The 103,735-nt window shown below is 35.4% G+C and overlaps 9 protein-coding genes and 1 non-coding gene across 15 annotated transcripts; 6 read left to right on the forward strand and 4 right to left on the reverse strand.

Annotated features, from left to right (window-relative positions):
• Window positions 1–2,912: 2,912 nt before the first annotated feature.
• On the reverse strand, window positions 2,913–11,022 carry LOC131951417 (protein expanded). Of its 6 annotated transcripts, none has more exons than XM_059313827.1 (12): window positions 10,996–11,022; window positions 7,691–7,950; window positions 7,497–7,576; window positions 7,246–7,325; window positions 6,954–7,140; window positions 6,568–6,792; window positions 6,318–6,386; window positions 6,043–6,214; window positions 5,550–5,747; window positions 5,326–5,418; window positions 3,975–5,215; window positions 2,913–3,816 (listed from the first exon to the last, which is right to left on the reverse strand). In XM_059313827.1, the coding sequence occupies exons 2-12, from the start codon at window positions 7,878–7,880 to the stop codon at window positions 2,986–2,988; spliced, it is 3,366 nt and encodes a 1,121-aa protein (XP_059169810.1). In that variant the 5' UTR covers window positions 7,881–7,950; window positions 10,996–11,022; the 3' UTR covers window positions 2,913–2,985. The 6 variants fall into 6 exon arrangements, with proteins under 6 accessions (XP_059169810.1, XP_059169804.1, XP_059169806.1 ...); XM_059313821.1 differs by having other exon boundaries at window positions 3,975–5,218; XM_059313823.1 differs by having other exon boundaries at window positions 3,975–5,218; window positions 10,893–11,000.
• Window positions 11,023–12,913: 1,891 nt separating this feature from the next.
• Window positions 12,914–29,065, forward strand: LOC131951401 (thyroid adenoma-associated protein homolog). The gene is made up of 36 exons (XM_059313804.1): window positions 12,914–13,007; window positions 15,599–15,670; window positions 15,783–15,966; window positions 16,678–16,783; window positions 16,891–17,045; window positions 17,390–17,536; window positions 17,740–17,860; window positions 17,951–18,639; window positions 18,932–19,041; window positions 19,342–19,425; window positions 19,720–19,906; window positions 20,067–20,178; window positions 20,842–21,015; window positions 21,150–21,314; window positions 21,567–21,676; window positions 21,849–22,036; window positions 22,245–22,447; window positions 22,540–22,704; window positions 22,925–23,061; window positions 23,201–23,329; window positions 23,424–23,528; window positions 23,627–23,737; window positions 24,135–24,251; window positions 24,476–24,602; window positions 24,874–25,096; window positions 25,438–25,662; window positions 25,866–26,076; window positions 26,158–26,364; window positions 26,459–26,694; window positions 26,800–26,970; window positions 27,104–27,224; window positions 27,371–27,492; window positions 27,684–27,762; window positions 28,200–28,311; window positions 28,640–28,800; window positions 28,910–29,065. The coding sequence occupies exons 2-36, from the start codon at window positions 15,621–15,623 to the stop codon at window positions 29,021–29,023; spliced, it is 5,658 nt and encodes a 1,885-aa protein (XP_059169787.1). The 5' UTR covers window positions 12,914–13,007; window positions 15,599–15,620; the 3' UTR covers window positions 29,024–29,065.
• A 1,785-nt stretch (window positions 29,066–30,850) lies between these two features.
• Window positions 30,851–34,113, reverse strand: LOC131951407 (kelch-like protein 5). The gene is made up of 2 exons (XM_059313811.1): window positions 33,749–34,113; window positions 30,851–32,768 (listed from the first exon to the last, which is right to left on the reverse strand). The coding sequence occupies exons 1-2, from the start codon at window positions 34,001–34,003 to the stop codon at window positions 30,900–30,902; spliced, it is 2,124 nt and encodes a 707-aa protein (XP_059169794.1). The 5' UTR covers window positions 34,004–34,113; the 3' UTR covers window positions 30,851–30,899.
• Window positions 34,114–35,355: 1,242 nt separating this feature from the next.
• LOC131951403 (mitochondrial ribonuclease P catalytic subunit) lies at window positions 35,356–44,156 on the forward strand. Its single transcript, XM_059313806.1, has 9 exons — window positions 35,356–35,436; window positions 40,706–41,369; window positions 41,802–42,017; window positions 42,152–42,276; window positions 42,430–42,480; window positions 42,648–42,882; window positions 43,003–43,133; window positions 43,511–43,703; window positions 44,010–44,156. The coding sequence occupies exons 2-9, from the start codon at window positions 40,737–40,739 to the stop codon at window positions 44,154–44,156; spliced, it is 1,731 nt and encodes a 576-aa protein (XP_059169789.1). The 5' UTR covers window positions 35,356–35,436; window positions 40,706–40,736.
• Window positions 37,783–39,114, reverse strand: LOC131951402 (piggyBac transposable element-derived protein 4-like). The gene has a single exon (XM_059313805.1). The coding sequence runs from the start codon at window positions 39,112–39,114 to the stop codon at window positions 37,783–37,785; it is 1,332 nt and encodes a 443-aa protein (XP_059169788.1).
• Window positions 44,157–45,454: 1,298 nt separating the features above from the next.
• Window positions 45,455–51,733, forward strand: LOC131951415 (ras-related protein Rab-32B). Its single transcript, XM_059313819.1, has 9 exons — window positions 45,455–45,568; window positions 48,063–48,095; window positions 48,610–48,706; window positions 48,881–48,937; window positions 49,212–49,244; window positions 49,895–49,922; window positions 50,127–50,201; window positions 50,488–50,596; window positions 50,752–51,733. The coding sequence occupies exons 1-9, from the start codon at window positions 45,475–45,477 to the stop codon at window positions 50,910–50,912; spliced, it is 687 nt and encodes a 228-aa protein (XP_059169802.1). The 5' UTR covers window positions 45,455–45,474; the 3' UTR covers window positions 50,913–51,733.
• A 2,445-nt stretch (window positions 51,734–54,178) lies between these two features.
• Window positions 54,179–70,289, forward strand: LOC131951405 (poly [ADP-ribose] polymerase 1). The gene is made up of 27 exons (XM_059313808.1): window positions 54,179–54,303; window positions 59,855–59,875; window positions 60,002–60,131; window positions 60,244–60,365; window positions 60,480–60,619; window positions 60,971–61,048; window positions 61,173–61,257; window positions 61,400–61,516; window positions 61,759–61,841; window positions 62,031–62,150; window positions 62,245–62,346; window positions 62,617–62,765; window positions 62,911–63,056; window positions 63,430–63,496; window positions 65,088–65,165; window positions 65,599–65,731; window positions 65,944–66,142; window positions 66,278–66,403; window positions 66,530–66,613; window positions 66,847–66,969; window positions 67,060–67,182; window positions 67,621–67,719; window positions 68,026–68,178; window positions 68,285–68,412; window positions 68,537–68,598; window positions 68,936–69,053; window positions 69,300–70,289. The coding sequence occupies exons 1-27, from the start codon at window positions 54,187–54,189 to the stop codon at window positions 69,370–69,372; spliced, it is 2,976 nt and encodes a 991-aa protein (XP_059169791.1). The 5' UTR covers window positions 54,179–54,186; the 3' UTR covers window positions 69,373–70,289.
• Window positions 63,147–63,275, forward strand: LOC131951418 (small Cajal body-specific RNA 8). Its single transcript, XR_009388422.1, has one exon.
• Window positions 70,290–71,289: 1,000 nt separating the features above from the next.
• On the forward strand, window positions 71,290–76,288 carry LOC131951416 (ubiquitin thioesterase OTUB1). The gene is made up of 8 exons (XM_059313820.1): window positions 71,290–71,478; window positions 72,077–72,129; window positions 72,430–72,528; window positions 72,746–72,864; window positions 74,005–74,089; window positions 74,341–74,444; window positions 74,595–74,685; window positions 75,028–76,288. Exons 1-8 carry the CDS (start codon window positions 71,442–71,444, stop codon window positions 75,244–75,246), a joined length of 807 nt encoding a protein of 268 aa, XP_059169803.1. The 5' UTR covers window positions 71,290–71,441; the 3' UTR covers window positions 75,247–76,288.
• Window positions 76,289–78,320: 2,032 nt separating this feature from the next.
• Window positions 78,321–95,143, reverse strand: LOC131951412 (neuroglobin). Its single transcript, XM_059313817.1, has 4 exons — window positions 94,936–95,143; window positions 82,422–82,524; window positions 81,098–81,232; window positions 78,321–79,260 (listed from the first exon to the last, which is right to left on the reverse strand). Exons 1-4 carry the CDS (start codon window positions 95,097–95,099, stop codon window positions 79,087–79,089), a joined length of 576 nt encoding a protein of 191 aa, XP_059169800.1. The 5' UTR covers window positions 95,100–95,143; the 3' UTR covers window positions 78,321–79,086.
• Between the last annotated feature and the right edge of the window lie 8,592 nt (window positions 95,144–103,735).

Genomic DNA, 103,735 nt, shown 5'->3' on the forward strand with positions numbered 1-103,735 from the left:
ATCCAACCTGTTAGTAAACAAGACAAACCAACACAGATTGTGCATAGAATGAGTCCAAAGGGTGGACTAAGAAGCCATGGAAGTTTGACCAAACACAACTAACTTGGGATTAAATTAACACACAGATTACAGCAGCTTGACAATCATTAAATATAACACATAGATATATTGCACTAGGCTATACTGAGAATATTTAAATATGGCATTAGACTGAATATTCCACTCAAGGATGGAAACTGTACAAATGTATACACCACATAGTTTCACCAGTCACCACTGCATGCATGATCTGACATTAAAACAAAAAAAAATGTGCTATGTACAATCTCACAGGGCTGTAGATTCTCAACTGTACAAATAAAAGAGGTTCAGCAGTTTAAAACAACAGTTATCAACACAATCTGCAAGTCAAATAATAAAACCTTGTCACTTTGTGCAAACTAACCTACACGGCTGAAACTGAACAAGGCTTAACAATTATAATTCTTTTTAACACTATTATATGTCTTTAAAATACTCTATAAAAACTGCATCCAACCAATGTTATACACTATATACTAAGAATCAATAATTCACTAGCTACAAAATATCTCTTGACTGGCAATACAAATGCATAGATTTCTTTTTTTAAATGGTAACAAGTCATTAAATAATAATAAAAGTAAAAAAGTGTGTGCATATGTAAATTTGCATAGCATAGTGGTATATACAGTTCTCACTTAAAATACATGTATGTTATAAAATTTACATATTATTTACATTTTTTCTATATTTTAAATTTTTTATTTGTAACTTGCTGTAAATAATTTTGCTTTAAAACAATGTGTTTGGCAAGATTAATTCTAAACAAACCATTTTATGCTTGATATAGTCATTATACATACAAAATTATAACAAAATTATGGGTATATTATGTTATATATTAACAATAAAAAAAAACCAAACAAAAATACTGGTTATTTTTTAAAAATAGATTCTAATGCACTAATAAAAAAAAAAATTTTAAACAACAAAAACAAAATGACAAGTGATTTTAAATCTTACTCAGGTTTGGTGTAAGTAAAATAAAACACAAATTAAATGACATAAACTGTTGTTCAGGGTCCAGGGACTCTAAAGCTTTTGATTGAAGCTCTACATTTAGAAACAAACTGGTAAGAAAAATATCCTATTAGCATGCTCTGCTGGATAAAAAAAAATGAAGTAGATTCTGTTGTTCAGTTTAAGACCAAACCAAATGGTAGAACTGAAAATGAGACAAAAAAAGTTAAAACATTTGATTAAATGGCAGTGCAAAAAACACAGATGTGGAGTATTATGGCAGCTAACTATAAAAACAAAAGAAAATATTTTATATATTGCTTCTATGTTCAGTACAGAAAAAAGTTGTTCTATAATATTATTATAAACACAAAATTGTCAAAATTGCAACAAAATAAATTATCACAACCTGTTTTTTTTCTTTCTTAAAAGATGAAAATCACAAGTCAGCAAATTTAACACTGATGTGTTTTAAAAAGTTTCTGCTTTGATTATGTCACCATTATGATTATTATAATAGGTTGTTCTAACTAGATAAATACACAAAAAATGCACACACAATAAGTTTTATTGTACAGTGGTTAATATTTTTCTATTAGTGAAAAGAATATCTTAGTTAAACAAAATAATTGTATCAAACAGTAATGAAATCAGTCAAATGGACTACACATAATTTAATTGGTTATTTAACTCATAGAGTTCCAACAGAGATTTTGTAAGTGTAATGGCAATAAAATATTTTTAAAATACTTGATTTAGTTTCACAGTGCATAAGCATATCAGGATTTTGACAACAAACTGAAGTGAGTTAAGATCTAAAAGAGATTTAAAGCTGAGTTAAAACTTTGATGTTTAAAGCATATTCACCACATGTACTGGCATGGCAGAAATGGGTAGAAAAATGTAACAATTTTATATACACTGGATAAATAAATTAACTAGTTTAATAAATAACGTACTTGTCATAAATTTTCAAAAGGAAGGTAACTTTAAAGCTAATTCATGTGTTATACAAGCTGTTTTTAGCTAGAAGTTTGCAATACAATTTTCTTGCAACATTCTAACCACAACAGCATACAACCAATTGTAAAAGTGAAAATTTTATCTACTCTGATACAGACCATTAAATAAATGGACTTTACTACATTATGCACCAGCTTAACTCAGGTGATAATCCACTTCCCAAAATAGCATTATTTGTGAATAACTGGAACTAACAATGGGAACTCTAAGCCATGGTTTTTAAAATGGAAAAAAATAAATGCCAAAGCAATTTTACCCTGGTTACAATAAACTAATACAGTATTTATTACAATATGTTTTAGTTTTAGTCACAAGCAATTCTCAAGTGTTTACAGTGTTGGCCATGAATTTAATTTAAAAAAAAAAAACAACAACTTTCAAACTAACTAACCAAAAATAAACTCCTACATCGGGATAGTTATTTGTGTGTAAACAGCAATTTCAACCAATTTAAATTGTATATTGTGTTTTAAGTGTGTTAAAAATTAATAATGTGCAAATTGTCAGACAATAATAACTGCTTTAAAATACAAATTATAAGAACATTCTAATAATACATGTAGTGATAATTTAGTTCCATATAAACAATACTTGTATTAAAATGATCAACTGGTTTGTGTGGAAACATTAATTTGTTGTTACAACAAAAAACATTTCTATGAAGCAGGACAATGTACCTGTTTGTTCAGAGAAGAAGATAATTTGATACACATTGCATCTAGTGAACTGTGCACAACACAAGCTTCTAACCTAGTTTATGTTAGTATAGAAGAACAGATAGTCTTCTCAATATTCTTCTACATTCAGCTAGTGCTCATTTGACTGATGATTTTTTACCATAGCTTAGGCAATCTCAATATTTTCTTTCATCATCTGCTTGAGAGCAATGCTAGTATCTCTGTGGTCAATACTATGGTCAGTTCAGGCTATCCCAATATTTTCTTTCATCATCTGCTTGTGTGCTATGCTGGTGTCGCTGTCCCTGTGTCCCCCACTACTCAGCTTGTGTGGAACCATGTGTTGGTGGTGCTGGCTGCTGGAGTTTGTGTGTTTGCTGGGAGGGTGGTGAGCAGGTAAGTTGTAGGGGATTACCTCAGTCCAAGACGAGGAGTTGATGTTAGCTGTGTACATGGGTGTGTCCCACCAGGATGTCCCGTCGTATCGAGAAATGATGCGTGGGGATGAAGGCCCGGGGTCAGATTCTATCATTTTCTGGGGCAGAGAATTCTGACTGTCTAATATTTTGAGATGTTTGTTGTTGACTGCCCTTGGGTTGGGCGGGGTGATCTGGGTCAGGTGGTCAGTTGCTGGCAGGGCCAGCTGTGTGTCCAGTTCAAAGTGTTCACTGTGCCAGCTGTACGGCCGCGCTGACTGGACAGACAGCATCATGTCTGGCATCCCTGCGGCCTGACAACATGACGACCACCGACGAGGATCTGTTTCGTGTGAGAGGCGGGTCAAACGAGAATCTGTTGATCTCACAGTTGATGTATCATAAGAAGATCTAGACCCAGACTGAGAGCGGGAGGTCTGCATCAGGGAGGAATCATTACATAAAGCTGTAATGAGAGGTAGAGAAATGGCATGGGACTGACCAAGGATTTGCTTCAGCTCAGGATGCAGACTGCCCTTGTTATGTCCAGGTTGAGTGCCAACACTGTCCTCCACTTTCTCTTTCATCTCCATGTCCTTGTTGCAAAGGTTCTCTTTGTTTTCTTCCATTTCTTGTGTCATACTTGCTTCTGTAGAAGGCTGGAGTGAAAATAAAGAAAATTAAGTTTTGTACCTTAGAAGTGAGAGATGAATATAAAAAAAACAACCAACACATTAACCAAAACAGTAATTAAAATAAAGCCAAAACACATTAGGGATAACTAAAAGAAAACTGTTATTATAATAAAATTAGTCACCTGATTGGAGAGGACTTCCTTGGGTTTAGCATTAAAGAGGTGGTACTCAGGTGGCTGCTGTTCCTGTGCCTGCTGGTGGTGGCTAGAAATGTTCTGATAATGTTCCTGTAGTTGAGCCAGACTGTTCAAAGGTGTCTTTTGTTCACCTTTTGCCTGCTGTTCCATCAGATGTACTGCCCCCTGCTGTAGAGCCAGCAGATAATGCTCCGTGGCCCCTCTCCGGGCCCCCTGTACAGGCTGACTGAGGCTGGGGTTGTGACTATCTTTTGTTGGCTGAGCATCCAGAAGTAACTCGTTGGTGTGTATCTCAGGTTGCAACACTTGGGTGGTTTGGGTAGAATAAATATCAGCTCTGGGACTGCTCACAGTCGGTTTATATTCTGGCGGCGCTCTATGAGCCAGGGGTAGTTTGAACACATCATGTGCAACATCCCTGGGTGAACCTAGGGTTTTGTACACATCTGTGCTCTGAACTTTGAACTGTTGCTCAGTGAGAGTTCTGGGGGAGCCGAAAGACTTGGCATTACCATAATGCTCTGAAATGTTAGCCCTTGGTGAGCTTAAAGATTTGTATTTTTCATTATAATCAGGAGGTGGGTTGAGTTGTTTATACTGTGAACTGATCTCCCTTTGGGTGCCTATGATTTTGTATTGCTCTGTAGTGTCTTTGTTGTAAACAGTTGTACCAGTTTCTTTAGTTGATTTCAGAGATGAGAAGTTGAGTGTACTGGGAGGGGAGGGACCAGATGTTTTCTGAACTGAACTTGGGGTTAATGCAAAACTTGGGGAACCACTAGCCCCCACCCCACTCTTTCCCGCTGTCCCTTGAGTCACAGGTCCTGTCAGGGCCCAGTGTTCTGATGGAGGTAGAGACAAGGGAGCTAACTTATCAGGGCCTGTCAAAATGCCAGACACAGACACTGCACTGTCCCCTGATGTGTTTCTGTCCCCTGAACTCAGCAATGACCCCTGCAGCAGCTTGCTGAAACTGTCCTTCCTGCCACCGCTCCTCCTCAGCCCCGTGTAAGAATGGCTGTCATTGGTTGGGGTGGTTTGAGTTGGGCCAGTTGCACCAATCAGGTAAACAGGAGTCTGCGAGTGTCTGGCACGCCAGCTGCCATTGCTACTGGTGGGCGAGAGCTCTTGAGGTGAAGGGTTTATGTTCTCTGATTTACCTAATTCAAGGCAGTGGGGGATTTGGCTTGGACTAGTTTTGTTGCTCTGTGGACTCTGCTTAAAGCCTGCTGGGATAAAGACAGATTTCTCTTATAGAAAAAATTACATAACATTTACAAAATTTGTTGTTTCTTTAGGTCTAAAGATAGCTAAACAATAAAAATAAATTTTTCACCTGAAAAAAGTTGAAATTTTGACTTGATCTGGCTAGGTGTGTTAGATAAAACAGCTCTTGGTGGGCAGTCTATCATGATTTCTCTGCTGTGATCTAGAAATGAAAATTGTTAGTTTTATTTTCAAACATCATTTGTTTAAAGTAGTTAAATTGCTTTGTTTTAAAAATAAATATGGATCATTGTTTTAATCTACAATTGAAATCTAGTTAATAATTCCATTTACCATCTCCATCATCAAAACTGACAGCCATCCTATCACTAACAATACCACTGGTAGTGTTAGAGCTGGCATCACTTATCACAGAGAACCTCTGATTGCTGCTTAGACCTGTAGCACTAAGGGACTTGCTGGGACTATGCTGGAAGTGGCTCCTGTCTCTGGAGTCACTGTAAACATAAGACTCCCTGTACCTCTTTTGATCTGAAACACACAAAGTTAATTCTTCAAGTTTAAGAAAACAATAATAATGAACATTATAGGCCTATAGCTAACTGTTTAAAATCAAATTACAATGAATTGCTAATCAAAAGTCAACGTTTCTGTCTTGGGATTACTACATTTTTTTAGCAAAAATGTTAAGCCTCTTGGTATTTTAAAAGACACACTGCCATAATAACGAGTCAATTTTTAAAAATTTCAGCTTCAACCTTAGATTATGTTAGATTAAAAATAAAACAATAATTTCTATAAAAAATTGAAATTATAAGGTACATGCCTTCATTATCCAAATGTTGAATTTCTAGTAGTTTAGGTTGAATGGCCATTTGAAACATATGTGTGCCACGACAAATGCTAAGCAAATATTTGGACTTGATGTCGCAGTCTGTGTAGTAAATAAACCTTCTTCCACCTGCACTTTGGATTGAGCGGATCTCAAATTTCTTTTTCTGGAAATAAAGTATGAAAACCAATTTTTATCAATAAATTATTCTTCTTTAACCTTTTTATAAATAAAATATATTATAAACAAAGCCTGGAATTCCAACTTACATCAAAATATAATTTCCCAATATCTCGCCACAAGAATGTTGATATGTGATTTTTATAGCCAGCATCATCCTGTAACACAACAAGACTTAGATTTTTAAAATTGTTCCAAAAGTATATACCAAAGTAAAGTCATAATAAATCAATTATGTCTAGATATTAATTTTATATTACAAAAAAATCAGCCTAAATTTGTCAATTCTAGGTAACGTTTTAAAAAACTTTTTTTTCTATCTTAGGTTGCAAAACTTACTTCATAAACCTCAACTCCCTTAGCACAAATTGCCAACCATGTATTGACAGCCTTGTCAGTTTTCCGTTTCCGAACAGTGTAAAAATGTAGGTTGTGGGCACCAGGAGGCGTGGAAGCATTTCTGATGTAGCGTAGCTCTGCATCATTTCTTGTCATGTTGTGCAAGTCCTTGTGAATAGTAGGCATATTGCTTGCCAGATAAGTGGCTCCATGTCTCTCAACCATCTATTTAGAACAATAACATTGTGAATGTTAAAACTGTATTTAAAAATATCCTATAATATATTTATATATCTATACACACACTTTACACACACTAATATTTCAGTACAAGAATCATTGTCAATTTTAAACTAGAAAAATAGTCCTAAAAATAAAACAAGTACCCAGTAAGGAAAATACAGGATAGGGTTAAAATATCCCATCTCGTGTCTTTCAGGGAGATAATTTCCATGGTCTGCTTGTAAGGCATATCCTGCAAGTTGAAAACACTTCTCCTCATTGTACAAGTGATTGTATTGGAGCACATTGTCTTTGAGTTGTAAGTAATACTGATGTCTTGTCACCTTCTCTCTGTGGGGAGAGAAAATTGGTTTACTTCAACACATGCCAACTATTAACTTAAAACAATTTTTACGGTAGAGTCAGAGCATAAAACATAAGGAAATAATCACTTACCTTAACAAAATAACTTGATCAACATAAAACTGCACTCTAAACCAAACAGTGATTAAAGGTTTCCCTTCACTATCCACACCCTTTAGATAAAGAAGTAAATGTATATTACGGCCAATGTGAAAAATGTTTCAGCATTAAACTTGCAGTGTAGTACACAAGTAGAAATATTTAATTTTATTATGACAATATTTAACTTAATTCAACTTTACTAATTAAACAATGTACAAACTAAAAAGTAAAACAGCATGTACCTCCCCATTGCCAGATTTCCATTGTTTGGGAGCTAACTTGTGTATTTTCTCATCCAGCAGTATAAAGTTGTATTCATTGTCTAAAGTTGAGATAAAAAACAAACCAATAAATTAAAACCTGGAAAACCCAGTGTCATGTTTTTATTTAAAATTCTCATAAAATATACAAATGATTTTAAAATACTTTTTTATACCTTTCTTGAAAGCAAGCCCAAAGTATTCAGTTTCTCTCAGACTCAGGTGTCCAGCAACTTGATTGAAAACTTCTTGAAATTTGGATTTGACATCAACATGAACAACATGTTGGTCCCCATTCAACAAAACAACATTGACAAGTTTTCTTTTTTTCCCTGCTGATGCTGCTGCTACAGGCTTTGTAGTCATGTTCACACCTCAACTGGGATCCAGGGCACTTAATGGTGCGTCCATCACTACTTCACTCACAGACAACCTACTGAATTAAAAAAAATATTTTAAACATATTTTAAAATACTGTTTTTCTTCTCCATTATTAATTAATTGTACGGTTTTAAAGGGCATTTCTTTCAACACAATTAAATACTACATGTCAACATGTTATGTCTCATACAGGTGGTTTACTCCAACTTGAGCCTGCTTTTTTCTTAAACTTCTAATAGCCAAGCTCATCAAAGCATATCTAATTTGTAAAGCAGTAAAAAGTGTGCATTGGTAATAGTTACATACTATTTGTGCAGTACAACAAGAAATGCAGGAGAAAACAAACAATTGATAAAATATTGGCCTAAAATATTCAAAATAGTTTAGTCTGAAAAGTGAATTCACAACAGTAAATGTACCAACCAGACCTAAATAAAAATAGAAGGGCAAGATCTGGTGACTTAAGTAGAGAAATTTACCTAGATGGGCAGTACTGTTAAAAACATGGATGAATAGAAGCAGACTTATAAATAAAACATATAATAATATATAAATAAAAGGTAAAGCAAGATAAGCCTTCAACAAACTAAAAAATTGTGTGGGACTTTTTTGACTTGAGGACCTTCAACTCAAGATTAATGTAAGGGCTTTTTGAATGACAGTAAAGCCAGATTTACTTTACGGATAAGAAACAGATGAACCACCATAAAAAAACAGAGAAATACAAGTATTAATCAACACATGCCTCAGAAGAATATTTTCATATTCACTGGTCCAACACAATTACCAACAAATACTTATTGCAGAGAACAAAACAACAACATGCTGAAGATGACATCCCTGAAAGAAAATGATGAATTGACCATGCACCCAGGAATCTGATGACCGACATTGATAGACAGACCCTAACCTGGAATCCCCATAGTAAAAAAGAAAAACCCGGAGATGTGACTTGAAGAACAACACAAGAAAGATGGGCATCTACTACTACTAATATATAGCTTAAACAGGTTTAATTTGTACCCACAACTTTCATTGTTATTCACCATTATCAGATGAATGAAGTATGGGCCTAGTTGCAAACTTTTAAAAACTATTACCCATATAAAGCCTGGCTGATTACATGTTTTAAATATGACTAAGTGGATACTAAAATTTAGTTTTTCTGGTTTAAATACTTTTTTTAAAGAATATATTCTAATCCAGTATAGTAAAAAATGAGACTCATAGTTTTGCCCATCTGGTTCCATAGCAATGGGTGAGGTCCATAAGCATCCCTATGTGTTTTTCTTTAAATGTATCAATTCCACTTAAAATAAGACAATATTTTAGTTCTTATATACATCTACCGAAAAAAAATAATAATGTAGAGTAACAAATTTATGACAAAAATGTGGTATCTGAAAAGCAGCTTTTATTTAGTTACTTCCCTTCTTTTTGACAACATTTAAAAAAAATTCTTTTTAATCACTTTAAAAAAAAACCTAGCCTATATTTTGGTCCATTGCTAATATCAAAGAAGCACACAATGTTGTGGACCTTCCTGGTAGTTACAATATATGGTGTATTTTTTCATTATTAATGAATTTGTAAATAGCTTCATATTTGTAGACTATCTTTTAATATATTTTAATTCACACTGTTAAAGTATATTTTTCTAAATAAATTCCATTTTGTTCGGGGGCGGTATGCCTGGAAAAAAAAGAACTCTGGTTGGGTACATGCAGCAAAAGATGCATACAAGCAAATGGAACACATTAAGATGATTAAGTGCTTGAGTGGGACCCCAGGGTAGGCAGTAGGCTAAAAGAGAGGTCATCCAAAACTGTTCTAATGTAGACTGCAGTTATACTCAGTTATAGCATGGCAGACACCAAAATACATAGACTGGGACCAGACAAAGTGGGAGATTGGTAGGCCCTACACTCCACAAGGAGTAAAGAAGACCAAGTCAAGCAAGTCACTTAATATTTTTACATACGTAGGCTGACTTACTTAGACTTTTAGAGGTCTTAGTGACAAAATGGTATACAATACATTAAAATTAATTTTTTTAGTTAGTATTTAGTCAATTTAGTGTTAGTTCTAGATCTAGTATACAACATCTGAAAACTGTTTAATTTATTATCACTACCCTATTCTTGGCTCTAGTCTCACTCTAGATCTAGTTCTTGTCTAATGCTAGTTCTGATCCCAGAATCTAGATCTAGGTCTAATACTCTAATGTCTTTTAATGAATCATGATGAATCTAGATCTAGATTCTATCTATTTTACTAGAGAGTAGAGTCTAGATTCTCTAGTTCTAGTCTAGATCTAGTACTAGTAGATCTAGATCTCTAGATCATCTAATTCTAGTGACATCTAATCTAGTTCTAGATTTCTAGATCTAGAATCTAGATGCTGGTCTAGAAATAGATCTTAGATCTCTTATGACTTATAAAATATATAGACTTATAGAGAGTCTAGATCTATACTATACTAACTAGCCTATAGATTGTAGTCTAGATCTAGATTATAGTTTATTAAAATAAAATAAATCTCTATTTTAGCAATTTTAGGGCCTATTGACTATTGACCTATTCTGCCTATTGTATTTTAACTATTATTTTGAAACTATTCTCTAGATCTAGATTCTAGATCTAGAATCTAGATGAATCTAGATCTAGAAATCTAGAGTCTAGATCTCTAGATATTCTAATTCTAGTCAAGTAAGCCTATTGTGATTAATAATAAAAATAAATCTAAGACTAAGACCTACAATACAGTGACGAATGGAACATCGACACTATTAACTAAATTAAAAATAAATGACGTGTGTTGTCACCCTCACCCTCTCGGCAACACCACTCTTCTTTGGCGTTTCGATAATATCGGGGTCAACTTACTTTATAAAAGAAATTTTAAACAAATAGACTAGTTTACCCTTTTTAAAGCAATTTCAAACAATCACCAAATTTTAAATGAAAGTAGTGTTTAATCCAAGCATTACTACCAACCTTAAAGGCAGTATGCAGAAGAAAATAGCACAATGATTAAAAAAAATGCCTGTAATAAACAATAAGACTGAGAAAACTGCTAATGAACCACAAAATTCTTTACATTCCAAGCCTCTTTGTATGGTTGCTCAATGTTGCTTGACCCTAGTTTTTTAATCTCCAAACCTTATTGTACAAATTATAGTTTGTACATAGAATTTCGCAATATAAAGATTAATCAGATGTAGATCTACAATAATTATGTTTTTATGCATAAAGTGGATGGAAGTTAAACGCGTTATACAAACACTTTTTTGTAAAGCAAAATAAATAAAATTACAATTTTGTTGGAGAGTTTGTGGAGCCTTCATGACCTACATTTTTAGGTCAGCAATGCGTTTCACATTCATGACCCCGGAGGGCAACCTTGCATACAAGCTATTATACTATTTTTAGCTGTGGAAGTAACGTTAGGAGGTTTCCCAAATACTCGCGATATTATCCGACGGATTTTATGCATTGATCTGCAATCTAGTTGTTCCTGCTTGTTCGGCCTATTTATTCTACATACAATGAGACTATATAAATCTAATTGAAAAAGCGAATCAGTAGTCACGTTTTCAAAAAAAAATATATTGTTTTAAGCAACTAGATCTAGATCTAGAATCTAGATCTAGATCTATGTACTTTGGCGGAATAGTTTAGATTACAAAATGGAGGGGGAGGGTGGAGACGGAGGGCTCATCTTTAAAATTCATATATTGTCATTCTAAAAAGCTAGATCACCTAAAACCAATTAAATGAAATTTACAAAATCGTCAAATTTTAATGTTATAATTTCTAGAAAAAAAAATAGGCCTATGGCCTATACACTGCGTCACAGTTCATAACACCCTTCTGCACAAGTATTCAGGTATCTTTTATAGGTGTTGTCCATTTAAACGACGTCACAGACGGGGGGGGGGGGGGGGGGGTAAGAAGATAATCGGAATTTTGTGATGAGGGGAGTTATGTTGGTGTATGTTGTTTTTTTTTTTGGGGGGGGGGGGGGGTCAGAAAGTGCCACGAGATCCGATCTAGAGACCTTCGTGTTATACTGTTATACAGAAGAGCGCTATATATTATTATTATAAAAGATAGCTGGACGGCGCAACAAAAAACAAAAAAAAACCAAGGCTATATCAATACAATCTATAAAGACACATGTAGATTTCTAAGCCTGTCTGGACTAAATCTGGACCTCTCTAAAATTCTGTCGTTGTCGTTGTTGACAAAACTGCCCAAATACACCCCGACGGAAAATTCAGATTAAATAAATAAATATATATTCTATAAAAATTTTAAACTGCTGCAGACTAGGCTAATATACTGTTCCCAAAAGCACACCTGCCGGGTTAGCAACAATGTGAATGTGTTGTTGACACGCACTCTGAGAACACGCGTGACACATTGACTGAGTGTGTCACTGAACTTTCGTTTTACCATTATCCATATTATGGTAATCTATCGTTTTGGGTACGTAAAATCGCCCGCGGCTATTAATGTACGAAAACGTTACCTCATTGTCAAGGCTTTAATAGGAGTATATTGTCATATGTTTGTGTCAAATATTATAGATAAATGAATAATAAACCTAAATCAATGGCTAAATATATCAATATAGGCCAGAAATTAACTTTAAACAGCAGTGTCTGAGAGCAAGATTTGCTATATAAACAGCAGCCATTTGTAAAATAGAGTGGCTTCCCCCTGATCTCGCGCTAAAAGCTTATAAAAATAAAACTTAAACAAGATGGCTGCTATAGTAAATGAGCAAGATTGCATCTGTTGGAAACATCTCTAGTCTTCATTTATTACTGAAAAGTTTTAATTCAATTCTTTAAAAACAGGTACATAAATGAAACAAGGAAACATTTTTGTATTTTAAAAAACATAAATCCTCCTCAAAATGTGAAATAATTATTAAAATTTAAGGAGTCACCTGGTTTTCACATTACAAGTCGCGGGCGATTTTACGTACCCAAAACGATAGATTACCATATTATTATTATTACTCTAGATCTAGTTTTGAATTCTGGCCTCTATTTAGTATTTACAATATAACACTTAGATCTAGATCGATCTAGATCTAAAAGTGTAAGTTTATAAAATTTTTTTATTAAAAATATTTAATATAGAATTTAATAATTTATATAGGCCCCTAAAATAAAAGGCCGATTCTAGTCGGAATAAGATACGCATGCGATACGCATGCGCAATGGAGAGAAACTACGACTTAGCGGCGATGTTTTCGATGGTACTGCGCATGCGTGTGTTTACAACCGCAGAACCCTAATACCAACCCTAATCCTATCCTTAACCCTATCCCTAATCCTATCCCTAACCCTAGCCCTAATCCTATCCCTAATCCTATCCCTAACCCTATCCCTAATCCTACCCCTAACCCTCATTCTAGCCCTAACCCTAGCCATAGGTTACTGCGCATGCGCAGAACTATCTGTTGCCGAAAAATCTTATTCCGAGTAGACACTTCGAAAATAAAATAATAAATTAAATAGTAATATTAAATAAAAAGGTAATCTATCGTTTTAGGTACGTAAAATCGGCCGCGACTAGTAATGTGAAAAACAGGTGACTCCTTGCATTTTAATAATTATTTCACATTTTGAGGAGGATTTATGTTTTGAAAAATACAAAAATGTTTCCTTGTTTCATTTATGTACCTGTTTTTAAACAATTGAATTAAAACTTTTCAGTAATAAATGAACACCAGCGATGTTTCCAACAGATGCAACCATGCTCATTTACTATAGCAGCCATCTTGTTAAAGTTTTATTTTTATTGACTTATAGCGCGAGATTCAGGCGGAAGTCACTCTATTTTACAAATGGCCGCTTTTTATATAGCAAATCTTGCTTGCAGACACTGCTGTTTAAAGTTAATTTCTGGCCTGTATTGATATATTTAGCCATTGATTTATGTTTATTATTCATTTATCTATAATATTTGACACAAACATATCACAATAAACTTCTATTAAAGCCTTGACAATGAGGTAACGTTTTCTTACATTAATAGCCGCGGGCGATTTTACGTACCCAAAACGATAGATTACCAATAAAAAATATAAGATAAATAATATAAGAGTTGAGTTGAGTTTATCTTATGTACTTCTAGTCTATTAATTTTCTACAAGCTGACCCGCAACGTAATATAAGCCGCCATCTAGATCTAGATCTAGTTGTTTGATTTTTTGCTTATCAGCTACTCATAATTTGTGAATTCAACACTACACCCTCCCTCCCCCCTGCCCAGTGAAAGCAACCGTTTACAGACAAAGAAAAGATCAATCAGAAATTGTTACCTTCCCTTTGTTTCTAATCATTTAAGACTAAATTAGCTGCCCCTAACTAATAGCCGTCACTAACCCGGCTCTAGGGTTGTAAACATTCGGGGTGAACCATAGCTCACCTGACAGGTGGGGATGAGGGTGGTGGCTAAGCTGCATGGTGTTTTCTATGGTCTCCATGAAGAGAAATATATATACGAGCTGACCCGCGATATAGCATATGCCACTATCTACTTGTTTTATTTTCTACTTATCAACAATTCATAATTTGTGAATTTGACACTACCCTAACCCCCCTGCCTTCGCCACCTTGCCCAGTGAAAGCAGCCGTTTACAGACGATAATGAAAATATCAAGCAGAACATATTATCTCCCCTTAGTTTCAAATCGTTTAAAAACTAAATTATCTGCCCCTAATGGCCGTCTCTACTATTGTAAACATTCGGGGTGAACCACACCTCACCTGATAGGCGAGGATGAGGGCGGTGGCAAAGATGCCTGGTGTTTCTATGGTCTCCATGAAGATAATTATATATATAGATAGAAGATTATCTAGCAGAGAGCATGTTTCAACAAGAAGACTTCGACTTTATTAAATTAAACTTTAAAAGGGAAAAAATAAGGGGGAGGGTTAAAATACAGTGAATAGGATCTTCTTAAAAAAAGGGGGCCCTAAAATACACAGATGGCATGCAAATCACTGACTAATCAGGCTGTAAAAAGTCTAATGATAATGGCTAATGTTTAAAAATTTAATGTTAGTCAATGCTCACCCTATCCAAGTAACATTCACATAACAGTCCAACCTACTCTAACCCAACCACTACTCTTACCATATGCCTCTTCTCAATCTGATTTTTTCTAACCATAAAACTTATTGAGATTACAATACCAGTAACAACCTAACACACCTACTTGATGAGTCTATTATAAGACATCAATATCTTCAATAGGTCTATTAAAAATGCAATAATTACTAATACATGAATGTTAAATTGATAAAAATGCATTGCACAACAATATTAATATAAAACTTAAAACTCTGTTAATGTTAGTGTAAAATATAAATATATAAATATATAAATATACTGACATTAACTTAGAAAAAAGATTAAAGAAAGATATGGAAAACTATACTATAGGTTAAAATTTAGATTTTTTTAATTGGGCAGGATAATTATAATTAGTATCATGCTGTTTAATGTTTTGTTTTGGGTTAACAGTTAATGCTCTGATTATGAAAACACTAACATTTAGTAATAGCTAATTAACAAGTACCATATAATTACAATACACATTTCCAGTTGGATTCTGTCATCTTATTGTGTGAATAGTTTAACTATTAATAATTATGCCTATTTATATTATTACATTTCAGAAATACTAAACCACTTTGAAATATGGCTCTTGCAGAGTTAAATACTGTACTGGTAAATCTTCTTGCTTACAGGTAATAAATAATTCATTTAGATATTGTGTAGTAAGATAACTGTAATGAACTAGAAAATAGTTGGTTTTTGCTTTCGTAAATGTTTTAAAGCACAACAATTTGTTGATTTCAGATCAGGAGATATTTCAAAGCTGATCAAGTCTTTAGATAATTACTCACAGAAATTAAAATGCCCAGAGTTTCTACAAGATTTTAACAATGCCAGTGAAGAAACAAAACAAGCTCTGATTGAAACAATCACCACAGCATACTGCCATGCATTGAACTCACCAAAACTTGCCAGAATGTTGGATAAGGTTGTAAAATTTTGATAAATTATACTAGTGAAACAATATCAAACACATTTTATCAAAAATTTAGCTTTATGATGTTCATATATATAAAACCTAGAATACCCAGAAGAAAATAAATTCAAGGCCATTTTTTATGATATCATTCACTTGCTACTAATTTATGTATTTTTAGATGCATGGCCATATTTTTTGTCCACCACACTTATCATTATTATTGTTGTAATAATTGATAAAAAAAAACCCAAACATTCAGTGTACATAAATCACCTTCTGCACTGGTGAGTTAGAACACCCCTTGCTGACTGCACAGGTGTAAGGGTGCTTGTGGGAGCCACCAGTTGAACTTTCACAGTGGTACTGGGGACAGACCGGTTTTGTTTTAATAATAGATTGTATAGCCTGGGATGGACAAGTCACATGACCTTATGAGTGCCTAAGGACACTGTGGTACAGTTTTAACGCCTGTCCCCAGTGCATGATACCCAATCAACTGACTGCAGGTGCTCAGGTAGCCATAAGGAATCTCAGGTGCCCTCCCAGCACACCACCTCCAGGGCAATATTTTAATTTTTTAATGGTATAAATCTTCTCAAAGTTTTCTTATGAAAGGTGTCGTAATGCATAAAAGACCCACTCACCCAGTTTCAAACACATACACACAACTATTCATTTATATATATATATATATCTCCTACACTGTTTCCTTATATTCAGATAATTAAATTACTACCCAAAAGATATATTGAAAGTTGGAATATAGAGATTGAATCCACAGTGCAGCTTTTGCTTTCCAACAGTAATCTATCAAATGTAAAACTTTGTAAGTAAATTACAGTTTTAATACATTTAAAAATAAAAAAATTGCTTAAGTACATAGTTATAATTTCACAGTATAATTATTAGCAATTAAATCTTTTTGTTTTGAAGTTTCTGCATTACTGGAACAAAATTTAGAAGTAAAGGAGATTTCAAAGAAATACTTTGCATCTGTAACTGTCACAATAAAAGATACTTTAAAGTGTTTGTCTGAGAAATCCATAGAGGGATCATGTTTAGAAGAATACCTTCATCACAGTTTTAAAGTAAGTACAATTTTATATAGCCAAAATTAATTATTTGTTTGTTAACAAAGCAGAATGAAATTAAAATAATTGCACTGTTCATCACTATTAAATTCAATTATTTTAATTTATAACATCAATAAAGCCAAAATTTAATCTATACCATCCGTTTTAATGGGTTTTTTTTATTCAGCTATAGAAACACCACTTCAAACATTTTTTAGTGTTTGAAGATTTTGACAATTTTATCCAACTCAACTTTCTAAACAGAAATTAACCATAATAAAAGATTAAAATTAAAAAACATTTTCTTCAGAAAGAATAAAATAAATTTTTTTAAAAGGCCACAGTTTTTATTTCCTTAGCTCAGTATCCAAGTACTGCAGCAATTTGCTGCTGAAATTCAGAGTTTGTTTTGCAATGTACAAGAGAATTTGGCATCCAATATTAATGAAACATTACTTCATGACTGGGAGAAAATCTTTGTATTATTTCTGGACTTGTTTTCAATGGTTAGTACAACAAACAGACTGCATTGATTTTTATTATTTGTTAGAAGTAACAATATCATCATATAATGCTTTTATTGATTCTGGTTATTTCATAGCTTTTGACTTTTGTTTAATTTTTTGTTAATTAGTAATTTCAAATTTCCCCATTATTTTTATTTCTGCCATTAATAATTTAAAAAAAAAAAAAAACAATTTTTTAATAGAATTCAAAGAGAGACATTTTGCTTTTGATGGGAACCTCCATAGCAATGGCTTTACACCTAATGTTAGATGTGGAATCTGTTGGGAGTGGTTTCAAAGAGCTCATTTCCATTTTCACCAAAGGTAGGTACCTAAAAACTAATTCATGTCTTGAAATCATGTCATGATTCCTCTATTTTACTCAGAAATACATTGGATGACTATATTTTTCAGAAAAGACCACATTTAATTATAAAAGGATTCATATCAACATGAGACAATACCAGATACCAGAAGATACATCAGTTCATGTGTTGGCCATCATCAAGGGAGCTCTTGTTACCTGTGACAAAAAGACTTGGTGTATGGGGCAGGTCCCTCTGCTATTACACACTTTTAAAGAAATCGTCAAATTATGTAAAGGATCAAGTGAACACCACTATCTAGCCTTTCAGCTCTTTGCTTTATGGTACCAGAAGACAGCGCAGATTGAAACAATTCACCTCTCCACAGCTTGTGTGCATGAATTAACTGTAGAGGAAGCTTGTATAAAGGATGGGAAGGAAGGTTATGGTTGTCTTAGTCAAACCAATTCTGCTGAAGGTATAGACAGGGAAGAAAATAATCAGAGCAATTCAGTGAATAGAAAAATTATGTTGATGTCAAAAAATTGTCCCGTGTTAGAGTTGACGTTATCATGTATTTGGCTGAATTGGGATAGTCCAGTAGATGGTGTGAGTGAATTTGTTCATGAAATATTCTCCCATATGTTGAGTATCTGGCACCAAAATGTAATGAGTGGTACCAGTGATAATGTGGACTTGGGCAAGCATTTGTTGAATAGAGTGTTGAGCATTTCTTGGAAGTCACGGTCGAGGTACAGGCCTCTCACTCTATTGTTGCCTTATGTTAATGGTAGACAGGTAAGTCAGCAGTTTGTTGGCTCAGATTTTTTTAAGCTACCTTTGGACGTTTTCTTAGGCCATTAATTTTTTTGTATGATTTGTAAAATTCAAGCTGCTTGAAGCTTATTTCTTCCCATTCTTACATTTTTCCTTCCATTCAAAAAATTTTTTTATTCCTAAATTTAAAAGTCAAATCAATAAGAATTATTTTAGGGTGTGTTTAGCATTACCATTTTAGAGATTAATATAATGAAATTGATCCACCTTTTCATGTTATTTGTTATCAATGTTGACATGTTTTTTGTTTTAGATTATTGATGAAAACCCTCAGCTTAAAGAAGATTTATTGTGTTGTATGAAAACAAACCATATGGCAGCCACAGCTTCTGATGTCTATAAGGCTTTTCTAAAAAGAACTGTGTTAGTAATTATTATTTTCATTGTTACCTATATTTTCGGTCATATTTTTTCAAAGTTTCTTAATTTTTTTTTATACATGCCCTAGACACATTATTGTTTTAGTATATATATACACATTTTTTTACTTTGTTTTAGCAATACCATTTAATGTATTGAACTGCTATGTGATAATCCTAAATGGAAAGTCAATTTTCTTTCTTAGCTCTTAATGCCAATTTAATTAAGATGCACACAATTAGTTAGCATCTAACATTTTAACTGTTTACATGTACTCATGTTATCATTCATTGATCAATTTAGTGAAGAACACTCAGAGAACTCACTGCATGTTTGGAAGGAGATATGGATGCCTGTTTTAATCAAAGGAATAACAACCAGTGATATGTAAGGATTTGTTGCTTCTAGCTTACAGATTTATTGCTTCTAGTGTAAGGATTTATTTCTTCTAGGTAGCAACAACACCTGTTACCAATGAATATTGTTGTAAATACACTTTAGATTTTCCAAATAATTATTTTAGTTAATATTGTAAATTTATAAATGTATAGATTTGAGTATTTGAGAACTGCATTTGTTGAAATTTATTTCTTACTGTGTTTAATTTGTTATACTGCTTTATATATTTATTACTTAAGTTGTACAGATAATCAATAAAATAATTGTGATGCATTTCTTCAGGTTGCAAAGACTTAAGGTCTGCACATATTGGCTGCCACCTACTTTAAAACTTGTCCCACACAGCTATTCTGCATTACTTTGCTGCTTGGAGGATAAAATGATTGTAGACAATACACTAGAACAACAAAAAGACAGATATCTGTTTGGTTGGGTGGCTGTGTCTCGTGTAGTACGTGAACATTTACATGTGAGTTGTCCAAGTGGAGCCCATTTTTAACCCTTTTAGCAAAATATGTTGAAACAATATAGAAAATATAATTTATCTTTTCCCATGTGGTGGCTTGCCAGATTTATAAAAAAAAAATAGTGATATTGTAGATGTTAAAATAATATTTCTTTATCTCCAGCTGCCATTGCCAACACAAAGCTTACCACTGTTACAGAAAGCTTTGCTGTGTGTTGATGAAGGCACCAGAGCTGAGGCACTCATGCTCATCTCCACAACTATGAAAAAAGCAGGTAGTGTTTTTTTTTGTGGTGATAAAGTTCTTCTCATTACTTTATTTATATTTAACAGATATATATTAAACAATTATTGTAAAGAAATCATTGTTAACCTTTTGAACCCTTAGCAGCCATATTTTTTAAACAATTACTGTAAAGAAATCATTGTTAACCTTTTGAACCCTTAGCTCCTGACCCCGAAATGAAAAATGAAGACTACCAATATAAAAACAAGCTTAATTTTATTATTCTAATGAACTTATGCACATAAATTTATTGGAAGTACTTCTGTTTAGTCTGCCAGTCCTCACAGTAGGTAATCCTTCTTTCAGACATGGGTAGGTATGGGTATAAGTAGTATGCTGATTTTTTTTTTCCTCGTAAACTTTAAGTAATAAATTAAAAAAAATTGGTTTGTGGGCGCTGCCATGATAGGACTTTACCATGAGTAGAATAACTACGTTCTTTTTAACATTGCATTTTTATTTTTGGGGCTTTCGATCTGGGGTAAGTTTTCTCACATCGATTTATTGGTCTGCCAGGACACGGAGGTTCAAAACATGGACAGAAAAAGTGGGTCCAAGAAGTTAAAATTAGTTTGCTAATCAGAGGGAAATTTATAGTTTAAAGGTTATCTATTTTTAGATATGTTTACTGTAAAGGTATAAATATTTACAGAGCCCCTATCACAAGTTGAAGCCCAGCTTCTACGAGAATTTATTCCAGCCAACCTTAAAACTGACTCCGCACCATTCAGACAAAGCCTATCTTCTGGTCTAAAAAAAGTCTTGACAAGAATCAGAGACAGCTGTCTGTCTGCTGTCAGGAAGGACAGAAATGACGATTTTCTATGTAAGTACTGGTGCATCTAATTTTTAAAAAAATGTACATTTATAAAAACGTAACTCAGAATATTAATAAATATTATATGATAATATCAATGGTGAATTCTAATCACTAGCTAAAGGTAAATCTTTTATCTGCAGCTTGGAGTCTCCAGTTTGTTGATTGGTTGTATCAAGTCTTGATGTTAAGTCTTGCACCAGGCAGCTGCTACCAGCGCAGACAGACAGTGTTTGACCTGCTCTCAGACATCCTTGACACTCTAGTGTATGATGACCAAGATACCTCAAAGAAAGGGAAAGCTAAAGGTGAATTTTTCTTTTTATCTTGTACAAGACTCTCATACAGCTAGCAGGTAGGACTTCTTTTTATTTTGTTTGCCTATCAATTCTGAAATATAAAAAAAAATTGTGTTGACCCTAGTGTTTGTATAGTGCTTAGTTTAAAATCTATCTGCAAAAGGCACAGACATTACAAAATAAAGAAATAAAGTGAAATCCTAAGAAAAATACACACTGTGCTTAAATCTTTACTTAATACATGCCTCTATTGAATTTCAGAATCATCTCAACATTTATTAAAATTTGCTCAAGCTAAAGGATTGTGGGATTTTTTCAAAAAGGAATATTTCCTCTCTATCTTAACATGTCTTGAAGATGGTGCAGAGGAGGTACTGTATAGGTATTTTTTCCTCCATACTTGTGTGTCAGTTTCTTGTTGTAACTTGTGTATCTACAGTAATTAGGCTTATCCATAGCATTAATAACATTATGAAACTTTACCTATGAAAAACATTCTAATATTTTAGAATTACTTGAGATTGATTATTTACAAAATTTCAGATCCAGAATCAAGCCTTTAGTTTGCTGATGAAATTTTTAAACTGTAAAGAGGCACTGCAAACATCTTTACTCTCAGAAGATAGAGCAACTGTATTACACCTGTTAAGACATGCATTTGAGCTGACAGGAAGTCCTAGAGCATATGAAAATCACAGTGGTCTTCTCATCTTGTCATTAGTTCTCAATAGGTGAGTCATTTTTAGTTTTAGTTACACACAGTTGTTGTTTTTTCTACAAATCATACACCTTGAATCTTTAAAAAGCCCAATTCACACTAGTTTGAGTTTAAAATTGAGTATTTGATTATTGGCAGAAAGGATAGACAAGCTGGTGGGTTAATGTTGACCATCTGGCTAAAAAAGTTAATATTTGTTTAACTTATTCTATCTTTGTTAGATATGTTATAGGCTGTGGGTTAAAATTTTCCATTACTGCGAATGAAACTTCAAAGATTGAAGTTGAACATCAAGTGGATTCAGGTGACTGTCCTACTGATCCAGTTCTTTCATTTGTGGAGTTGCTGCTCAGTCAAGTGAAAACTTCATTAGATTCTGTGCTGCTTGATTTAGCTGTCAATTTTAAATTACACCCAATTCATGGTTAGTTTTATTTGTATGTGGTCCTAGGTATTGATAAACAAATGTAAATAGTTATTTTATCACAAGAGTCTAATGAAGACAATTGTTTTCAGGTATTACAGAATGCCTATCCAGGACTTTGGCTGATATCTCAAAGTGCTCACAATGGACCATTTTATCTAGTGAAGCAGGGGGTCACATTTTGAAAAATATTGTTGCCATTCAGCAGAGAATTGTCACATTGATACTAGATGTACTTTCTGGCGGGAAGGCTCTAGGTAACATTGTCATATATTAAGAGGAACATTTAATACTGTATTTTTTATTTTTAAAAAAAAATTTTTTTATTGTATAAATAATTATTCTTTGTTTTAAAAATGTTTTTAAAAAAAAAACGAATAACTATTTTACAATTTTAAGAAAAATATATTTTCAACTTTGGGTAATTTAATCTGTAATAATTTGTTTGATATATCTCTTTTTTTTTTTTGTCTTCAGAGGATTGCCCATCATTTGCAGATATGGGTATTGCTTTACAAAATTTGATTTCTGATGATGAAGAGGTGGAAGGAGACAAAATGTCCATTTCTCCAGATTTTCAGCTGCTTTTGTCTTGGTGTTGGATTAACCTCAGAGTAAAGGATTATTTTTGTGTCATTTCTTACTGATGTGGTGTCAGATGTTTTGTTTAATTACTACTAACAAAGTAATTATTGGTTAATTATGTTATTTAAATTTTTTATTAAAAAGCTGTATTTTTTTTTACTTGTGTAGGAGAGCTGCTCTTGTTTAGGGGAAGTAACTCGAGTAGGAGTTTTAAATAATGAATGCTGCCTTTCCATCAATGAGCTTCAAGCAATTGGAGACACATTTGTAAAAGTTTTAACAACTTGTCGGCACAGGGTTAGTTTACACAAAAAGTATCTCTAGGTTTTATTAACACAGGAATATCAAATTACAATTAGCTATCAAAATTGCTTTCAACTTTTATCTCTAGGGTGCCATTGAAGGATGTAGAGAAGGTTGGTTTCAGTTCTGCTGTTCCCTGATGTCTGCAAGTGATCCACAGTTGTCAAATATTCCAAAGCAGATTTTACAACAGGTCAATGAACTTAAATGAAAACAAGTTTTTTTATAGATATCTACTCTGGAATAAATGTAGTATCAAAATAAATAAAGCTTGTTATTTTATATCTGCAGATTCTTGATAGTTTGTCAGGAAATTCACTAACATCGTCTGTAACACGAAGATCTGCAGGTCTTCCCATTATAGTACAAACAGTCCTGTTGGCATCACGCAAGTCTGGTGATGTAATCTAATTCTTCTGTATTTATTCAAAAGTCACTTATATCTTACAGCCAAAATCCTCTTTTACTTTAGACCTTTTTTTCTGTTTTCACAGAACACTTTGTTGATCTCAACCATAAATAATTTGTATTTGATTGCCTCTCGTCCTTTCACAGAACACTTTGTTGATCTCAACAATAAATAATTTGTATTTGATTGCCTCTCGTCCTTTTACAGAACACTTTGTTGATTTCAACAATAAATAATTTGTATTTGATTGCCTCTCGTCCTTTTACAGAACACTTTGTTGATCTCAACCATAAATAATTTGTATTTGATTGCCTCTCGTCCTTTTACAGAACACTTTGTTGATCTCAACAATAAATAATTTGTATTTGATTGCCTCTCGTCCTTTCACAGAACACTTTGTTGATCTCAACAATAAATAATTTGTATTTGATTGCCTCTCGTCCCTTGCCCGCGGACTGCAGCCAGCTTCAGGATCTAAGTCAAGGCCATGCTTTAAACATACTTAAAGTATACACTTATACTTGTTTCTTAAAGCTTATTTAGTATCTTTAATAAACTTGATTATTTGAAATTTTTTTTTTATGCTGTTTGAAATAGATTTAAAGTTTCAATAACCAGACTTTAACTTTGTAACTCTTTAACTTGTTACATTTTCCTCTAATTGTGTTGTAGAGCACACTAAAGTGTAAATAAAAAACAGAATAGTTTTAGTAATATAATCTTTCATCCAGGTGATTTTCTGTGATGCATCATTTGCTCCTGTCTTGATGTTTTTGTTATCCAAGATGACCATCCTTGTGGTAGAGGGATTTGATTCCTCATCGTGGGCAATAAGAAATGCTGCAACTCAACTCATAAGTAAGTAATGGTGTGTCTTGTTTTTACTTTGTCACCTCCTCACAAAGCTTTACAAGTGATTTATGATAACTTAAACAGTCAAAAATATTTTAGCCATATCAAATATATAGGCCTACATTCTTAAAATAACAAAAATTCTAGTACTTTTCTTGTTATGTTAAAATAGTGGTCGAATTTCAAAAGTGGTTTAGAAAAAAACTGAAAAAACATAAATAACAAGACAAAACAATTATTGATCTGCTTCTGAAAAGGACTCCTTGTTTGATTTCAGGTACACTCATTACAAGAATCTTTGGACAGAAAAACACAGCTGGCAATAACAATAACATGACATTGGAAGAGTTTGAGGGCCTGTACCCAGAGCTGTTGCTGTTTGTTCATGACAAACTGCTGGCATATGTGGCTTCAAGAACTACAGTTAAGCCATCCCTCTACATTATTTTAACTCTTCTTTCAAGCATAGGCATGTCACCCTCACAACAGCATAGTTCTAAGTATGTAAGAGAAACAAATATTTTAAAAATACTACAATTAAATGACATTGTTAAACTAATATTGTTTAACCTTTACTTTGGGTGGTGCCTGAGATTTTAAACTTCATTATTGTTAAAGATGACTTAAACAATTAAAACATATATTTACCTTTATTTTAATACCAATTCTAATTATTAAAATTAAGCAGTAGCCCAGAAAATATGTAAAAAAAAATATGTGTTTGTTTTTAAATGTCTACAATGCTATAATGGATACTGTAGGTATATATATAAATTTATATATTTATGCTGTTGTTTTTTACAGCGCTATTATACTTATTTATTCACTGTTTATTTTTCAGCATTAGGAGCTCCTTGCAAAATGCAGTTCTTTTCTTCCTGTCCAACCCTGTGCATTCACTGAGAAAACTAGCTGCACAAGCCTATGTAGCATTATCTCCCTTAGATGAAGTGGACACCACAATGCAGCACCTATTAGACAGGCTGAAACAAAGGGAAGTAAAAATGAACGAGAGACATGGATGGTTGCTGAGTGCTTTGAGCTTAATCTCTACAGGCGTTGTTAGGTTTGTCATGGTTTTATACATACAGTCAATTTTTTTCCCTATTACGATAATATTTCCAGAAATGGAAGTAGCTAGCAGACAAATTAGCAGACAAGAAGGTGGTGGTGCAGGCCAAAACCTCCATTACCACTTAGATGAATGTATGGATAAATAACACTAATTCTAGAAATATGTTTTTATTCATACTTTATTGCTTGCTCCAGTGACAATATGTGTAGAAGTCTGGTGGAGTTCCTGGTACAAGAAAGTTGGCTGCTGAATTGTTCATCCTGTGCTGTCATACCATCAGCCATGTTGGAGTTTGTGTGTGTAGCTGTAGCTCAGACACAGATAGGAGCGTCACTAGCTGCGCATCTGTGGGATGTTGCAAGAAATTTGCTCACTTCTCTTTTGGCATCGAAAAATCAACTTATAGTGAGTTACTTTTTTAAAAATCTGCATTTTATAGTTTAAATTTTTATTTCACAAAAGTGATTGTATTTTTTCATTGGTTAGGTATCATGTGATCATTGTATGAGTGTGTGTGTCAAGCTGATGTTTGAACTGCAGAGAGAGATGCCCAGTTGTGTAGAACTGAGAGTAAAACTTGACAACATCATCACAGAAAGTTTAGTATCTACACAGGAAGCTGTCAGGTCTGCAGTTTTAGACTGCTTGCAAGAGAACAATACAGATGCATTTACAAATGATATTTGTATTCAGGTATTTTACGAACAATCACTAGTCATTTTCTATATGAATTATTGTAGGAATGCATTGTTTTAATTATCTAAAACAACTTTTTTTTTCTACACAGAAACTTCTTAAGGATTATATTTTAAGGGAGAGTAATCATGTGAACTTACATAAATCTGCTGAAATTATTCTGGCCACAAAAGTAAAAGGCAACCTACGTTTACAGTACTCTGACTTAAAAGATTTCTTAATGCTTGCTTCAAGAGTATCAGTGCAAGCACAATGTGCTCAGACAACTATATTTTCCTTACATGGATTAGTATTTGCCAGTGCTGACTTTATACAGTTAAAACAAATGTAACTAAACCTTTTTTTTGTACACTATAATAATGAAATAGTTTTGACTTGATTAACTGTATGTTAACTCATAAGCCAAGTTGATTAAAGAATTATATTTTTTAGATTAGGCAGTTTGTCTCAGTGGTGTGATCAACTTTTAAACTACACCAAACCATCAGCCAATGAAAATATTCGACTTTTGGCCAGTCATGCACTTTGTATTTCCGGAAAAAATATCATTGGCTTTTGTTGTGCTCACAAAGATTCAGCAGATGCAGACATTATAGCTGTCAGGTAAATGGCCAAGATTTTAAAAATAAAAATTGTTTACAGTTTAAGTTGTAGCCATACATATGAAACAATGAACTTGAGAAAACTAAAGAAAAGGTTCAGAGAAATAATCTTGATTTATATCTCCCTACACTAGCCTAGTGAAAGCAAGTCTTCATCTTTTGGAAGACACAGAGAGGGATGCCAGGCTAAATGTATCATCATTTCTCTGTAGCTTAATGGAAATCAAGCCTTTGCATTTTACATTCTGCTATCACGTAATGAATATTTTATTGTCAAAGTCAACATTTAGAATGGTTATATTGTAAAAACATAATTGTTTTAAAAAGTTATTTGATCTTGGTGTAAAAATAACCAGGAATTGAAACAATTTTAAGATAATTATTTACAATTTTTAAAAAAGATTCTATCAAAAGTGATTGTTGAACAACTTGGTTGGTGTGCTGGTGTTATCTCCACATTAGCAAACATTCTGTACTCACCCCATCAGCTTAGCACTGCAATATCTTCTCATCTCAGATCTGGGTAATTTATTTCTTTTGCTAGTTATTTCAGTTAACAGTTATCTGGTACGCTCCTAATTAACACTGCAGTTTGTTCTACAGTTTTAAGAAATCAATTTTTAATAAATTACCTCACCAATAACATAATTTAAAATAATAAAAAAATACAACCAATTGTTGCTGTATTTCTTTTTCTGTTTTTATTTATCCAAGTCCAGTCTGTCTGTTTGAACCAGAGACTGACAGCATATTGTCAGAGCAATTTATCTCTCAATTGTGGGCTTACAAAACTCTTCAGGTAGGCTAGTTATATTTTTAGTACAATGTTATAAACAATGGGGGTTATGTTTGATATGAATACCTTTATGTTAGAATTATTTGTTCTAAAAATTTTAAATTTATTTTATAGGCATCCTATGGCCTAAGCTTGGGATTAAGACTTTTAGCTTTGCACTCATGTGTTCTCCAGTCCTACCATCCTTTCCCATTCAGTGTTATAAAAAAATCATACGCACACTGGCTGTCAATAATTGCAACTAAACATTTCCAGGAATTAATTATCACCTCCAGTAAAATCTAATTTAGTTACCTATAATCATAACTAAAATTATAGAAGATTTCTAGCAAGGGACCTGCTAAACAATATCTACTCCCAAACAAATAGCTTGATTTTTTAAAAACGTGGTTTATATTGATTTTTTAAAACGGGGTTTATATTGATTTTTTAACCTTCAGATGTTGGCCTCTCAGGGAGTTGTGCTACAGCTCTTGTCATCAACTATAGAGTCTGTTCTAAAAGAATTACTTCAGCATGTCAATGTGATAAAGAAAAATCTATCCAGTATGTTTACATTTTTAATAAAGTTTTAGTTAGAAGAATGTCATTAAGGAAAAAACAAAATTAGAATTAGGATGAATAATTAATGTAAGTATATATTATCATCCTTAAAATATTTAAAATCAAGTTTTGATAAAAAAATTATTGTAAATAAGAGTGAATAGGTATGAGAAAGGTATTTCACTACAGTATGTACAGTGTTCAAAACCAAGTCCACTCTATAAGTATACAAAACTTTTTTTTAAAAACATTTTGCATATATAGCTGTTGTGTTCAAATGATTTTGTTACTGTTTTTTAAAGAGATTTTATATGTCCTACTGCCCACACAGATGAAGTAGCATTTAACATGAGCAGTAACAGTAAAGTTATGTCTGCATTGTTGGGAATAATTTTGATCAGCAAAGTATATGTCAATAGCATGAACAGCATTGGCAAAGAGTTTACGGCAGACGGTCTACATTTGTTGAAGCTGATAGTAGACATACAAGAGGTAAAAAAATTTAATGGTTTTTAATAATTATTTAATAGTTATGAAGATACATTGCACTTTTATTCAGATATTAGTAAATATTTTAAAAAGTCAAAATTGTTTTTTTCAGTTGCCATTCTTGCACCCATTCCTTCACAAACCAGAGCAGAATGAGGCAGGGAACATGTTTTCCCTAGTTCCAGCCAAACTTGATATTCTATTAATTGGTTCTAGCCAAGCTTGACATTACTTTTAGTCTGAACTTTTTTTTTCTGTAAATAAATGATACAATAGATTTTCTACAGTGTTTGTTCAAACTTTCAGAGGGTAAATGAGAATTTATGCTAATCATTTAAGTCTTTATCTTTTGTAAGACAAAGAGGGAGATGGCAGGCAAGTTAATTATGACAAATCATTTTCTTACTCCTATGTTGTTGTCAACAATATTTTTGCAATTAACACTTTTTGATAAAGAACTGTACAACACATACTTTAATACTGGTAAATACACAAAAAAATTCAACTAGCTTTTATTTCAGCAATTTATTGAAATTTTAAAAATTTTACTTTGTTCTAAAATGACTAGTTATAAATACTTATAAACTCTGTGGCAAAAAAAAAAAATTGTTTACACATTAATAAAAATTCACAATATTAAACCTACCAACAGAAAATTTCTAATTAAATTATTATTTTAAAAATTCTATCCTAAAGATAGGATTTTTTATATTGCACAAAAAAACAGAAACAAATTTTAAACATACTCCTGCCTAATTTACTCTCTTGCAGAAATTGATTGCACATTAAAATGTAATAGATGAGGAAACTTTATACAATACAGAAATGTACTGTTAAAATAAGTTAGTATACTAAGATATCACAGTTATTTTTAAAAAATGCTACTAACATATACAAAAACAATCAAGGTGGAAAAGTTTAAAGAACAAGTAACAAAAAAAGAGATTTTAAGTTTACTTTTTCAAGATAATAACTACATGAACATGTAAATGTCCACAAACTTAATCTTAAAAAATATATTTAATATCATCTATACATAACCTTAAAAAAGTTGCAGCCCTATATTACTTTATCAACAGCATTGGAAGATTCAATGACCTACATGAAAATGTAAGCGACAATGGAATTAAAATTGTAGTGTAAATATAATTTTCTATTCTCTTACATTATTCAAGAACATTATACAGTTATGGACATTAGCTTTAACTTTAAGTAAACACTAATGTACCAATATAGCATAAAGTTTTTTTTAATTAACATGTGTAACTGGGGCAATATATGTAAGTTTATTACAAAATATCCAAAACAAAATAGTGCTAACATTATTTTTTATTAAAATGTGGTTCTGAGGCAGTATAAGGAATTTTAATAGAAAACATCAAATACTTAATTTAATAGTGCTGCCTGTGCAAAAACTTTATTTTAGTGGTAGTTAAGGTAACATTTTATGCAAATATTCTTAATCAGCACATTAACAAGTTACATAATGATCAATCCAGATGATGGGCTTTAATGTAATTGGTTTGAATGTAATTGGTTATTTTATAAAGCTTACCAGAGTGGAAGCTTTATATTTTATATGATCTAATTAGAAAATTATGCAAACTTAAGTGCTGAATAGCCAACTAAATTTTGTGATTATTTTTAAAGATAAATAAAGTCTAGCAACTAAAATATAAGGACAATTTTGTAGGGTTAAAGGGGAGACAACTAGTCCAGCATCTCATCAATTAACAATGTTAAAATCCTGAGCCTGTGAAGAATGCCACTCATGACCAGCGAAAAGAAGGAAGTGCAAGCACAAAAAGACATCTTATATAATGGAAGGCTGACAAAATATTAAGTGTTGTAGCTCATGGAAAGGAAGGTTACATTTTTTGTTTAACAAATGATAAAACTGAAAAATGACATGGCCTTTACACAAAGTTTAGTAACATAAACATTTGTAGTTGAAATAATAAAATTTTTTTTTTAAAAACATGAGCTGAAGCACAAAGTTATTTTAACTAGCAATCATCTATGTTGTGGTTGAAACGATAGAAAGTGGTTAAACTATGAAAAAGCTGTACTTCGTACGACTTGATTTAAATGAACATTTTAATTCAAACCTCATAACCTTCCATTTCATAATCATATTCATAAATATCCTCATCATACTCATATTCATCATTGTCTGAATTGGCTTCTTCAAGAACAGAACCAGCACTGTCGTCTGTGTCTCCATCAGAGTACTGCATGGCCACATGAAGAGCACTTGCATAGGCTTCATCATAAGACGTACATCGCTGTAGGCTCCGCAGCAAAAACCTAGGTATCTCAGCTAGGGTTGCCACGGAAACATTGTCTATAGGTGGGGGAATGTGAGCCATGGCACAGGGAAACTTTTCAGACACTTCATGTAACGACGTTGTGTAAGGCTGCCAGTTGTTCAATACTAAAATACCTTCCTGTGCTGGGACTGCTATCTGGTACCCGTAAGCCTGAGGTTCCCTAATATACTCAGTTCCTGGTGTAGGAATACGTCGCATAGACGTGACCCATTTTACCCTTACTTCATCTAGGATAATAGCAGGTTCTCCTGGCTGATAGATGTGTACAGTGTCATCCCGTACACACATAGTGAAACATTTTGCAAAGTCATCGTATGAAATATCAGGTGGTGTTAGCTCCCAAGAACTGAAAATTTTCATCTTAGCATCAAACAGCACAAAACCCACTGACTTTTTTATGGAGAACTCTTCAGATGGACCTGTCCTGTGGCGATACCAAACAAAAATCTGGCGATCATTTCTTACAACACACCTAGCCAAGCTGATAAACCTGGAACTTGGAATCTGATAACAGGCATACTGGTTGTTGGCCAAATTACAGGCAAACAAATGACCAGTTCCTTCTTTGTTACCTACAACAAACAACTGGCCACTGCACATAACCATAGCAGGTGGTGCAGTTCGAAAGTTCGTCAAAGTTGTCCTGTAAGTTGGTTTGTAGTAATCAACAGTCCTGAATGAAAATAACGAAGGTTGCCCAGTAAGCAAGTCAATAGTGAGGATATTAATTTTTAACATGTCTGTGGGGTAAGGAAAGGAAGAACATAAATACATGTACAGCTTTCCTTCATGTGCAAGCATGTTACAGACAGTTTGTCTCATTGGTACAAACTTCAACAGCCTCTCACCAGATACAGGGAAATGGTACCACACCTGATCATCAAGACTATACAGGAAAAGTTTGAGGAACTTCAAACCCTGGTTACATACTACAGTGAAAAGAATTTGAGAGCAGTGAGAAGATCCTTGGTTGCTCTGCTGACCAGTTTCTATTTTCTCTGATATCAGAGTGTCAGCATTAGAAGGCAGTTCTGATGAGGAATACATACTGTTGTCTAAGTTTGCGTTGCTGGAATCATCTGTAGGAGAGACTGGGTGATAATCAAAACTACGAGAAGCAACAAAATCCCTTCCTTCTAGTGAGCTACGCAGTTCTCTACCCAGGTATGATGCTTCATTTGCATAGTCTGAAATCCACGAATTGATGGTAGCATTGAGCTGTTGGTAATACGGAAGTCTTGTTACTCTATCATGGTCAATCCATCGAGTGATCAGTTTACGCAACTCGTTATAGCCAGTATGCTGCACAACACAAGGATCTTCCAACAGTTTTGCCAGCCACACCCATGGCAGTTCTAGAATATCATCATGCTGTATCAGGTGGTCATGGAAACGTGACTCTATGATGCTCCTTGCAGCAGCAGCAACTTCTGGTAAGTTGTGGTCATCAGCCAAGAATCGAACTCTTAGGCAGTTTGAAAGGTCAAGGTTGCCTAGTCCTAAAAGAAATTGCTGGCAAAAATCTCTGACATCATCCAGTAGCAAAAAATCTGAAATCTTCACGACATCTGTGATTGTTTCTGTGGTGAGAGGTAGAGAGCCAGTGTATAAGTAGTCCAGAACTGTGCTAAAGACTGAATCCTGAAATACAAAAAACATTTATCAGGGTAAACAATAAAAGCTTATTTTAATTTGCTTTTGAAAACATAAGAAGATGATGTTCTATCACCACCATAATTTTTATAAGAACCCTCCATCTTAAGGGTTTGCTATTACTATAACATAATATTCTGAATGACTTTTCATTTAATCTATTTTGACTTAAAAATAATCCAATTTTTAAAATGTTTTTCAGCTTGTTTACAAACACAACTGATGGAAGCAACATTCTCATTTCAATAAAATATTGAGTTCTTAATAATTAGCCAACGTGCCTAAATTTAACTAAATATTCACAGAGTCATGGGCATGAAAAGAAATATTAAATTATAAATACATCAAATTATTACCAAGTACAGTGGTACCTTGACACACGAGTGCCCTGTACTACACTATAAGAGTTTTTGAAAATATTAGCTGTAAATGTGTAAAGCAAGCGATGCTTTGTTTTGAAATACAAACTAATTTGAGATAGGAGGAACCAGTTTGGTGAGTTTCGAAGTTGGTGGAAAAGAAACCCCAAAATGGTAACAGGTCATTAGCCATTTTCTTTTTAATGCTTTATCATTTGTAGCTTCTGTTGTCAATATATAATTTATAATTAGGGCCTATTAAGTTTGATTATAATAATTAATAATTAACAACTTGTAGCATTAAAAAAAATAGTAACTTACTAATACTTAGATTCTAGTAGGTTTAGTAGGCCTAACTAGTAACTAATAAAATTAAACTGAAGTCAATTAAAATAACAGACCTAAGCCTAGGCCTAATAATTATTATTAGGCTTATGTCTATTAAATAATAGTAATAATTAATATAATAATAGTAACTGTAACTATGAACATATAAATTAATCATTTAGTATTTAGTACTTACTTGTACTTTAGGTTACTATTTCATTTACTAATTTTTAAATAGTTTAGTTTAGTTAGTTTACTAAAAAAAAACACTCAAGAGTTTACCTGTTCAAGTACCAATGAAGCAGAAAGATCTACTTCCCTAATATTTTTTTCTCTCATGTCACAAGTAAACATAGAATGAAAATAAGGACTCCATAAGGCCAAAATTGCGCGGTGTGCATTATACCGGCGACCGTTCAATTTTAAGACAATGTCGCATAATTCTCCCGTTTCTCTTTGTTTCAATAAAGGACGAACAAGGCAATCGTGAGCAGTTTTACTGAATGTCTTCTTGGTTGCTTTGACGTAGTGCGACATAGTTAATTGCTTTATTTAACACAACATAAATCCATTTTTTTGTCCAGTAGATTACCAACAGCCCTCAACTTAGTCAGAATTACCTCCTATCCCATCATAATTTATGTTGATTGTTTAGCTTGACAATTCTTTAGAATTTGTAGTAGTCTCCCTTGCAAATAGTAAATTTCATTTACGTAAAAAAGGAAACAATTTTGAAAATTGTCATCGGTTAATTATAAAAAAAAAAAAATAGAATCTATCTATAATACATGTTATCATCAGATAATGTACTGGATTTTCTTTGAAATACTATTTTTCTGTTTTCAATAGGGCTACTTCTATGTTGCACTAAAGCCATAGGCCTAAAGGATACTGCTAACTGCACTCACACATTGTGATTGTGGAAGGGTTGCAGGCCTGACCTAATAGTAATACTATAGGCAAATAGTATATAGATCTAGTAATTTATTTTGTTATAGCAGGCCTATGTTTGTAGATTCTATAGTATAGTGCAATATTTTATAAACTGATACTATGGGAGCGCAAATAAATGATAGCACAAGGACAGGTAAGATGATTTGGGTTAAATTTTTGGTTTTGGAGAGGTGGGGGGGGGGGGGGGTGTGAAATGTTATGACGTCATTTTATGGGGTGCGGCTTTTTTGTGACGTCAGAGGCGTAGCGACCCTTCCCGGCGCCCGGGGACAAACTTTCGATTCGCACGCCCCCCTCGAACTTTTCATTTGCACACCCCCCTCAAACTTTCGATTTACACCCCCCCTCGAACTTTTCATTTGCACCCCCCTCAAACTTTCAATTTGGCGCCCCCCCCCCCCCCGAAGGTCGGCGCCAGGGGACATATGTCGCCCCCCCCCCCCCCCGCTACGCTACTGTGTGACGTATGCGGGGAGGTGAAAATCAGCTAAAATAACACAAGTCCTGAACCGACTATCTGATAATGTAATAATTATAAATTATTACACGAATCTAACTCGTCTAGCAAAATGTATTTGGTTGATGTAAACGATAGACACTACGGTATAAGGGGTCGTCCATAAATGACGTCACGCTCGTAGGGGGGAGGGGGGTCCGTAATTTTGTGACGGTGTGTGATGAGTTCAGATGGTGCGACGTCGCACTTTTGCATTATAAATAAACCGGGAGTGATCTCCCCTAAACTTTCTTGAATATTCTTCTTGGAATATAGACATGATTTTTAATTACTTAAACTTTTAAAAATAGAATAGAATCTCATAGAAAAAAGAATTGCGCACCTTTCAAAAGTTTCAAAATTGGCTATTGATTTATTTTTATAAATTTAAATTCTCTTGCCATAATTTGATCTGGCATACCTATGAGGAGACAACTACAAAACAATTATGGCTGCCTACATGAGTTTGAATGACACTTTGACTTAGATCTAGTCTAGATATTAGATAAAAATCATAAATGTAATTGTTGTTACTAATTTAGAGATAAATCTTTGGTCTAATAAGGCTAGGAATACAGATGTGGATTGTTGGGTACACCGATTTTTGTCAGTGAAATCGCCCGAAAACCTGCTCTAGGCCACTCTTAGATAGGCCGTTCGAATTCACAGCTTCCGGGTTTGTTGTTTTGAAGCCATCTCACGGCTCATGCGCTTACCAAAAATGGCGACCAGTTTCGCTTTCACTAATGGGTAGAGCGATAAAACTAATGATTACGAAGCCATCGTTAATTTAAGAAATCGGAACTATCCGTTTCTATTTAAGTCTGTTATTTAAGAATTGTCGGATCTACTTTTGGCCTAATTTCTATGTTTGTCTCGCAAGCGGCGCCTTAGTGAAAGTAGCTCTATATAATTCTTATCTTTCGAATCAAATAACTATAAAATACCGCAGGTATTTTTAACCAGACTATTGCTATTTTTTACTTGAAAGCATTAATTTTACACACGTTACAATAAACTGGTAATAATTTATGGTAGGCATGAGATATGCTCTGTAAGAATAATAATGCCATTTTATTATAATCTTTTTTGGTGAACACGAAGCGCGGGAAAATGTGTGACGCGCAAGAATCCAATCATTCGGCTAGATTTATGACTGTTTTTTATGTCACACCTAAAAATAGAATGTTTACGCTTTCTTCATTGATGATCGTTTTCATTATTTTTTTAAACTGAAAGTATGAATTATTAGTTAGATTTCAGGTTTTGTAACTTGGTATACTTACCCTTTATCAAAATTAAAAGCATAGCATGCTGATTGTGAACAAATATAGTCATAAAACACAAATATAAAGTTACAAACAATGCGATGTCGGGATGTGCCACACCCCCTCAAGAAAACACGTGTTTATTAAGCTGTTTATCTCACTTTACAACAGTAATTAAAATTAATTTTCAAATTTTTATTACTTATTGGGTAAGATTAAGCACATATTTACTAAAAATGAAAAAAAAACAAAAGCAAATTCTGTTTTAATGAAGGTCACGGGTCAAGTTTTTTTTTCCTTCTGTCATGTTCAGTGGAGGGTGCCACAGGCTGACCTGACTTTGGAATTTTTTTCAGTAATAATGACTTTGCACAGAAAGTTAAAATATGCTAAATTGGCTTAGTTTACTAGTGTGCAAGCTATTATTGATACATTTTTAATAAAAAAATCATTCTGTAATTCTCATCAAAAAGCCTACTCTTAGACTTAGAGACTTAGTCTAGAGGGCTCTAGCTTAGTGTCTAGCTACTAACTAGCTAGATCTAGTAGTAGGGGCACGAAATTTGATGTTCAAGCCCGAAGGTAAAATTTATTCCCCACTTCACGTTCACCTCCAGTTGAGCGTATTTTATTATAAACAAAACAGAAACACACAAACGTTAGGAAATCACTTGGCCTATTGCATTTTTGCTTTATGAATTTTTGGTTTAGTTTTTTAAATTAATTGCGATTAGGCCTAGGCCTAAATTTTGTCAAAACTTGAGAAAAATCCAAAATTTGGAATATTGAAAGTGATTAGGCCTAATAATTAGCCTAACTAATTACTAATCTAGATCTAGATTTAACTTTTTTTATTGAAAATATGTTAGTGTCAGTTAAGATTTTCATGGCAATGGGTAAAGTAGAAACGCATAATTGCAAGGATTTGAAGTAGGATTTTCTTTGTATCAATGCAACAACAAAAAAAGAAGAAAAAAGTGATGTCATTCTTTATTTAGGAGACACCTAATCAACTATAGTATAGTAAAGTGAAGTTTGCTACCGTACTGTTTAGTTTTTAAAATACTAGTTTAGTGCAGAGTTGTGGCGACTGGGTGAAATCCACCCAAAGTCGCTATATTTTAGCTCATATCTCGAGTCTCGTTTTATAAATTTTTCTGGGCCTCATTCCCATCTATAAGGTGGTTGAAATGAACACATAGGTAGGGTTTAATTTTAAAAGGATGCAAAAATAATTTTTTTATGAGGTTTTGAATTTTTTGTGTGCGGTCCCTGGCAACTGGGTTTAACACACCCGTACACAATATGTAAAGGAAACAATGTTTCTAACACTTATAAACTGTCTTCTAAACATGTTTATGCTTATTATTTCTTTGATTTGTTTGATTCATATTTAAATGTAACTATGTAAATGTAAATAGACACTCTGAAGGCTTTTGTGTAACAAAAATAATCAAACTATATTTAATGTCTTATCAATTATAATACAAAGAAATCATAAGATAAGCACATAAAATGTTTACAGTTCAAAGAGTACAGTTATTACACAGATTAATTGTGTGTTCTTTGCATATGTGACAAGTGCATTTGCTGCATATTTATTTCGTTTTTCGATCTCTCTTTGTTGGGCACAATGCGCATCTCTTTTGCTTTGTTGCTGAATTAGAAGAATCTTCAGATGTTCTTTGCCTTTTTGGAGGAGTTGAAGTTGTTTGTGTAGCTAATTCACGTGGCTGTAACATTTTTAAAACACTGGTGATATTCTGCTTCACAATATCCTGATGTGTTGGGACAGATCGCTTTAGTATTTGTAGGAGGGTGAGGGATTGGGCAATGTCAATGTTGAACAGCTGTCTGTTGTCTGCATGGCCCAGAGAACTTGTAGGATATTTGCATTGAAATACGACTCTTGCAGCAATTGATGCCAAGTCAATCATGTTGAAAAAGACAACCAATGGCCATCTTTTTGTTTTACGCTTGACAGTGAATGCCTTAGCCATTTGATCCATGGCATCTACACCCCCTTTGGTCTTGTTGTAGTAGAGAACGATCTCTGGTTTTTTTAATGCATTTGTACTGTCAATGTCTGGGTTGTTGTGCATGGTGCTAAGCAACAAGACATTCTTCTGCTTTTTTGATTGATAACTGACCAGTGTGGTCTCTGGTCGGAATAAAAATGCAGAGTCATTCAAGGGCAGATGCTTTTTTTGTTGAAAGTCCTTGGGTAGGAATGTCTTGTTTCTTTTCACTGTTCCAACTAGCGTCAATCTACTTTTGGCCATTGTTTCTGCAAGTTGCAAGTGCGTGAAATAATTGTCTGTAGTAATATTACGACCACTTCCCTGGAAGTCTCTGGTGAGAGAAACCACAATCTCTGAAGCAATTCCTAAATTTCTTTTTGCTGGCATGGCACTTCTTTTTTCTTTACCAAGATATGGACAGCCTCGTAGTGGATAGTTGGATAAAGAATCACATGCCCAAAATATTTTGATGCCATATTTATCTGGTTTGCTTGGCATATACTGAATAAACCTACAACGACCCCTGAAACCAACAAGTTGTTCATCTACAGTTATGTTCTCTCCTGGAACATAATACCTTGCGAGATTACTATGGAACAATTCCCAAATATCCCTTATGGGAGCAAAGACGTCACGAGAACGACGAACTGATCTAGTGTCCTTGTTGTCGAAACGAATGTGATTCAGAAGGTTGCTGAATCTCTTCATAGAAAAAGCTGCCCTTAAAAGTGGATTTCCATGTACAGGACTGAATAGCAGTTCAACAGAAATGCTGTTCTGGTGAAGAGCACCAGTGTGGAGCAAGCATCCTATAAAAGCTTTCATTTCAGTTGCATCAGTTCTCTGCCATTTGTCTTTTCTTGCTTTTTCTCCTTCCCTGTTGGTGCAATCAACAATTGTCTGTATCATGTTGTCGTTCATGTACAGAAGGAACGCTTCTGAGGGGGAAACCACATGACCAGTGAAGGGTGTTTGAGTACATTTTTCCTGGGAATGCGTACTTCAGGCAGTGGTCTGGTGTGCCACACTGTTGATTTGTTTTTCCCAAGTATTTTGTTTTCTCCTGCTTCATCGTGTCGCTCACCACCAGCTTGATTTGTTTCTATACCATCACGACTGTCAGCATTTGGCACATTGTTGATAGCTGCAGGTGCCAGTTCAGTGTACACAGAGTCAGCATCATCGTCATCAGAGCTACTTGTAGTGGAACCAGTAGGGTCTTCAGGTACTGGTGGCTGCCACTCTTCATCTTCTTCATCTGATACTTCAGATTCATCACTTGTTGGACCATCATCAACTGGTAGACTAAAACTATCAAAGATATTCCTTGCCATTTGCACTTGAGTTGAGACAATCGTGCTTGTGGTAGTCTTTAGGAAGTTGTGTGCTCAGTCTAGGTTTGTGCCTCTATTTATACACCAAACACCAGGGATCACAGCCTGTAGAAATTTTTTCCCACCCCATGTTCATCAATAAATTACCTCGTGTCAACTGTCTTGTAGCATTCCAGGTGGTTCTGACTTTTTGTCTTAATTCCCAATTCTTATTTGTTCAATGTCAGATAAAGATGTCAATGCTACTAGAATGTCTCTCTATCTGCATTCCAAAGCTCCATAAATAAAGTACAAATCACTTTACATGTCCTCCCACAGGTTCTCTTATTCCTGCATTTCATTAACCTATTGTAACTCTAAACTACAGTAATGTCTGTATTCTGTAATCCCATCAACCTGTAGTATCACATTACAGCTTTCCCATTGACAACAACTTGTCTTGTGTTCCCCTTGTGCACAATGCCCTGAATACCTTAACTGTGTCAGTATTGTTACCCACCCCACAATGAACAGAGAAAACATTTTACTGTAAGAAAGTCTTTGGGTATAATCCACCCAGTTGCCGGGAATCAGAAGAAATAGTATTTCCCACCATAAAAAGTGCCCGGGTGTGATCCACCCAGTTGCCGGGGACAGGGTACCAAATATGTTGCCGGGGAAAGGGTAAACTACATGTGGGTTTAGTATAGTAGATGTGACATTTTATGCAACTTCCAGGCTCATTTATTTACATTATAATTAGCCTAGAGGCCTATATTAAATATAGCCTAAAATATATAGGCCTGTCCACCCAATATGGATGGACAAATTATTGATGGCTGAAGGATTAATAAGATTTAACAATTCTGTAGTAAATTGTAATATTTTCGTTTTCATTAATGTAAGTATAAAATACTAAAAAAAATAATGTTTTATGGTAATCAGTTATTGTCTTTAGAATTCAATAGTCAATGAATGATTTTGTTTGTGACCCAGTTCCTTTCTTCATATTACTCAAGACACTTTAGTGTAGGGGAATTGTTTTATTTATTTTAATTACACATACAGGAAATTTGAATTAGACAAAAAATAATTTTGAAATGAAATTATACTAAGGTATATGTATCATGGTAAAAATTATACAAATTTTTTTACCAACTCTAATTTAATTTTTTTTTCTCTTTAAGTTGAGGCTGCAGCTGTCTGAAATAATTCAAGATGATCTCCTTTCGCCAAGTACAGATACTTAGTATGTCTAAATGCAAGGATGTAGGAACATATCTGTTAAATAAAAAGTGTTTAGATAGGTTCTCAAAAAATTATTCTACCTTTATCAAACATAGGCCTTATTTGTTTGCCAAAGTCTTTGAGGTGATTAGTTCAACCCCAAAGACAAACATAAGATTTCTTAATTTTCAACCAAATGACAGCTCTTTCAGAAGTGATAATAAATCTATAAAAACGATTAAAAAGAAAAATCTTGTTGCTAAAAGAAGAGATCATAGTACAAATTTAAAACTCTTTAATGAGCTTTTATACCAGAAAGAAAGTTCAACACTAAGCAATGATGACTGGCTTCAAATAAAAGAGACATTTTCAGTAACGCTAAATGAGAAGTGGGAGTCTTTCTGTATGCATGCATTGTATAATCGAAAAAACTGTGCGCAAGCCAAAAGCTTAATCAATTTCTTGGAGTCACAAAAAGAGAGTCCAAATAAAATCACTTTGACATACTTTACTAGTCTTCTTGGACAGACTTCAGATAATTCTGAGACTCAAGATACAGAATTCAAGAAATACTTTGATTTATTGCTGTCCAAATCAGATAATTTGGATGCAGCTTCCATTGAGGTAAGTAATTGAATTTTTAAATGAACAATAGGCCATGAAGCTTTATAAAAGAAAATATGTAAAATTTGTTGGATAGACAAAAAAGGGGAGGAAACTTTATGAATACTTAAGACATTGAGAGTGATAACAATTTCAAATACATATTATTTTTTTTGCAGTGTCTGGTGGTTTAATTGTGACTTAAAGGAGTAGAGCAAAAAACAACTTTTAAAAAAACCCACCATTGAAAACTATAAAATCTTATGTTTTGAATTGTGCCAAACTGGACTTTCAAGTCTAAGCATAGCTTCACATGCCACATTGTGAGCAAAGATGAGTTTTTGCTGAAATGGAGATTTTCTAATGTTCCACCTGACTTTAATATATTTTCACTTAATTAATAACTTAATTTCACTGAAAACATAACTATACATTTGATAATTTATATTACAGGTGCTTGTAAAGGGTTTATCTAATACTAGATACTACATGGAATGTATTCCTTTGTTAAAACTTGTTCAAGAATTCAGTGAAGTAACAAGTAAAATAATAAATGACATTTTGGTCGGAGCATTAAAGTTCCAAGATCACAAAATATTGGCTCAGATGTTAACTCTTGCAGAGACTGGCAAAACTTTACCAAACGAATTGCTACCAAGTCTACCAAATGTAAAGTATATTGTTAGTGTATTAGCAAATAACCTGTGATTGCAGAAGTTCAGTCAATCAATTAAAGAAATATATTATTCTCATCACTTTTTATATAAGCGGTATAAAAAATTATTATAAGTTTCTTGTTACAGATGGTCAACCGGTGTCTTCAGAAAAATAATCAGCAAGGTCTACAAACACTAATGGACTTTGTAGAAAAACATGGGTTACTTTTACCTAAACTGGTCCTTTATGAAATCCACAGCATGTTTGAAAGGTTCGGCTTGTTTAAAACAAATATTACTCTAGTCAAATAATACCTGTTTATTTAAAATACTTTCATGTCTTCTATTAATATTGTTATTTTATGTTTCATTATTTCATTCAGTAATTAAGTAACTATATTCAAAAAATGCTAAAATGTTTTCAGTCATCAACCTGATGAATGGACTGGTCAATTTGGTTACATCAATCATAGAAGGTGCAGGCATGTTTTGATTCAAAATAAAAAATAACTTAAAATAAATAAAGGAATAAATAAATATTAAAAATTTTTATTCCTTATATTAACACCACATCTGCATAAGAAACACTTAAAAAAACATTAATTCTATGTGTTTTACTTTTTTTTTTCTATTCTTTAATCAGTGGGAAATGCACTATTTGCAATCATAAGATGGACAGGCTGGAAATTCAACAAAAAGAATTCAACTCGTTACAAACTGCATTTTTAGATCAAGTAATCGTGGGAAAAAATATCTTTTACAAGACATCTCCAGAAGAAGTAGATAAATACAAACAATTCATAAAAAAGCTGGCTCCGTTTGATGTTGTCATAGACGGCATGAATGTTATCTTCCATGGTCAGCCTAACAGAGAAAAGGTAGCTTACTTGTTGATAATTTCACTCATCCATACATTATTGTAAGAAATATTTATTAATTTTTTTACTTCTTTTTATACTTATTAATGTGTAGAAATTTTTAAAAACTTCATTTTTTAGTTGGAGAAAACAGTTGAATATTTTACTGAACAAGAGAAAAAAGTTTTAGTTCTTGGAAGCAATGCACTCTATAAATTTACTCACAATGTAAGAAAAATGAAGAATTGCCATACCTACTTAACATCTACTACGTAAGTGCTGTATAATTTATAAATAATAGCTCTTTTTAGAAAAATTTAGTGAAATGTCATATTTATTCATTAAATGATTTTCTAAAAGCTTATAATTACCAGTATTTAAAGAAATATAAATGAAGTTTTGATAAAAGCTATTAAAGTAAAAAGTACAAACTTTTCTGCAACATGAAAACCCTCCTCGCTGTAATTTCATACAGTTTAATAAGTTAAAAAAAAAACTAAATACTTGCTGTATGATGCAATCATATTAGATAATTCTTTTGTTGGAAGATTGTTGGCTGAAGAATTTGAATGCAAAGCATTTTTATGAGAGTTATACACTAATAGGCATATTTTGGTTACTGACTGTTGAAAACTGTTCATTGTTTCAGAAAAGCTGATGATGTCTTTTTCCTATATGCAGCACTTCAAAGTAGGCTAGATACGCTAATTGTTAGCCGTGACAAGCTTCGGGATCATAGATTTAAATTTGACCCTATACTGCGCCCAATTTTCAGCAAATGGCTTTTGATTACACAGATATCAGATTGGTTTTATTCAGCCAATGGACAATTTGTGATAGGTGTAAGTTTTTTTATCACTGCACCTGTAGTCTTATTTAAGAACCCATTTTGTAACTATTATTCATAATGCAATAATTTTAGCAGTGTAAAATGCTATTACCTCTGGCTTACATTTATTGTATGAATTTGTTGCACCATGTGCATTCATTTGTGCATGATAGTTTCTAAAATTATTCTTTTATGGCTATATCATTATATTAGAAAGTCAAGCATCCTTTTTTGTTTTAGCATATATATAGATTGTCATTTTGGATCATCTTTTTTTATTAGTAACTTGTGTTTCTGAGGACTGTTTTTCTTCCCACAGAAAAGACATCTGTTTAGTCTTGGACCAGCCAAAGATGAAGGAGGTTGGCATTTACCAGAAGATGACACAGATATGTTAAACCCTAATGGAAAATTCAGCATTTTGTGTCTTCGTCAACGTCTATCAAAGAAATTGAAATCTAACTAAGTTCATAAATGCTACAATTGATATACAAATAAGCACTGGTGTTGTTTTTTTTTTTTTAATTTAATTTTCATTCTATCAAAAGTTGGAGAATAAAAAAGATCTGATTGAGAGTCATCTGCAGTGCTGGATTAACAGATAAGCTAGACAAGCTATAACTTAGAGGCTCCAAAAAGTATCTTCTTTAAACCATGCCAAATTTATTTTTTAACATATAAAAAAAAAATTCTTTTTTTTTTCAAATGGTGGTAGAGCTCACTTTTTTTGTCAGCAAACTGCTTTTTAAAAAGAGCAAATATTTGGAACTGACCTATAAAGTATAATAAAGGGCACTATTTAACAAAAGCTTAGGACCTTATCAAATCTAAATCTGGCCCTGGTTATCTGCAAATATAAAATCTGTGATGCAAGATGAAGCTATACAACATCATCAATAGAAGAGCATTGGGTAGGAAGACCTAAAATGACCTAGGAAAGAAAATATGTCTGTAAGGAGGGGGGGGGGGTGATGTGTAAGTAGGCAGTGACACACTAAATAGACGCCTGAAAAAAAATAGTCAGAAAGTAGTTATAATTTATGATTTGCCACAAACAGAAGGTCAAACATAGTGAACTAAATAAAAGATTAAAATAATGAAATGTTTTTGCCTGTTTCTAAATGTAAAACAAAGGTGTTTTCAGGTTTTGCTTGAAAAAAATTAAACATTTTAAGAAAATATTACTGCAATTATAAATAATTTCTTTGAAGATTCATATAAGAAAAGTCACTGATGTATAGAGAATATCCCCCAAGTGTAAAATGTCATCAATATACAAAGTGACATTCTTTTGTCCACGTAACCCTCCACCTCATTGCACGTTTGTTTCATTTTCTTAAGGGGATATAACCAATCTAGTATAACTTAACTGAAAATATTAATTAAGTAGTTTCCCTTTGAACACAAAAACTCCAAATAATCAGTATTTAATTTAGCAAATCTTGATTTTGAAAATGTAAAAATGCTAAAATTGTTTCTCAAACCCGTTACTAAGTCCGATACCCCCCCCCCCCCTCTTCCCCACGGAGTGCGCAGTTTATCCGATAACCCCCCATGTGAAAAATATGAGTTTATATGCGACTGCGGACTTACTACCGTTTGATGCTAGTTTGAGAGATATTTTGAAACAAGATTAGGTCTACATCATAATATAAGAAAAATACTAGATTTAGATCTAGGTAGATTCTATGAAAGGAGAATGTTTTAGTTAGGTCTAATGGCGGGATTTAAAAATCCGGAAATCACGTGCATGAATTCAATCACATGATTTTTGTTTACGTAAAATGGCCGCATCCACTGTTGAATCAATAACCACCGGGAAAGCTGCAGTTAGAGAGCATTTGTATAAAGTTCTTGTTATTGGAGAATTCGGTGTAGGTGTGTAATGCACGCAGTTTAGTGACTGCTTTGTGTAGATATAAGATAGACATTTTTAATAGATGTGGCTAGTCTAGTACTTTAGTAGTTTAGTAGCAGTCTAACAAAAACAACACAACTGTTGAACTATGAATGAACTACTAACTAACTTAACTACTAAGACTTAGACTAACTAACTAACTAGATCTAGCTGGCTGGGCTTGATCGTAGACTAAAACTGAAGAGTGAAGTGAAGTAGTCATTAGTAGTCAGAAGTAGTTGTATAATTGTAGATCTAAATAAATAGTAAATACTAGATAGTAGATACTAAGTTAAGTAACTAACTGCCCTAACTGGAACTAGTCACTAACTGCTAACACTATTATTAGTAATAATACTAATAGTATTATAACTATTATTAGTAATAGTATTAAGTATTAAGTTTAACTAAAATTAAATTTAGTTTTATTTTAGCTTTTCGTATTTATTTTTCAACACACTTATATAACATTTTACTATGTAGACAGAAATGCGGGTGTGGGGAAATTGCGAGACGCGAAAAGCGAAATGGCGAGGCGGGAAAATGCGAGAAGGTAATGCGAGACATATCTGCGGAATTAAGGGTAAATAGCGAGACACTTTTTGCGTAAAAAGTTTTTTCCTTTTTTTTTTCCATCTTTATTTATTTCAATTATTTTTTAAAATATTTTAAAAATAAACAAGCATGTAACCATACCCTTTAACACGAGTGTTGTATGTTGTTATTTTTTATCTAGATACTAAGAAGATAGATAGATCTATATCTAGATCTATCTATTTAAAAATCCTAACATCGTTGCTGTGCTAATGTCATCGCCCGCTCTTGTTAGCGAGAGGAAAATCCCGTCTCAGTCGGCATTAATTTAAAAATCTAGCCCGCTCATGTTTATACAAACGTGAGCTGTGTCATTGTGAATTGGTATAATCTTGTCAGCAGGAGAGATATTTTGCAACATCTATTTATGGAATTTTGTACTTGCAAAAAGTGTAAAAGTATAAACAATTCTAAAAAGTGCAATTTATTTTTTTATTAAGTAATTTTAATTACAAACAAAATTTACAAACAAAATCTTTTGAAACAGTCCTCAAACACACCTCGTGACACCATCTTTCACACATAGTACACCCAACCCAGTTCATTAGACTCCCATTTATACATTTTTCTTTTGCTACTTCTTCCAATCCACATTCACAACATTTCACATTCTCATCACAGTTGACCTCCTCGTTCATCCCACAAACAACACTAGCACCCATGTTCTCATCATCATCATCCGCAAGCTCAACATCTGTTTTCCGTTTTTTATAATTTGTATTTTTTCTCATTTCTGTAATTTTGGCAATGTCTTGCTCATTGTTGTCACCAGCAGTTGAGTTTTTTTAAAACATTGATATTTTCCCAAAATCTTGTCTAATTTCGGTCAAAATAGAGTATTTTAATCAATTCCTATTACAATGTATTAAAACAGTTTTCTAAAACGCGAAAAAACATCTAAAATTCTTTTTCTAACATTGCTTTTTTATAGTGTGACTTCACATCTACCCCCCCCCCCCTCCTCCCCCTCATCACACATCGTCATAAAATTACAGACCCCCCCCCCTACGAGTGTGAAGTCATTTATGGAAGACCCCAAATAACACCACCACCAAAACCAACAAATTAAGATAATTTCAACTTGGTTTTAAAAATATTTGAAGTAGGCCCATAGCTTACGATATAGCACGAGCAACTGATAATATCGGTGACGTCACTTTATTTTGTTGTATCCAAATGATGTAGGCATTTCCTTGTGCTTAGATTTATATGGTAAAAAAAGCTAGAAAAAAATCGTAGGCGGCGGCTATAATACAAAATTTCTATGCAACAATAGAAAATATGTTTGCGGCGGCAGCGGATCCAGGCACGGCGATCTTCAAAGACGGTAAATCAGGCAGCCTCGACGTTCCACACAAAAGACAGAAGTTGATCTATCGTCGGCGGTATTTCCGTCGGTTTCGAACAAAGTGGTATTCTAAGTCGACACAAAAGATGGGGGGGAGTTGACAATTCATCAGTATGTCTAGCGACGGAAAAATCGGAAGTTTTAACAATGTAAACGAAACGTCTTTGAAGTCTGGACCAAATACCACTGAAAATCGGGTGCGGTAAATTTTTCGCAGAAATCTTCGCATTTCAACACCACCCAGCGTAAGTATCGGCTTGTGGTAAAATGCGAGACAAAAAAGTCACGTGACCGACCGTTTTCGCGCCCCTTCTCGCATTTTCCCGCCTCGCCATTTCGCTTTTTGCGTCTCGCAATTTCCCCACACCCCAGAAATGCATTGATGTTCAATGTTCAGCTGTTGTAATGCAGTGAACTCAGCACATCTTAAACTTAATTAATATAGGCCCTATTAATTATTAATAATTAAGGTCAGCTAAAAAGATCCATTGAATAAAAAACTAGACAGAATTAATCATGCTTTCTTTTTCCAGGTAAAACTTCAATTATTAGGCGATATACTGAAGGTAAGTTTCCAAGTGTATGTTTCATTGAAAAAAATAAACATAATTAAATTAGTTGTATTAAAAATGACATGGATGTTGACTGCGATATATGATATGGTTCTTTGAATAAATTTATTCTCAATTCCGTATTAGAGACCACAACATGACTGATATGGTTCATTTTATTACTATTATATATATCACATCAAGACATCACACACATACATTTCAACATTTTAAAAACGAATCACTCACACATTTAAGAAAGACACACACCACTTAAACACCATAAAATTTAAAGACAAAGGCAGGGTGGTCAATTTACCTGAATGATACAAGATGCCAAAAAGAAACTGTTTTATTTTATGAATTTTATCTTGACACCTAATTTCTCAATCATTAGTTCCACTCCCAAATTAATACAGTTGTTTATTTTATTAACCATTCAAAATACATGATATTCCTTAATGTAATTTAATTTGCTAAATAATCATCTAAACTTAAATATATGTTGTTCTTAATTCTAAATTTGCAGGTTACTTTTCTCCTAATTACAAATTGACAATTGGTGTTGATTTTGCCTTAAAGAGTATAGAATGGTCCCCAGATGAGAAAGTCAATCTTCAACTTTGGTAAGTTTTATTTTCAATTTAGGCAAGTACTAAATAAACCGTTGTATAGATTAAATGCTTAATCCTGCAGCTAATTTTATGTAAGCCTATATGTGATTAGAATGTAAACAGGACATTATCCCATGCTATTACCCTTTTGTATAAGCTATTAGAATTTCTTAATTTCTTGTCTAGGGATATTGCAGGCCATGAAAGATTTGGTCACATGACAAGAGTTTATTATAAATATGCGTAAGTATTGAGAGCTTTTGCTAAGGTATATTCTTCCTATTTGTCAAGCAGTTTCAATTGGCTGACCTTGGTCTAGATTTTGGTTTCTGACAAATAATACTTCGAAAATAAAATGTTTATTAAAAGAAGTCACAGTTTTAAGAATAATAGTCTCACTCTTTATGAGTTACAGCTTAGACCGTTCAGAACAAGCTCATTATTAAGTAATTAGCAATTCACTTTAGTATGCTCTTTAATTTATGTAGCGTAACTTAAGTTTTCATTTTTATTTTAGGATTGCTGCAATAATAGTCTTTGATCTATCCAGGTAATTTTATTATGAGTCCATCTGAGAACTGATTACTATTAATTATTTTAAAAAATATAGTAATCAAATTTACCAATTATAACTATCTGTTTATAGAAAATATTTCACAATACTGAGTACTATGACAAAAATCACTTCCATTTCAGAATGTTTGATTTTTTTAAAAAATTATGTAATTTTTTTACCCATTTGATGAAAATATGTCAACTTGTTGCCCTCCCCCAGTTAACCTTTTCTTATTATTGGCACACTATGATCTGTCATTTTTCTAAAAAATATACATTTTCTTCGGAATTTTCTATCTGATGGGTTTTAGTTTGTAAATTTAATCATTGTTGGCAATCTATCTAACCCATACAAAAAATAATGTTGAATATATATTTGTATTTTAGTTGTTGTTTCTTTTTGTTGGGGGGGGGGGGGGGGGGGGAATATTAATGTGTTGAATGAGTTTACTTACACAATTAAATTGTTATAGAAAATATAAAACCATCTCTTCCCTAAACTGCTGTAGGACACTAATTAAGCCATGTCCTATTAAAATATAGCGGAGCCATTCTTTTGGAGATAATTAATTATGCTTTAAAGAAACATTACCCTGTAGTTTTAGTTATATTTATCAGACTTAAATTTTTTTTTTACCTTCATAGGCCAGCTACATTTGATTCAGTATTGAAGGTGAGTTAATTTTTTGGTTAAAGTTAATTAAATCAGTGTTATTTGAAATGACTATTGCGTTTTTTAACTTTCTTTTCATATTTTGATGAAATTTTCACATCTGTGGATGCTGACATTCTGCTAAATGTTGGTCTGTTTTATTAAAATTGTTTCCATCATACTAAGAAATAAATCTTTACTCAGAAAAAATTATATTTCTTTCAGTGGCTAGAGGATGTGAATTCAAAGGTTATGTTATCAAATGAACTCCCAGTGCCTGTGCTTTTGCTTGCTAACAAGGTAATATTTATTTGACAATAAAAACAGATTTTAAAAATAATAATCTATGAAGAATTGTTTAGAGCCAAGTTTCTATTTTTATCTGAACTTTATGGCAGAAAGAAGAGTTACCCTCTTATATATTCCTACACCTTCACACTCTACACAGCTTAAACATAAGTTTATCCAATTTTAAAAATTTTATTGTGAATTTGGACATTCTATTTTCATATAACAATGTTATATTGGAGATGTTGCTTATCAAATATAGTTCATCCAATTTAAACATTCTTTTTTCAAATAACAGTGTGATATTGAAGATGCTGCTTATCAGACTGATAAACTGGATAGTTTTTGCAAGGAAAAGAATTTTATAGGGTGGTTTCCGACTTCTGCTAAAACCAATCAAAACGTTGGTATGTGGATCTGATTGTTTTGTTGCTTTCAATTTTTTAAGCAGCTCACTATACAATATTGTTATTTTATGTTGTCCATATTTATTGTTTTTTTTTTTTTATTATCTTGTTAGGTTTGTTAACATAAAAATCAGTATTTTTGTTTTGTTTTTCAGAAGAAGCTATGAACTTTTTAGTTGAACACATTCTCTCACTTCCAAGTGAGGCTTTACAGCCTAACGAGCATACATCTTTAACCAGCTCCATCACCACTAGTTTAGATGATTCTAATTTTGATGTAGATGAAAAGAGAAAGAATTCTCTATGCTGTAATTAATATTGCATGATTAATTATCATTCAGAAGAATAATACCCAGTTATTTAATATGTTTATCTAGCATAGTGGTTTCTAAGTCATTTTTTCATATCTTCCTGAAAGAAGATTCTTGGTGCCTTGTCCATGAGAATACAAAATGTTTTTAATTAGAAATATTTTTTGCAAAAACTTTAAATCTTATCTGGCATAATTTTATTGCACTACAAATTATTTTGGTTTGCATTTTATGAAACTTTTAGTGACTATATGGCCATGACACTTAAGTGTATGAATTATTACATACACTATTCTTTGATTTATTGTATCAATACAGCTTGATTATTTTTGAAAAAAAAAATGTTTTGTCTAAAAATGTTAAAATTCAGCATAGATTAAATGAAGTAGTTAGAATATTTAAATTCTACTTATAACTTTTTTTTTTGTAATGTTAAGCTTGATAAAAATTTGATAAGGTTTGACTGAAGTTGATGCAGGTTTACTATCAGAGTGATTTGTATGTATCAAACATTTGATATCAAGCATTGATGAATTGATTTAGATTTCAGTTTCAAATTTAAATGGTTGTCCTAGTTTGCATTACAATAAAAACCTGATGTTTTGGCTGTTTATTATTAAAATTACATTTAATAAATAGTTAAACATAATTTTTTTACAGTGGGGCTATAATGAATTTGATCTGTTAATTTCTACTGTGATGTTCATCTTAGAAATGATATTTACTTCTACTATCCTAAGTCAAGTACATTGTTTACTGCAATGGCCTTTATGATTGTGATATTACAAAATTTTAAAAAATATCAATATGTACATTACATAACACATTTTTTTATATTGTTGTTTATTCAAAAACACATTTTTTGAAGATTGTTTTCTTTTTTTTTAGAAATTTGTTGAGAAATCAGTTGCCATATACCATCTTTTCCAGTTGAACCACTACTTGTGATTATACATCAATTAATTTGATAAAGTTTTTTTTTCAAACATTTGTGAATGTTTCATTTTAAATATGCTATAAATTACCTTACATTTTTTAATCATCAAAACATTTTGGAACACGTACAGTGAGTGTTGAAATTAAAATAGAGATTAATATAATTAAAGAAGTCAAAATGAAATATTTTTGACCATGTCCAAGTTGGCCTACTTGATCTTTTTGTTTATTTCATCTTGTATAACATAAATGTTCTTGTTGTTTCTTAAAAACTAGATTGTGTACAAATCTTTGCTCTTTTAATCATTGTTGTTTTATAGTTGATGATACACACACAATTTTCTATTGCTTTAAATTGTTTATTGTTACTAGACATATCTTATGAATTCACTTTTCACTTGCACCCATTTTTAAAGTATAATAATTTAATGGTTTAAATAAATTTTTTAACATTTAATATCAAGGTTGTGTTAAAAACCTTTCTCAAACACTTTAATGTATAGTTTTATAACAGTATTAAGATAATTGTTGATGTTAACTATTATATTGGGTGGGGATGTTTATATTTATATTGATAATTGAGCCTGTGTTGATATATTATTTAATGTAATATTTAAAGGCTATGTCACAATTCAATACTCATTTGATGCAATTTTAATGTTTACTTTATAAATATGAATCAATTAAACTAATTAAACATATAAATGATCAGATACTAGACACTTTTTTGTTGAACTTTTATTAACTGTTCCAATGAGTTAATTATATTAACCTCAATACAAAATAAAGATAGATAATAGTGCTTTAACATTTTTAAAGCATTTATTCATGATCAGGACCAATTCTATATTTCACTTAAACTTTAATAATTTAAACACTGAATATTACTCTAATCGGCAGTTTTGAAGCCTTTTCATGTCAAAAAAAAAAAAAAAGACAAGCCTCTATTTCTCTTAACTTCACTTTACTTTCCTAAGAGGTTCTATTTAGATTTCAATAAAAATCAATCTAGGCCTACTCAAGGTTGACCATGCCCAGTAAATATTTTAGGGGTCATCCATAAATGATGTCACGTTTTTTTGAAGATTTTTACCTACCCCCTCCCATTTGTCACACATTGTCACAAAAAGTCAAACATCCCCCCCCCCAAAAAAAATAATTGACGTCACACCTCAGCCTACAAACCCTCTAAAGATTGCATTTGAATTTTTCATAAAACATTGAAATTTTTACAAAAAATACTCATTAGAGTATTTGTATCAATTTCTAATACAATTTATTAAAACTGTTGTCTAAAACGCGAAATAAATGCTAAGATTCGTTTCCTAACATTGCTTTTTAAAATAATGCAATAGTATGGTTTAACACCATCTGAACCCTCCCCTCATCACACGCCGTCACAAATTACGCTACCCCCCCCCCCCCCATTTTTACGAGAGTGACGTCATTTATGAACGACCATTCGAAAAAAATGCTGTTGCTTTTTATTGAAAAAATTGTAATTACATTATTGAAAGGTATGGTAGGTAGGCAGACGTGTGACGTCATTTTAGGTGTTGGGTCCTGGCTTTTATTTAGGTTTCGATAGTTTTTTTGTTTATATTTTCAACCCGAACAGTGAACAGTGTCGCCTTTAATTTTACTTTTTACACGCAGGATACAAGTTTTGTGTTTATTTTAAAATCCAAGCACTTCCATGCATGTTAAATTCAACATGTGGACGTCCACATGGGACCCCCCCCCCCCCCCCCCATTCCGCACTCGTCCACAAAAGCTGATTTTTGGACCCCTCCCCGTCGTGTTGATGTCATATATGGATGACCCACTTACTAGATTCTAGATCTAAAAGACTAGATCTAGATTAAAGATTAGATTAGACTTCACTAGACTAGACGATCGTTTTAAAGTAGATTCATAGTTAGTCATATAAGACAAAATTAATTGATTCTGATATACGGCATACGGGTTTTACTGTGTAAAGCACAAAACTATTTGTTTTCATTGACGTAAAAATAACTGAGAATTGTTGATTATAAATGTTTTTATATTCTACATTATTTAAAATTATTTTTATTCTCACAGATAGATTCTATATCTAGATGTAGTTGACATAGGCATAGTGTAGTGTTGCGTTTAGAAAAAAAAACCGCGGAAGCACAAACAATTTGTTGTCCTAGTAATCGAACTCTTCTGGTTGAGGAAACGGTAGTTGGTCTATTTTACACCACAATCATCCCGCGAGTCTCAAGCCGGGTGTATCCTTGCGTTAAACTCAAAAGTGACAAACTCTGAAGAGAAAAGATCAGTTCATATCTAGATTTAGATCTAGAGGATCACAGAGAAATGCCTCATCATGATTTACCTTTCCAAGCAGAGTATGCTAAAAGTGGCAGAGCTGCGTGTAAAATGTGTAAATCAGCAATAAGTCAAGATTCACTGAGACTTGCAGTTATGGTCCAGGTAGAAAAATATTTAAAATAAAATAAAAAATTCAACAAAACTGGCAAAAACTAGAATCTAGATCTAGACTAAGACTATTTTATTTTATTAATTAAGTCAATTATTATTAGTAATATTAGACTAGATCTACTATCTGAGGTAGGATAGTCTTTTAACCCATCTACTTTCTAGAATTCTAGATCTAGACTAGATCAATTTCCAGTTTTGATACTCAGTGGATAGCACTAGAGGAGTTTACACTTTTCGGACACACACCAAAAATTACGTAGGAGCGAACACTTCGTCGGTTTTTGGCTCATAGAAACTTTAATTAGCATGTCTCACGCGAAACCACGGCACCTGCACGTAAACTGTTCATTTATGAACACTTCCGTGTCAAGTACTTCCGTTTCCTTTCTCAAGAATTATTTTTAGAAATTTTTTAATGTTGCATGGTACGCACATTTCTATTTTTACACCAGCCGGATGAAGTGACCTAGGGTTGGACTTAGGGGCAAAACTTGAACCAATCAATGCTTAGCTAAAAGGTTACACTATAAATAGCTTCTATATATGTATGGAACATCGTAAATGTCAAGGTTAATGGGTTTTTTTGTGCTTGAACAATAAAAAAGGGGTGTTCGCTAACTTATTTGGCCTTACATGGGAGCGGACAGCAACACAAAAATATTATTAAATAAGAATTTAGAGCATAAAAGGGGCTGGTTATTGAAGGAAAGGGTCAAAATAAGGTCAAGAAGGCAGTGGAATGCGAAAGAGGAGGGGGAATCATGTGACCTGGCTGGCTTAGCAGCGTACTGCGCGAGCCGCAATGGCTGAATGGGATGAACTTTGGGAGTGTGGGAAAAAGGTTTTATACTATTAAAATTACCTCACAAACAATCAATAACACAATATAAATGCATATAATATATGTTTTTATTCATTAAATTGACTTTAAATTATTCTAAATGAACAAAAAGTGCTATGTCCGATGACGGGTAAAGGTGTCCGAACACATGTAAAACTGTATTACATGTGTTCGAACACACGTTAAGACCCCCCAGTCACTATAACAAGAATAGCTTAAGTTCTATGCGTATGAATACAAAATGACACACACATTATTAAAGTAGAATGGTTGCGGATAGATATGATACTTTTTTTTGTTTTCTATGTTAAGCGGTTACTGAATGAGACCGCATGGAATTTTTACGTTGCGTTTTTTCGCTATGTGTGTCCGAAAAGTGTAAACTCCTCTAGTCACTAGCAGCTAGATCTAGACACTACATAATAAAAACGAAGTGTCTACTCGGAATAAGATTTTTCGGCAAAAGATAGTTCTGCGCATGCGCAGTGACCTATGGCTAGGGTTAGGGCTAGAATGAGGGTTAGGGGTAGGATTAGGGTTAGGGATAGGGTTAGGGTTAGGGATAGGATTAGGGATAGGGTTAAGGATAGGATTAGGGTTGGTGTTAGGGTTCTGCGGTTGTAAACACACGCATGCGCAGTACCATCGAAAACATCGCCGCTAAGGCAAGTCGTAGTTTATCTCCATTGCGCATGCGTATCGCAAGCGTATCTTATTCCGGCTAGAATCGGCCTAATAAAAATGCCCAATGAGGTATGACAGTGCAGTGGTGCATGGTTCAGTGGAACAACAATAGTTGGTAAAACTCCATTTTAGCGTATTTTATTCTCCGTTGCTTGTTTACCTCCAGTTGAGCGTATTTTATTATAATAACCGAATCACACCAAAACATTAGAAAAACACGATTTATTTATTTGTATTGTATTTCTGTTTTAACACATGAATAAAAAACAACAAAGAGACTGACTGAAGTGCTTTGTTTGTTGGTTACAAAAATAGAGATGCACACTTTATACAATTAAGTGTTCCAATTTCAACTAAACTGAACAAAAGTATTAAAAGGCACAATGATGCTGCGGAAAGTGGGCCGGGGGGGGGGTGGAATTTGGTGAGGGATGGCTTGGAGTGTTAGAGAAAGTGTGACAACTCATGTTGTCATTTTAAAAAAAATTATGTTAGAGGTCGTCCATAAATGGCATCACACTCGTAGGGGGGTGGGGGGTCCGTAATTTTGTGACGGTGTGTGATAAGGGGGGGGGTCAGATGGTGCTACGTCATTTTGGGGGGGGGGGTCTTGCTTTTTGTGACGACACGCTGTTTTTTACGATTTTTACCTCCCCTCCGTTACATGTCGTCTCAAAAAGTCAGACCTCAGCCTACAACCCCCCCCCCCCCCCCCCCCAAAAATTTCTGTTGAATTTTTCTTAAAACATCGATAATTTTTCCAAAATCTTGTCAGAACTCTGTCAACATAGAGAATTTTGATCAATTCATATTACAGTTTATTAAAACCGTTTTCTAAAACGCAAAATAATGGCTAAAACTCGTTTTTCTAACATTGCTTTTTTATAATGCAAAAAAGTGACGTCACACCATCTGAAACCCCTCCCCCTCATCACACACCGTCACAAAATTGCGGACCCCCTCTCCCTTACGAGTGTGACGTTATTTATGGACGACCGCACATCAATTTTTTTTTAAAAGTCAGAAATTTACTCATACAAAAAATTATACTTGATACATATATCAAAATATTGGGAAGGATGGTAGATTTACTATGAATTTAAATAACAATAACATACAACTCTATAGTAAAATATTTTTTTCAGTTTTGGCAAAACTGTCAAATTAAAAAACACAGATTTTGTACATTTATTGCATAAATACAAAAATATAAAACAGAATAATTAACAGTGTATCAGTTTCACCATGAGACAAATGCCTTTTTTTAAAAAAATACAATACAAATAAACAAGTCGTGTTTTTTAAATATTCATTTTTATTCATTTGCTAAAACAAAAATACAATACAAAAAATAAATAGTTTTTTCCTAATGTTTTGGTGTGTTTTGGTTGTTATAATAAAATACGCTAAACTGGAGGTAAACAAGCAACGGAGAATAAAATACGCTAAAATGGAGTTTTACCAGAATAGTCAATAGGTGGCGATATTTCGAGTCGTCTGTTTGAATCCCAGTCAGAACGTCGGCCTGGCCTCAACCAAAAGGCGGGCTTTTTGCATTGAGTTAAATATAAATTCAAAACAAAAATATAAACAACAGCTCAGGTTACAATCCACGCATGCTTAGTGTTGTGTGTCGTGCCTTAACCAAAATAAACATTCCAACATACAAGTCACAAACCTAATGGCCAACTTAGGCCTAAATATTAAAAAAAAAGTCTAGAATTCTAAACAAATTCTTCTTCTAGTCTAATAACTAACAATTAGGGATTTTGTTAAAAAAACCCACTAATTATCATATAAAATAAAAATGACATATTCTTGTAGAGCTCAACTATATGAAAACAAAACAAAAAAAGATTTTCTGTCTAGCTCAAATAGTTTTTTTAGCGAATTTTTTTGTGAGGGGTGGAATCCCCTTGCTTTTGCATTGGCCAATTGTGACAAGTCATGGTATGCCTGAATAAATTGAGCATAGTTATTTTACTTGCAGTTGTATTTTGTTCATATTTGCAGAGTTTAGCTAGAATGATATATAGAACTTGTATATGCTGTTGAAATAAATAAAAATAATATAGAAGTATATTTTTGTGTTGGCTTCCTTCCATAACCCCAAAAAAACTGAGCTGCGCAAATATGAAAATGTTTCTAAAGCAATGTTTTACAGTGAATGAAAGAACTACATAGTTAGCAATCTAAAGTAAATGACTTGAACACTGTAATGTGCATATAACTGCCCCATTATTTTGGGCAGGTGAAGTAGAGTCCATCTTTAAGCCATTTTGTTATAAAACTGTGCTGCGCAAATATGAAAATGTTTCTAAAGCAATGCTTTATATAAATACAGTGAATGAATGAACTACATAGTTAGCAATCTAAAGTAAATGACTTGAACACTGTAATGTGCATATAATTGCCTTATTATTTTGGGCAGGTGAAGTAGAGTCCATCTTTAAGCCATTTCGTTAAAAGTGAACTGAAGTTATCTGATCAATGTTTTTATGTGTGTATTGTGTATGAATTATGATTTTCAGCATATAAATGTAACTATAAGTAAGGGTAAGTAGAACTTGAATACTTAAAATTACAGTTAGCACATAGCTAGTGTAGTGTATTCTAGCAACAGACAGGTAACCTATGTCTGACTCAGCAAAATTTTACTTCAAGCAAAACTAGAACCAGAGTTGAAAAAATGAAAGACAGGTATATTAAAATATTTTTAAAACAACAAGTAGGAGATTTGTTTGTACATAACATAAGAATACTGTTGTTAGTGTATCAAAACTAAAAGCCGGCAGATCGGGATGAAGAAATATAACATTGGCATCAATGGTGGCAACGTGACCTATTTACTACGGTGACTACTTTCAAATGAGTATTTACTAATGTCAATGTCGAAATATCCAAAAATAAATATCATTTCTATAAAAATGGGATGTATCTGCTTTGGAAACTTTCATTATCTAAATGGAAACTTTTCGAAAATCGCGTTTTTAACGCATTTGAAGTTAACCTTTATACAGCGGTAAGACCAAAGCAGAGACAGCATGCAATCTGATCGCTCAGCCATCAAACAACTGGAAAACCATTCTACTTTTCATTTAACATTAGGAAATGACCTTTTAAACTTAATTAATTACCATAAATTAAAAACTTATTAGTTTGCAAAACCAAATCTCGTGCGCCCAGTACCAGAAAGTAATGGGATTTTTCGGGTCATGTTTTTACCGCAATCTCCGCCGATCCCGACAACCCTACTAACAATTAATAAAAAAAGTTTGTACTTTTTAAATTCCCAGCAATCTGGAAATCGGCCTGGACCCGTTCCCAGTTGTAAATGTTATTTTCTTATTAACATAAATATGATTTAGAGACTATCTCTAAAACTAACATATTAAATAAGTAATCATATCGGTATGTTGAAGCGCCACCTGCCAGAGATGGGTTAAAATCATCCCACCTATATTTTTGGCAGTTAATTTAAAAAAATATTCCTAGTTCAACTGGAAAATTGAGACAATTTCTTACAAAGGGAAATCAAAGTCATGAACTCTGTCTAGATTTTTGCTGAAAATGTTTAGGGAGTAAAATAAAAAAAAAACCACGTAAAATTTGCATTAGAAACATGAGTTAAAATTATTGGATTATAATTATCCAACTTAGTGGCCTAGTCAAAATTAAAATGATTAAAACAGGCATCTTTTTTTTTTATCTGATTGGCCATAAGCACTAACTGAGCCATATGCACTCTCCAACCAAATCATTGATTTAGCAAATAAATATTTCTACATATAGGCCCCTATCATATATCAATTATTAAGTATAAAATAAAAATTACAAAAGTGTCTGGTAAATTAAATGAAATAGCCCTCTACTGGTCCAAGAGATGACAAATTGAGAAATGAAAACTTAATTTTCTACAAAAAGAAAAGCATGCATTCATTATATAAATTAAAACTTCTCTAATAAATAAAAGCTTATGCAAAACAAAAACTAAATTAAATATTCTTTTTCTTTCAGTCTCCACATTTTGATGGTAAGGTAAGTACATAAGTTGCACTTTTTTATAATTTAAAACTCAATGTTGTTTCTCAGCTTGTTAGAAATGTTAATAATAATTAACTCACCTTCTCTGAAGCTTGGTTCATGCCTGTGCATTGTCAACAGGTTCCAAACTGGTTCCATTTTGCATGCTTCTGGAAGAGAGCCAAATGTAAAAACCCAGATGATATTTTTAACTTCCATGCTTTGAGATGGGAGGACCAAGAAAAAATCAAGGAAAAGATTGGAGGTGGTGGTATGTAGTTACTTATTGAAATGTACTATATATATTTTTTAACTTAATTTTAATGTTGTTGCTACACTATTTCCTCTTTTATTTTTAATTTAAATTTGTTTTTCTTAAATAGGTGGAGGAACTGGTGAAGGAGAAGAAGCAGGAACTAGTGGCAGTGGTGGGGACGAGTTTGCCACAGAATATGCCAAATCTGGTCGAAGCCAGTGTAGAGGATGTGAAAGTTTTATTGCCAAGGTGTTTTTCAAAAAATCTATTAACATATTTAGCCTCTGATTTTCTTAGAGGAATTTATGGTAGTCCCAACATATTTTCAAAGTCCATCTCATTCAGTTTATTTATTTGATGTAGGATTCTCTGCGTGTTAGCAAGAAGGAGTTTGAATCACAAAGAGCAGTAATGTACGGAGCTCAGGATCTCTGGCATCATGTGGATTGTTTTGTAGATAAAAGAGAGGAATTAGGATTCACCTCGGAGATGGATCCATCAGTGTAAGTAACGTTCTTATCAAGTATTTGAAATATTTACATTCAGCCAACATTATTATAATACACATTTTTAATAAGGTGGCATATTTCTTAGATATTGGAAAAAAACATTTTACAAGATAAGATTTATTTTGATGGCTTGCTTGTATCGCACTATTAATAAACATTCAATTGTGCTTGCTGTTTGAAGACTGCTGCTAACATATTGGCAACATATTTTATTTTATGTATCTTTAAAAAGCTATTTAATCTGCAGCCATTGTTTTATTTCTGCTCACCTCTTTATAAAATCCCCTTACATGTTCACCCCATATCGGTTTTATTAGTATGTTTTGTTTGTATCTATAACTACAGTATTAAAGGATTTGCTAAACTAAAACCAGAAGATAAGGCGCTTCTTTATTCCAAGTTGGGTAAAGGAAAAAAAGCAGCGTAAGTATAAAGTTTGACTGCACTAGATGAAATACACGTTTTATAAATTCTATTAAAATCTTTAATAGTATTAAAGGCTCCACATTAAGAAATATAATTTCCAAACTTCATCTTCTGGTTTCAGTGCCAAGCGTAAAGGTGACAGTAAACAAGAAGATAATGCAAAGAAGATCAAAAAGGAAGAAACAGAAGAAGAAAAAACATTGAAAGTAATTGTCAGCTAATGAATAATTGGCATGTAGTAAATCTTAGGTTACTTGTAAAAAAAAAAAAAACTACTTTACTGAAGTTTTGTAATAATAATTTCCTTTTTTTCCCATGTTTGTGATTCAGTAAAATGTTTTCTGCTAGGAGCAAAGCAAACTTCTATGGGAAACGAGAGATAAGCTATCAAAAGATGTTTCCAATGCTGCCATGAAGTTGATGCTAGAATTGAACAATCAAGAAATCCCATCAGGGGAAAGTAAGGTGGGTAACTCAAAAAGGTTTCATGCTTGCAGGTATGTAAGTAGGGAAACAGTAAGATTTAAAAAAAAAGAAGTAGCTTTGTAAAGTAAGAGCAATGTGATTGAGATCTTTATTTCTACCAGTTATTTAATTGAACTATAAGTACATTTTCTACTTTTATTCATCCAGTGAAAAGTGGAAATGTAATAGTGAAAAATACATTGTTTTAAAAAAAAACCCAACAATTACAAAAAAAATTTCAGCTACTGGATGTTGTTGCTGAGTGTATGGTTTTTGGAGCTCTAGAAAAATGTACTGAATGTAAAGATGGCCAGTTGTATTACACGTAGGTGCTTAAGTTTATACCATATTTATTAATCTGGAATTAACTAAGACATCACATATTAAACTTTGTAAAAATGGTTTAATTTATATTTCAACTTAAGATGTTTTAACATTTAAAAAAATCAATATGCAGTTGTCAAAGAATATCATAAGTGGAAAGCATTGGGTGTTTCAATACATTCTTTTTCAGAGCTGAAGGGTATGCATGTTCTGGAAACTTAACAGAATGGACAAAATGTATGAATGTCACTAAGGTACCCAAAAGAAAAGCTTTCAAAATCCCTAAAGAGTTTCATGATGTGCCATTTTTGTAAGTATTTTGTTCTAAAATAATATTTATATTTCAACTGAATTCCCGTAAGTACACTACATGTAACTGAAAATATGACACATTTGATGTTAAGGAAGAGCTACAAGTATATCAAAAGAGAAAGAGCTTTCCCTGTTGTGACTGTGAGTGCAATATCAGGAGTTGTTAGTTCATCTATGGATGCTGTAGATGGCCAGTAAGTAAACAAATATCAGACCTTATTTATAAGTATCAGTAATTGGGTATACATTGGTATTCTCTGTAGATATATCAATTAGAATTATAAAATTGTTAGTTTAAACTTTTCATTTAAAATGTGGTATATGTATATTAATTAACATTTTGATATCATATTTTAAAGATCTTAAAATTTAAAAAAAAAAACCGCATATTTAATTTACTCAAGTTATAAAGTCACAAGGTTTAACTTTTTTTATTTTTTTTTTTTTGCTTGCAATTTCAATAGTGCAGGGAAACCACTTAGGGATTTAAAGTTTGTGATTGGAGGAAAACTGAATAAAAGTAAGGCACAAATTACAGCAGACATTAAAGAACTTGGTGGCCTTGTGGTTACTAAAATGGATAAAAAAGTGGCAGCAGTTATTAGTACAAAAGGTATTATATTTTTATTTCTAATTAGTTATGCAGCCATCTATATTTGGAACTATTTTGTTTCCTCTTATCAAAATGTTTTTAAAAATTATCAATTTATGTTTCATACTTAATGAATTTACACTAACACTATTTTATTTGTTTCTAGGAGAAGTTGAGAAAAAAAGTAAACTAATAAAAGAGGCTGAAGAAAATGAGGTCCATGTTGTGAGTGAAGATTTCTTGGCAAATTGTAAGAGTGGTAACATCCCTGAACTGATTGCCAAGCATAGTATTGCATCATGGGGATCTGATGTAAGTTATTTACTTCATGAAGTCAACTGTTAAATGAATTGAATTACTATTTTAAAGCCTTACTGAGCGCTTGTTTTGTAAATCATGTTAAGGAAGTAAGATACTAGGCTTGTTTACTGAATAACACTGGCCTTCACTTACTCTTCCAATATTATAAATGCTTTCTGATGACTTCACTGTATCAAGTCCACGGTGAGGACAGATACGGAGCAGACATTTTCTAGTTGTTTTTTCAAAATGCTTTTTTGCTCATCTGGTTATTTTAAATGTAACTGGTAAGCAAGTCTTAATTTCAACATTTAACATTTAAGACAGTTTTGGTTACATGATTTAAAATATATCCATGATTTTAAATGAAAAAAATGTCTTGTAGGTTGAAAAAAGAATAGGACAGAGACCAGTGAAGAGTGCCCCAAAGAGTGGAATGTCAGCAAGAGAAGGTAATTCATGCTTGTCCTTCTAGTTGATTATCACAATAGTTATTTCTTTTTTAAAAGTTGTTCTTGTTGACAATCCTGTAACCTAGTAAAGTAGGTTGTAGATATAAGATAAGCATATATTGCATTCGTCAAGCTTTTATTATAAATTATTTGAAAAACTATTCTGATATTATTAGTAAAAGGCCTACAGCTCAGCAGAAAATTTAGTAAGTTAAGGTGACATTAAACTAAAATATTATTGTTTTATTTGCATATACTTATAATTTGTATTGGTATCGCGCTCTGGTATGATGACACTTGTAATAGAATGCCTTAGGCTGAAAAATTATTATAAGATTTCAGAAGGAAGTGAGATTTAAGACATACAATTTCAGTGAAGTTATGTCAAATTTGATCTTCCAATACTATACATGCTTTCTGATGACTTCACTGATAAAAGATCACTGTGAGGACAGATACGAAGCAGACACAATTTTAATCTGTGATTTATCTATCTATCTCATTAAATTACACTGACAGGGCTGCCTACTTGTACGGTTTTGCCCGTAACTTTACGATTTTGACACCCAGGTTACGGAATTACGATTATGCTGCAAAATTACGGTTTTGATTTCAGTAGAGATCAAAATCGACTTTAGTGTAAAAAAAAAAAAATTCTGGTGGTAACTTAACTTTATGTTCCCGGTCTGAGTTATATATTTTAATTTAGCTAGTTATATTTCAGTATTTCAGTGGGTTATCCGGTTCTAAGGTTCTCAGCCTCTTCCGTAACAATCCCCCCTCCCCCTCTTGTCATGGCTGGCGGCAGTCGTGTTTATATTGTGAACTATTGACCCCGCGATTATGAGTCGGTGTTGTCCGTAGAGAAAAAAAAAAGGCGTGGCCTAAATCATTAAAAGTCTCATCGCGCAGTCTGGCGAGACATATTTGCTGAGGCGGTATTACGGCTAAATGCCTAAATAGCGAGATATCGAGGCATTTTGTTTGAGATGTGCGAGAAGACAAGATTTTACTAAACATCGAGATCTAGGCTCACCTAGATCAATTACGGATCATAATTTTAAAATTGTGCTTTTCTTCTAGATATTACATTGATAAAATGTAGATTTAAAAAAAAATATTCAAGAAATATGCTAATTCTAAACATCGTCACCCGTCGGCCGCTTACGTTTTCTTGTTCGCGGGAGAAAAAATCCTGACACACACACAGTCGAGGGGTCACTGAGTTCACATTGGTTTAGATATCCGTAGTGTTGGCCTATAACATACGTCATACTACTCATTGCAAGAACAATTCCTATTTGAAATTTTCCATTGTCGCCTTACATTCTGAATTTAACGGCGTTTTTTTTTTTAAACTAATTATTAGTCCATAAAATAAAAAGTAGCACGAGTCGCTGACTGTCATCATTACGCTGATGAGCTTTACGATCATATAATATGGGTCTTATTTACATTGTATTTAAAAAATGTAAAAATACGGAAAGTTACGGAAAATTACGGAAAACCTATGCTCTTGTTACGGGGAAAAATTTTTTGGGGTAGGCAGCCCTGCACTGATACAATGTAAACATTTTTTTTTTTAAAATAGAGGCAAAATTTACTAAAAGTGTTCCAACCAAAGTTAAAATGACAGTGAAGGGCGGAGCAGCAGTAGACCCAGACTCTGGTAGGTTTTTATATCTAGAATAGCTGCCAAACCTGTTGAATGACAGGTAAATTTAGTTTTCTAAAATGTGTTTTATTAGATTTTACAGTTGTTTGGAAATAATCTATTTACTTTAGAATATGTAAAAACAAATTTTGAAGATGATAAAAGTTTAAGAAATATTTGTGTCAAAGAAAATAAAGTGTTGTAAACTAAAAGCTTTTCTAAATACCTATGTTACTCACAGGACAGATGAAATAATCTAATTATATATATAGATTTTGTAATCACAGAGCCGGCATCAACATTTGGTGCATTTTTTAAATATAAAGAATTTTATGTTTTTACAAAAATTGCGGTGTTACTGTAAAAGAAAAGTGTGAATACTTCATTTAATTGTTTCTAACATTTTGTTGAGTAAATGAACAATGTAACTGTTACTGTATGTAATCAGGTTTAGCTGAGAACGCTCATGTTGTCCAGGACCTAGGAGACCCCATGAGTGTTGTCCTTGGACTTGTTGACATCACTAGAGGGACCAACTCCTTTTACAAGCTACAAGCTCTAGAAAGTGATACTAAACTAAGGTCAGTAGGATTTTTTTTCTCTCAGCAATGTCTACTGTGCAATTTAAATGTTATTTTGGAGATTTATCATGTTCTCATTAATGAAAATAACATCTAGCTTAAAATTATTAGTACTGCAAGTAATTATTTTTTATTTAGATTTCTTTGCTTGTTTATAATGCATAAGTATAACAGTGTCACAATCTCTGCCGTTTGTTGTGTTTCTACCACAGCTGGTGGATATTCCGCTCATGGGGCAGAGTGGGGACGACCATTGGTGGCCATAAAGTGGAGAAGTTTGGCTCAAAAAACTCTGCCATCATTGGCTTTAAAGATCTTTACCTTGACAAAACTGGAAATGTGTGGGAGAACAGAAAGAATTTCGAGAAATTTCCCAACAAGTTTTATCCCTTAGATATTGACTATGGTCAAGTAAGAAATTTTTTATTGTCGATGTTTATAGTCATCTCAGTTGAAAGAAATTGTACATTTTCAGCAATTTTTAAAACCATGTTTGATACATAAAAGTTTAACCTTACAATTGATGTTATAATTTTTGCCTGAAAGGATGAGGATGATATCAAGAAACTTGATCTGGCTTCATCAACTTCAAAGCTTCATAAAAGTGTTCAGAACCTGATCTGCATGATTTTTAATGTAGAAAACATGAAAAAGGCAATGATGGAATTTGAGGTATGTAAGCACATAGATTTTTACATGAACTAATTACGTTTCTGTATTCTAGTCTGGAACCTTACTGAAATTTTATCTTTTTGTTCCAATCATAATTATATTTTTACTGTAAACCTTTTTCTCCAGATTGATATGAAGAAAATGCCGCTGGGTAAACTTTCTAAAAAGCAGATTCAGTCTGCTTACTCCATCCTTACTGAGCTACAAAAAGTATGTTTAATAATGTTTATATTGATATTGTCTTGTTATCGCTAACCATTTTGAATGATAATTACTTTTCAAACAAGTCTTAAATCTATGTAATTTACTTTAATATTTGTGCTATTAACATTTATTGCTCATAACATTGTTCCTTATATCTTGTAACTTATAGAATCCTTTGTTTTATTATTGAAAAAAGTAAAATAAAATCATTTACTATTAACATGTTTTATTTCTCATAGCTTATTGAAACAAAAGGCAGCCAATCCAAGCTTGTTGATGCTACCAATAGGTTTTACACTAATGTTCCACATGACTTTGGTATGAAGAAACAACCACTTTTAGATACTACAGACATTATCAAGGTAGGCGCTTGTGTTTTATGTAGATAAAGCATACAGAAATGACTCAGTTATTAGATTTTTGACAGTCTTACATAATGTCATTGTTTTTAGCAAAAAAGTGATATGCTAGACAACCTCCTAGAAATTGAAGTAGCTTATTCACTGCTGAAGGGAGGGGACAGTGGAGAAGATCCTATCACTGATCACTATAAGAAACTGAAGTGTGTGTTAGAGGTAAGCTGTTCAAATATTACAATCAGACTAGCAAAGCTTGTCCTCACTAATCCAAAGCTGCTGGTTGAAATACTGGTCTTCATATCCTTTAAGTTTACAGCTCTTCTAGGTACCAAAAATTAAGGGAGGTGACTAGGCTTGTTTCCAAATAATTCAGTGATTCCTAATCCCAGAAAGCACCATTGGCTTTGATCATTAACAGCGGAATTGGAACTTTTTTTCTTTTTAATTAGCTGATCTGTTATCTTTCCTTAAAACGACATTAGATTTTAAAACAATAAATTTTGTTAGTAAAAGTTAAAAATATAACATACTCTCAGATTAAGCTGCAAAAATTCAGAATAGTGTTTTTGAGTTTCAGTTAATTTTCTTTTTCATTAAGAGCTACTGCCAAACTTTAAAACTGATGAAAAGTGTGAATTTTGTGTGTTTTAACAGCCATTAGATCCAGCCTCAGAAGAATTTGAAAGACTGAAGACTTACACAAAGAACACTCATGCTGAGACACACAACACATATGACTTAGAGATTGTGGATGTAAGTCTTGTTGGTATTACACAAAGACGGTTTATTAAATTACATACGTTATTAGCTGAATAAATTATGCTTGGCAAAACAAAGCATCTAATAGTAATGAAATTTGTACTATTTTTAAAAACCTCGCTTAATTTTGATACAGCAATAATCAACTGTCAAATCAAGAAAATAGCTTAAGTAATGTTGATGGCTGAAAGATGCCACACTAGTTTTTGACATCTACTCCTAATCTGCTCTACTTTTTACTTCTTACAACCAGCACATGAAACTGCACATTTTATTTGTGTACTTTATTTGTGTTAATAGGTCCTTAAAGTAGTTAGGGAAGGAGAAAAACAGATGTTTAAACCTTTCAAAGAACTCAACAACCGTATGTTATTATGGCATGGGTCTCGTACAACAAACTTTGCTGGCATTTTATCTCAAGGTCTCCGTATAGCACCACCAGAAGCACCTATGGTAAGCCATTTTAATAATAGCTCTCCTAAGTATTAAGTTCATTAATGTGGTGTATATTCTTCTTTATTTAGTTGCTTTTTTTAAAATCCTATTTCTGTATTTACAGACTGGCTACATGTTTGGGAAAGGTGTTTACTTTGCTGACATGGTATCTAAAAGTGCCAACTACTGTAGGACATCAAAGACTGATAACATTGGTGTCTTGTTACTCTGCGAGGTGGCTTTGGGAAACATGTAAGTTACAAAAGTTTTCCATGAAGGAGTTTTTTTTTGAGCTAATTTGTTAAAATTGACCACATTAAAAAAAATAAAAGGCCGTTCTCTTTTACTCTGATTTTAAAACTTTTTACATTTACAGGTATGAGTTAACTAATTCCGAGTATGTGACTAAATTACCTAAAGGAAAGCACAGCACTAAAGGTAGCTAAATATTTCAGTTGTTGATCCATTAGTCAGTAATTAAATTCAGGCACCGTCATGTATATATATACAGTTATGAAAAAGTTAACCTTTTTTTCATGGACTGCTCAAGGTAAACTCTAAATTTTTTATAATTTAATTGTCTCATTTATTTATTCTATTCATTCTGCAACTTGATGTTTTAAATTCTATACTTTGATTTCAACATTTTCTTTCTGCCACTGTAACCTTATTAATCAAATTAGGTGTAGTTTAAAAAGTGATCCCATCACAATTGTATTAAATAGTGTTTTCATCACTTTTATATCAGGGTGTTGACATGGCTACTTTATTTCAGGTATTGGCAGGACCTGTCCTGATCCAAAAGAAAACTATGTAACCCCCGAAGGTGTTGTCATACCTATGGGTAAAGGTATTGACTCAGGTGTGAAAAACTCAAGCCTCCTGTACAATGAGTATCCTTTAAAAAAAAATAGCTTCATGTAAACTAATTCAGATAGCTTTTGACCTCAACAATTGAAGATTTATTTGCATACTAAATATTTGAATACATAAAGAACATTTCTACAACTGCTAAGTTATTTTTAAAAAATCAAAAAAGTATTAATATTAAGGTAATATTGTTTAACTAATAATATTTTTCTCACATATCTATTGTTTTTTTTTTATGTAAGGTATTTTTTCCTTAAGTATTTCTCCAGATTTATTGTATACGACACAGCACAAATCAACATCAAGTACCTGTTGCAGGTGAAATTCAACTACAAATGGTAGAAAAGACCAAATGTTAGTGACATGATAGAGATGATTGTAACAAGACCAAATGTTAGTGACATGATAGAGATGATATATAACTAGACCAAATGTTAGTGACATGACAGAGATGATATATAACAAGACCAATTGTTAGTGAAATGTGACATTCAATTACATAAGGTAGAAAACAAGACAGAAATGTTGGTCTTTGTTTAAAAATCATTTTAATTAATTTTTAAAATTTTTACTTTTAATTAGTTATTGTTTTACCGTTGGTTTAAAAAGTTATAATTGTCCTAGTTCTTTGCTGTTAATGATTGTTACATTTATTTTTTGTGATTTTTATTGATGCAGACCAGTCAACTTGAGCTAAATAAACTTGAGTTAAATTTGTAATGGCAAAGTTTACTTAATTACACCTTACTGTTTCAGTTTGAGCTTTGTCAGTGACATTACTAGCTCAGTAGTGTCTGGTGTTTTATTGTTATCTTTTACCCTATTCATGTAAATAATGTGCTCATTAAGATTCAATGTTTTAGATGTTGACCATGGGTTGTTGAAAATTCCATTTTATTTTTATGTGTGGCCCTGCTAATGATTGCTTTACTTTCTTCCTGTTTCGAATTTTTGAAACCGATTAGTTTTATTTGTTGATGATGTTGTTCATGTCAATGTCTCAGCTGGATTAGTTTTATTTGTTGATGTTGCTCATGTCAATGCCTAACTCCATGATTTTGATGTCAATGTAAACATCTACAAAAATCAGTTTTATTTTTGTCAAATAACTGCTAACTAAGTCTGTTTTTCTTGATCATTTCAAAAATGTTTTACTCCCTTGAAATAAAACATTTTTAAAAATATGAATATGTATATTTTAATTCAGTTACAATTTTGAACAATTCACATTTTCACAATAAATGTCAATTTTTAAAATGTGTGTTTGAGTTGTTTTGATCTACCCTTTGTAACTGGTTGTTCATCTATTATAGTATAGTATAGGTAATTAGGTCTACAAAATGTATCTAGAAATTTAAAAACAATGTGACAAAATTGGGAACATGCAACTACAAACAATTACACATTAGTATATCATTTTAGACCTTCCCTGTACAAATTTAATAGGAATTCCCATAAGCTCTGCCCCTCAAAAAGAATATTTTTACATCCCCTTCCCCCAACGTATATCCCATAACCACCACCCCTCATGTTTAATATTTCCAAGCCCCCCCCCCCCCCCCACCCCCTGCTCATCCTAATGGTAACACATCAACCTTTGATTTTTAAATTTAATAAATAAAATGGGAATTTTTAACAATTTTGTTTTAAGCCAATTACATTGCTCCGTACCACCTCGGTTATCCATTGAAAAACAATTTGACACAATTTTAAAATACAGCGTTTGCCAAGTTTCCTGTTCCATCATGAACAAGATCCCTTATGTATTTTAGAAATAGGACTACAGACTACAGCTATTATGGAAAAAACAGACATACGAGTGGATCATATTTCTATTTAAGCTTGAGTTTTTGCATCGAAACTTTTTTTTATTTTAATGTCAAGTTTGGAGGGGGGGGGGGGGGGGGGCGACTGTGTGATAGCTATAATTGGACGACTTTTATGGACACCATTACTTCTAGTGTACTAGTATAACCTCACCGCCACCCCACCCCCTTTTCACCCGGCGAAGTCTTTAAATTACATTTTTAGATCCAGCACCACGTCAATAATTTTAATAACTAGATTTAGGTATTTTCTCACACGTGAGTTAAACTTAAAACTGATTAACATTTTTAAAGTGCTTTTAAACTTAATTTTTCGTTGTTGAGATATTTAGATTAGACTAGATCTAGATCTAGATCTAGCTTTGAGTAGGAAAAAAAATTAAAAAGATAACCATAATTTACTTAACAGAATTATTAAGAGTTGTCTGTCTTGGTTTCACGCCTTGCAGCTGTTAAATTTGTTTTGGAAGTAGAGTACCTGTTCGTTCTGTTTGTTTGCTATCGTGGAATTCGGGAAACCTGATTCCTACAGATTCTTTTATTTCTATAAAAGAGCTAAATTAGAAGATTCTGTGATCAGCTAGAATGGCAGCGAAGGAGCATGTTCTGAACTATGATCCAGGTTCATTTTTAAAGGCTCATGATTCACATTGCCATTTTTATTTTTGAAATATTTTTAATTTTCTTAAATCTAGAAATCAAGGCCCTAAGAATGCCCTAAGACTATTTTCGGTTTAAAATTTCAATCTCTGAACTTACTCAATAAGTGACTTAGAATCTAGACTAGATTCTTAAGTAAACTACTAAACTAAAACAGAAATAACTAGACTAGATCTAGATCTAGACTTAGAGTTAGACTTAGATTCTTTCTACAAAGTCACACTAACTAAGTGACTAAAGTTAAAGTGACAAGCCTATTCCCTTACTATTCTATTATAGAATATAGTTTATAGCCACGATAGCCTATTTAAAAAAAATCTAAAATAAAAATAAATAGGCCTACTAGATTCTAGATCTAGATCTATATGCAACTAACTCACTGCAAGCCAGGTTCTTTATTGCTTACCAAGAAAATTTAAATTTTAGTCTACAGAATTAGTAGTGAACATGAATTTCTTTAAGTATAAAGCCTAATCAATAATAAATTAATTAGCCTAGGCCTATATTTTCAAATTGTATTTCTTTATGAAATAATTGAAATGAAAACTGAATATTTCCAGAAAAAAATTATGATGAGGATACAATGGCGCAACAGAGAGAGATTGAGAAGGAGGTAATGGCATTTTTCTTGTTTGATGCTGCCAATGTGCAGTAAAAAAAAATTAGGCTTCTGCAGGGTAGAAATAAACATCTACTTAAATGCAAGTTATCAGTTACCCTGCTTCTTTTGTTGTTTCCATATTCACATTAAAACAATATTTGAAGACCTCCCAGTCTTACTTTATAGTATTATTTTCCCTATTTAATTTATTAATATGGTGCTTCTAGATAAGACAGATAGTTTTATTGACCATGTTTTGTTGCTAGTCAGTTTATGTATTTGAACAAGTCAAATATGTCATTACAAAAATAGATTGCAGAGTCTCAGCCACTCATCAGTGCACACTTTACCTTTGATGGCATCATTGAAGAATACACAAGAGAAGATGCGGTTTACCGGCATAAAATAGAGGTTGGTTTGATAGAGAATTTCAAGTCATCACTTTATTAGTAAAATGTATTGTTCATTACATTTTGATTTCTATTGTTTATCTAGTTTATAATGTTTTATTAATAACTTTTTCTATGGAACACAACTATGTTTCTGCAATTAAAATAATTTTGTAAAGTATATTCTTAAACTTGTAAGTTACATTATCATATTTTAAAGATTTTTTTTTTCATTCAAGGACTTAAAAAAGCGCTATGCCAATATGAGAAAAACTAGAGGAGATGGCAACTGCTTTTTTAGAGCATTTGGTTTTGCATATCTTGAAACCCTGTTAAAAGACACAGCAGATTATCAAAGGTAAGACAGGCTAGCATGTACTGATATGTACATATTGCACATTCTCTGGTTTTGTAACAGCATGATTTTTATTTCCAATTTAGTAATAAACTGCCTGTAGAGTTTCCTGCATTATACGAGACTGGTCATCCCAATCTTCTATTATTTTATTTTATAATCTATTATTTAAGAAAATTATAAGGCTAATTGGGAGCAAGCCATAGTTGAGTAAACTATCAATTTTATGTTTGTACTGTTTTTAAATTAGGTCACAATGTCTGTCAGTCTGTCTGTGGGTGGGCTTGTGGTAATCTTGAAACTTAATTTTAGCCCACATCTAATGTGGTGGGCTTGTGGTAATCTTGAAACTTTATTTTAGCCCACATCTAATGTGGTGGGCTTGTGGTAATCTTGTAACTTAATTATAGCCCACATCTAATGTGGTGGGCTTGTGGTAATCTTGAAACTTAATTTAAGCCTAAATCTAATGCACAATGCTAACAAAACTTCCCAGGTAGATTTATTGTTGAAGACTATGCAGTATCCAATAATCAATTTAATTGGAAGTGAAATTAGTCCTTATCAATTAATGTTAATGTTTACAAAACAATAGAATTAAATACAAGTATAAATACCTTGATTAGAAAAAAGCTTGTAAGTGAACTAACTATAAGATTAAAATACATTTTCATTGGCTTAAGTAGTAAATAAAAGTTGAAAATATAACATTGCTTTTGTTTTTTTGCAGTAGCTAAAGAAAATTTGTTTTTTTTCTTATGTATAGTGAATTTTAAAGGTTATTATTCTTAAGGTATTTTTACTGCTGAAATCTGGCAGTGCGCTTAACAATGTGCATACCAAAGAAATTATGAATTAGACCACTAAGTTGTTTACATGTATCATTATTACTAGTGTGAGAGGATTGATGTAGCCTGGTTTGAAATTAGGGCAACAGCTGTCAGTCTAGTGATTTCATACTTCAGTTTCTGCATCATGATAAAACACAGACAAGTCACAAAGCCAATGTTATTACAAACTAGTTGAAATAGTTCACTTAATACTTTATAATGTTGTACATTAAATATTTTTAAAATACTCAACTGTGATAAAATCTGAAAAAAATTCATACTAATAAACTTGACTATAATTTTTCTGTGTCAGATTCTTAGGGATTGCAGAGAAGTCTAAAGATGAACTGATAGCCCTTGGTTTTCCTCAGTTTACACTTGAAGATTTTTATGATACTGTAAGTACTGATCAAGGTTTGGGATGTGTAGGTTAATATTTGGTGTGAGAATGGATCAAGTTTCAGTTGGAGAATGGATCAGGTTTTGATGTGAATATGGATCAAGTTTTGATGTGAGAATGGATCACGGTTTGGTGTGTGTTTTGATAGTTGTGTAGCATGTATAGTTCAAGCGTGGTGTATGTAGAAATATTGAGCAACAGCCATCATATAATTTAACCAAACTTCCCCCTTGACTGTGTTTTGTCTAGTTCATTGACATAGTGAAGCAGGTAGAAAATCCTGGTACAGTGGAGAAGCTTTTGGAAACTTTTAATGATCAGGGACTCTCAGATTACTTTGTAGTGTACCTCAGGTTTGTCAATTTGAAATTATCTTGAATTCTTTTACTTTTGATATTTTGTTTAATAATTGATTGTTAAAGAAACTATACTAGTATTGTAATAAATGTACTTAATACTAGTACATTTATAATGTCAAACTAAAGTACTTTTTCTGTTTATAGACTTTTAGTGTCAGGTTACTTACAGAAGAATGAGGATGAGTACATTCCCTTTATTGATGGGGAGAGAACTGTCAAGCAATTTTGTATGCAGGTATGGACCAGTTTTGTATTATAAAATTCAGTTGAGGTTTAATGATGTAGAGATAGATATGTGATGCCCATACATGTCTTTAGGTTTAATGATGTAGAGATAGATATGTGATGCCCATACATATCTTGAGGTTTAATGATGTAGAGATAGATATGTGATGCCCATACATGTCTTTAGGTTTAATGATGTAGAGATAGATATGTGATGCCTGTACATGTCTTGAGGTTTAATGATGTAGAGATAGATACGTGATGTCTGTACAAGGCTTGAGGTTTAATGATGTAGAGATATGTGATGCCCATACAAGGCTTGAGGTCTAAAACTGATGTACATCTGTTTCAGGAAGTGGAGCCAATGGGCAAAGAGAGTGACCACATCCATGCGGTGGCCCTGACAAAAGCCCTGCAGGTCCCCATCTGTATCGAGTACATGGACCGCGAGGGAGACAAGTGTAACTCTTTTATCTTTAACCCTTCAGATGCAGCAGACGCCCCAACCCCCAAGCCAGCGTTAACCCTTTTGTACCGTCCTGGGCACTTTGATATTCTTTACCCGCAGTGAGCGCTTGTTGAACCATTATGTTTGTGAGAACTTGCAACAGTTTGTTTGAAGATATTTTTTGTTCTGGACTTTTGTTATAAGAACTAGCAAGAAATTAGTTTGATGACTTACAGTGTTATGAGAGCTAGCAAGGACCTTGTATGATACAGACTTTATTTGTTGTTGTAGATCACAAAGTTTTGTCAGGCTAGATATCAATTTTTTTCAAGAAATGTAAAGATCTATTGTGGCAACAAATGTCAGATTCTGGTCTTTAAAAACTTTCTCATTCTTCAGATCTGGTGTTAGGTATAATTTAAGGTCATTTATTTATAGTTAATTCTTTTATTTATTTGTACATGCATTTTTTAATTAAAACATTTTTTTTGGTTTCACAAATAAAATTAATGTAACCAGATATATTATAAATTTTATAAGATTTTGCGACACTAAGTGATACACTAAAAAATAAAATACTTACATTGAGAATGCAGACATTCATATTGTAGAATTTTATGATTAAAAATCCATTTATTTGTTTGCACACATTATAATTTTCTCTGTAATGTGTTGTCTATTCTGGGCAATATAGCATAAAAATGTTTACTATCATTCGAAATTTCAATTATAATTACTGTTAATTGACTGTTAGTCAAGATTATAGCGTCCAAACAGACATGCTCATAGTAATTAATATCTGGTTTTGTACTTAAACTATTTGGGTACTCAAGTTAAATTAATATAAAATACAACATCAAGTTTTTTTTGGCCTTAAAAATTGGTTTATGTATATAATATTAAGCAAGAACAAAACTTTGCTTAAATGTTTTTGCCTTTTGACACATGTTTAATAGAAATGTTCTAGTTGGGTAATGTAATAATACATTTTATTTCACACTGGTACATGACATGCAATATTTTGTTAGGTGTGTCAAGGTTTGTTTTTAGGATTTTTATTTTTAGACTTTCTACATGTTGGGTGCCTATTGATTGCATGTATGTATACTGTTAATTGACGGCAGATGCACTTTTTTCATGTATTGAACCTTGTGTTTATTAAATATTTTTTATGTTTAGTTTAAAAACTGATTTTTTTTAATGTGTATACTACTGCTGGTGTGTCCATCATTGACTGCCAGTGTGTCCATCATTGACTGCTGGTGTGTCCATCATTGACTGCTGGTGTGTCCATCATTGATTGCTGGTGTGTCCATCATTGACTGCTGGTGTGTCCATCATTGACTGCTGGTGTGTCCATCACTGACTGCTGGTGTGTCCATCACTGACTGCTGGTGTGTCCATCACTGACTGCTGGTGTGTCCATCACTGACTGCTGGTGTGTCCATCATTGACTGCTGGTGTGTCCATCATTGACTGCTGGTGTGTTGACTGCTGGTGTGTCCATCATTGACTGCTGGTGTGTAGAAATATTATTTCTATGTGGTCTCACCCCAAATAATTTAACCCACCAAATTGCTGGCGGTACCAACGAGTTCTTGGTCCGAGATTTCTGGACAAAAATCGTTAACACCGTTTTCTCTCAAAACAACCTTTACTCAAGTCAACGAAGGCTACAAGCGTCTCGTCAGTTGTCTCCCTTTACTAATAACAACCGCGGTAAGGGAGGGAAGGTTTGAATTAGACAAATCCAATAGACACTCTTCATTTGTAGAGGTTCATTTAGTCCACGTTCCTAGGATTGGCCACAGCGGGCTACTATCTCGGCAATTGACTGGTACGATTTATCTTGTTTCTTTTTCTCTGTGTGGAGGCACATCACCGATGTATGTGGGGTCAAATCACTGATGTACGTGGGTTCACATCATGTACGTGGGGTCACATCACCGATGTACGTGGGGTCACATCACATCACCGATGTACGTGGGGTCACATCACATCACCGATGTACGTGGAGGCACATCACCGATGTACGTGGGGTCACATCACATCACCGATGTACGTGGGGTCACATCACATCACCGATGTACGTGGAGGCACATCACCGATGTACGTGGGGTCACATCACATCACCGATGTACGTGGGGTCACATCACATCACCGATGTACTTGGGGGCACATTACCGATGTTTCATTTACAGATTGCTTGTGTCTTTTCCCATGTTATAATATACGCCTAATAAAATATGTATCTTATCTAACGGTACCGTGGTCTGTGGTCCCAATAGTACCGAGCAGTACTGTGGTCCCATCAGTGCCCTGCTCCCATCAGTACCGTGGCCTGTGGTCCCATGAGTACCGTGGTCCCAGCAGTATCGTGGCATGTGGTCCCAGCAGTATTGTGGTCCCATCAGTATTGTGGTCCCAGCAGTACCGTGGTCCCAACTCCCAGCAGTACGCTGCTCCCATCAGTACCGTGGCCTGTGGTCCGCATAGTACCGTGGCCTGTGGTCCCATCAGTACCGTGGTCCCATCAGTACCGTGGCCTGTGGTCCCATGAGTACCGTGGTCCCATCAGTACCGTGGCCTGTGGTCCCATGAGTACCGTGGTCCCATCAGTACCGTGGTCTGTGGTTCCATGAGTACCGTGGTCCCATCAGTACCGTGGTCTGTGGTCCCATGAGTACCGAGGTCCCAGCAGTGACCTTGGATTTAACTGGATTTTTGTGCAAGCCTTGAACAGCTCCGTACATTCCACAACAGAAACCGTGAAAAAACAACTGGCATCTCTATAGGTGGTCACGTGATATTTATTATTGCCTTCAGTCCCCTGTATCCCAAGCAGTGTTTGTGATTTGTCGAGTCTAAAGTTTTAAAAAGTTGTCGCTAATCTACTACTTTTAGTGCTAAAAAAATCTGCTGGTTCTTAGCCAAATTTGGATGAGGTCTAGGTAATTAAAAAATTTGTGGAAATTTCAATAATTTAAAATCAATAGTCTTAAGATGTATTTAAACCCCATCCACTTATATAACAAATATAATAGTAAAAAATAGTGTATGTGTGTGTGTGTGTGTGTGTGTGTGTGTGTGTGAAAGTGTCTTAAAGATGATTACACTCGTGGAGACTTCTAGTTACTATGCCATGAAACACTTTTCAAAAAATATTAAAATTGTAACTCTTATTTAACCCACCAAATACTTATACACAGTTTTTGTCTAACCAAAGAAGTGTTATCGAAATAAAAATGTTAACAAAAAATCTTTTCTCTTTCACTCTAACCATCTAACATTTATCGCAAGCAAAGAAGGGAAATAATTGATAGTGCGAGAAGCCGCCTCCAAAAATAGCGCGGTTCATCCAAGTACCAAAATCAATTGGAGTTATTATACACAATGGCTGTGTTTTAGAGGGTATTTTTGCTACCATTATTACCGAAAATGGCGTAGCTTGGCTTATTGGACCACACTGATATTTACATAGAGCAACATAAAGCCTGTCCTACTGATTAAATCCTCTTGTTATTCAAGTCGGCACATCGTTAGTCCAGGAATAAATACTGGCGCCTTTCTCAGCTCACCAAAGCTTCAGATTATTACTTTGACGAAAGACCAGTGAAAAATATCTTTACAAAAGTGAAAAAACATCTATCAACAAACTCTCATTATAACGAAAACAATATTACTTTCAATGTTTGTATGCCCCATTATCAGAAACTATGGTCTGTGAGTTATTTTCACATAGCCTAAATCATCAGGCGTTTTGTTTGTTTGCACTACCGAGATAAAGAAGTTCAAAACTCAAATCGTGCAGCTTTCAACACAACAAGGGGGAAAGAGAGTTCGCATTTTACCATCCGGGCACAATCTGACTGGTTTAGTAACTCCATTGAAATGTTGATGAAGCTAAAATATAAAAAATATGACGCTCGAGTGGTCAAAGTTCAGACAAAGTGCTGAGTGACGTCAAGACTCGGACAAGTCCTCGTGAATGTCCACGTAGAGGTCCGGATTCTTCATGCCGATGACCATCTGAAGACAGATGTAGCTGTAGAGCTTTCTCCAGGCCTCGCTGACCTCTTTCGTGTAGCCCTCACCTAACACTGCGGCCAGACCAACGTGCATGGAGGGCCACATGCGCTGGGGAGATAACATGACTGGTCATATGACATGTGTAGGGAGAATTTGACATTGGTCATATGACATTTGTAGGGAGAATTTGACATTTGGTTATATGACATGTGTAGGGAGAATTTGACATTGGTCATATGACATGTGTAGGGAGAATTTGACATTGGTCATATGACATGTGTAGGGAGAAATTGACATTGGTCATATGACATGTGCAGGGAGAATTTGACACTGGCCATACGACATTTGTAGGGAGAATTTAACATTAGTTGAATGACATGCACAAGGAAAATTGACATTGGTCATATGACATGTATAGGGAGAATTCAACATTGGCTATGACATGTATAGGGAATATAAGACATTGCTCTTATGACATTTGTATAGAGAGAAACACAGTTTCGTCTAACAATGAAAGCCTCCCTACCCCAATGTCACACTGACCTTGAGCATGTGGGGCTTGATGTTCCTCTTGTCGTGAGTCTGACCCAGCCCCCCCCCCCCCCAATGTCACACTGACCTTGAGCATGTGGGGCTTGATGTTCCTCTTGTCGTGAGTCTGACCCAACCCCCCCCCCCCCCCTCCCACCCCATGTCACACTGACCTTGAGCATGAGGGGCTTGATGTTCCTCTTGTCGTGAGTCTGACCCAGCCCCCCACCCCAATGTCACAATGACCTTGAGCATGTGGGGCTTGATGTTCCTCTTGTCGTGAGTCTGACCCAGCCCCCCCCCCCCCCCCACCCCATGTCACACTGACCTTGAGCATGTGGGGCTTGATGTTCCTCTTGTCGTGAGTCTGACCCAGCCCACCACCTCAATGTCACAATGACCTTGAGCATGTGGGGCTTGATGTTCCTCTTGTCGTGAGTCTGACCCAGCTCCCCCCAACCCCCCACCCCAATGTCACACTGACCTTGAGCATGTAGGGCTTGATGTTCCTCTTGTCGTGAGTCTGACCCAGCCCCCCCCCCATGTCACACTGACCTTGAGCATGTAGGGCTTGATGTTCCTCTTGTCGTGAGTCTGACCCAGCCCCCCCCCCACCCCATGTCACACTGACCTTGAGCATGTGGGGCTTGATGTTCCTCTTGTCGTGAGTCTGACCCAGCCCCCCCCCCCCACCCCATGTCACACTGACCTTGAGCATATGGGGCTTGATGTTCCTCTTGTCGTGAGTCTGACCCAGCCCCCCCCCACCCCATGTCACACTGACCTTGAGCATGTAGGGCTTGATGTTCCTCTTGTCGTGAGTCTGACCCAGCCCCCCCCCCACCCCATGTCACACTGACCTTGAGCATGTGGGGCTTGATGTTCCTCTTGTCGTGAGTCTGACCCAGCCCCCCACCCCAATGTCACACTGACCTTGAGCATGTAGGGCTTGATGTTCCTCTTGTCGTGAGTCTGACCCAGCCCCCCCCCCCCCATGTCACACTGACCTTGAGCATGTAGGGCTTGATGTTCCTCTTGTCGTGAGTCTGAACCCCCCCCCCCCCACCACCCAATGTCACACTGACCTTGAGCATGTGGGGCTTGATGTTCCTCTTGTCGTGAGTCTCACCCAGCCCCCCCCCCCCCCCACCCCATGTCACACTGACTTTGAGCTTGTGGGACTTGATGTTCCTCTTGTCGTGAGTCTGATCCAGCCCCCCACCCCCACGCCCATGTCACACTGACCTTGAGCATATGGGGCTTGATGTTCCTCTTGTCGTGAGTCTGACCCAGCCCCCCACCCCCACCCCATGTCACACTGACCTTGAGCATGTGGGGCTTGATGTTACTCTTGTCATGAGTCTGACCCAGCCCCCCACCCCCACCCATCCCCCCCAGCCCATGTCACACTGACCTTGAGCATATGGGGCTTGATGTTCCTCTTGTCGTGAGTCTGACCCAGCGCTATGAGGACGGAGTTGAGCAGCTGTGAGTCGTGTAGTGTCTCCACGGCCGCACCCAGCCCCTCCATCACCGTCACGGCGTGCTTCTGTGGACAGTAGGGTACATGGGGAGGGGGAGGGGGTGTGGGATACGTGGATGGTTGAGAATACCATGGGACTGAGTGAATTGGTGAACTAAGCTACAGACATTGATATTACTGTTCTATTATGACGTGGACTGACCTACCATCACTTAACCACATGAAATGACCTACTACCACTTGACCCCTGACCTACCTCACTTGACCCCTGACCTACCACAACTTGACCACTGACCTACCACCACGTGACCACATGAACTGACCTACCACCACTTGACCCCTGACCTACCACCACTTGACCCCTGACCTACCACCACGTGACCACATGAACTGACCTACCACCACTTGACCCCTGACCTACCACCGCGTGACCACATGAACTGACCTACCACCACTTGACCCCTGACCTACCCCACTTGACCACTGACCTACCACCACTTGACCACTGACCTACCACCACGTGACCACATGAACTGATGTACCACCACTTGACCCCTGACCTACCACCACTTGACCCCTGACCTACCCCACTTGACCCCTGACCTACCACCACTTGACCACTGACCTACCACCACGTGACCACATGAACTGACCTACCACCACTTGACCCCTGACCTACCACCACGACCACATGAACTGACCTACCACCACTTTACCCCTGACCTACCACCACTTGACCACATGAACTGACCTACCACCACTTGACCCCTGACCTACCACCACGACCACATGAACTGACCTACCACTACTTGACCACTGACCTTCCACCACTTGACCCCTGACCTACCACCACTTGACCACTGACCTACCACCACTTGACCACTGACCTACCACCACTTGACCACTGACCTACCACCACCTGACCACTGACCTACCACCACTTGACCACATGAACTGACCTACCACCACTTGACCCCTGACCTACCACCACTTGACCACTGACCTACCACCACTTGACCACTGACCTACCACCACTTGACCACTGACCTACCACCACTTGACCACTGACCTACCACCACTTGACCACTGACCTACCACCACTTGACCACATGAACTGACCTACCACCACTTGACCCCTGACCTACCACCACTTGACCCCTGACCTACCACCACTTGACCACTGACCTACCACCACGTGACCACATGAACTGACCTATCACCACTTGACCCCTGACCTACCACCACATGAACTGACCTGCAGCATCTCCTTATCAACATCCCACTCCAGCTGGTTGCTGTCGTTCATCCTGATCAGTTTAGGAAACAACATCTTCAGGTCAGGTTCAGAATCAAACAGGCTGTGGATAGAACAGACAGATTCAAACAGGCTGTGGATAGAACAGACAGAATCAAACAGGCTGTGGATAGAACAGACAGAATCAAACAGGCTGTGGATAGAACAGACAGAATCAAACAGGCTGTGGATAAAACAGACAGAATCAAACAGGCTGTGGATAGAACAGACAGAATCAAATAGGCTGTGGATAGAACAAACAGAATCAAACAGGCTGTGGATAGAACAGAATCAAACAGGCTGTGGATAGAACAGACAGAATCAAACAGGTTGTGGATAGAACAGAATTAAACAGGCTGTGGATAGAACAGTCAGATTCAAACAGGCTGTGGATAGAACAGAATCAAACAGGTTGTGGATAGAACAGAATTAAACAGGCTGTGGATAGAACAAACAGAATCAAACAGGCTGTGGATAGAACAGACAGAATCAAACAGGTTGTGGATAGAACAGAATTAAACAGGCTGTGGATAGAACAGAATTAAACAGGCTGTGGATAGAACAGACAGATTCAAACAGGCTGTGGATAGAACAGACAGAATCAAACAGGCTGTGGATAGAACAAACAGAATCAAACAGGCTATGGATAGAACAGAATCAAACAGGCTGTGGATAGAACAGACAGAATCAAACAGGCTGTGGATAGAACAGAATCAAACAGGTTGTGGATAGAACAGAATTAAACAGGCTGTGGATAGAACAAACAGAATCAAACAGGCTGTGGATAGAACAAACAGAATCAAACAGGCTGTGGATAGAACAAACAGAATCAAACAGGCTGTGGATAGAACAGACAGAATCAAACAGGTTGTGGATAGAACAGACAGATTCAAACAGGCTGTGGATAGAACAGACAAAATCAAACAGGCTGTGGATAGAACAGAATTAAACAGGCTGTGGATAGAACAGACAAAATCAAACAGGCTGTGGATAGAACAGAATTAAACAGGCTGTGGATAGAACAGACAAAATCAAACAGGCGTAGATAGAACAGACAGATTCATACAGAATGTGGATAGAACAAACATAATCAAACAGGCAGTGGATAGAACAGATTCAAACAATGTGGATGTATTTGAAGTCAGATTTAGATTTTAACAGATTAAATAGAGTGGGACACGCTGATTAGCGAATCATGTATGAGAAACACAAACAGCAACCTGAATAGATTAAATCCTGTGTGACTCTATATGGTAGTGAATATTTGTAGTGCTATTTGTGTACAGAACTTGTTCCGTTTGTGTACAGAACTTCTTCCGTTTGTTTCAAGTGTTGAGATAGAGCTACTTTATGAGACTCTGGAATTTATTCTGTCTAATGCTGGCATAAACCTATTTTCGGACAAGGCTGTAAAACTTTATAATGTAATTACCGAATGTTAAGCGGAAAGCGGATTTTTTAATACAAGTAGTCTGTTCACTGTCGGTAACTGGTCTGCTCCCTGTCTACCAAATTGCCAACAACCACATCCCCAACAACCACATTGCCCAGACAACCCCCCCCCCCCGCATATAATTGGGTGCCCCCGCACTGTACGAGCGGACATTATGTGTTGCCCAGACATCCCTCTCTCTCCCCCCCCCCCCCACCCCGCACATAACTGGGTGCCCCGCACTGTGAGAGCGGCCATTATGTATTTACAATTAAAACCCAAAGCTCGTGCTAGATCAAATCCGCCATCTTGATTTCACCGCCTGGAATAACGGTTTCCAAAAAGCAGCTTTGGGGACGTGTACCACGTTCTCAAACTCCCTCCCCCCACATCCCTTCTTCGACCGTCATAGGGCATCCACCGGAAGTGACATTGTTGTGGAAAAATAAAAGCTGTATTTTATTGGATTTTTTAAAACTGTATGGCAGATCTTGATAAAAAGATGAAGCAAGGATCCATAACTCACTGTTAGTATTACCCGATGTTTTCTGTGTTTTAGAGCCCCTGAATTCATCGTCTGTAGTAAACCCTGATTACGTACATAAAAATATAAAGCACAGTATTCGAAACTGAAACCTTTTAGGAAAGCCCTGCAGTGAACTAATTTATTATTTGGAAAGTTAACTTTCACTGTAGCATTTATACGGCTAATGGTAGCATGCACTACTTATAGTCATAGTTGTCTACAGATAGTTCATTGTACAACAATGTGAGTACACAATTATACCGACTTGCTGTACACAACCAACAATATGCATGAAGACAGATGGTTGTACGCAACAGCAACACACAAAAAGACAGACCATAGCCAGGTCATTGACACGAAGCGGCCATCTTGAATATATTAGAAGTTTCCCTAGACACAAAAAAAAAGTCCAGACCAACTTTGTGATCTGGTTTATCTCTATCACAGGGTCAGAAGTGGATCCCGTTTGTTGTAATCTGAAGAGGGAGACTCGTCTTCACAGCAAACAAACACGAGAGACTTCAAAAACATTTCAAATACAGGAAAAAGTTTGCTGTGCACATTTTTTGATGCGCGTAGAAGAAAAAATTCGCACTACAATTACGAGTGAAGTTGATGAGTAGTTTGTGTGCGTGTGTGTGTGTTGGGGGGGGGGGGGGGGGGTGGCAAGAAGGTATCTAGGATGGAAAGAGAGATATTTTCGTTTCGCTTTGTATCCTTATTGTGCGTTTTACAAGCTTTTGAAACTAAAGGAGCTGAAATTAATTTTAGATACAGGAACTTTCAGTATATTTTCGCTCTTTTATTCATTTAATTGGTGAAAACTTGAAAATCAAACGGTGCAGTTTTAAGTGTGAAAATTAATTACGTCAATTAAATACTACAATTAAAATGCTTTGATATTAACGACGTACTTCTGGTAAAAGTTAGGCCTTGAGGGTTTCGCTTCAAAGTAAATAAATAAAATAAAATGGTGGTTTGCTAGAAAAGTGAGGGGAGTTGTTAGAATGGTAAAGGGAAACCATTCACTATAACTAAAAGAGTTGTGAGACAATTTTACAAGGTTTGTGGAGGCCACTAGTCAAACTGTAGGGACGCAGTGGTCTAGCGGTAGAGAGCTGGACTGCTAACCGTAAATCTCGAGTTCAAATCCCGGTTCAAGTCAGTAGACCGTCCCTGAGTCCACCCAGCTCTGATGGGTACCTAACTCACGTTAGGGAAAGTAAAGGCGGCGGGGCATAGTGCCGACCACACTATTCTTTCATATGCCGAGGTCACAGAAACAAGTGAACTCTACTTCACTTGCCCCGTAGACCGTCAGGTTAGAAAGGGAAACTTTACTTTACTTACTTTACTTGTCAAACTGTAATGGTGACTTGTCAGAAATATTTTTAAAAATGTAGACGAGATTTTTTAAAAATTTGTTAACTAGGACATCAACAAAGATTATCAGTGAGACGAAAACTTTCAGAATTGGTGAGACGAAATCTTTCAGAATTAGTGAGACCAAATATTTCAGAATTAGTGAGACCAAATCTTTCAGAATTAATGGGACGAAATCTTTCCGAACGAGGGAAGAGACCGAGGCAGCTTCCCATGCTGTGAGGTTTAGGTCAGGATTAGGTCAAGATTAGAGCCCCTGATCTGTAATCCATCAACACTGCACTCGTTTGACCCTTTAATTCCCAAAACTTTTTTTGAGTTGTACAAATACAAGCTGCTACAAGATTTTGGGTTGAGTTGCGTTAATTAGCTATCTCTCACATAATTACCAAGTTACATGAAGCTTTAGAGCTTGAGATCAGTTTTGTATTAACTTGATCATTCAATGAAGAAATCAGTCAGACAATTCAGTGGTACTTTTATGTTTCTAAACATTGTAATTTTTCATGTGTTAATCTAATTATTCACATAAATTATTAATATAAATTAACTGTTTGATAGAATGCAAGGAATCGAATCTAAGACTTCTATTAACAAATTACTAATAAAATTTTTTATCGACCAAGCCACAAACTAAATTTTTTAGCAATTAACTATAACACTTAAACACTCTTACCACGAACAACTCTCTAACCACGAACCACAACTCTCTAACCACGAACCACAACTCTCTAACCACGAACCACAACTCTCTAAACACGAACCACAACTCTCTAACCACGAACCACAACTCTCTAACCACGAACCACAACTCTCTAACCACGAACCACAACTCTCTAACCACGAACCACAACTCTCTAACCACGAACCACAACTCTCTAACCACGAACCACAACTCTCTAACCACGAACCACAACTCTCTAACCACGAACCACAACTCTCTAAACACGAACCACAACTCTCTAACCACGAACCACAACTCTCTACTGCTGCGCGTGATGCGAGACCGTGACGTCACTCCATCAGTCATCACAACGATTTCCTCTCATCTTTAAGTAAATACACGTTATTGTTATATTGTAAACCCAGTCTGATATATGTTGATATATTACGTCGCATAACTCTCAGCGTAATGAAAGTTTACAACATTCTTATTTGTCATATCACAGCTTCTCCCATGTAGCATATCTAAAATAATATCACCAATAAAACATTACCCAATCTGATTGTTATCATTTTGTTATTGTTTACATTAAGCTAGTCATGAAGGTCCCAACAAGTATAACCCTAAGAGTAGCCACCCTTTAGTCAAAGCTTGAGGTAACTAAACTTGCTCTAATAGCCACCCTATTAATACACGTTGTAAAACAATGTAATCAATGCGAGATGATAATTTCGTTGAACTTATTCAAATTTATTCAAATTTATTAAAAAAAACTTGATTGGTAGACACGAGAACAATTAGGAGTTAAGTGACATCAATTTTACGTGACAGATCTGGTCGAACTGTTCCACATATGTTGTCACATATTTTATTGACATAATGGCCAAGTGTTGAATACATGTTGGTCAGATATTACCCACATTTTGGCACGAAATTACTCATACATATGTGTGCACACACGCACACATGTGTATGTGTTTGCTTGTATGCGCACGAGGTGTGTGTGTATGTAAATATATATGCGTGTGTGTGTGCCGTATGTTCGTATCTGTGCTCGGGTCTGTCTGTAATGGACGAACCTTTGAGTAACTCCGTGTTCTATCCCACTTAAAGCTAGTTTGTCATGACGATCATGACAGGAGATTTCACATTTTCAATCTTATTCCAATATCAGCGCCGGGGTGTCGCCCAGCGCCGGCATAGATCAAGCAGTTGTCCGACAAATCGCGTTAAAGAATCTTTGCCCAGCGGTTAGACTAAATGACGAGATCTTCCAATCAATACCTAGACTGACCGTGCCACCCAGCGGGGTCTCGGCTCACACAGCCTCCCGCCCTTAATCAGACGAGATCTCCAGCGGCCATTGTAGGTGCTAGGTCAAGGTCAGGACTGCCATATTGGCTTAAGGTTTAAGTAAAGCCTAAGATTTTAATATACATGTAACACTTCACCACAAATCCTATTTTGGAAATTAAACCACAATTACATCGATAATCTTTTACCACAAGAAGTGGTAATGTCTTACTTATTCTTTAATCTTTTAGCACAAAAAGTGGTAATCTCAACTAAAATGATAATCGCTAGCGTTTTTTTTTAAATCCAGCAAGCTGATCAGAAATTGGGTTTTAAACAATAAAATACGTTTAAACATAATAAAAAATGAACTAAAAACTTCTGCCCTTTAAAACAGAAAGTGTGGTGTGTCCGCTGGTGCAGGATTGGAATAAAAGCAAGTTTGATCGTGGGATAAAACTGATCGTCCAATAGTGGACACGATCTTCCGGGGGTCGTAGAGAGGAGGGGGACAAAAATGAAAGGAAGAGATAAAGAGAGGGAGGGAGAGAGATAAGAGATGGAGGGAGAGAGAAGGGGTGGCAGGGAGAGAAAAGGGTAGGGAGGGAGAAGGGGAGGGAGAAGGGGAGGGAAAGGGGAGGAAGAAGGGGAGGGAGAATAGGAGGAAGAAGGGGAGGGAGAAGGGGGAAGGGGAGTGAGAAGGGGAGGGAGAAGGGGAGGAAGAGGGGACGGAGAAGTGGAGGGAGAATTGGAAGGAGAAGGGGAGGGAGGGAGAAGGGGAGGGAGAAGGGGAGGGAGAAGGGGAGGGAGAAGGGAGGGAGAAGGGGAGGGAGAAGGGGTGGGAGAAGGGGAGGGAGAGGGGAGGGAGAAGGGGAGGGAGAGGGGAGGGAGAAGGGGAGGGAGAATAGGAAGAAGGGGAGGGAGGGAGAAGGGGAGTGAGAAGGGGAGGGAGAAGGGGAGGGAACAGGGGAGGGAGAAGGGGAGAAGGGGGAAGGGGAGTGAGAAGGGGAGGGAGAAGGGGAGGGAGAAGGGGAGGGAGAAGGGGAGGGAGAAGGGGAGGGAGAAGGGGAGGGAGAAGGGGAGGGAGGGAGAGAGATAAGAGAGAGAGGGAGTGAATAATTATCAACATTTTTGGTGGGAATTCTACTTCGCCCGAGGACAACCCGTTTTAACTAGGCCAATTAGATGCAGCCATTAGAGTACCACGTGGTGTTAACTTTCGTACGGGCATCACGTGATCTTGATAAGACGAGTCGTAAACTAGACGTTATGCGGTTATCATCACATACAGGCTTAGCCTAACATACAGGCTAATCCTAACATCCAGGCTAAGCCCCACACACAGGCTAACATCACATCCAGGCTAAACCTAATATCCAGGCTAAGTCAGACATTCAGGCTAAGCCTAACATCACATTCAGGCTAAGCCTAACATCACATCCAGGCTAAGCCTAATATCCAGGCTAATTCAGACATTCAGGCTAAGCCTAACATCATTCAGGCTAAATCTAACATCACATCCAGGCTAAGCCATACACAGGCTAAGCCTATCATCACATACAGACTAAGCCTAACATCACATCCAGGCTAAGCCTAATATCCAGGCTAATTCAGACATTCAGGCTAAGCCTAACATCATTCAGGCTAAATCTAACATCACATCCAGGCTAAGCCATACACAGGCTAAGCCTAACATCACATACAGACTAAGCCTAACATCATATTCAGGCTAAGCCCCACATCCAACCATGTTAAGCCCAGCATCACGTACAGGCTTAACATCACACTCTTAACTAAACAGGGAACCTGGACAAGCACAATTACATAACACTCCACTTCCCTCATCACGTGACGCACCTGTCCACCCGCCACCAAATGACGTCATACTTTATCCTATCGGCGTGACTCGCTACCCGTTGTAGAACAAAATTACAGTCCGCTTTGTCCTGGCTGGGTTCGATCCCACGACCTCTTTATGCGAGCGTAAGAGCCTAGGTAAGGAGATTAATTGTTCTCGTTTGGTCTTCCTCTAGCTGGTAACAGGCGATGGAGATTTTCTTCCTACAATCGGCTTTCAACTGTGTCTAAAAGGGTGATCACTCCGTGCGACTAAAGGGAAACAATTTGTAGCTCAGGGGAAATAACTCGTTGTTCAGGGCACAAGAAAGACAGAGGGTGCTTTAAGGAGAAAGTCTTTTATTGAGATGAAAACTCTCAGACAATATTAAATAGAATAATAGGAAATTTTAAAGATTATGGGTGACTTGAGACAAAATATGATACGCAATAAAAAATTGAGTACAAATACATGACAAAAACAGAGCGGAATTAAAAAGAAAAGCCAAAACTAGATGTTTGTTTTGACTTGTACGTTACTTTTTTAGCCGGATGTTGTTCTTCTGAAGAATTATTGTAAATATCCACAGTTTGCACACCTTATTTTAATCTAGTTCTTATGCCATTTTATTTGTTCCCTTTGATTATTATATATGCAATTGATGTTCATTGTTCATGTCTTTGATGCTGTGTAAAATCTATCAAATATATTATTATTACTGATTTAAATGTTTAAAACAATTGAATTAATAAAAATAAAAATAAAAATAAAAAAAATCTACCCCCTCCTCTCTCCCCCTCTATCCACTTTACCCTCAGACATGATAACCCCACAATCCCTTTAACTGTTCCAACGACCCCACCACCCACCGCAACATCAATATCCAGAACTTATTTAAAGTTCTAAATCTTGTCTCTTTCCCCTCATCTTTCACACTGCAACCTTTTGAAAACTCAATGCGACCACTACAACACCCTTTCCAGCTAGTCAACTTAAGTTGTTTCCCTACATAGAAAATGCTTCACTGTCCCATTGACCCTCTCTGAAAAATTTCCTTTCCTCTCCTTTCCTCTTCTGCAGTGTTTCTTCCAGACTTTTTTCTCCGGGGGGGGGGGGGGGGGCACTTAAAATCTTCGGGGGGGGGGGGGCGGTAAACTTTCTTCGGGGGGGGGGGGCGGACACTGTTAAAAGTATATATTTTCTATATAAATTATATAAATTTCATTTCGTTCGGGGGGGGGGGGGGGCGGTAAAAAATTTTCGGGGGGGCTTTGCCCCCCCGAAGTGATGCCTGGAAGAAACTCTGCTCTTCTGACACTTTCATTTGACCTTCACCCCTTTTACTGTCATCCTTTGCAATTTTTTATAATCAAATACATGACATCATGTAAATATTCTTTATGTACATTTGCAAAACCTTTCGTTTTCATTTGGTGTTCAAAATTATGTCAAATAATTTGATGTATTAAAAAAAAAAAAAAATTGTAAATATCCACCCGTACGGCGTGGAATGTTACTGTATTTGATTTAAATTGAAAAATAAAAGTATTAAAAAAAAAAAAAAAAAAAAAATTAATGAGCCCGATTGTAACGCCCACTCGGCTTGTACAATATTACTCACACCTAGTCTATAAATCTAGCTATGTAATTCTCTACGTGGGGACCATACAAGACACCACCAAGTAAGGGGTAAGCCGTTCCTACCCCGCTCTCTAGGCATATCGCCACCACCCACACCCCAAAGGGGGGAGGGGGAGGGGGGAAGAAAAGGGGGGGGGGTGGAAAGAGAGGGTAGTGTCGAATTCACAAATTATGAATTACTGAAATTACTGAAAAGTAGCAAATAAAACAACTAAATAGCGGCGTATGCTTACGGCGCGCGTCAGCTCGTTGTAACTACTTATACATGTCCTCTAACTACTTATACATGTCCTTTAACTATACATGGCCTCTAACTACTTATACACGTCCACTTACTACTTATACAAGTCCTCTAACTACGTATATATGTCCTCTAACTACTCATACGTGTCCTCTAACTACTCATACGTGTCCTCTAACTACTCATACGTGTCCTCTAACTACGTATATATGTCCACTTACTACTTATACAAGTCCTCTAACTACGTATATATGTCCTCTAACTACTCATACGTGTCCTCTAACTACTCATACGTGTCCTCTAACTACTCATACGTGTCCTCTAACTACGTATATATGTCCTCAAATTATTAATGTATAGTTATTTTCTAGCTTCTAATGAATTCCCTCTAACTTCTAATGCATTCCCTCTAACTTCTAATGCATTCCCTCTAACTTCTAATGATTTCATTTTCATTCTAACTTCTAATGAATTCCATCTAACTTCTAATGTATTCCCTCTAATTTCTAATGCATTCCCCCTAACTTCCTTGAGCAATAATGTAGACCTTACACCACAAAAACAGTGACACCAAATTTGTACTAATTAAAACCCCCCTACTTGAGCCAACGGAAACCTACAAAAGCTCGTAAAGCCAGAGATACCTCTCTAAAACATCTTTAACTCTACATACAATAACACGTAAGCCTCTCCCGCGAGAGATAAAAACATAAGAGAATCAACAGCGCATTTATCATCGAGAACACGGTACAGGACGTCAAGACTCTTCCGTGCACCCATTAACACTATATATTATTCATGATTAGATAACCCATGTGGGAAAGAACTCGCAGTGCCTTCCCTTGATAATCTGGCGGCCAAGAGAAAATCAACAGAAAGTACACACACTCTGTATTAAAAATACAACACAGAATACATATTTTTATAATCGAAAAAATATACATAATTATTTTAATATGAAACGCTTCAAAACATAACCTTTAATTAAGACTGTGATACTTTCAAACTGTTTGCATAATTTATCCAATGAAAAAGTGACACGTGTATTAAAAACCCATGTTATAAGTTGAAATCCCGAGAGGGTTTTGTTGCTTGGCATTTTATCTGTAAGGCGCCAGGTAATCTAAAAACACAAACTGCCTTTCTAAATGATGGATGAAAATAAACAAGCAGAAGCCAATTTATTAATTTTTTTCGTGTCATAAAAAACGAGCCATTTGGTGGACGTGTAATTATAACAAGCCATTACATAGTTGTGTTCGGTAATTATAACAAGCCATTAAGGGGTCATCCATAAATGACGTCACGCTTTTTTGGACGATTTTTACCTCCCCCCTCCCCTCCGTCACACATCGTCACAAACAGCCAGAACCCCCCCCCCCCCCTAAAATGACGTCACACCTTGGCCTACCACCCCCCTCAAAATTGCAGTTGAATTTTTCTTAAAACATCGATATTTTTCCAAAATTTTGTCTGAACTCTGTCAAAATAGAGTATTTTAATCAATTCCTATTGCAATTTATTAAAACAGTTTTCTAAAACGCGAAATAACGTCTAAAATTCGTTTTCTAACATTCTTTTTTTGTAATGCAAAAGTGTGACGTCGCACCATCTGAACCCCCTCCCCCTCGTCACACACCGTCACAAAATTACGGACCCCCCCTCCACCCTGTGAATGTAACGTCATTTATGGTCGACCCCTAACTAGATGTAACTAAAATGTAACCATGAAATAGAGTTTGAAAAATGAATGAAGTGCCCACTTGCTGTAGAAGTTATACGGGCTAGATATTGCACTAACATTTAATGGGGGAGGGGGGGAGGGGGGGAGGCAATGGACAAGAAATTCAGAGCAGAACAGCAGAACAGCAGGTATTCGCCAGAACATGTCACGCACTCACCACCAAAGTTTCTTCCAGGCATCTCTTCAGGGGGAGGGGGACGAAGAAAGTCTACCGCCCCCCCCTCCCGAACGAAATGGAATTTATATAGAAAATATATACCTTTAACAGTGTCCGCCCCCACGACAATTTCAAGTGTCCAACCTACTCCCCCCCTCCCCCCGGAGAAAAAAGTCTGGAAGAAACTCTGCTGACCACATAGCCATGGACACCTTGCAGAAACCGACAAACAGCATCATCAGACAGGTATTAGATTGGAATCTCCAAGAGAAAGAGAAAAGTGGGGGAGGCAAACAAACCAACAAATAAACTTGGGAACGATCAGTTGTCAATGAAGCACCCTCAGTCGGAATGCCGTGGACCTAACTGGAAAAAGGAAAAAGAACTAGTGACATTTAGCCTTTATATTTATACATTAAATCAGTTTCTAATATTTCACCGAAATGTTAGAGATACCTAAAATAATGGAAAGCAATTCTGTCAGGAAATTCCCTTTGGTCAGTACAAATATTGATTTCCCGATACGTTTTTGTCCTAAATTAATCGTTCAGGGAATACCCAGAAGAGATAACTACTTCGTCAAGAGTGTTGTCATTGGTCGTTGAGTAAGGCGATCTCAGATCCAGTTAACGACAAAACATGGGGGTGGAGGCGGAGGTGGGGGTGTAAAGGAAGGGGAGGCATATTTTCATTAGTAATTAATCACATTAAGTAGTGGTAAACAAAGTGGGAAACTAAAGTCAAGGTCAGATAGCGAAGTAAAATATTTTCATGTCCAGCTTAAGAAACAATCGATACCAAGTCAATAAAACATGAACACGACATTGTGGTAACACAGTTTGGTAAGACGACATTGTGGTAACACGGCATTACCACGACATTAGCACGACATTAGCACGACATTACCACGACATTACCACGACATTACCACATTACCACGACATTACCACGACATTAGTACGACATTAGCACGACATTACCACGACATTACCACATTACCACGACATTACCACATTACCACGACATTAGCACGACATTAGCACGACATTAGTACGACATTCCCACGACATTAGCACATTACCACGACATTACCACGACATTAGCACGACATTAGCACGGCATTACCACGACATTAACACGACATTAGCACGACATTACCACGACATTACCACATTACCACGACATTACCACGACATTAGTACGACATTAGCACGACATTACCACGACATTTCCACGACATTACCACGACATTACCACATTACCACGACATTAGCACGACATTAGCACGACATTAGCACGACATTAGCACGACATTAGCACGACATTAGCACATTACCACGACATTACCACATTACCACGACATTACCACGACATTAGTACGACATTAGCACGACATTACCACGACATTACCACATTACCACGACATTAGCACGACATTAGTACGACATTAGCACGACATTAGCACGACATTAGCACGACATTAGCACGACATTACCACGACATTAACACGACATTAACACGACATTTCCACGACATTATCACAAGACAGCGATTTACTGCAGGAAGACGGTGATCCCCAGAGTTGTCAAGTCCATCTTTAGTATCGACCACGTGCACTGGACAAGCTGCACCTGACGCGGCGTCAGATACTTGGACAACTGGCAGTGACGCCGGCGACATCTGGCACAGGGCCTGCACATCAGTGAGTGGAACATCCCCATTGTTGGTCAGTGTGGTCAGAACACTGTGGTCACGTGATGGTGGTCACGTGATGATGGTCACGTGATATGGCTCGTGATGATGGTCACGTGATATGACACGTGATGGTGGTCACGTGATATGGCACGTGATGGTGAGTAACACATCAACATCAAGTGTTGGGGCTAGTAGTTCGTGTGATACATCATCAGCATCAAGTACAGGCTAGTAGTTCGTGTGATACATCATCAGCATCAAGTACAGGCTAGTAGTTCGTGTGATACATCATCAGCATCAAGTGTTGAGGCTAGTAGTTTATGTGATACATCATCAGCATCAAGGGTTGGGGCTAGTAGTTCATGTGATACATCTTCAGCATCAAGTACAGGGGCTAGTAGTTCGTGTGATACATCATCAGCATCAAGTGTTGGGGCTAGTAGTTCGTGTGATACATCATCAGCATCAAGTACAGGCTAGTAGTTCGTGTGATACATCATCAGCATCAAGTACAGGCTAGTAGTTCGTGTGATACATCATCAGCATCAAGTGTTGAGGCTAGTAGTTTATGTGATACATCATCAGCATCAAGGGTTGGGGCTAGTAGTTCATGTGATACATCTTCAGCATCAAGTACAGGCTAGTAGTTCGTGCGATACATCATCAGCATCAAGTGTTGGGGCTAGTAGTTCGTGTGATACATCTTCAGCATCAAGTACAGGCTAGTAGTTCGTGTGATACATCTTCACCATCAATTGTTGGGGCTAGTAGTTCGTGTGATACATCATCAGCATAGGACCGACCTGGGGAAAAGAATATTCTGCTATGTTCAATGATTTATGGAATTCAGTACAACACAATACATGTGCACATGATGGATTTGACAACATACATAACATATGTGTACACGATGTAGTCGACAACATACACAACATAGGTGTACATGATGTAGTTGACAACATACACACCATATGTGTACATGCTGTAGTTGACAACATACACAACATATGTGTACACGATGTAGTTGACAACACACACAACATATGTGTACACGATGTAGTTGACAACACACACAACATATGTGTACACGATGTAGTTGACAACACACACAACATATGTGTACACGATGTAGTTGACAACACACACAACATATGTGTACACGATGGATTTGAGTTGATAACATACACAGTACATGTGTACTTAAATCAAGTGACAGCTTTAAACAGATGGATCATCTAGACAATCAAAAACATCAAAACAAGTACATATATATTGGTGTTTTTTATTAACTCTTTAAGACCTTAACGACAGGCCTGCCTGCCAAAAATATTTTGTTTGGAAGTTTAAGTCCTGGAGTTTATGAGGTTAGACTTTTCACAGCATGATCTGTCTTCCCTCCCCATCCCCACCCTATCGCCTCTCACTAAATCTGCTCTCCCCACCCTATCGCCTCTCACTAAATCTGCCCTCCCCACCCTATCGCCTCTCACTAAATCTGCCCTCCCCACCCTATCGCCTCTCACTAAATCTGCCCTCCCCACCCTATCGCCTCTCACTAAATCTGCCCTCCCCACCCTCAAAAGATCTGGCCAACTCTTCACCAGTTTTCTAATGCCAGACGTCGTATGTTGTGTCTGTATGTCAGTTTGTCTGTCTAGTTATCAACGTAATCCACCCAGATCTCCACATATCATTGTTCGACCCACCCTACAGCTGTTGGGCAACATGGAGACATATCCACATGGTTATCCACATGGATATATCTCTCAAATGTGTGGGGTTTTCTAATGACGCCAATAGGTGGGCCTATTAGCGGTCTGAGCAGTTGTCTGTGTACACTTGTTTAAGACAGTCTGACACGATTGTCTTATAGTGGTCTGCTCTTGTCTTCAGACACACTCGATACCGCAGTATCGAGGAAACGTCTTGCTGGCGCATTCGATACCCCAGTATCGAGGAAACGTCTTGCTGGCACACTCGATACCGCAGTATCGAGAAACAGTTTGCTTGTTATCAAATGCCAACGAGCGAGAAGTTTATTTTTGTGCACACAATTTTTGTTTTAATTGTCACGTGATCTTCCGCTAGCCAACCCAGACAAAAAGTCTGTGTCTGTGTTCAACAGTGAAGACAGACATGGTTTTACCCCAAGGTAAAAAGTGATCGCCCGATGCCATTTTAATTCCATAGTAGAAATATCAAGTATTGCCGTGGACAAAAATAAAAATACAAACAGGGAAATGTATAATGTCAAGTTAAATTTGATATTCAAAGAGCAGAAGGAAAAAAGTATCGATACCTTTAAAGGGTATCGGTGATAAATTTTACTAGGATACCACATGAAGTATCGATACCCTTGGACGGTGAGTACTGCTGGATAACGAATGGGTTCCTTTGTCGTAAACCGTGCAGTAATCGTACCGGTGAATTATGGCGTATTGATATGTTTATGTAAGGAGTGAAAGATTTTAGTTCGATCAGGGCCAGGACCGGCTTTTGTTTATGCCTCATGTTGGTGTGTTGACAGCCAGCTGTACAAACATTTTAAGAGTGGCCGCCCTTCACAGAGACGGGGTGGGGAGGGTAGATAAACACAGTCTACAAGTTGAGGCTCAGTCGCTTTAGTTTCCCCGGTCAAATATTTCAAATATAGGGGGTACAGGTGGTGGTCTGGCACGTGATCTAGCATGTGATCTAGTGTTTTGTTGCTCCTGTGATGGTAGCTGGGTAATAATTATTATGTAGACAGGGGTGTTTTAAGGGGGTAAATAATATCATTATATTGTGTATATAAACATATAAACACATATTTTATATATATATATATATATATATATATATATATATATATATATATATATATATATGGGAGGGGGGGGGGCTTCTATATAAGAATTAAAAAAAAATCCTTTCTGATAAATCCTGCTGATCCCATTGGCTATAATAATTAATATTATGTATTAGATCTTCTGCGTAGGTTAGTAAAGACCTTAGACCAATTTACGTTAACCGGGGATTTCTTTCCAATCTATCTCAAGATTTTAGAATTCGATAATCTTACTTCATATTATTGCAAGACAGCCTTTTGTAAGAACATTTCTCTAGCCCGATTCCACTGAAATCATTACACCAACCCTTACTGTTGTAAGGCCTTTTATTATTATTAGAAAACTTAGGGCTTAGGGGAGCTCACTCCCGCTGTTTAAAACCTAATTAGACGGTGGACTACAGAGTTATCCATGGTTAGATTTAAAGCTTGATTTAGGACATTCAGCGATTAAGGTTGCTGATATAGACTCAAGTCAGCACTAGCAGAGCAGGTATGTTTATACCAGAAAATAGCAGATACTACTGAAAATGTTAACAAACGTTGTCTGAAGCTATCGTGGACATTTATTTTTGCTCTACGGATTTTTATATTTGATAAAAAGCTCTTAGCGTAGGTGTTGTTAAATAGATTTTTTATATAAAGAAAAGTCTTTGAACAGACAAGATCGCTTCTATACATATTACATAACAATGTGTTTGTTTATTGTTTGTTTTGTTGTTGTTGTTTTTTGTCTTTGAAAATGCTTTTATTTATTATTTATTTATTGTTCATTTAGAGATCGTAAAGTTTGAAATATTTGATAAGTTAGAGCAAGTCCACTAAAATGCATTTGGTTGAGGTAGGTTAAGTTAGGTAAGCTATTAAATAGTTTTTAAAAAATGAGCCCCCCCCCCCCCCATGACAAAATCCTGCCTACACAGTATTTAACACACACCAAAATAAAAAAAAATAAACAGCAAACAGCAAACAAACTGTTCAGACGGATCCCAGTACAAAGTCAACGATTCCCCCGTTCTTTAATTCAATTAAGTGTCGAGCACTTGATCCTTCACTTTTCCCCGTCCAAGTTTTTTACGTGCTCTCGTCATAAACGTAGCTGTCTCAAGTTGGATAATTTGACATATGTTTGTATGGTGTTTATGTTGTATGTTGTTTATTTTGTATGTCGTCAGTTTATATGTTGATTAATGGCCATTTTGTTGTATGTTGTTGGCTTGTATAGTGTGTTTAACATGACCATAATCTTGTATGTTGTCAGTTAAGATGACCATTATGTTGTATGTTGTCGGTTAACAACACCATTATGTCGTATGTTTTCGGTTAGCATGACGAATATGTGACCTGCCTAAAAAAGATTCCCAGTTAACTTTCTAGTGCATGTTTCACTCCACATTTGTGTCAATCTTGGCCACATAAAATATATTCAATCTTTACCACGTAAAATACATATTTAATCTTAACCACATAAAATATCTTCCATCTTGACACGTGACCATTTTATTAGCATCTTTAAACAAGTACTTTCAGCAGCAATCTTCTAACACTAAATCATCTCGAGACGATCTGTTTGTTTATAGTGTGACCGCTGTAATTGCCAACAAGCTGGTGGTCCGTCTAGTGGTAAACCACCTGACCTCATGACGGCTCTAGATGTTTCTCGTCAAATATTTAACCACTCTAAACTTTAGCCAGTACCAATTTACTATAGTGCAGCACAAAAAAAAATAATTAAAAACCAATAAACATCAACTTTTCTGAAGAATTGAGGGACGAAGGATTACAGTCACGCCCTACTGCAAATAGTTAAAACTTACTTTCTCAGTATTGTAATTACGGAGCCTACAATGTGGGACGTGGAGATGAGTGTGCGAATGGAAACAAAAGCTGTAACCATACGATCGGAAATCAACACAAGAGGAAACTGAAGAGGTTTCACTCGATGTTGTTGCGATACTCGTATAAAATAAAAACTGATATCGCGGCTATCACCAATTTATATAATAATAATATATTTGTTTTTATGGACCATTAGAAAATATAAAATCTTAGGTCTACACAAAAAATATTGAGCCATTGATAAAAAAAAAACGAAGCCCAAAATATCAGATGGTCTGCAAAAGATGACGGCCAATTTTCCAGTTACCGCAACACACAATCAACCCGACACACCTCACTAGGCCTGATTGATCGAAAACTCTATTTGAGTTTCATCTTCTCCCCCTTTCATCCCTCGTATACCCCCGAGCTCTCGCAGAAGAACTTCTGAAAGGTTTCTGATGTCGAGGTAGAGATGTAAAAAAAGTTTGTATTTATTGGCCTGTGTATCGACCCACGATTCAAGGGGTATCTCGTAGATTGGATGTCTGTCACACTCGGAGTTCTGTCCCTTACCCATCACAGCCTGAGTTCAGTCCCTTACCCATCACACCCAGCGTTCCATCCGTAATCCATCACACCCATAGTTCCGTCCCTTACCCATCATAGTTTAGCCCCTTACCCATCACAGAGTTAAGTCCCTTACCTATCACAGAGTTAGTCCCTTACCCATCAGTCCTAGAGTTTCGTCCCATCAGATGGGTACCTGACTGGTAGAGCGTTCGACTGTTAACCCGACGGTCTCGTGTTCACATTCCGGGCTCACACAGATCAGATGGGTACCTGACTGGGTGCGTAGTATGGTTTGTTAACACGCGATGGTCGACACGAATATTTGTGTCAAGAAAGTTTCTAGAATTTCAAATATCACCACAAAATATTCCTGCTTAACGCAGTTACTGAATTTTTTTTTCCTGAAATAATTAACAAAATAAATCTTTATTTAAAAAAAATTCTTGCTAGAGCTCCAAGTAATATTTGAAGTTTGAGTTGTTTGTGTGAGTGTGTGTGTGTGTGTGTGTGGGGGGGGGGTGTGTGAAAAGGAATTAAAGCGCATTAAAATTATTTGTTTCTAAAAACAGGAGATTCAGAACTCAACAATGGCCGGAATAATTGGAGATCCATCTCAACACCAGAATCCCACACTTGAAAACATCTACTCATGGTCAGCTGGCGACACAAGGGGAGGCTAATGTAAGTAACTGGGGGAGATAAATGTACGTAACAGGGGGAGACAAATGTACGTAACCCAGGGGAGACAAATGGAGATTTATCCATTCAGCAGCAGCAATAAAATTGTTTTGATGCTGGAATCGGTGAGAAAAGTGATGTCACTGCGGCTAATCAAAAAGAACGAGGGCGTTTTAAATGTTCGAGTGTGAAGATTGTTTTGAACAGATCTTTTGTACGTATCTACTTGTAGCCTATATCTTCTGTGCAGAAATTTCGATAAATCGGCTAATTTGTAGCTAAAGGGTATTTATTTTATTTTATTTATTTTTTAACAGACAATCACTTCTTTAACCCACACCCATTTAACTATAGGTCACGATAGATATTGTTTCACATAATACACACAAAACAAACACACACTGAGTAATGACCCTCTACCAGTCAGACCCCCATCACTTTCATTAGATCAGACAGACCCCTTTTAATGACCCCCGTCCTTACTAGACTTGTCTTAAAGACCCCACCCACAATTTTATTAGATTAGACAGACCACTTTTAATGACCCCCGTCTTTACCAGTCAGACCCCCATCACTTTCATTAGATCAGACAGACCCCTTTTAACGACCCCCATCTTTTCCAAACACAGGCGAGACAGACTTCAGTAACGACCCCTAGTTTACGCAGGCCAATACCATCTCCCGTATAATGACCCCCCCCCCCGTGCACTCAATAATCCCCTGCATGTCGGCCTGACCCCCGCCTATCAACCAATTACCGCGCCTTAGTTTACCAGCCCATCTATCAACAAGGGCCACAACTCTCATGAAAACAAAAGCTCAAAGACTAAAGAGGCACATCATACGTTCACTGGGTAATTAGTAGGATACAGAGGGCGCGAGAGAGGCTGTGAGAGGGTCCGGAGGAAAGGGGGAGAGAGAAGGGGAGAGTGTGAGAGAGTGTGAGAGAGTGTGAGAGAGGCTGAAGTGAAAGAGACAGGAAGAAAGGGGTAGAGAGAAGGAAAGAGAGGGATGGAGAGAGGTAGAGAGGGAGAGACCGTCACATTTATTGGAGAAAAAAGAAACCACTGAGCCAACACTTGTGGAAACTAAACTGACCAATAGAATTGACGCCTGGTGGTAAGAGGATTATCGGTGACGTATTGATGATTGATTGAAATAATTATTTGCTTTGATGATAATTAATTAGTGCTAACAACGCGAGGAAGAAAAGACGCGTAAATTACAGAGGTGTTGAAATCAACTTTACTGAGGTAACTTGTACATTATACCATTGCCTTCAGTGAGGTAACTTATAAATTACACCAGTCAACTACCCTTTACAAATTTAGCGAGCGAAACTGGTGTGAACATGAACGGAGTAAACCTATTACAACTAGGATACTGACCTAGAATTACCCGACCCGATAACTTCAAGCCAAGTAATATTTGATTTGATTTGATAAGCTCATTTTATAATAAAGTTTAACGATTATTTTCGCTCGTCGTCTCCCTTTACTCCATGTATCTAGATCACAAGTGGGCGGCTTTAACTTAGTATTCCATTAACCTCTAACCTCTGTAATTAGACCTCGGATATTTTCCCTTCACATTCCAGGCCAGGTCACATATTTCCTGAACGTTTGTCCTGGCTACATACATTTTTTTTTTACATAATCACATATTTTGTTGCCATGGCTACATATTTTATTTCCTGAACATTTCCTTGACTACATATTTTATTTCTCGAACTTTCTCCACCCAGACCTTATCCAGAAAATTCACAGAACTGAGAGTCTTGAAGAAAGATGGAATCGATCGTGAAATAGATAAAATAAACTCCGCGCGCCTCCTTCAAAACTTGGAGAATTCTGGGTAATGTTTACATTAGACAATGGAAGAAGGGGTGAAGCCGGGGATTCCCCTTCTAATCACTTCCCCAAAGATGAAGAGCGAGTTAGCGGAATGTCCAAATTCTATTTCCGATTTTTAAAGCCCGGGTGCCAATGTCAATCTTTCCCTGGCATTTCTGTAGGAGAGTCAGAAGTGAGACACGTCATACTTGTTTGCCGTGCTAAATATTAACGTTAGACACTGTGGTCTTGCTAAATATTAACGTTAGACACTGTGGCCGTGCTAAATATTAACGTTAGACACTGTGGCCGTGCTAAATATTAACGTTAGAAGGGGTGTAGGACAAAATGCCGACATCCAAAAGGCCGACAAGACAAAGGCCGACACGGACAAAAGGCCGACAACCAAAAGGCCGACTGGACTTAAGGCCGACAGATTATAAATCCGACAGATTATAAGGCCGACAGATTATAAGGCCGACAAGACAAAGCTTGTTGTTAAAACCAAAATGTTTCCACTCAATGACCAATCTGTTACCCTTGTGTAGCTCTGCTGTTTGATATGTCCCAATTTCTCCAGTCTATCGGTCATATTCTGTCTGCCGCTGTTTGAAATGTCCCAATTTCTCCAGTCTATCGGTCAGATTCTGTCCATACGTTGACAACACAGTCAATTAATTATAACTTCTTCTCCCCGAGCGGCAACCCGGCAAGTGACTTGTACCAAACGTGGCCAGACTTTTATCCCCGTTGAGTGCCAGCACTTTTAGTGGTCTTCTAATGACGTGGTCACTACTAGGCCGTGTCAACAAATGGTTGAACCACTAACGTTAACCCGGTTGGTTTCAGAAAGAAGGGAGTTTCTCCAGACGAATACGTCACATATAAACAACTCACTTGACCTTGACCTAGGGTTCAATCGACGTGTCAAATA

Source organism: Physella acuta, unplaced genomic scaffold, assembly GCF_028476545.2.
Source record: "Physella acuta isolate Inbredline_101_S28 unplaced genomic scaffold, ASM2847654v3 ptg000811l, whole genome shotgun sequence".
NCBI classification, from domain to species: domain Eukaryota; kingdom Metazoa; phylum Mollusca; class Gastropoda; family Physidae; genus Physella; species Physella acuta.

Coding starts and splice junctions, on each gene's coding strand:
- LOC131951417 (XM_059313821.1), bottom strand. CDS start 7,880: ATGACTACAAAGCCTGTAGCAGCAGCATCAGCAGGGAAAAAAAGAAAA. Junction 7,577..7,690: donor TGGGCTTGCTTTCAAGAAAG/GTATAAAAAAGT, acceptor TCTCAACTTTAG/ACAATGAATACAACTTTATA. Junction 5,419..5,549: donor CAGTTTTGATGATGGAGATG/GTAAATGGAATT, acceptor TTTCATTTCTAG/ATCACAGCAGAGAAATCATG.
- LOC131951401 (XM_059313804.1), top strand. CDS start 15,621: ATGGCTCTTGCAGAGTTAAATACTGTACTGGTAAATCTTCTTGCTTAC. Junction 23,738..24,134: donor CATCACGCAAGTCTGGTGAT/GTAATCTAATTC, acceptor GTCCTTTCACAG/AACACTTTGTTGATCTCAAC. Junction 27,225..27,370: donor ATTTTACATTCTGCTATCAC/GTAATGAATATT, acceptor TTTTTAAAAAAG/ATTCTATCAAAAGTGATTGT.
- LOC131951407 (XM_059313811.1), bottom strand. CDS start 34,003: ATGTCGCACTACGTCAAAGCAACCAAGAAGACATTCAGTAAAACTGCT. Junction 32,769..33,748: donor CTTCATTGGTACTTGAACAG/GTAAACTCTTGA, acceptor TTTGTATTTCAG/GATTCAGTCTTTAGCACAGT.
- LOC131951402 (XM_059313805.1), bottom strand. CDS start 39,114: ATGATACAGACAATTGTTGATTGCACCAACAGGGAAGGAGAAAAAGCA.
- LOC131951403 (XM_059313806.1), top strand. CDS start 40,737: ATGATCTCCTTTCGCCAAGTACAGATACTTAGTATGTCTAAATGCAAG. Junction 42,277..42,429: donor ATCCACAGCATGTTTGAAAG/GTTCGGCTTGTT, acceptor AAATGTTTTCAG/TCATCAACCTGATGAATGGA. Junction 43,134..43,510: donor ACCTACTTAACATCTACTAC/GTAAGTGCTGTA, acceptor TCATTGTTTCAG/AAAAGCTGATGATGTCTTTT.
- LOC131951415 (XM_059313819.1), top strand. CDS start 45,475: ATGGCCGCATCCACTGTTGAATCAATAACCACCGGGAAAGCTGCAGTT. Junction 48,707..48,880: donor AAAGTCAATCTTCAACTTTG/GTAAGTTTTATT, acceptor TTTCTTGTCTAG/GGATATTGCAGGCCATGAAA. Junction 50,597..50,751: donor TAAAACCAATCAAAACGTTG/GTATGTGGATCT, acceptor TTTGTTTTTCAG/AAGAAGCTATGAACTTTTTA.
- LOC131951405 (XM_059313808.1), top strand. CDS start 54,187: ATGCCTCATCATGATTTACCTTTCCAAGCAGAGTATGCTAAAAGTGGC. Junction 60,132..60,243: donor GGAAAAGATTGGAGGTGGTG/GTATGTAGTTAC, acceptor TTTCTTAAATAG/GTGGAGGAACTGGTGAAGGA. Junction 62,151..62,244: donor TTTCATGATGTGCCATTTTT/GTAAGTATTTTG, acceptor TTTGATGTTAAG/GAAGAGCTACAAGTATATCA.
- LOC131951416 (XM_059313820.1), top strand. CDS start 71,442: ATGGCAGCGAAGGAGCATGTTCTGAACTATGATCCAG. Junction 72,865..74,004: donor GACACAGCAGATTATCAAAG/GTAAGACAGGCT, acceptor TTTCTGTGTCAG/ATTCTTAGGGATTGCAGAGA. Junction 74,686..75,027: donor TCAAGCAATTTTGTATGCAG/GTATGGACCAGT, acceptor CATCTGTTTCAG/GAAGTGGAGCCAATGGGCAA.
- LOC131951412 (XM_059313817.1), bottom strand. CDS start 95,099: ATGGGGATGTTCCACTCACTGATGTGCAGGCCCTGTGCCAGATGTCGC. Junction 82,525..94,935: donor GGGATCACCGTCTTCCTGCA/GTAAATCGCTGT, acceptor TTCTATCCACAG/CCTGTTTGATTCTGAACCTG. Junction 81,233..82,421: donor TTGATAAGGAGATGCTGCAG/GTCAGTTCATGT, acceptor TACTGTCCACAG/AAGCACGCCGTGACGGTGAT.